Source organism: Leucopleurus acutus, assembly GCF_964270905.1.
Source record: "Leucopleurus acutus genome assembly, chromosome: 11".
Lineage (NCBI taxonomy): Eukaryota > Metazoa > Chordata > Mammalia > Artiodactyla > Delphinidae > Leucopleurus > Leucopleurus acutus.
In genome coordinates this window covers 79094564-79221746 of record NC_139152.1, presented here as the reverse complement: position 1 = coordinate 79221746, position 127183 = coordinate 79094564, and the positions used below count along the sequence as shown (strand labels likewise).

General features: G+C 45.2%; 1 protein-coding gene across 1 annotated transcript; it reads right to left on the bottom strand.

Moving 5' to 3' along the window:
- Positions 1 to 5771: 5771 nt before the first annotated feature.
- ELK3 (ETS transcription factor ELK3) lies at positions 5772 to 73267 on the bottom strand. Its single transcript, XM_082851021.1, has 5 exons — positions 72799 to 73267; positions 43118 to 43326; positions 22176 to 22958; positions 12413 to 12535; positions 5772 to 6705 (listed from the first exon to the last, which is right to left on the bottom strand). The coding sequence occupies exons 2-5, from the start codon at positions 43322 to 43324 to the stop codon at positions 6607 to 6609; spliced, it is 1212 nt and encodes a 403-aa protein (XP_082707147.1). The 5' UTR covers positions 43325 to 43326; positions 72799 to 73267; the 3' UTR covers positions 5772 to 6606.
- Between the last annotated feature and the right edge of the window lie 53916 nt (positions 73268 to 127183).

The window sequence follows — 127183 nt, the reverse complement described above, 5'->3', positions numbered from 1 at the left end:
TGAATGTTGGTGCATTTAATGTTGTCCCAGAGGTCTCTTAGGCTGTCTTCATTTCCTTTCATTCTTATTTCTGTAGTCTGTTGCATGGCAGTGAATTCCACCATTCTGTCTTCCAGGTCACTTATCCATTCTTCTGCCTTAGTTATTCTGCCATTGATTCCTTCTAGTGTATTTTTCATTTCAGCTATTGTGTTGTTCATCTCTGTTCTTTACTTCTTCTAGGTGTTTGTTCTTTAATTCTTCTAAGTCATTGTTAGATTTCTTGCATCTTCTTGATCTTTGCCTTCATTGTTTTCCCAAGGTCCTGGATCATCTTCACTATCATTATTCTGAATTCTTTTTCTGGAAGGCTGCCTATCTCCACTTCATTTAGTTGTTTTTCTGGGGTTTTATCTTGTTCCTTCATCTGGTACACAGCCCTCTGCCTTTTCATCTTGTCTTTCTGTGAATGTGGTTTTTGTTCCACAGGCTGCAGGATTGTAGTTCTTCTTGCTTCTGCTGTCTGCTCTCTGGTGGATGAGCTATCTAAGAGGCTTTTGCAAGCTTCCTGATGGGAGGGACTGATGGTGGGTAACTGGTGGTGGGTAGAGCTGGCTGTTGCTCTGGTGGGCAGAGCTCAGTAAAACTTTAATCCACTTGTTTGCTGATGGATGGGGATGAGTTCCCTCCCTGTTGGTTGTTTGGCCTGAGGTGACCCAGCACTGGAGCCTACTGGGCTCTTTGGTGGGCCTAATAGCGGACTCCAGTAGGATTTATGCCAAGCAGTACTTCCAGAACTTCTGCTGCCAGTGTCCTTGTCGCCACGGTGAGCCTCAGCCACCCCCCGCCTCTGCAGAAGACCCTCCAACAGTAGCAGGTAGGTCTGGTTCAGTCTCCTGTGGGGTCACTGCTCCTTCCCCTAGGTCCCAGTGCGCACACTACCTTGTGTGTGCCCTCCAAGAGTGGAGTCTCTGTTTCCCCTAGTCCTGTTGAAGTCCTGCAATCAAATTCTGCTAGCCTTCAAAGTCTGATTCTGTGGGAATTCCTCTTCCTGTTGCCAGACCCCCAGGTTGGGAAGCCTGACGTGGGGCTCAGAAACTTCACTCCAGTGGGTGGACTTCTGTGGTATAATTGTTCTCCAGTTTGTGAGTCACCCACCCAGCAGTTATGGGGCTTGATTTTATTGATTGCACCCCTCCTACCATCTCACTGCCGCTTCTCGTTTGTCTTTGGGTGTGGGGTATCTTTTTTGGTGAGTTCCAGTGTCTTCCTGTCGATGATTGTTCAGCAGTTAGTTGTGATTCTGGTGCTCTCACAAGAGGGAGTGAGCGCATGTCCTTCTACTCTGCCATCTTGAACCAATCTCTGGTATCATTTTCTCTTAATGGATCTCCTTAAGATGATGAAGTCTCACTGTGTCAATGGCAATTAATTTATAATTGTGCTGGCCATTCATTTAATAATCTTTACTGTAATTTTATAGGATAGCACTTTTAAGTATCATTGTCAGATTTTTCATTTCATTCATGATATATTTGTTGCAAATTTGACATAGTTATCCATTTGTTTGATTCTTGCATATAAAAGGTGAAGAACTGTATCCAGCAGTTACATAAAATTGTTCTTCCTAGGAAAAGCTGGGGATGTTTCTTCATTTTACTAAGAAATTTGATTTTTTTTGATACTTGAGCACCATTCAGATTCTGAAAACTTTGCAGTGAAGATAATTGAAACTCAGAAATATTGAACCTTGAACACGTGATTCATCTTAAACTGACAAGGTTCTTAAAGGTAAGAGAGGATGCCTTTTTGTTTTCCTTCCAAGTGATGTTGTTAACACACTGAATATGTTACTCTGTATATAGAAGTGGCTGCATTCTATTTGGTGCTTTATCAGCTTACATTTGAAAGAGTACTTGTTAACATGTTATAACGATCTTTTTGACCCAAGACAGTTCATGTGGTTGTTTTTTGTGTGTGTGTTTTTGTTTCTACTATTTTTTAAAATTGTGGTAAAATACATATAACATAAAAGTTGCCATTTTTATACTTCGTAAGTATACAGTTCAGTGGCATTAATTATTACGTTCACAGTGTTGTAAAGCATTTACCACAGTCGAGCTCCAAAGTTTTTCATTACTCCAAACAGAAACTTTGTACCCATTAAGATTTAACCCCCACCCTTCCACGTTTTCCCCTTTCCCCAGCTCTTGGGTAACCTCTCATACATCGTGGATTGGCCAAAAAGTTCAGTTGGGTTTTTCTGTAAGATGTTATACAGAAAAACCTGAACGAAGTTTTTGGCCAATCCAATACTTTTTGTCTTTGTGAATTTGCTTATTCTAGATATTTCATGTAAGTGGAATCATAGCACACTTGTTTTTTTGTGTCTGGCTTATTTCACCTGCATGATGTTTTCAAGGTTCATCCATGTTGTAGCATGTGTCAGAACTTCATTTGTTTTCATGCCTGAATAACGTTGTACGACTATACAACATTTGCTTATCCACTCATCTGTTGATAGACACTGTTTTTTTCCATTTTTGGCTGTTGTAAATAATGTCACTATGAACACTGGTATACAAGCATCTGTTTGAACCCTTGTTTTCAATTCTTTGGGTTTTATATACCTAGGAGTGGAATTGTTGGGTTAGTTAGTAATATTATGTTTAACTTTTTGAGGAACCGCCAAACTGTTTTCTACAGTGACCGTACCATTTTACATTCTCAGTAGTAATATATGAGGTCCAGTTTCTCCTCATCCTTGCTTTTTAAATTTTCTCCCATTATATTCATTCTAATAGCTGTGAAGTGGTGTCTCATTGTGGTTTTGATTTGCATTTTCCTAATGACTGGGTGTTAAGCAGCTTTTCATGTGTTTACTGGCCATTTGTGTATCTGCTTTAGAGAAATGTCTATTCAAGTCCTTTGCCCTTTTTAAAATTTGGTTGGATGTCTTTTTGTTGTTGAGTTGTAGGAGTTCTTTATATATTCTGGATTAGACCCTTATGAGGTATATGAGTTGTAATTATTTTCTCCTGTGGGTTGTGTTCACTTTCTTGATGATGTCCTATTGATATATACAGAAGTTTTTAATTTTAATGAAGTCCAGTTTATTTTTTCTTTTGTTGCCTCTGGTGTTGGTGGCATATTTAAGTTGGTATTGCCAAATCCAAGAACATGAATAGTTTCCCCCATTTTAAGAGTTTTATAGTTTTAGCGCTTACATTTAGGGCCTTGAATTAATTAATTAATTTTGAATTAATTTTTGTCTGTGGTGTAAAGTGAATGTGCAACCTTATTCTTTTGCATATGAGTATGTAGTTTTCCTAGCCCTACTTGTTGAAAGAACTGTCTTTTTCCCACTGGATGGTCTTGGCATCCATGTTGAAAATTAGTTGACCATAGGTATGAGGGTTTATTTCAGGGCTCTCAGTTCTGTTCTCTCAGTCTACATCTCTGTCCTTCTGCCAGTACCGCAGTGTTTTAATTAATTGTAGCTTTATAAGTTTTGGAATCAAGAAGTGTAAGTCCTCCACCTTTGTTTTCCTTTTTCAAGATTGTTTTGTATATTCAAGGTTCCTTGAAATTCCATGTAAATTTTAGGATGGGATTTTCTATTTCTGGGGAAAATAAGTTTCTTTGGGATTGTGATAGGAATTGCATTGAATTGGTAGATCACTCTTGGTAGTATTGTGATCTTAACAATATTAAGTGCTCTAATCCATGAACGTGGGATGGCTTTAATTTCCTGATATTATTTGTAGCTAAAAGAATAAATGGTAATTTCGTTTTTCCCATTCTCCTTACCTCCCTATCTCAGTACAGAATGACAGATAGAACTTCATATTTAAGAGATCACAGGACCACTTTTCAAATCCATTCCCTTCCACCCAACTCAACCTCAATAAGTATATTTGTTTCCTTAAATATCTGTGTTTAAATAAGATTTATATATACATAGTGTGTCTCGATGTGCAATATTTAGCTAGATAACAATTCATTTTCCAACTTACACCCTATAGAATGGTGGAATTTGGATCATCCCAAGTAAATGGAAGTAAACCAATCCACTTGCCTCTTCACACCTTTTATCACAAAGTATTTATTGAACAAAAATAACAGTAAAAATGATACATATATGAAAGTTGAATGAAGATTTGCAGTCATAGAAAAGATGTGTACAAAGAGACCAACGTTTAGGTTATAGATCTATAAAACTTTACCATACATAGCATTTTAACACTGATCAAGCAAACATATAAAAAGGGGGAAACAAAGTTATTTCTTACGTTTTTTGAAACCTATTTTCTGACTAAAATAATTGTTTAAAAAAACAAACAAACCAACCCAACACACAGAATGAGTCAGAGCTATAAGTGTTATACTTCAATACCTCCATTTCTCTATTTGTGTTATAGTGAGTTTTTTGATCCATCGAAAATTATTGTATTTTTCCATTTCTAATAAGTGGAGCTAGAGTGTATGTTAATAATCATAGTATTTGGAGGAAGGGAGTACAAGAATCAGATTTACATTCAACATTTACATTTAAAATAATATTTTTGGTTGAGGTTTTTGCACATTGACTTAGTTTCTCTGTGAGAATCTTGAATTTGAGGTGTGCTCTTATCTGACAAAACAGGGTTTTTTTTTTTTTTTAATGCTCTTTTTTTGTTTTTTTCTACCTAACATACAGCTTTGGACCAGTAGTTACCTATAGCTAGGCATGGGGAACTAGAACTGGACTGAGCACCAATCATTGTTCTACCTTTAATGAACTATGTAGCCTTAGGCAACTCCCACTTCTCCTGTGCAGTTGTCCTTACCTGGAAATGGTGGTTGGATGCATTCTCAAAGGCCTCTTCTAACATTTTATGTTTGGTGAATACCAGTCCCCTGGACCAGCTTTTATTTTAAATGTACAGAATTATCCTTAGCCTATAAGGGAGTGACAGTAGTGTCTATTTGGAGATTTTTGGAACCAGGCCCATTATTTTATATTCAAAGATGCATATTGGAGTGTTTGGATTTTTTTCCCCAGATAAGGGCATACATCCCCAAACACAGAGATGCTCAATTCCAATTGAAAATCTCACTTTGTAAGTGTCAAAACAAAATTTTAGATTTCCTGAAAATTCAAGAAATATTTGTTTTGGCAACCTTTATTTTTTACCCTTTCTCATAATCCCTGCCATTTAATGCCTCATTTGGATCAGTGAATTATTTAGCCACATTTCAAATTGGTTTCTGTTATAGTTAAGGATGATAATTTACTTAATCTTGAATTGGAAGCACTGGGCACTTTCCAGTTCTTTTATCTTACATTAGAACTTTACTACTTCATATACAGAGTGGCACTGTAGACTAGTGCCTGGTGATTTTCTGAAGGAACAGAAAATATGTTTCTATTATCATTGCTCTAAACTACACTGCACAGAAGAATTTACTGCTGAGTATTCCAAATTGTTACATAATCAGTTCAGTTCCACAATGATGAGGCTCCTGAAGAATTTTATATTTCTTTTATCAGTTTTCCTTCATTCTCACCATAAACAGTAATACATAAAGCAGTGTATCCTACACCTCTCAATTTCCACAAGCAAGGCTATACCTATACACATGAAGACACCTGGTGCTACAAAATTGTTTCTTTGTTATTTGTATTCATCACCAGTCTGTGAACCTCTTCCAAAGCATAGGATTTTTAAATGTTAATTATAGTTTCTGGGGTTTAGAGAAACCCTAACATAATGATACAGTAAATGCATCAGAGAGGTATGATTCCAGGTTAATTTTTTTAAACAAGAATGTACTAAACTTGGAAATATTCCAGGGGCATGTATAGAGTGAACATTATAGCTTTTCCATCTCAGATTTTTGTTTGGAAGGAGTCTAAAAGATTGTAAACAGGAAGCTAGCTTTTCAACGTTCATTTCTCAAAAAATGCACTTCAGAATATTTTCTTTTATGAAAGTTTATTGTCTAAATATGGCTTAGTTTTTTCTTATAAAAACATTACTTGGACATTATATTCACTGAATTTCAGTTCAAGAGGTTCTAAGGCAATTCTTATACAGTTGAAAGCAAAAAAGAATATGAATCTGCTTTCATATTGTCTACTTGTGAAAAATAATGAAATTCCACTAGAGAGCTGTTTGATACTAATTTTTGTCTTTCAAACAATTTCTCTTAATACTAAAAAATATATAAATCATTTACATTAAACTAAATGCAAAGGAAGGCACAGCTGGTTATAGTGGATATAAGCACAGTTCAGCATATGCAGAATTAAAGAGGAAAAAAGCTTCACATCCTTATTAGTTACATTGAAAACCATTAAGAAAAGTTCTTCACTGTCAACAGTGTTCAACACTTAAGAGCTAAGAAGATATAAAAAACAAAAACATTAAAATTCACTTAATGCAAAACAGATTTTCATATATACTTGAATATAAAAAAGTTTTTAAAATGGTAACATAAATCTAGACCATCCATGTTAATGAAAAGTGCAAACCAAATTAACAGACGGGTTTCACAACGTCCTTCTCACGACACAGGTAAACTAGCCCATGGGGACAAATTTGTTTCATCAGTTAATGAGTCTTTAATTGTGGCCAGATGTCATCAGGATTTCTGAGAGTTCGAAGAAAGCAGTACTGGAGAAGCAGCTCTGTCCAGACTGGGGATTGGCACTGGCATGTGGCCATTAAGCAGTGTAGGGAACTGTAGTGGACAAAAGATTTTTTAAAATAGTTATTGCAAATCCATCGGGAAGACCTGAGTTCTGTACATTCCTAGACAGACCACAGTGGATCAGTTCTCTCATCACCCCTGTGATTGATAGAGGTCAGTTGCCAGTTATTTTACAGAATGTGTGATTGGAAGATGACAATGAAATCAAGGTTACATACAGCAAACAGAGGCTAAGGCTTAGAAAATGTCCCTAATTATTTTATGTGCCTAGGCTACTAGAAAAAAATATGTACTTTATATGTTGCTAAAGTATGTTCTAATACTATTTCTAAAAGATTCCAATCTACTCAGAATGATAATTTGCTTTAAATATTAAGAAAAATTAATTTTGAAAACCAGGAAACTGACTCTTTGCATGTAAATCAGTAACTTCTCATACTGTATTTTGAAATTGGCTGTCAGTTTTCCAGAGTACTACAATGATGCTTCTCGGTAACTGTTAAAAATGAGGAAGGTTCTTATCTTTAAAGATATTATTTTCTAAATCTTTTAAGTATTCTTTCTAATTAAAATGATAAACAATATCAAACTGAGTGATCACCCATAAGTGCCAAAACTTAAGGACTAAAGTTAATTTGTCTTGTTGGTAACTAGGATGATAAATAGGACAAAGGTATATGATTTGATACCTTTCAGGTCTAAAATACAGCAGCTATACTCCCATTTAATTTTAACGAAATAATTAAAGACCTTTTAAAACTGTTGGAAACTAGGTTTTCATTGTCCAGGATGCTATGTGTCACAATGCTCCTCTCCTGGGCTGTCTTCTAGTTTAATTCCTATTTAGTCTAGATAAGCTAAATGTTAAACTTCACTTCATCAGTAAGTATCGAACTACAGAGCCAGGCATGTGTTAGAAGTACAGTATTTGTAGAACAAGTAAATATATTTTTGCAATTTTCAGACTATTTCAGTAATTGTTATGTGTCTAGTCCCTTACAGTTTATCAGTGGTTGTCATTTCATTTGATATCTAGAGCCTATAAAAGTTCGGTTATCCCCATTTTATGGACGAGAAAAACGGATTTCAGTTAAGTTCTGATTGGCTGAAGGTCATAGCTTAGAAGCAGTAAAGCCAAGTTTAAACTCTGACTGAAGGATACTGTGCTTTCTGTACCGAACTGCCCAACTTATTTTTGTCAGGGGTTGGGGGATGGTGCTCTTTAATTACTATTCCAGTTTCTTTAATGGTTATATGCAAGGTTTTTGTATCTTTTCTGACACTTGGAATTTTAATGTTACATAGAATTTTATCCATTTCAGCTGGGTTATCAAGTCTATTTGCATTTAGCTTATACTCTTTTTATTTAAGGCGTGCTCCTAACCACTATTCCCATTGATTAACAGTGAACATTGGAAGAGCAGATTTTGAATTTTCATTCTTTGAGTTTATTTACATCTTCTCTCAGTTTTTGTCCATCTTATTGGTATTTTCAAAAGAATCAGCTTTTGGTTTTGTTACTCATTTCTGTCCTGTGCTCTTTATTTCTATACACTCAGTTGTCATAGTTTCTTCTTGGTTAGCCTGGCTTTTCTGACATATTTCATAGTCCTCTTTATTGCCCCCCCCCCCAAAATCATCCACACACAGTCCCTTTTCTTAAATTACAGCATTCCCCAACTTTTGTCCTCAGCCTTCCTTTCTCGTATACTGGACTCAACAAACATTTCCTGATGTCAGTTAGATATCCCCACCAATGCCTCTTCCCCACTTACTCTTACGTCAAGAAGAGTGGTGGTAAGGAGCTCAACCCTAAACATGAATCAGGGCTCTGCCACTTATTAACCTGTGATCTTGGGTAAGTTGAGCAACATCTCTGGGCCTTAGTTATCTTTTCTTTTTCTCGTGAAATTGGTTACATTTTCAAATAGAACTACTGGGACTATTAAATAAAAAGCCATGAAAAAGTGTGCTTAGAACAATGTCTGGTATACAGCAGCCCTCAAAAAAATGGTAACTATTGTTATCAATAGCATTCCCAGTCTTCTGATCACTGAGTAATCGTTGCCTCTTCCTAATTTTCACTACCTACTTCTTACACTCATCTAAGTCATCCTCTCAATTTTACCTCTGGAATGTCTTCTAAATATACTACTGTTTTCAACTGTTCTTATCTAAAAGATGATTCTTCCCTCAGAATTTGGAATAGTATAAATTTCCTCATGTTTTCCTGCCCCTTACGCTTTCTCTTCTGTCCTTTCTCCACACTGTGATATCAGCGCTATCTTTCTAAAATAGAGACGTTATGCTATTTCCAGCTTAAAAAGCCTTCCATGGTTATCACTTAACAACTCCTTGGTATACTATTCAAATCCCACAGCTGCTTTTCCAACCAGTCTCCTATCACCCAGTTCCTTCCAGAACAGACTATGTACTTTCATATCCAAATGATACAGATCTATTCATTTAGAATATACTTTGCCAAAATCCTGTCCCTTCTTCCTAGCTCAGGTGACACGTCTGCCTTGGAGCTTCTGTCCAGTCCCCAGCTGGAAAGAGCTACTCCTATTGGGTTCCTGTAGCACTTTGTTTACACATCTATTATTCACATATTGTATATCCCCACAGTCCCTGCCTCAGAGCATTGCAAATATTTGCTGGGTTAGATTTGTTGAATTAAAAATTACAGAAAACATTCTCAATTGAAAATTACCTTGTTTCAAGATATAGCTGTACCGACTAGGTGTATTCCAAATCTGATCAAAATCTGTTTCAGAAGTGGAACAGACATCCTAAGACAAGCTTAAAATGCTAAACAGTCCAGTTGTAACCCATCTCTATTTTATAAATCAAGGTTGTATATTTAGATTTAGCACAATGTCTTTGGCATCTCTCTCTTCACTAAAACGTGTCTAGATTCCAAAGCATAGCTCTTCTAGAAAGGGTAATATATCTTCACTCTCCTTCCCTTAAAATTTTCAGTATCTGCTCTCAATTACTGTAGTAATATCAGGGGACCTTCTGTGCCAAAACCCCTCAGCTCTGTCAACTGTTACCCTAAGGATTCTGATCTTTTCTAATCATCATAGCAGGAAATCTGCCAGCATCATTTAAAACTTACTATAGGCCAAGTCTAATTTGTTTCCTCCTCTAACACATTCACATAGCATATGTGGTAGAGGCTTGCTGTTTTTAAAGAAACCTATTTTCATTAGTTTAAAAAGGGGCACTGTTGATAGTAATCTGAATTCTGAAACCCATCATTTGAAATGTCTAATTATTAAAAATCAAATTCTTCTTCTTCTTCTTACCATGTTGTTTACCATTTTCAAAACTGCTAATTTCAGCTTTCACCAGCTCAATGCTCTTATCATAGGAAGAGTAATAATACTTTAAAAGGTACAAAATTGTTTTTCCTTAGTCTCATGGATCCCAATCTCAAAAAGAGGGCCCAAGGCCATGCGACCTGTCAGCCATCCAAACCTGGTTGCACTTTCCTTTTCAGGAATTGTTTTGCATGGTTCCAGGAGAAGAGGACAGGTCCAGTTTGTGAAATCAGAATTCTGAGCAGGTAGCCTTTAAATGCAGCATTTCTTCTGCAGAATTCTAAATGTCAATTAGGAACCGCTGGTCCTCAGTGGTTCTCAAAGTGTGGTTCCTGGAGCAGCAGCATCACTAGGAACTTGAAAGAATGTTTTTATCAGGCCCCATCCTAGGCCTTCTGAATCAGAAATGGGGGGGTGGGGCTCAGCAAACTGCATTTTAACCCACCCTCCAGCTGATTCTGTTGCACGTTAACTTTGAGAACCACTGGTCTACAGTAGTGACTGAAGAGGAGGGATATGCCCATCTCTCAATTCCCAGAGCTCCTGATACCCTACTAATGTGTAGAATCACTATGGACACGAACCACTGTTCCTGTTGGGAATGACGGGCTGGAAAAGGTTTAGTGTCTAAGGCAAGAGATCTCAAAGAACTCCCAACCAGTAGTTCTCCATGGCTTCCTTCGGAGGTCACCAAGCCCTGCACCAGTCAGGTGGCAGAATTCCCAGTAAGGAGGGAAGTAAGAGTCTGTTCATTATTCACAAGTATCTAGGGAAGCCTAGAGAGGCCCTGTGTTAGGTTCTAGGATTAGAGTAGTATTACAGTCCCTACCGCCATGGAGCTGGCTGTCCATATGCACCATACAACTAACTCCTTTCTGCTCTACTCGGGAACTCTCTGCTGCTCCCATCTGGAGACTTCCAGGAAATAAGGTCTGTTAGTTCCCCCTCCAAAAGATTACTAATCTAAAACTTGCCTAATACTGCACTTGCTCACTGGTTTTTGCTCACTATTTCTAGTTTTTGTTTCCTTGCCTGAGTTAAAATGGCTAAGAATCACCACATTGGCTGTGCATGACCATATCCTCAATTTCTTGTGATGAGACGAAGGGCCAGGAAGAGAAACCTGATTACTCCAGGGATATAGTCACATCATGACACCCTACCTCAACCCTATTAGGAAACCAGAGAAGCAAGATAGTAATCAAAACCTCTTTAGCTCCACCTTTCTCCCAATGAGACCCTAAAGACCAGCATGTACAGCCCATGGCACAGAAGTAGATATTAAACTTGACAAGCAAAATGAACAACTCAGAAAAGCACTGGAGGCCTGATCTTTTTAACACTTAACTTTCTTAGACATCTCTTGATGAATTCTGAGGCATCCATTCCTTAGTCAGCCAGTGATACTTACTGTGTGCCAAGAAATGTGCTAGATGCCAGGCACACACCACAGCAAACAAGATGGCCTCTTGAGGGCCCACAGTTTAGTGGGGAGATTGCGAGATGAATACAAAGTGGCAAGCGCTAGATGCAACGAGAGCAAAAGAACCACAACTAACTTGGGGTAAGCCATGTTGGGGGGCGGGGGCAGACGTGGGATGCAGGGTGAATGAGAAAGACCAGGCTAGAATCAGGTCAAGAGGGGGTTTGTACTTTATCCAGTTTCGCTTCATCCTGTCCCTAGGATCCCTCCTATACTACATTCACATATTCAAACAGTGACATCTTGGTCACTGAGTAATCTTTGGGTCTCCAAGAGGAAATACTGATTTCCACACAATAGCAAGTGATGCTACTGCAGGATTCTAGTGTGGGAATGACTAATGAATGTGCTTACCTAGTACAGGGAGTTTTACAAGATAAAACAGCGGAGGCTTAATTCATTTTTAACCAAATGACCTGGAAGCTTTTTTTTTTTTTTTTTTTTTTGGAACAAGAACTTGATTCTGATTCATAGAATTATGCAGGTAACTTTTCTATTACAGTTTGGAGAAGCTGTTCACTATTTTTCAATTTATTTTGTGATGTCACTATGTTGACTAATAGATTAGTATTTATTTGTATATTTTTATTTGTATGTATTAGTATTAGTCTTTTATGAGATTTTATAAAATACAATTAAAAATTTTTTTTCCTTAATAAGTTTCCAGTTTTCATAGTCAGTGAAAATATCCAAAACACTTCAAGAACTAACTGTTCTATTTATGGGTATCTGACGTGAGAACTCCACCTCAGTGAAAATACGTGCCTCTGAAGACAGCCTTTTGCAGCCACGTGAACATGAATTCCTTTTGGAAACTTAAACAGTGAGCTCTGCCCTACATTTAGTGAAAATATTACCTTGCAGGATTTACTGGGGAAACACATCCCTTAGAAATTCCACATTTAAAAGTTCGTTTCCAAATGCTCACCTGGAACAGCGTGTTTGGCCCTTGCAGCCGGGCAGGACTCAGTGGAGCAACTGGACTAAGGCTGCTCCAGAAATGTATGCTGGACAGCAGTGGGCTCGGGGTCAGAAGCAATCCATTTGGTGTCTGGGAAAGAAGCACACACACAGTTTTTGATACAGGTACCACCTGACTCCAGCTGTGGTCAGTAGTGTGGCCAGGGGCATTAGCCACAAACCAAGAAACAAGCTTCACCATTTTAGGAAAATCTGACAACTTTGTTATTTCTGCAGGGCTGTGCAGCTTAATTTATTTCAATGCTAACTGTATGAGCAATTTTATAAAGGAAGAAAGTATGGAAACGTTACCTTCCTTAAGCATTCTAGTAGAAAACTCAAGTCCCTAGCAACTTTTGTCCAGGTGCTCTTCAATCTGCTCCTCCTCACGCATTAAACAAGATTTATGGTACAAGTAAATGGGATCCCATGAAAGGGCTTTATTTTTTCTTATCTATATTTTCTTATTTTTCTACAGTGGACATCCATTCCTTTGGCTACACACACACACACACACACACACACACACACACACACACACACACACACACACACACACACACACACACACACACACACACACACACACACACACACACACACACACACACACACACACACATTTTTTAAAGGGCCTCCCAAGCTTCACTTTCCCTATCAACAGCCCTTTAATACTTCAGGATCTGCTGCTAAAATACCCTGTAGCAGCTTCATCAAAAGCTCTGAACTGGGTTTTCCAGATTTCACTCCGGATACGGGGTTCATGAGAATTCATCTCCCTGGCAATGGTTTGGAGGGGGGAAAAAACAAATCCTTTCTTGTCAGATTGGGTATAAAGCCAGAACTCTGGGCTTCCTGGGAGAGTGCCAAGGATTGCATTTGCTTGCATACACGCAGCAGGAGTCCTGGCCTGCAAGCCAGCCAGAGTGCAGAAGAAACAACACTTACCGCCCCAGCTGGCAAGTCTGCATAGCTTTTATTCTCAGCGGAGCCAAGCGCCCTGGCCAGGGTGGTTTTGTACCTTTGCTGACTAGGAGGGGCCCCTCGGTGGTTCTGTGATGTGGGTAAGGTGCTCTGTGTAGGAAGAACGACAGCAAGGGCGCCAGCATTTCAGGTTGCATCATGCTAGATGCTGACGTGTTCTTTTTTCCTAGAAGTGGCCTTAGCAGCTTCGTTCATTATCCAGAACATTTAGCTTAAACCTAAGTTGAAAGGTCTGCTCTGTTCAGTGGAAAGGAGACAAACATCCAAAGGTTCTCAAACAAGCTGCTGAAAAGACTCAAATTATTTGAGTCTTTGGTTCTACAGCATTTCCTACATATTGAATGACCTATGAGGTTACTAGGATAAATACTTGTTTTGGATAAGTTTCCCATTTGTCCTAATTCAAGGCAATTTCACAAACCTGCCAGGCCATCCGGCCTAACGGTTCAGGCTTAGTGTCTCCGCATGGGCTCTGCCAGGGTTCCAATCTCAGAACCACTACTTACTAGCTAGGTAACCTTTCTATGCCTCAGTTTCCTAATCTGCAAGACAGGGAGAAAAATGCCTACTTTTTTGACATTACAGGATTGTTAGGAAGAATAAATGATCTATGTAAAGCTCTTAATATGTGCCTGGAGCAAATGCTCAGTAAGTGTTCAGGACTGTTATCATTAGTAATTAATTAAAAGTGTACCTGATGAACTGTATTTCACCTATTCATGGGAGAAATCCTCAATTGTATATGGAAAAGTACTTAATGTTCTGAAATAGACAAACCAACCTAGTCAGCTGGTGCTTTAAGGTTCCTCTCAGTCATGTTAGGGTCAAGTCCACAGCTCAGGTGATCTGAGAACTAGTACTTCCATGTTACTCTGAATCCAGGTCCCAACCACAGTATGCCACATTGACATTTACTAACCAATGTGTCCAGGGCCTCCTAGTTTACCTGCCAATGAAAGTCTCACAGCTCTAAAGAGACAGTGAATCTGCTAAACTACAATACATAGCTAGCTCCCTTTCTCTCATCCATGGCCGTAAATACATAGCCATTTCTTTGTAATCCTCTGAGCAACATACGAGGTGTAGAATATATTTTCATAGTCTAACATTCATACCCATGTCTGAATTTGAGATGTTTTGCATATTTGTTTCTAAGGGATACAGGATATACTCAGAATACAGTAGCCTTCTGTTTCTCATGTTAAATACATTCGAAATGTCTTCTATAATACATGCAAATAAATACTGTAAAACGACTTCATTCACTCCTCTCCCTCCCATCCCTGTTCTGCCTGAAGATCCTGTGGCCGTAGAGAAAAAAACTGGTTGGTTGCTCTTTTAGGGAAGATTCCTATAAAGCCTGGCCTGGGTTATCTCTGGTATCATGGGAGCTTTCACAGCCTCTCTCCACAAGCACCTTGAGTCATGGAGGGTAAGCTGAGCCCGAGGTAGAGGCTAAAGAAAGAAGCCACCAGCAAAACGCACGCTTCCTCTTCCTTCACTGAAGAATGTCTTAGCAAATGAGCACTTCTGAATGGCAGACAGGGACTTACTGATCCTGGCACCTGCCAGGGAAGGGGATGCCCTAGGGCCTAAAGGCAATGGGTTTTCATTTTCAAGGGGAAAGACCCTCCTCTCAGGACCTCGTTTCATCCTGCCCACTCAGTTCTTCTTACACTTAATACTGAGTCTTCTAGAAAGCCCTCATATTTGAGCTAAACCTGGTGAGCGAACATTGTCCAGACACACCCCTCCTGAGTGCCCTCCTCCTGGATCATGCCCTCTGACCATCAAAATGCCCCCCACCTCCTCAAAGGAGATTCCTGATTTCCCCTCAACCAGACGGCACAAACTCACCATCTTCTTTCCAAATCCAGTGTTTATGACACATCCATTTCTATCAACAGGAGCACCATTTACCCACTCAACAAACACTGACCGAGTACACAGTATGTATCAGGCGCCAGAGAAACAATGGTAAAACAAGACACCATCCCTGTACTCACAGCCCTGTCTACAACCCCGTGTCCAGTGTTTATGACACATCCATTTCTATCAACAGGAGCACCATTTATCTACCCACTCAACAAACACTGACCGAGTACATAGTATGTATCAGGCGCCAGAGAAACAATGGTAGAACAAGACACTATCCCTGTACTCACAGCCCTGTCTACGACCCCGCGTCCAGTCACTGAGGCGCAAAATGCCTTCCCCTCACCCCCTGCCACACCCTCTGGGCATGGCCTGTGGACACTTCCTGGAACTGACTCTCCTGTTTACCCCCTCATTTCCAGTCTTGCTGCATCCGAGCCCCTATCAACTTAGGTGGCAGCTGCCTCTGATCTCTCCCTTACAGTCTGTTCTGAGCACTGCCACCGAATCAGTCCCCTTAAGACACTGTGTTTAGTTTCAGGGAAAAAAAGAGTACAACCTCCCTGGCCACAATTCTAGGTTCCCCCATAGCCTAGTTTCATGTGAAAGCCCCCCCCCCCCCGCCCCCCGCGCATGCCCCCACCCCCAGCTGTGGTTGAAGTGTCCTGAGCACCACACAATTCCAACCTACTCGTTCTTCAGCACTCATTCCCGAACTGTCCTGACCACTCAGCCCATGGTCCCCTGGGCTAGAGCCGTTCCACAAGTGATCGCATCTGCTTCTGCAGTTAGTGACCATCCCTTGACCATCCCCAGACTCTCTCCTTAGCCCCAACTGCAGCTGGGTGTTTCCTCCTGAATGTCCTTCAGGCTCCTCAAACTCAACACAGCCCAAACCGGACCTGTAACCTTTCCCCATGAGCTTCTTTCCTTCCGTGAAACTCATACTCAACTTCTGGCTCTCCCCTAGCACCTCCACACCCATCACCAAGTCCTGTTGGTGGCAGTCCCTGTGTCCCCCAGAACCGTCGCTTTTCGCCTCATGCCACTGTCACAGCCTTAGGTCCTCATTGTCTTTCACCTGGAATTTTACAGTCATATCCTAACTGCTTCCAGCCTCTCCCCTCCCTAATCCACGTCATCAGGATGGTTTCTAAAACACAATTCTCAACTATGTCACTCAGGCTGCATCTTCCACCACTTCCTATACCTTTGGAATGTATCCTCCCCTCTTACTGAACTACTGTTCTGCCCTAATGCACAAGGCTGTTGCACATCTTTATGCTTTGGCTCAAGGTGTTCCTCTGCCTACAGTGCCCCGTTCACCCCATGTGCCAGATAAATTGCTGCTGATCCTTTAACCCCCTGCCCAAGTGTGATCACCCCTTCCACGAACACCTTTTCAACACCCTTCCCCATCCCCAAGAAGTTAATACCTTCTTCCTTAGTATTCCTTTTATACCTAAGAATTCCATCTGTACTGTGTCTGGGATACTATATTAACCAACTTAAGTTACGAGTTCCCTCCCAACTAATAGGGACTATCTAATTCACGTTTGCACCCCCGGCTCCAAGCAAAGCCTGTGACACATGATAGGTGCTCAGTCTGGGTTTGTTGAATTGAACTACATGTTCTTTCCCCCTTCTGTTCCTAAGGTACTTCTCTGCACTGTGTATCTGGCTCTTGCCGTGTGCCATCTTGTGCGTGTGTATGCCTTGTCATGGCTAGGTCCTAAGGTCATAAAAACAGGCACTTGTACTTTTGGTGTCCTTCCTGTGATTTGCAAATAATGCTAAATAATTACTTGTTGATAGATTCTAACAGGAATTTTTGTTTCCCTTGACTTACACTTTCAGCAGCTATTAATTTCCCATCAAAACAAGTCTAAATTCCTCAGTGAGTTCCCAGGGCCCTCTATAATTTCACACCACCCCACGTTATATATTGCCCTTATTCTTTACCTACTGGACAACAAGCTTGTAAGCTCATGAGAACAGGAACTGTGTCTGTCTTGCTCACCTCTGTATCTCCAGGTGCCTAGCCGATGGTTGGGCAGGTTGTAGCAACAAACATCTCTAATCTTAATCTCCCATGGATGCCAACAGAATCCATGACAGTGCCATTTTGTGGTTAAAAAAAATCCTCAAAAGGTGACAGTGAACCTCTGGAAACTCCTAGAGTTGTCTGAATTCAAATAAAAACATGGTTTTAAGAACTTCCAAAAAGAAGTAGAGTCACACACAAGTTTGTGTAGCACTGAATGTGCTGATCTGAAGGAAAAGAGGACAAAGAGGAGAATTCCCTATTGGTCCAGGGGAGCTACGGTAAGAGTTAGGGGGAAAAATAGAATAAGGGTAGAACTGGGGAGAAGTCGGCAGATCCACAAAGGATCTACAGAAAAGACGGGCCCCAGGGTGGAAAGAGGGAGGGCGACGATCACACTTTGTTCATCTTAGGCAATCCAGAGCTGGGAGAAGAACCTTCAGCTGGAGTGTCAAGTCACCCAAAAGTCTACCAATGACATCCTCCACTGAACAGAGCCCCTAAAAGGACATCCTTCTTCCGTAGGGCCAGTATGGAGAAAGCTGCAGGCTGAGCTAGGGCAGTGTTACGGAGTGGGATGAAGGGGAAAAAAAACAAACTTACTTCCTTTTGTGATCATGGCGAAAGAGACAATAAGATGCAAACCACTCCGGAGCTGAGCCAGGAGGCAGTCTACCCACACGCTCCTCACCACACGCATCCACTTTACTCCCAATTCCCACCTTATGATCTGGGCTCAAGGTTGTCACATCCATCAGTAAATGCAGGAAGGAGGTTTTAGCATTTCAGTCCTCAGCAAGCTGTCTCTACTCAGTTAGTGTTAACCCAAAGCCGCTACTAATAAAACAGCCGGGGCATGCATGCTCAGACTCTGATGTGAGTTCATGCCCTGGTGCCCGCACGTATCTGAGTTCAACATCTTAGACATCACGTGTGAGATGAACAGAGGCCTTGGCATAAATGGAGGGACGTGCAATGAGCCAACCTCCGATTCTGAACTAACTTTACACTGGTAAGACAGGAGGAGGGAGAGACCTAACAGAAGAGGCAAATGGAAGGAAGAGGGACAGGTGACACCCAGATGCAGAAGATACAGAGATCAGAAGTTCCAGCTGGCACCATCTGGGCTTCCATGGTGCCTGGCTGGAAACCAGAAGGGTTTCACATCCTGGCTCCTCCCCCCACCCCCATCTCAATTTCTGTAGCTCATGCCATCAGAGATAACATGCTTGTTTTTCTAGCAACAGCCCAATATGACCTCGGTGGCTGAGCTCCAGCTACCTCACTCCTCGGTGCCAGCTGGCTTTTGTATTCTCATTTGTTTCTCACAGTCCACGCTGGGGCTGCCTCGTGGTGATCATAGTGTCTGTCTACATTTGTCATCGTTTCTCAAAGACTCATGAGACTAATCTCAACTGCATTTTGTATGGGTGCCAGCAGATGTGCCACAAGTATTCTTGATGGGAGTGGCGGTTTTGATGTTGGGGGAGTGGCAGGATGCCGATGCTTTATCATGCCCGTCATGCTGTAGCTTGAAATTTCAAATCTGAATTTGGGCCTACATGAGGTATGTGGTTTAATGAGGTCCCTCCTTGGGGGGCACTGTAACCACAGGACCCTAAGCAGGCTGAGATGCTTAATCCTACCCTTCTTCCTGCCATGCTTCTAGCTGAAACTAACTGGGAATTATTCTTGGAATAAATGAATCAGTAAAATATAAATCATTCTTGGAATAAATACAAGTTCTTGGGAACTTCATTTTCAGGGTATCAAATTATTACAGCACGCTTTTATCTCTTTTAAAGCTAGCCACGAAGAAAGTTGATAGGCGGTCCCCACAGGTAACCAAATGTTTCTGCGTACACACTGCACACCCCACAGAAAGTGCAGTTTATCCGACAGAAAGTGCTAAGGGAGGAGAGAAGCCAGTGAGCCGCAGAGTGAGGCACCACTGCTGCCTGTGAGAGAAACGCCCCACGCTCCCTTGGGTAGAGGAACCCCCCCAGAGTTGACCTGGGGGCCAACAGGAGTCCTTCGCTCCCGTCCCTGGGGGCGATTTCAGGGAGATGGGCTCACCCCTCAGTTTGAGGCCCAGTGGACTTCAGGAGAACTGCTGAGGGAGCTGATGCTGTTTCTGACTGTGCACTGGAGGGAGAACCAGGGGCTGGTGGATTAGTTTCTGGGGCACCTGAAACAGCTCCTGTTCTCTGAGAATCCAAATCCTACACTGACTCGAGGCCTCCCCGAAATCCTAAAAGACTCAAGGCTTGTCAAGTCGAGATAAAACCACTTGACTCTCCTGTCTGCTCTCAGAGAACCCACCTGGGGGAACACCCCACCCCTGGGTCCTGCCCTTCCTCTGCTCTCTCTGGTTTCTCCCTCCTGGCCTCACCTCTCCCTCCCTGTCAGCCACAGGCGCTCCAGGTACAGAGCTGAGCCCACTAGAAGGTGAGGGGATCTCAAGTCCTGAGACTCCGCCATCTCCCAAGGGCAGCCGTTGACTCCTTTAGCTCTGAATGGCTTCAGACACTACCTAGCCCCCAACGCCACCCCCTCACACCTGATCCAAGGCCCAGGCTGCCACTTCCCCTCTCCTGTCCTAGTCCAGACCCTGCCCTGTGCCTCTCTCTCCCCTCAGGAAGTGCCCTCCCACATCTTGGACGTCATGGCGCTCGTTCACAGGTCGAGGCCCCGCCCTCACAGCGTGGGAGGACCAGCCAGTGCATCTCCCTAAGGCACAGGTCCTCTGTTAAACATCTGGCTTTCCCGTGCTTCCCCCTCCCTGCTGGCAGGCCATTCTAGTAGACGTCGTCTCCCAGTCCTGAGCTTTGCATCCATTCCTCCACATCCACCCTCTGTCCCTAACTCGTGTCACTGTCCCCCCTCCCCTCGGCCCAGCCACACATCCTCAGTCTCGCTGCCCGGAGCCTCCCTAAATTCACTACGTCCAGGCCCATAACCACAGGGCTAGCCCGAGCCGCTTTCCTCCCACGCCCAAGCCGCTTTCCTCCGACGCAACTACAGGACTGGCACGTGTTGAGAGATGGTGATACACAGAGAAAGCAGGGACCGAAATCAGAGTTGGCCTGGGCCTGGCTCTAGGCCTCTCTACACCTCACAGCTGGAAACACAGAGGAGGCCGGGGAGGAGATCCTCAGATTGCACCCCCTGGCCCGCTTCTCTAGTTACTTCTCTGAGCGACATCGGAAGCCGCTGCGCCTGAGCCATTTACTCAGCGGTCCTTAGTCACTGGACAGTTTTGCTTGGTCAGGAAATGCCCCACGTAAGAGCACACATGCGAGCCCTTAGCCCTCCCCTCCGTGGCAGCCTGCCGTCACCACCAGCTCACGAGCTGAGCCGACACGAAATCCCTGGGCCACAATCATCTGGGAGAAGCCATAGAGAGGAAAATGCCCAAGAGCTGCTTTCAGTTGTCTGCAGACTCCACAGACGTCTCATGATCAGGGACAAGTGGGCATTTTCCCAGTGCACATGCCGAGAGCATTTTACTTAAAAAGCATGGCTTCTGGAGCGGACTAACCGGGTTCAAGTTCACCTCTGTGGCCTATTAGCTGTGTGACCTCGGATGAGTTACTTTACCTCCGTGCCTCATTTACCTCTGTTGGGAAAATGGGACAATAATAGTATCTCCTTCACGGGCCTGTGATGAAAAATAACTGAGACGGTGCATGGACGGTGTTTAGAACAGTACCTGGTACACATGAGCAGCTCAATTATGCTGCCACTAATGATGGTGACAGCAAGGACACCTACAGCGACGGGGACAGAGGCAGGGGACAGAGAGCTCCTACCCACCTCAAGCATGACCCCACCCTGGTGCCACAAAGTCACATGATACTAAAACCTGCCGGTTGTAGCCAGCTCTCTTCCCACGGCCATTATCCCCTTTAATCCTCACAACAGTCCATTGCACAGATGTGGAAACTGGCTCAGAGAGCAAGTACCCGCAGTCACGTTTCCACCCAGCAGTGCAGCCAGGGACTGAATCCAGGTCTGTGACCCCAAAGCCAATGCACTTAACCTCTGCCACTGAAACGCATCCAGTTTTCCAGAGGAAGCAGAAGTAGGTTTACCAGTACCTGCTCTGCGTTTGCCCTGCAGCTGCCAGCTGGACAAGGGTGAGCATCTGAGTACCGTATTTAGAGGAAAAGGCCGCCTTCATGTTGGAGTTAGTAGCACCGAAGACTTTTCCTGTTCCACGAGTTTGCTTTCCTCTCCGCTATGCTGTGGACCTGGGCTTTCTCAGACTAGCACTGTTTTTTACTGAAGCTTCTCTTTCTCACCGTTTGCTGTGGCCCCTGCATTTCTTATTAGAGACTACAGGACAACCCAGCTCCCCACTGACGACTGCAATGGCCGTATTGGTTAGCATCTATTTTCTTATTAACAGAAAACAAATGGCTACTTATCAAGGGCCCCCCAGAGAGGATTCTCCCATAACATTTTCATAAAGCCCAGGCGCCTTCTGAAACGTCACCGGCCTGCTCAGCTTTCCCTAGGAAATCACTGTTTGGATCTGCTTTGACGGCCAGTGTGTGTATTCCATCTTACGATCGCTTTAGGCCCCTAAAAGCTAGAAACCAATCAAGCATCCCACTGTAGCCAATACCCTAAGCCTTTCCTCTTGTGTATGCTCCCACCTGGGCATGGAAAAGTAATTTCCCCGCACAGTGACATGGTGACTTTGCCACAGGGACCCTCGGATTACCCTTTGAGGGGCAGAAGGAAGTTGCTTCGGTTGCTCTTTCCTCCCTTCCGCTAAGCCCCTGAGTCTGGGGGCGGCCAGGATGACGGAGACGGCTCTTACCTGGGCGGTGAAGAAGGCTGGGGTGAGGGATCCCGAGGGAAGGGCCGGGCTGTTGAGGGCAATGGAGCCAATATCGGTGCCGGAGAGCACCAGCGGGGGCGCGGAGATTTCCAAGCCTTTGGGTTTTTTGGCCTTTGGGGGAAGAGATGGAGACCTGGTCTTGGAGCCCGATGACAGGTTCAAGGGCTCTAGGGAATCCGAGTCATGGCAGGCGGCCTCCAGGAAGAGGCTTCTGTGTTCGGAGGGGAGGGGTGAGTTCGGGGACAGGGACGGGGACCGAGAGGAGGAGGGTGAGGCAGACGAGATGCTGGCGGCGGCGTTTGGCAACATTAACGAGGAGATCTTGGCGGAGACGGACGAGGCCAGGAAGGCCTCCGACGTGGAGGGCAGGGACACCACGGGCCTGCTGATGTGCTTGTCGGTTTTGTTGGTCACAAACCTGATGACAGTCCTGACTTCTTCCACGGGAGGGCTGTCTTCCGGAGGCTCCTCCAGTTTCTCCGTCTTGATGGCCTTGAGGGACTCGGGTGGGTTCTGCAGGGAGTTGATGGTGAAGGACGAGTACAGGCCCGAGTGGATGTACTCGTTGCGGCTGGCGCTCTTGAGGGCGGACAGGCCGTGTCTGTGGGCCTCGCGGCTCTCGGGGGGCGCCTTGCACTCGCTGTCCTGCAGCAAAAGGCTCTCCCGGCTGATCTCCACCGCGTGAGGGTCCATTTTCAGTATCTCCGGGAAAGAGACGAATTTATACACAAACTTCTGCCCGATCACCTTCTTGATGATGTTCTGTGAACACAAAAGCAGACGTGGAAAAGATGAGTGCATCAGAGAAACTGGTAAGAGGCTCATTCTTGTGGGGGACCTTGCTGGCAGAAGCACTGAAACAGTCCTGAATGGCACATGTCAGCTAAGGCGTAACGGAAAGAGGACTAAAGCTGAGGGCAGAAGAATCTGATTTGCATTCCAGTTCTGCTAATTACAAATGGTGTGATCTTCGGCAAATGGGTGGTCATTTTTAGTTTCCTCATCTGTGAAGTGAGGATTATTATACCTAAGAACATAGTAACAGCTGCCAATTATTAAGCACTTACTCTGTCGCTGGTATTGTTTATGCATTAGCTCATATAATCTGTACAGCGATCCTAAAAGAAAGGGATGATTCAACTCCCATTTTAGACCTTAGGAAAATAAGCTTAGAGCGTTTAAATAACCCACAGAGCCACATGGTAGGTAAGTGGTAGAGGCAGCATTTCCTTTACCATAATATAGTATTGTCTTACCTACCTCTGGGACTTGTGAGAATTCAATGAAATAATAATGGGAAAGCATTCTGTAAGCTGGAAAGCATTATAGAAATGTAAGTTATTATCACCAAAACACCACAGTGTTTTCTTAAATCATGCAGCCATTTTTTTCCTTTTTAATTCTCTGCCAAGAAAGCCGCTGGAGGAAAAAACAAAGCGCCTACTTGGATGTTCACGACATTCATACAGTATTTCCAGTTGCTGGTATCTACTTCTGGCTCTTCAGTTTATGGCTCCCATCCTCAAACATTAGGATGTAAATGAAAACCAATACTCATTGCAAAAGTTTCCACCCCCCATTGGGAGAACGGACTTCATTTTAAAGGCTGTACTGTTCTTGAGATTTATTAAATCCGAACATTAGCAAAGTCTATCAAATGTTTGCCGGGCCCGAGGTACTCAAGGCAGACAAAGATGGTCTCCCTCAAGCACAAAGAGGTAGCGGCACCATCCTGTGGGAAGAGGACTTCCTTACAAACTGTTCCTCTTAAAACCTGGGTATGGGGGCTTCCCTGGTGGAGCAGTGGTTGAGAGTCCGCCTGCCGATGCAGGGGACACGGGTTCACGCCCTGGTCCGGGAAGATCCCACATGCCGCGGAGCGGCTGGGCCCGTGAGCCATGGCCGCTGAGCCTGCGTGTCCGGAGCCTGTGCTCCGCAACGGGAGAGGCCACAACAGTGGGAGGCCCGCGTACCGAAAAAAATAAAATAAAAACCTGGGTATGAATGAGGGTAAAAACAAAACAAAAAAAATCATTTGGGGGAGAAGAGCTTGAAAAGTAGCTGCTGTTGAGCATCTACTCTGTCCTGGGTGTTATGCACAAGTGATCCCATTTGATCTCACATGAACCCACTTGTAGGCTGGAAGGTATCATCCTTATGACGTAAGCTCAGAGATGGGAAGTGATGTGCCCAAGGGCCACAAGATCTACTAATTCTAAAGCCTAAGGTTTTTCCCATTTCCACACAAAGTTGGAGGGAGAGAATCAAAGAGCCCCCTTAGTAGAGACGACGTTTTAAAATTAGTTCATCTCAAATTTTTAAAAATTGAGATACAATTGACATATAACATTAGTTTCAGGTGTACAGCATAATGATTGACATTTGTGTATACTGCAAAATGACCACCACAGTAAGTCTGGTTCACATCCATCAACACACACACACACATTTTTTATTTCCCTTGTTATGAGAACTTTTAAGATCTACCCTCTTAGCAACTTTCAAATATATGAGAGGAAATTGAATTAAATTTTGATGTTCATCTTGTGATCATTTTGGTGTATAAATATATTATGCTTTTGCTTCCCCTCTTGTTACATTACAACCTCTGCTAACTTGCCTTTGTCCTCCTTAAATGCATCCTCAAATCCCAGAAGTGAATTTATCCAGCAGTCAGGAGGGATGGGCATAATTACCAAGCCACTGAGATTTTCAAGGAAGAATTCTTCAGGGCAGGCATCTAAGGGAGGGACACACAAGGTCCCCAGGCAGCACCAGAAAACCCAATAATGCAAATCCTGGCGAAACGTTGCTCGGTACCAGCACACAGGAGGTTCAAACCTGAGTACGTGAGATTCAAAGCTGAACAGTTCCAGTGCATGGCATCCTGGCCTGCAATTTAACCCACCAAATCCCATTTACTCCATCTGACCTCACTTTCACACTCGACACTAGCAAAACTGAAAACCACTTAGAGAAACTTCAGAGAGACCTAGTAAACTTAAGAGTTCCACCTGGGCCTAACTGGCATCATCTCTGCACACCAGGCCTGGGTAGACAACGCGCCTGGGAGAAATCAGCTCCCAAAAGGAAAGGGTTAAATAAGGGTGTTACTGGTGCCACCTGACCCATAAAAAGAAAGCATGCTTGCCTGGTGTGTTGCTCTGCTAAAATTCTAAGGTATTTTTGTTTCCCACTCATAATATTCTTCTCCCTGGAGGAAAACTTCATTTTATTCTCAGCCAGTTTGAACACTCATCTAAACTGAGTGAATCATTAAAGCCTAAATAATTACACAGAAGAAAAGAGAAACTGTATGGGCTGAATCCTTTCTTCTGCCAGGTCTCGGAAATTTTTTTTTTTTTTTAACAGAACCAACCTTTAATTTTATTATGGGTATTCAGGACATAATGTCCGAGCAGGGATTACATTCACAAGCAAACCAAGAAGTCATTTGGGGCTGTGATAAAAATGATAAAAGTGGTTGGAAATTGAAAGGCAATCTCAAATAGAGAGCTGGGCCTCCATGTGTTAAAAAGAACATAAGGAACAACCCTCACGACTATCAACAGAAATAAACAAAATAGGGGACAGTCATACGATAGAATGCCGTCCAGCCACAGAAGGGAATGAAGGCACTGGCACAGCTACAGCACGGACACACCTTGAATGTGTTCTGCTAAGGGAAAGGAACCAGACACAAAAGGCCACATATTGTATGATGGACTCTATTTATATATACAATATCCAGAAGAGACAAATCTATAGAGACAGAAAGTGGACGAGTCGTCTCCTAGGGGATGACTAGGTGGGATGGGGGAATTGAGGGGTGACAGCTGAAAGGTAAGACATTTGGGGGGGTGGTAGTGAAAATGCTCTAAAATTGATTGTGATGATGGATGTATAACGACACTCAAAGCACATTGACTTGTATGCCTTAAATGGGTGAATTAGCTGGTATGTGAGTTATACTTCAGTAAAGCTTTTATTTAGACAGAGAACGTGAGGAATCCTTTTTCTCGGCTTTACTGAGATATAACTGACATATAACATTGTGTAAGTTTGAGGTGTACAGTGTGATCTGATACAGACCACAAAATAATAGATAGATCTGTAACGTATAGATCACAAAATAATGTAGTTAACCACGATAAGGTTAGTTACCACATCCTTCACCCACGTAATTACTATTTTGTTGTTGTTGTGAGAAGATTTAAGGTCTACTCTCTCTGCAACTTTCATGTATATATTACAGTATTATTAACTCTAGCCACCACGCTGTACATTAGAGCCCCCAAATTTACTCACGTCACTGCTAGAAATTGGTACCCTATGACCAACATCTCCCTGGTTCCCCACCTCGGCCCCTGGTAACCATCAATCTACTCTGTGAGTTTCTGTGAGTTCAGCTTTTGTGGATTCCACATGAGTGAGATCATACAGTATTTGTCTTTCTCCGACTGACTTATTTCACTTAGCATAATGCCCTCAAGGTCCATCCAGAACATAAGGAATTTTAAGAATTTTGGCAGGCTTAAAGGGAAGATGGTGGGAACTTTTGATGGCTGGATGGCAACTACCATAACATGCTAACCCCCACTCTGAACAGAAAACAGAAGACACTGCACAGGGCCCTGAACTCCGCTGACGCAGTTAAGGGTCCTTCGGCAGCTGCTGCCTTCCTGAGGAGAGCTGCTTGGACACCAAGATAGTTTTTTTAGGGAAAGGCTACACGGTGACAGGGATGGAGACAACTGAAGGAGCTGACGACCGAAGGAGAAACAAACAGCTTTTGGAAAGAACCAGGGAGGGTCTTGCTTCTCTAGAAACCAACAGGAAAGATGGATTAGATGTGGCTACCTGGACAATTTGAAACCTCTGCAAAGATGGAAGGCTGGGAAGGGCTGGGAGGAGGGGGGAGGGTGGGGTGCAGGAAGGAGGTCAGAGTGTGCAGGCCAGCTGTTTGGGAGCCCAACTCCACACCGGGAATATCTGCTCACATGAGGGGAGCCAGTGAGGAAAGCCCCCCACCAGGATGCCCAAGGCCAGAGATCTAGGTGGGTGAGTGGACCCAGAGGAGGTGTGTACCTGGCAGCTGAACTGACAGCCCCTTCGTACCCGACTTCCAGGGCAGACCCCAGGAGTGTATTGGGGGCACGTGTGTTTGAAGATCTCTCTGTAGCCTCCAAAGGGAGGTTTCCCTGCAAGGGTTTGGCCTATGAGGGGCTTGCTGAGAAAACGCACAATACAGGGGAATAACATCAGGTAGTATTTGCGGACTATTATCTATCAGGCTGTGTACTAAGAACTTGACCACCTTCAAGTCATTTAATCCTCTGAAAGATTGGAGTTGTTATTATCCCCATTTTAGAGATGGGCAAACTGAGGCTCAGAGAGTATAGATCACCCCCAATCACGAGTGTGTACTTGGGCAGTCTGACTCCAGAGCACTTGGCCACAACGGAAGGTGACACAAGACTCGGGCTGACACAGCCCAGGACACGAGAGCACTTGGGGATGGGCTCTTATTATGAAAAGTGACAAGGATATTGAGAAGAAGCCTGGTTTTTCCACCCCTTCCTCCCAGACTCACACATATTTGTTGTTTACGGTTGCCTGGTAACCTGACAAACGCTGTCTGTGTCCAGTTGGGCCGAGTTGACTCTCAAGCACAGTTTCAGGGCAACAGTTGCACACATCTTCCCTCCACATGTGGAGGACCAGCCTCTGTTCGTAATTTCCCATCAAATGTGTATTCACAACCAGGGTGGACTTCTGACCCGGCATTCCGTGTGAGGTTATAGGCGGCAAGGACGGGACCAACTTCAGCGACGGGGGAAAGCAACATCCACCCAACGCACCCCAAGCGGCAGTTCCAGCAGAAGTGGAAGCTCGGGTCCCCAAACCACTCCCTCCATTACCACTGCCCAGTGGGCGTTTTAAGACTGCTGGAGCCTACAGGGCAAGCAGTCCATCTGGGGCAGGACTGTGGCCGCCTTGTGCAAAGGAACCCTTCCTGACGCTCCAGCTGCCTCTGGTCCCATGAGAGTCTCTCTAGGTTATTTCACCCTAACAAAACAGACAGTGCTGAGAGAGTGGGTCCTGTTTCCACTTCCCTCAGTGTCGCCTGCTGCCCTGACGGGTTCCAGGCTTACACATAGGTGTGTCCATGGGTGTGTTTAAATATGTATACATTACACCTAACTCTGCCTTCTCCTGCCAAGGAAGAAGATGGAGCTTGTGTAAATAATCCCATACAGTGGAGAACTCAGACATATGTCTATTAAGTATTATGGTTTAAAAAAAATTACAGTGCAGGGTAATGAAGAGATGCTTGTGGAATTGAATTTACCGTCTTAATTTTGATGTTATGAAGGATACCATTAAGTTCGCTCCATGTTTATTGAATGAATGACTCTCATTGTGGAGAGAACTGACTGAGGCAGGAAGCCAGAGGCTTCACCCCATGACAGACAATTTTCCACGGCTAATTCCCAGGCTGGTTAAAGCTCCACGGGCTGCATCCCATACGTACACTTTCGCATCTGCTTTCTTGCTGGCATTTTGAAGTGGAAAACTCCCAGACAGACGCTGGGGGCTAATGCAAACCTCCACAGCCTCACACCTTCTGTGAGAGCTTAATAAACTGTAATTCCACGTATCCCGGCAAATATCTGTTGCCTCTGTCGGCTCTGGCCTGGCACCCCAATTTTTTTTTTTTTTTTGCGGTACGCGGGCCTCTCACTGTCACGGCCTCTCCCATTGCGGAGCACAGGCTCCGGACGCGCAGGCTCAGCGGCCATGGCTCACGGGCCCAGCCGCTCCGCGGCGTGTGGGATCTCCCCAGACCGGGGCACGAACCCGCGTCCCCTGCACTGGCAGGCGGACTCCCAACCGCTGCGCCACCAGGGAAGCCCCACCCCGATTCTGATGTAAGGTCATGCTTGGGGCTTTCCTGTGCTCGGACCTCTTTCCCCAGCTCTCATTCCTTCCCGGTGCTGCCCTTCCCTCGGGGGTTGTTCCTGACCCCAGGAGGAGCCGGACCAGCTGTGGGTTACCCATCAGTAGGGCTGCGGCTCCCTTCATCCTCCACCATTTCAGGGCTCCCAGAAACTGCAGGACCCCTGCCCCCACCACCCCCGATTTCACAACTTTCCTATCGTGTTCTCGAAACTGAGAGATGTCTGCGGCTCACGACAGACAGCCCATCCTTTTCTGAACCCAACACTGGCAGCAGGGCTGGGTACAGAGGACAGAGTGGTGGATCTTTGCATAAATTCCCGCTTGACCTGGCCACCAGGGCTGCCACTGGGATGACAAGGAGCGGTTCCAGAGTCACGGCCTGAGGTCAAAGGCCACCCCTGTCTCTTATCAGTCGTCTCCTCATCTATAAAATGAGGGGACCGACCTCCCATCCACCTTGCGGGACTGACTGTGTAATCCACGTAACGCTTAGCAGAATGCCTGCGACAGCCACACGTGATAGGCCCACAGTATATATCAGCTCTTAGCATTATTATTTTTACACTCCCATGGAAGCAAAACCGAAACAAAATGTAAAAACCACCCTCTATCAGCTGTAAGGACAACTGAAGAGTCCAAATTAAGCCTCTTAGAAGGCTGTACTTATTCCCACGGGTCTGGGTGACCAGTTGGGTCGTCCGGCAGACAGAAACACACCTGGTTTACACATCTCGACCAAGGAGGGGAAACATGATGTTCTATTTAGTTGGGTTAAGACAAGAAGTAGACGCGAGGCTTCAGTCCGTCATGCCTCGTGTGGCCAGCACTTGACATCCACTGTGAAGAAAACCTCACACACGCCAATTGATTCAGGACTGGGGGGAAGAGAGGCCCTCCCGCAGAGAGCAGCAGACGCGAGCAACTGGGGAGTCCAAGCGTCCTGCTCAGAAGGCCCCAGCAGCTTCAGCCGAGATGCCGCACGTCCAGCCTGACAACTGGTGCAAACACTAACCAGACACCCCAGCCAATCTCGTTGTTCTCTGATGCCTCTCAGAACAGGAAATGCACTGCCCAGGCTGGAGGGAGCAGCCCAGATCCATGGCGTCTGCTGTGGCTGCGGCCCTCGGGGAGGGTGATGCAGGCAGCTGGCCCTGGGCGCCTGTCACCGAGATCCTGGGGCGGGGAAGTGGGAAGGATTTACTTGGGGGACTTTCGTCTGGCTGGGGTAGATAGCCTACCTGAAAGGAACCCGTGGCCAGAAAGGGCAAGAGAAAGAAGCAGGCATTTGCGAGGGTCTGTCACGTGGTGTACGTGCACTGCCTGGCAAGATGGGCACTGTGATCCCTTTTTTTTTTTAAATTTAATTTTATTTTTTGGCTGCATTGGGTCTTTGTTGCTGTGTACGGGCGGGGGCTACTCTTTGTTGCAGTGTGTGGGCTTCTCATTGTGGTGGCTTCTCTTTGTTGCAGAGCACAGGCTCTAGGCACACGGGCTGCAGTAGTTGTGGCACGCGGGCTCTAGAGCACAGGCTCAGTAGTCATGGCACACGGGCTTAGCTGCTCTGCGGCATGTGGGATCTTCCTGGACCAGGGCTCGAACCCATGTCCCCTGCATTGGCAGGCGGATTCTCAACCACTGCGCCACCAGGGAAGTCCCTGTGATCCCATTTTTAAGATGAAAAAGTCGAGGCTCTTGGTTGGAAGTGAGGTTATACCCAATTTCCCAGCCCACAGGGGTGGGTTCAATATTGGGTGAGCCTTACGACAGAATTCCACAGAGGTCTTTTAGAGGACAATACATCATTAACATTTCCCCATGTCTTTAAATTAAAATTAGGGGGAAAAGCAGCATGCCTGGGAGGCTTCCATTATTTTAGTGAAATCATTTTACATGTATCAAATAAAAGGAGAAAAATTAACTTTGAAAGGTGTATAATAAAATTTGACAGAGGTAGGATTACCACTGATTTGCAAATTTGTTTTTGCTTATCTGCATTTTTCACATTAAAAAAATTATGTTTCATATGTTCTGCTTGTCAAATTAAGAGAAGGAAAGCAGGCTCTGAAAAGCTTAGGCACCCAAGATCACGTAGCTTGTCGCTGGAGGAGCTGAAGTTGGAACCCAATTCTACCCAGAGCCAAGACCAAAGCCTTCTGTGTTCCACCACCACACCCTCTCCCAGAAAGCAGCTGAGCTGGCTGAGAGGCTGCTGCTTAAGCCAGGCTGCCAGGACCACGGGCTCTGCATTCCAGAGGAATCTCGGGGTAACTGCGGCGAGCCTGGGAAAACCAGCTCCATGCTCAGGAAGCTAGGGCACTTCTAGCTCCTCCTGAGGAAGGCCGGCCTTCCTCAGCTGTTCTTTAACCCCACTAGAGCTGCCTCTGCCCACCTGCAGGGCAGAGGAGGTGCCTGCTTTGATGGGACACCCTACTTGAGGCACCGGGGACCCAACGGTCCCACCACAGCAGGATGGACATCAGAAGCCCACCTCTAAGTGGGTGACACCCAAGGGTGACAGGAAAATAACGGGAAGCTGATGTCCACATACAGGGCCTGGTTACGGCCCCCGCCGAGCAGCGGAAGGGCTTGGAGGGAGCATGGAGGGTGATGGGCAACCCCTCCCAGTATCCACAGGCCTGAGCAGAGCTGCTCACACTAAGAGACAGGCCCAGGGCCTTGACGGGCCAGAGGTGAAGTGCGACCAGCACTGGGATGAACGGACGCGGGTTTGAATCCCAGCTTCATTACTTCCTATGACCTTGAAAAGGTATTGAACTTCTCCATGCTTCGGTGTGCTCACCTCAATTCAATGAGTTGGAAACACATTTAATATGAAATGTTGATATTCTCAAAGCAACATTTTTACATGAATTTAGGAAAATGAATTTTAAACAATCTTCAAAACACGATAAAGGATGGTGGTGTCTTTGAAAAACATACAAACGAAGTTAAGAAGGGACAGGAGATGTATTAGTTGCTTTCCCCAAATTAGATATTTAGTTTATTCCTAAAAGGGAAATCAAAATATCTCCTAGGGCAGTTTTTTCTAAAAGGCCAGTGTATGTCAGTGCCTCACTCAGAGAAGTCCTCAAAACACGAGCTCTCACCCAGTGGAATTTCACCTACAAGCAATGATCTAATTGAATAGCATCCTCATTATATCACACTGTCTTCTCGTTTTATTCTGCCTTCAAGGAATCAAAATTCCTTATATGGGCACTTTGGTTTACAGTTACAGAAGGCTTATGCAGCATCTCATGTAAGCCTCACAACACTCTGAAACCCATTTCACAGATAAGGGAGCCGGGGCTCCAAGCTGGGTTCACAACCTAGTAAGTAGCAAAGCTGAGGCTCCAGGCCCCCGGCTTCGCAGCCAACACCCTGTGTTCAGCTCCTTGTTTTGGGTTCCCGTCCAGACCATGATCTGACTCATTCTTTCCCGACACAGAACCTAACTGTCCTCTCTCCAAAGTCAGAACAAGGACTCACTGTAGGAGTCATGCTCCGAGTTCCTCCTCCATAACACGCAAACATTCTTTCAACAAACACTGAAGATGCGTTTGTGTGGAAAGCTCCTTGCTGGGCTCTGAGGAACAGCAAGGGAAGGGAATCTGGCCTCTGGCCTCATCCTCTAAGTGTCTGATGGCTGCTTGCATGGCAGTGGCAGGCCCTGCCTCTTCTCGTCCCTGCCACCTGAACCCGAGGGGACGCAGAGGTTGGCTGGCTGTACTGGGCTCTGCTAGGAATCTGCTGTGGGCAGGCTCGCCTCCCAACGGCGGCCGTAGAGCAGCTATGAAAGGGCTCCTGCGACCCACCCATAAGTCTGAGCTCCCTCCCCCGGGGCAGTCCTTCTCCTTGGTCCTGAGTTGAATGGCACTCCCTCCACCCAAAAGCCACACCCACCCTCAAATGAGACCTTATCTGGAAATAGGGTCTTTGCACATGTAATCAGCTAAGGATGTCAGGATGGAATCACCCTGGAGTTGGGGTGGGCACTAAATTAAATGACTGATGTCCCTACAAGAAAAGGAAAAATCCAGAGAGACACACGGGACGAAGGCCATGGGAAGACTGGGGCAGAGATTGGCAGGTGCAGCTATAGGTCAAGGAACCAGGGATTTCCGGGAGCCACCAGAAGATGGAAAAGGCAACGAAGGATGTTCCCCTGCAGCCTTCAGAGGGAGCACGGCCCTGCTGAAACCTCGATTTCAGACTTCTGGCCTTCAGATCTTTTAGAGAATGAATGTCTGTTGTTTTGAGCCACCAACGTGCGTGCTAATTTGTTACGGCAGCCCTAGGAAACTCCTTCCCCTTTCTCAACGTCTCTGTCCATCGGGGCAGGGAGGCCTGGCCTCTCCTTTCCAGAGCTTGGCCTGCCTTCACGCCGTCACATTGCTGAGGGCACTGGGTCCAGCGCAGCCTGGGCCGTCCTGGGTCTAGAGCTGAAGTTTGGAGTGCGCACATTCGCACACACGCGCGATCACACCCAGCCCCACTTCCAACTTCTAAGAATAACGTGCTGCCAATAAAGGGCTCCAACTCTGTCTTGGAATTGGCCGACTCCCGGGGGAGGTTTCCTTGTGGTTTGGGTTGAGATCTCTATTCTCTGGCACTGTAAAGCTGCAGGGCCAACCGTCCTTCCAAATTCTCTCCTGGCCTGGAGCGAAGGGCTCCTCTCCCTGCTGCCCGGGGGCGCCCACCCCACCCGAGAGGCCCAGACTGCATGATGTTAAGGGCATTTTCCCACCCGCTCTGGGCCCGCGGCTGCTTCTCACTGGATGGGGAGTCTTGTCTCCCCCTGGCTCCCTTTCAACACTCAAGGGTATTTTTATTAAAGGCCTCTGGAATGTTAATAAAATGTAAAACTGCTCCCCTACTTCCCCTGCGGGTGGGGCAGTTGCAGGGGGAGCAGTCGGGACGGGGCCAGATGGTGAAGGGACTTTGGAGCCTTTCCTGGAGGCTGCAGGGAGCCGGGCAGGTGCACAGGCGGAGGGGTGCCGTGCTCCAATCCGGCTCTCTTTAGGAAGTGTCGTCTGGATGCAAAGGAAGGGCAGGGTGTTCTGGGGCCTCCAGAACTACCACCTCACGTTTTCAGTACTTTTTCCCATTATCATCTCCAACAACAAGCACTGGAAGCTGGACCCCTCTGCCTGCCTGCCCTGGGGCAGTAATCCGCAATATGAGGAATGTGGGATTCAAGCCTGAGTTCCTGGCTCTGCAGCTGTGTGACCCTCCAGCTTCGCAGCCCTGAGCGTGGGCCTTGGGGTCAAGACTCCGAGGCAGAAAGCTCTGCTGCTCACCGGCTGCTTCATCTTGAACCTGTGAGTTAACCTCTCTGAGACTCAGTATCCCCACCTCTAAAATGGGCCCACTGCCAACAGAGACGACAGGCAGTTCACGTGTTAGGGAACGAGTCTCTAAATGTAAAAATATCTGCCACAGGGCCTGGCTCAAGACAGATGCTCCGTACATGTGAGCTTCCCCTCCTTCTGTCACAGATTTGGGGTAGGAACTGAGATAAACTGTTGCTGGAGCCCAGGCAGGAGATGGAGAGGAGGCCACTCAGAGGAGCAGCTGGGCCTGGTGGGTGGATGGTGGGTGGCGGGCAGTATGCTGCGAACGTCAGGGATTTTGTCAGTTTGTCTACACAGCCACTAAATTTTCCTGCAGCTAGAAGCCCAGAAGCGGGAAGGTTCATGCTGGCAAACTGGTGTGGGCTTGGGTAACGGCCTGACGTAGGGGATTCAGCCGGGCTGCCAAGCACAGCAGCCTCATCAACACGGCGCTGAAGTTATTCCCAAGACTCTGGGTGTTTCTTAGCAACGGCCCTATTTGGGGGAACACTGAGTGCCACAAGGAAGCTGGCTTGGAAGCTTGTGCAAGACAGGCGACACCCCCAATCAACACGCAGGGTCCCCCCTGCAGCCTGGCTGCCTCATGCCAGCTGCTCTCTCCCGGGGCAATGTGGCCGGGCTGGAATCCCTCCACGAGGCCAGCAGCTACCCCACAGGTCTCCAGGCTGCATCCAGGACCAAAAGCTTGCAGAGAGGCCCTGATTAACCCCTCGGCCCCGAGGCAAAGCCCAGTTGCCATCTGTTGTACTCCAAACCATCCAAGCAGCTGACGGGACGCAAAAGAAAAAAAGACACCCAACAAAACACGCCGGGCCCTCGACACTCAGACCCGGGGCTGAGCACAGAGGGCGCCTTTGAGATACAAAAGACCCCCGAATGGAGTCCAGGATAGACGGGTCTCCTGTGGCATTCTGCAGCCAACCAAGGTGTTCTAGAAAGTTCCAGGATATAAATGCTCGCTGGACTTTTGTTCTTTCCCCACTCTGACAGACGATACATCATATTATCTTCACAAAATTTATTTGGGGGAATTAAAGAGTTCTGCCAGGGCCAGTTGAGCTCAGACATGTACCATTAACACGAACATTTTCCTGTCGTGATTGCACACCCAATTTAAAATGGATTATCCAATTAAGTTAAGAAGGTGATGCGTTCCGCTTCCAGGAGTATGTTGCCAATGACTCTGTCTTGCCTGTTCTCCCCTAAAACCCTTCCAATTAAGTAAAGACCGCTCGGCACATCGTGAGGATAAGTCGGGAGGTTGCTGTGGTGACAGGAGGATTTTTCATCCTATCACCATTTCAATCTCCCGATGAGAAGGGAGCTGGCAAAGCTTTCAGCCTCCCCCCTGGGATGAATGTTCACCGCCAACAACAACAAGGACAAAAGCTCTGTTGGACAGAAAAGGATGAAGGATTGTGTAAGCTTCCAGGTCTCCTTCGGCAGCAACACAGAGAGTCATGGCTTGGGCTCCCCTGAGCAGAAGTCAGTTGGCCGGTGTTCGCAAGAGGCAGACGCCACCATTTCCCTTCTCTCCCCCTCCCCCTCGGGCAGTTCTAGAGCGGGGCGTGCAGGCCCGATGCTGAAGGTGTGACAGCACCCACTCAGCCCGCAGAGAGCAATCGATCTGTGCTAACCAGACAAAAAGATCAGGGCTGTGGGGTCGGACTGTGGCACCATCAATGTCACGAAGAGTAAGAGGAGACAGAGATCTGTATTTCTAAAATGCAAACCTGACCACGGCACTCTCTCGCCACCTGTAGCGGCTTCTCCATTGCCCTTGACATCAGGTTCCAACTCTTTAGCACGATACTCTCCACCCTCATCCCCCGCTCACTCTTCCAACCTCGTCCCTCCCTCATTCCCTAAATAAACACTCAAACTCTTTCACACCTCCTGGCCTTTGCACATGCTGTTCCCTTTCTCAGTAAATCCGTTCCCAACTTTTGGCAGCCTGGTAAATGCATTCTTATTCCTCAAGACCCGGGTCAGATGTCTTGACCTCTGGTAACTTTGTCTCTGCCTTTACTTCTCTCCGCATCTCTCCTGGAAGATAGATGCTGGAATCATGGCCAAGCCAGCGCTTTACAAGATGTCGCTATTATAATTGGTTTGCACGTTTGTCTCCCCAGCCAGCTGCTAAGCCACTCACGGGGAGGTGGTATGTTTTCAAAGGAATGACTGAACCACAGAAGAATAGGCAGAGGTGAGAGAAAGGGGCCATGTCACCTGGAGACGGATGTACAGGAGTATCTCAGAGATACTGCAGGCTCGGTTCCAGATCACTGCAACAAAGCGACTATCCAATAAAGCAACTACTGCAGTAAAGTGAGACACAAAGTTTTTGGTTCCACAGTACATATAAACGTTATGTTTACACTGTACTGTAGTCTATTAAGTGTGCAAGAGCATTAGATCTAAAAAAAGAGTACATACGTTAATTAAAAAATACTTTATTGATAAAAAAATGCTAACCACCATGTGAGCCTTCAGCAAGTCAACCTTTTTGAAATAGTAACATCGAAGATCACTGATCACAGATCACAGTAACAAACAAAATACTAATGAAAAACTTTGAAATCCTGTGAGAATTACAACTTGCTCCACACACAGTTGCCACAAAGTTTCAATTTGTAAAAAATGCAGTATCTGCAAAGCGCAATAAAACAAGGTATGCCTGCATAATTAAAAACCACCCAGAAGCTGTTCAAGAAGAGAATAAGTGCTGTGAATCCCAGCCGTCCCCCATGCTCGTCACACTTGGGCCAATGGGTGTGGGCAGGCGGCAGGGCCAGTGATGGCTGTGCGCTGGGTACAGAGCCCTTTCTTCCCCACCCCAGGACAAGAGATTTAAAACCCAAGTCTGCTTGAGGTTATTAAGAGTTGTTAAGGTTTTTAATAAATAAAATCTCTGCAAGAGATCCTTATTATTACATCAGGCTGTAAAAGTACCTTCTGGAAGACTCAGTCTAAAACTAAGAAGAGAAGAAAGCTCTACCCCACGGGAGCCGCCAGAACTACCGTGAACCAGCGCATCTCTGAAGGCTTACAGCAAGACTGAGGGAAACAAGCTGGCAGAAGGTGACGGTGAAATACCCAGGCACGAACTAAATGTTCCCTTTAGGTCTCTGTCAGCTCTGGTTTCTGCCCTTCATGGGCTCAGACACAGGTGTCCTCCCATTACCTGCATGTCTCCAAGCTGAACAGGGGCCTCCAGTCCATGTCTGAAGAATAAAATATGCTGCGTCCTGGTCTGGGCATCACTCCTTTCTTGGAGTTCAAGTTGGTTCTGCCCAGTCGCCTCTTCAAAGCTCTGAGAGGGGCAGCAGGTCGTTGGCAGTGCCTGGCTGCAAAACCCGACCTCCCCAGCCTTCCCTCACTCATGGGAAATTGGCAATCCACAGAAACGCAGGTGGGGTAAGGAGCCTCAGGGACCACCACCAGACCTTAGCCATTGCTAATCCAGGGTTGGAGCCATCGGGGTCGGTCGGCTTTTCTCCCGGTCTATGTCATGTATTTAAATTAATTTGCTGAGCAGGGAACCGCTGAATTGCTAGACTCTGAAACCCTCTAAGGCAAGACTCATCTGCTTGACTTTTGCTTCCACCCCAGGGGACCCAGCACAGCGCCTGTGGCCCACAGTGGGTACACTGTGACGTGCCTGTCATAGAGTCTCATTTCACACCTGCGGTTGACTCTAGCTGCTGTCCATGTCACGGGGAGCAGTGTTCCTTTAGGATTCGTTGAATCCAAAGCTCTCCCTTGGTGTGTAATTTTGAAAATCTAAATGTAAGTCCAGGAGTGTCAGAAATATATATACATTTTTATGGGTTGAAGTGTGTTCCCCCAAAAAGGTAGGGTGAAACCCTAGTCCCAGTACCTGTGAATGTGACCTCGCAGATGTGAGTTAAGATGAGGTCATGAGCGTGAACTGCAATTCAATAGACCTAGCGTCCTTTTAAGAGGGAAATTTGGACACAAAGACACACAGGGACCACCATGGGATGGCAGAGGCAGAGATCGGAGCTACAAGCCAACGAACACCAAAGGATTGACGACGACCACCAAAGCTGGGAAGAGGCAAGGAAGGATTCTACCCAGAGTCTCAGAAGGAATGTGGCCCTGCGGACACCTTGATTTCAACTTCTAGCCTCCAGAACTGTGAGAGAATAAACTTCTGTTGTTTTAAGCCTCCCACTTTGTGGTAATGTTCCAGCAGCCCTAGATAATTAATACAGTACAATAACCCAGAGGCAGTAAGTTTTTGTTGTTTAACACCTATTTAGCGTCGGCTTTCATGACAGAAGTGATTTGAATTTGGGTGGCGGCCACTTCATTATGTTATCCGTTTGCTCATTCATTTGCTTCCAGTATTTACTGAGCACCTAATACGTGCCAGACCCTGTGCACAGTACCAGAGTGACGAAAGTGGCTAAGCCAGGAGCCCACGGTGAAGACGGCTTTGTAAGGATGACGGCCATAGACACGACGGTACCGCCAGGCAGTTAGGTCTTGCAAACGCGGATATCAGAATTGACGGGCATTTGCTACGTGTCCTTACCAGGTGCTGAGCGCCTCACGCACATGGTCACACGTACTCCTCACACAATCCCACGGAGGAAGGTGCTATTTGGTGCCCACTCCCCCATCGGGGATCTGAGACTCAGGGAAGGAGGCACAGCAGGACTTTACCCTGGACAGCACTGACCGCAAAGGGAGGTGTTTGATTCAGAGGGGGCAGGAAGTGTCATTTAAACATGAAAGCAACTTTGAAAGTTGAATTTTCAAAAGAGCCAAAATAGATATCATTAAAAAGCACCACAAAGCACTCCTGAGTGCCCACAAGTGAGAAGAGCCATAACATCCGGGATCTGACGCCCCTCCCTGTGTGTAGGATGCTGGCACAAAGGTCCTAACTTTCTTCTTGGTACCTGCCTGAATTTTTCAAATTAGCGATAAGGAAACTATCCTCTGTTATTACTCTGGCTAACACGTGCAGCACTTAACGTGTTTGGGCACTGTTCTCAGCCCTGACCACGTGTTAACTCAGCTAATCCGCACCGTAACCCTCTGACTAGACTCTACTCTTATACCCGTTTTATAGAAAAGGAAGCTGAGACCAGGAGAGATGAGGCAAAGCACTCACAGTCATGGAGCTGGATTCAAATCCCGACTATGCAGCCCAGAGTTCCTGCTATTATCATAGTTATCACTGTGATAACCTGCCCCTCGGAGGAGAGGGAGGGATGTTTTAAGGAACAATGATTAAAGCACCTCAGCCCCAACCTGATACCATTAGCCCACACATTGTTCTCTGACGCCTTCTGCAAAGTTTTGCACACATTTTCCACTTTTTTTTTTCTCTGCCCATTTCTAAATATTCTGGAATGAGCTAAAAATATGACATATAACATACAAAAATAATGATATCCTCATGCCTACCTACTCTGGCAGGAAATGTCCCTATTAGGACAGACCAAGGGATGTGCAATTTCAGCCAACAGTGAAGAGATGATAGCAAGCCGAAAAGAGGAAACACAACAGGGACAAAGACGCAGCTGTCAAGGTAGGGAGTCGCTGAATTTATGCCACGCACGCGCAGAGCACTCTGGCTAAGTGTCAAAGGGAGGGGGAGGGGCGGAAGGGGGAAAGAGGGGTGGGGGACGGGAGAGAAGGGGACTGAAGATGACACCGAAAGGCAGACAGGGTCACAGGAGGGCTGGGTGACCGCGAGAAGCACGTGCAGTGCAGGATGGGGCACAGCAAGGGGTGCCCATGTGGCCAGGGGCTCCACAATCACAAAGACCTTCCTCGAATCTGTCTCTCCAGTGAGAGACCAAACCATTTAAGACTGGCGTTTTTGTGAGTCAAAAACGATCAGATAGGGCTTCCCTGGTGGCGCAGCGGTTGAGAGTCCGCCTGCCAATGCAGGGGACACAGGCTCGAGCCCTGGTCTGGGAAGATCCCACATGCCGCGGAGCAACTAGGCCCGTGAGCCACAACTGCTGAGCCTGCGCGTCCGGAGCCTGTGCTCCGCAGCAAGAGAGGCCGCGACAGTGAGAGGCCCGCGCACCGCGATGAAGAGTGGCCCCCGCTCGCCGCAACTGGAGAAAGCCCTCGCACAGAAACGAAGAGCCGACACAGCCACAAATAAATAAATAAATAAATTTAAAGCAAACAAACAAACACGATCAGATATTGGCAATTTCACACTATTCAACTTACACACACAGTCCCTGAGCAATGCTGGCAAAACTGAGAACAGTAAGTGCCCGCCACAGAGTGCGGCGCGACGTTTAGCCTTCCGCCACCATTCCTCCTCCTCCCTTTCTCCCCGCTTCTGTCCGTCCTCTCCCCTCGCTCTCGCCCGACTCCTCTCTTCTCCTTCATCCTCCTTCCCCCTCTTCTTTTCACGTACAACTACATTCGGCGTGTAATGACCACTCCTACTCATCACTTGGCAAGGTTTCATGAGAAAGATTCAAACGGCCGCGTGTACGTGCATGCGTACAGTGTACACGTTTCCAAGGAAGGACGAAGGGTGTCTTCTCCTGGTGGCCAAGCCTGCACGACACCCTGGACAAGAGCCACTCCTGCCCTGTCAGGGCCAGCTGGCTGCACGAAGGTCACGTGGCCGGACCTTAGCTCAGCCCCAGCAGAAGAGGAAAGGGACACCTGGGGTGAGCAGGCCATACTGGCCACTTGGACCTGGGGCTTCACAGTAAATACAAGTCTCTAAGGTTGCGATACTCTTTGTGCTGCCTGACTGCCTACCTGGAACTCAGGTATTCAGAGGCAAAGGAAATGAACAGCACAGAAGGCAGTGCGCAGGCCTCTGGCCAGGAATGTGGGCATCCTGGCTCTACCACTTCCTGGCTGCAGGAGCTTGGGCAAGGTTTCCATCAAACGCCCCTACGTTCTTATCTGTAAAAGGAGGAGATGCCAGCAGGACTGTCTCAGGGGGCTGTGATAGTTTAAAGGAGACCAGGGGTAGGGAGTGCTCGGCACACAGTCCCTTAGACACAGAAAGTACCAAAACATGGGGGGTGATCGAAGGCTCTGAAACTGCTTTCCCTCGAGATTTTCAACACCTGCCCAAGGGAGATCAGATGTAGTCTGAACAGCACAGCTTTGCCTGTCTTTTGGGGAGTCATCTTCAGCCCATGATCCCTCTTTGTGCTGAAGATACACAATCCTCAGCCCCCAATGCCTGGGCCACGTGAAAAGGTGAAACCGAGTCACAGACACCAAATTCCTTTTCTGTGACACCCTGATTGAAAACAATAAAATTCCTTTTTTTTTTTTTTTTTTTCGGTCAGTCTCAAAGCCATGCTCTTAGGCACCTTGCCAGCCAGCAAGATGACTGTTTTCCTTCAGAGGGCCCCAATTCCCATTGTGTAAACTTAGAACCTGGGGGAAAAAAGTGCAAAGCAATAAACCATCTGCGAGGCTTTCAGACAGTACAATTTGTGAGAAGTGCTTTCACATCTTGGTAAGACGCTGCATTAAGCCAGCATTAATTAATCGCTACATTAAAGAGAAGCACCTTTAACATTTCAATGACAATCGCGCGCAGTTACGATCGACAAAGGAGCACTTTATAATTAATGATGCTCCCACTTCCTGCAATGTGCAATCCTCTGTCTTGAATTCCGAAGAGGTTGGCAGGAGGGAGGCACCAAACATAGATCAGGAGCTAATATTTAAATCCTTTTTTAATTCACCTTGCAACAAGAAGAGTAAAACCAGAACAAATGCTTATACTTATCAGGACTCCAAATCTTTATGTCTATGAGGCTAAACATTCAGCAACAACAGATCAACACAGAAATGGTCAACAGTGACAGGCCTGAAATGATTATCCCTAAAGAGCAATAATGTTGCCCTCCCAGGCACATCAACTGCTTTTCCAGAAATGTACTACTACTCACCCCAACAGTCCTGGCTTTGGAAACTATGCTGTGTTATCATTAACAAAGCACTCTGACTTATCTCTGTGACTTAAAAATGAGAATGGTTTTTCTTTTAATTAGGGAAGTTTCCCACGAAGTCGCGATCCCCAGGTACCAGGCATTGTTCTAAGTGCTTAACGTGTGTTGGCTTGTTTAGTTCTTCTCGGCAATCCTGAACCCACGCTGTCACGAGCCCCATTTTATACGTGAGGATAGCGGGTGCCCAAATGTTCAATAAACTGTCCCAGGTGCCATCCCCCCGACTCCTGCAAAGCCTGTTTGAGTGAATCACAAACCGGACAGACTTTCTAGATTGTCACATACATTCTGTCACTCAAGCAACTACCCACGAGGGAGGCCCCAGAACCTTCCCGCATCTAATTTCTGTTGTTATTAGCAAAATCCTGCAGCAACACTGAAGAAGGTGCAGAGGGAACAAAATTTGACCCACGATAACACCTTAAGGGCTTCCAGGAAAAAGAAAAAAAAAATCCCTATGGTATAGTTCTTCTTATAAAACAACAGCAACAAAACCCACATAAATTGCCTCTATTTGCCAATAGCGTTGCGGTACCCTACTTTCCACTTCCATGGATGGATCGTGAAGGTGGCTCCCGCCCCGTGACAGCCTCCCGTAAGGGCAAGGGCTTACCTTGTCATAATAGTATCGCAGGGCTCTGCTCAGCTTGTCGTAGTTCATGTTTGTTTTGTTTTTCCGGAGTCCCCACAGCTTGGCCACTTCTTCTGCTTTGAGGAGCTTGAATTCACCATCGTTGGAGGTCCAGCAGATCAGGTGCTCATGTTTCTGGTCCAGCAGCAACTGCAACAGGAACTGCCACAGCGTGATTGCACTCTCCATACCTGAGGAGGGAGGGGCCGTGTCAGTGCAGGTGCCAGGTCTGGGGGGATCGGGGGCTCAGGGCGGGCACCTCAGCACCTCCCCCTGCCCCCAGTGAACCTAATCGAAAGTTGCTTTCATTTCCATCCCAACAGGCCACTCTGAATCAGGTGCCTTCTGGCTGCATTTCTGTAAAGAGCCACAATTCAGAAACACAGGGAAGCCCTGTGACCTTCGTATGCGCCACACACATCCCGGCAGGTAACGGGGTTGCGTTGAGAATAATGTGAAAAAATGATTAATGAACTGCCCATTCCTAGAATCAGTCCTCACACAAACTATCCCCCACGTTAATCGTTGTTAATGCCCGCGATGATTAACATGTTCCCGCCCATCCTATCAACTCCTTTGCTGCTCAGCCTCTAGGCCATTATTTGTGCGAAACACTGGACCCCGTGATAAGTGCATTTACGTGGGGCCTGGGGTACTTCCATCAGTGTGACCGCACGGGGAGCTTCGTGAGGAAGGGACTTTGTTGGATTGCTCTTTGTATTCCCAGCACTCTGATAACCCAGCCCAATGCCCGAGTGCAGCGTGCGCCTGACTGATACATGTTTACAGACCTGAGGAATGGGTCACTGCCACTTGAAGAGTCGTTCTCTTTCCCAGGCACTTGTCATGTGGCAGATAAAAGCCCCATCTGTCACAAGCACAGACATGGGAAAAGCATTTTTTTCTCCACTGTGAGAGGAAAGCCTATAAAACCTTATCTTTTTCCCTTGACTCTGGTGTGGACTTTGTAGGTGCCGTTCCTTCTGCCTAAAATGCTGTTCCCTAGCTTTGGAGCCTGGTGAACTCCTACTCATCCATCATGACCCAGTTTATACGGGACCTTCTTGAGGAAATTTTTCCCCACTCTCCCAGGCAGTTACCAACTTCAGACATCTGAGGACTTTCATGGCAATGGGTACCGATTCTAAAAATAACAACAACAACAACAGTAATAGCAACCGTTTGTCTTATCAACATTCGTACATAAGGAAAGAAGAGGCAGTTGGGCTGGCCTCAAGAGCTTCACCGCAGATCGACTGTCATGACTGGACATGTGAAGTGCCCTGGGTTTTGATCTGGGAAAAATGGGGGTAAGATCCTAGTGCTGGGCTGAGGGAGCCAGGGATGACCAGAGGGTGGAAAATTGCCTTCTGGCACAGATGGAAGCTTCAAAGGCCAGTTGTGAGGTGGGGACAAAGCCAGAGAGAACTTGGATCATCCCCTATTACTGCAAGGAGGAAACTCTGAAGCCCCACGAGGTAGCCAGGGGGACGGGAACAAGGGAGCAGTGAGAAAGATGCACGCCTCTGGGAGACCCGGAAGCCAGGACAACAGCCTTAGGGAATCTTATTTGTACCAATATTTTTGTCAACTCCACACCTCTCCTGCATTTCTCTTAGAGGGGCAGCTTACAGACTGACAAATCATTTTTCTTCCTTTCCACATGGGGATGGATGTGAAAATACCTAGCCCTCCAATAAGTCTTCATTTCCTTATTTCCTTTCACATGTTTCGCCAAAAGAATACATTTTATTGTTTCCCTGAGCCATGTGGGTTTCTCAGTTAAAGGGAAGCAGATTAGGAATGTTCTTCAAACACCCACAGGGTACTTTATTTATGGCTCTTTAAAGGAGATATTCTCTACAGAAATCAATCTTCACCACAATGGCCACTCAGTCTGTAAGACAGTAAGTCATTTCATTGTTAGATCAAAACCGCCTTTGCATCTCACGAGTCTCGTAAGCACAACGGCGGTGGCGCTGCATCCGCAGCAGCCTGCCAGCTCCAGCTCCTCATATGAGCTTCCTATTATTTGAGGACAAGCCACAACTTTCTTCTCATATTGGCACTAAGAATTGTTAACAGTTGTCTCAAACTCTTCGGCGTGTTCTCGGCTAAACACTTCAGACAGTAAGCTTTCAAAGATCTTTAAAATGTTAAAGGGCAGAAGGCTGCCAGTGGGTTTAGAGGTCTGGACAGAAAGGATTTCTGGGTCTGTGGCTCAGATGCCAGGTAGGATAGTGGTCGGCCACCTGCACCTCCCCCACCTGTAATTGACGCGAGCCATCCTGTTCCAGATGGGACAGGAGGACAACGTAAACACCTGCATCTGTGTTACACTTAGTGCTTCTACCAACCAGGACTCGTCAGAGCTTCTTGTGCTTCCTGGAATCCCTTTCCTTGGCGTTCCAAGCCCGTGTATCAGAGCCATGTGCCTTGGGCATAAATGATGAGGACCTGTATGGCAGACTGAATAAATGTTCTCCATTCTTCACCCCTTCTCCCTTTCAAGTGACCATGAAGCAGTGCCCCAGAGCGGGTGGAGTACTTTCTTCCCATCCCACTGAAATTTGGGCTTGGCCACGTGATTTGATTTAGCCAATAGAATGATGAGTAGAAATGACAATGTGCCAATTCTCAGCTGAGGTCTAAGAGGCTTCCCATGTTTGCACTTTTCCTCTTGTGCTCCTGTTACTGCTGTGAAGTAGCTGCCCAAAAATGAAAGGCGCGCAGAGCCAACCTGAGCTCAACCCAAAGCCTGGAGCCAAGTCCCACAACACACAGTCTGAAGCAGCATCCCTGAGGTTAACCAATGAGGAAAACAAATACTGCTGTTTGCCAGGGACTCCCGGGGCTGTTTGTTACGCGGCACCATTGTAGCAAGAGTTGACAATTACAGTGCCCGACATCTTGGTCTAAAATAATCCTCTCTTTGCTGGAGTGCAATATCTTTACACTGTAAACTTACATTCACAATCATGAGGTGTGTCTAGACACGAGAAAGCATGCTATGCAGGGGGATTGCCCGATCACATCTTTACTCAGAGGGTTATGAGTGGGCCACAAAAATGACCACGGGTGCTGTGGCCACAGCCTACGGCAAAGGCAGAGGGAGGAAAGAGGGAAAGAAAAGGGAGACATAAAAGAGTAGAAAGTGAAAAGGCAGAGGAGCAAATGGCGGGGATGTGGACCCCCTCATTAGGGCCCTCCCAGATGTCTGGAATAAATGAACTGGGCTGAGGGGAGGCACGAGCTGAGAACTAGCAGTCACAGAGCTGCCCCAACAAACTCAGAGCTTTGGTGAGGCTGGGTGGGCTGAGGAACAACCCCTCTGCCCCCTTACTCTCCCACACCAAGGTGTCAGAGCCAGGCTACGGCTGCGGACGGGAGGATCCGTCAGAGGGTGGATGTGAGTAACAGGGCTGACTGAGGCATCAAGCCACCTCTGCCTAAAGCACGTCAAGCCCGGTGCTGAGGGCCTCGTTCTCCTTTTCCAGCTCTTCGGCCACTCCTCCACCCTGGTGGGTCCACCAGTTTCAATGGGTGTGCAGTCACACCAATCTTTACTGTTAGAAATCCAGCCACACATTACTCAGAGACGAGTCTCAAAAATATTTCCCTGTGAGCGTACTGCATCTACAAACATCTGTCACCCCCTTCTACACTCGGCAGAAGTCATTCTGGGAGACAGGGGGCCCCCAGGGTGGCTCTGGATGCCCCCATCCTCTCTGTGATGGAAACGGGCAAGTGTACGTGGGGGAGTGGGGACACGGGGAGGGAGGGAAACAGGAGGGCGGAGGGGGGATGGGTCACCAGCTGACGTCACCGCTGTGGTTCCTGCCATCACTGTTTCTTTGATTTTAGTTCCCACCTTAACTTATTTTAACTATGATTAAGTTTCATCATTTACACAGTTGTCTTCACATACAATCACGCTTCACGTTCTGTGACACATCTCTGCCAGCTACAAACTTTGCCCCCTCCCGGACGTTGGCAAAGGAAAAGAGTCTAACATCGTGACTGGGGAATACAGTCTCCCCCGTAACCACCAACACATATTAGCAAATTCATCCAAATGAAGATTTCTCTCACCAGAAAGAAAAATTAAGTGTTTTTTTTAAAATAATTAAGTCCTCGATGCTTAGAATCCTTAATAAAGTCCTATATCTTAACATGTGGGTACAATCAAGTCCAAGTTATCTGGCTGCCATCATAAGGAATGTGTGTAATTCAGACAACATCCTGTGGCTCTTATTAAATAAAAAGTTCAAGAAAGTGTTGATACTTGAGATTTATGTTTGATATGTTATTATACAAACCGGGGTCTGCTTTAAGTTAAAATATTTCATCAGCCTAGCCTCACTGAGCCGATTTCCCACAAATCTCCACTTAAAATACATAGAATATATAAAAGAAATGCTATTCATCAAAAAAATTTTCCCAAATCAAATTTTTGGCTACCTAGAAAATGCTGCTTTTTTTTCCCCAGACCTTACTTTGAATGGATGAAATTTTATCAGGTATTGTAATGCCATTCTTTTTTTTTTTTTTTTTTTAGAGTTGATAAAATTTAATTTTCAATATGAACACATGATCCTTTGAAATCTTAAAATCTCATGAAATGATACGATAGCTGCAAAACCATCAACTGATGATTTTTAAATTATTTTTCATTTCATAGAAAGCACATGATTCTATTTTTTTTCATTTTTTTGATTGACTGATTCTTTAAATTCTATAGTGCTTGTAATGCCATTCTTAATGCAAAATCAAACTCTGCACGTTTACATTGAGGAGGATCCACTTCTAAAGCATCACTGCTCTCACAGGAAGAGGTGTCCTTCCGCATTAGACACTTTCTGCGCCCCGCTGACGGCACCCTCAATCCCGCGGCCTGCTGTGGATGGTCTCTCTCTCACCACTTCTGTTGGAACTAACCCAAGACCGCAGTCACAGCAGCGGGCAACACCTCATCCAGGCCTCTCCAGAGAACAGAGCTACCTGCTATTTGCCCCAACTGTTCCTTTTCTTTTGTAATTTATAGCCTAGATCTTGCCGCTGTGGAGCACAGTTAGATCATTTTAAACAGTTTGTCAAATCTGAATAATACACACACCTCTTTTTTTTTTTTTTTTGCGGTACGCGGGCCTCTCACTGTTGTGGCCTCTCCCGTTGCGGAGCACAGGCTCCGGACGCGCAGGCTCAGCGGACATGGCTCACGGGCCCAGCCGCTCCGCGGCATGTGGGATCCTCCCGGACCGGGGCACGAACCCGTGTCCCCTGCATCGGCAGGCGGACTCTCAACCACTGAGCCACCAGGGAAGCCACACACACCTCCTTTTAAAGGAGCAAGAGGTATGCGTATTATGTTCCCATGTTGACAAATCATTTTCACTAATTTTTTTTATTATAGTCTCCCTTCAATATAAAGAAGAAAAATGGATATAAACACCTCAAGGTTTATAGTTCCTATACAGCCAGATAAAATTCACAAATAAAATAAGACTGCTCCCACCCTATTCGAATTAACAATCAATTTTGTATATGACACACGATGTTTTGTTGAAAGGCGACCAACAGAAAGGTTATGGCAATGTAAGTTATTTTGAGTAAGATGTGTTTATATGATTATACCCTACAAAGAGGAGAGAGACCCAATTCTCTCTTCACTTTTTTCAATTTTTTTTTGAGTGTCCATTTCATGCCAAGACACCCTCTGGGTGTTTGGGACACATCAGAGAACAAAGGAGATGAAGACCTCTGTCCTCATGGAGCTTACATTCCAAAGGGAGAAGACAGGCCATAAACAACAAACATATGACTATTAAAATACATAGTATGTTGGAAGAATAGTGTTATGGGGAAATGCAACCAGAGCAGGATAAGGGGGTGGGGAGCCTGGGGTGTATGAGCAGAAGGTCATGAAAGGCCTCACTGAGAAACTAAGAGTTGAGAAATAACTGTTAAAAAATAATTTTCAAAATGGGTGAAATCATGGCTCTCCTACAGATATAAAATGAAGACATGTTAAAGATTTTATTTCACTCATTAGTCAAGCAGGAACTTGGCAGATGTGCTAACGAGTTCAAAAAAGAATCTGAATAATAAAGGCATTTATAAATTAGGAATATTGAAATGAATGCACAAATAGGGGTGAGAGAGGAATCAACTGAACACTATAAGATAGAACAGAATTTGCATATCTATAGACAATAATTATTTTGCTATCAGTTATCTATAATTAACAGGATTATAAAACAGCTTCCATAAAACCAGAATCACATCATCCAAAGGGGTTTTTCTCTAGAGACTAGATAATGCAGTTTTTCATGGAAGCACAATTATTTTCTACAGCTTGCAGCAGGCGAGAGGGTGAACCACTTCTGTCTACTTGGAAGGTTACATAATGGGTAAAGCAGATTCAGAGCCAGACTCTCTGGGTTCAAATGCAAGTACCAGTACTGTCTGCCTGTGGGACTTTGGGTAAGTTACTTAACCCTTCTGTGCCTCAATAACCCCATAAGGAAAATGGGGATGATGATAATAAAAGTATCTCCTTTACAGGGTGGTTACAAGGATTACATGAGTTACTAAGAATGCACTTGAACTACACCTGGTACATAATAAGTGTTATTCAAATATTTACTATTATTTTTTAAGCAACAGGGAAACCTCTGCATAGAACACGTTGTGAGGACACGTGGCCTTCACCTAGCTCAAAGGCATCATCTAGCTACTGTATCCACCTTGGTTCCTTGTTCATTAGGCAGCGACTCCAATACAGGCACTGAAATCCAAGGGAGAATGTTCAGCTATTTGGTGACTATTCTTTATAAGGTGACCTGGAATACATTTATGTGAGGTTTTTTTTTAAAGACTATCATCAAAAAATGAAAGAATATTACCAGATATACACTACTATATATAAAATAAATAACAAAGACCTACTGTATAACACAGGGAACTATATTCAATATCTTGTAATATGTAAATTGATGCAGCCACTATGGAGAACAGTATGGAGGTTCCTTAAAAAACTACAAATAGAACTACCATATGACCCAGCAATCCCACTACTGGGCATATACCCAGAGAAAACCATAATTCAAAAAGAGTCATGTACCACAATGTTCACTGCAGCTCTATTTACAATAGCCGGGAAATGGAAGCAACCTAAGTGGCCATCGACAGATGAATGGATAAAGAAGATGTGGCACATATATACAATGGAATATTCCTCAGCCATAAAAAGAAATGAAACTGAGTTATTTGTAGTGAGGTGGATGGACCTAGAGTCTGTCATACAGAGTGAAGTAAGTCAGAAAGAGAAAAACAAATACCGTATGCTAACACATATGTATGGAATCTAAAAAAAAGGTTCTGAAGAACCTAGGGGCAGGACAGGAATAAAGACGCAGACGTAGAGAATGGACTTGAGGACACGGGGAGGGGTAAGGGTAAGCTGGGATGAAGTGAGAGGGTGGCATGGACATATATACACTACCAAATGGAAAATAGCTAGTGGGAAGCAGCCACATAGCACAGGGAGATCAGCTCGGTGCTTTGTGACCACCTAGAGGGGTGGGATAGGGAGGGTGGGAGGGAGACGCAAGAGGGAGGAGATATGGGGACAAATGTATATGTATAGCTGATTCACTTTGTTGTACAGCAGAAACACACCACTGTAAAGCAATTATACTCCAATAAAGATGTTAAAAAATATATCTTGTAATAACCTACAATGGGAAAGAATCTGAAAAAGAATAAATATATATATATAACTGAATCACTTTGCTGTACACCTGAAACTAACACAACATTGTTAATCAACTATACTTCAATTTTTTAAAAAATGAAAGAACAGATTTTTAAAAAAATTCTGGCAGAAAACTCAGATCCCTGATTACATATTTGCTGCCTTCAGCTTAAGAAACACTGGTTTAAAATACTTAGCCCGAGGCCTCCAAGCTGTTGTGGCTCCAGCAAAGATGGCCCTCGAGTGCTCACACTTCCCTTGGAGCTAGTTCTGTCCCCATCTATCTTGTGCCCCTGGAGCGGGGAAGGGAGTCAAGTAGATGAGAACTGTTGGGTCAGAAAGAAGAAAGAGAAGTGTTCTAAAATGACAACCCAAGGGATAGCCATGACAACATTGCTTATGAAGATGGAGCCCACCTGGGTCCATTCCCTGGGCTGGTCATGGTGGAGGTGGTCCAAGTGTAGAGCTTGTCCACTGGCACAGAGCTCGAGGGACACTTAGGCAGACTCCGAGCGGTTACTTTCCACCCTCGTTCTGTGTTTTCAACTCCTTGTTTTTAAAGAATGCAAATAGTATCATTGATTCATCCTTTAATTTATGGATGGAGGTTCAAAGAAAAGGATGCTATAGACTGTATATACTGATTACTCTCATCATCGCTGGTGCACCTCTTGGCCCATATGAGAGCCGTCAGGCCACGTGGCCCTATCACAGCCTTGGCATCTCCCTCGGGTCAAGGGTACCAGCCACCAATGCTCTGGGCACGCTAACTAGCTAAAGCCAGGCAGACTTCCACTGAGGGTGGTGGTGGGGAGCTGAACACCCTCCACTCCTCAGGAGCAGAAACAGGGCCAACGCTCGTGAAACAGGGTGGGAACAGTGAAATGCAGTCACCATCCTCGTGCTAAGTCAGGTGCCTCAAACAATAAGTACAAAGTGCAGGACAGACAAGATCAAAAGGTCCTCCCAAATGGACATAATTTACACTCACACATTCATGTGAACACACTCATCTCAGGGGTCCTTACAGCACTTTATCATAGTCTGTCCTCCAGTGTTATCATTCATTCATTAATCTGTCTGTTCCGATTATAAGAGCCTTCTCTTGGTTTTCTCTGTACATGTTGGGTATTATCTATTAAGCCTTTACCATATACCAAGCACTTTGCATTATCTCACTGAATTCCCACAACAGCCCTCTGAGTTAAATAAAATTACTGTTTCCTCCTTGCAGATGAGGAAATTGAGGCCCAACTGTGGACGAGCACAGTCTACTCTCTGTGTGGCCAACATCAGTGCAAACTGTTGGTCACCAGTCCATGATAAGTTAAGTATAGGAATTGAGAGTAAATATTTAGAGACTTCACTGCCATTTGTCATTGTCACCACATCCAAGTATGTGATCAGTAGGCTTGTCTGGTCAGCACAAACTATGGAATAGTCAGAAACATGAAGAAGGACAATGCTAAAATGTGTGATGTTCAAGGTTAGTTTTTCAACTGTAACCCCAAAGTGTATACAAATCTAGAATTCATGGGTTTCATTAAAAGATGATTTAACTGTATTACGTTACAGGATAAACTGTTGGAACTGGCAACTAATGAAGGAATGAAGATGGAGTTTAAAATTCAGCAAACTTGCTGCATTTTAGATGAAAGTTAAAAAACGAATATCCTGAGTTTGCCGAAATGGGTTTAAAAATCTCTTCTTTCTGTCTGGTCAACATACCTCTGTGAGACGGGCTTCTCTCAAGTGTAATTAAAACAAAACACAGAAACAGTTTCTATACCTCGTCTCCTGAAAGTAGCACTGTTTATCCAACCTAGATTAATTAGTCAACCTAAACACTTTCCTACATGAAAAGCGAAGTATTCATAAATATGGTGTTTGCTTAAAGTGTGCTTATAGGCATTTAATACAGGGACTCTCTATTTCACTTATGACTTTTTCCTTTGGCTAAAATTACAGAACGACAAAAGTTATCAGTATGAATAGTGATCTTCTATATAACTGCCTTTATATGCATTTTCATTGAATATGTAGCTTTTATTTATTTATTTATTTTTGCGGTATGCGGGCCTCACTGTTGTGGCCTCTCCCATTGCGGAGCACAGGCTCCAGACGCGCAGGCTCAGCGGCTATGGCTCACGGGCCCAGCCGCTCCGTGGCATGTGGGATCCTCCCGGACCGGGGCACGAACCCGTGTCTCCCCAGTCGTCAGGCTGCGCCACCAGGGAAGCCCCGAATATGTAGCTTTTTGTAATTATTTCCCCAATTATGTTTATTCTTATTTATTGAAATATAATCTTACGTCTGCCTGATCTATAATAAAAACTGGGGGCTTGTATTTTGGTATCTTTGTTTTTAATTTTATTTTCCTAGCAATTTATTTTTATGGTATCCAAAATTATCAGTCCACAATGTACTGGAAATTTAAAACACTGATCCTTCTCCACAGATGGTTCGAAAAGCACTGCTCTTGAATGTTGACTCCGTGAGTCCCAAACTTTGTTTTGCTTGCTGATGCAGCCCTAACTCTTAGATCACTGCCGGGTCATAGTAGGTGCTCAAGAAACATCTGTCGAATAAATGAATGAATAAAACTGAGGTTAGTATAGGCCACAGCCCATGCCCTTAGCCACTCTGTTATACCGCCTCCTACCAAGGGTATAGAGGTCACATCAGGATCAGGATTAGGGTCAGACTAGCTAGAGAAGGCTTTCTAGAAGAGTCAGCTTGAGCACAGCCTTAAACAAAAGGTGAGGAAAATTTGAAAAGGGTGAGAGGATTTGATCAAACCCTCTCCTTCAAAAGCTGAAAGCTAGAGTTACGGAACTGCTGCTGTCCAGAGAGCAGGCCCAGAATTTCTCCCCTTTCCTTGCTAACATTTAGCTTCTGTTGGGTCCTAAAAACCAGGTTCTGGTACAGATTTACAATTCACTGAGTTGTGTCCTCAGGAGTGAGTCTTGGGTAGGAGAGCATTTGAGGTTCTGCAGGCCAGAAGGCAAGAGAAGAATATTCTCCCACCTTAAAAAAGAAAAGGGTGAGAGGACAGAGGCAGATGTTCCCCGCAGTGGGCAGGGCAGGGGTGGGGGGCAGCAATGGCAAAGGCGAAAGCAAGGCTCAGTGTAGGGGCCTGGATGAAACGGCTCTGCGATCTACCCAGAGACAACCTCCAGCTTGTGCCTGAAAAACAAAGGCCACCCTAGACGCACAGAGAACAAACTAGTAGCTACCAGGAGGGAGGGGGAAGCGGGGAAGGACAAGATACGGGTACAAACTACTGTGCATAAAATAAATAAGCGTGGGGCAGAGACAAGATGGCAAAGTAGAAGGACGTGAGCACACCCCCCTCACGAAAACACCAAAATCACAACTAACTGCTGAACAACCATCGACAGAATAAATAAGCTACAAGGAACAGCACAGGGAATATAGCCAATGTTTTATAATAACTATAAATGGAGTTTATAATATAATAGCCAATGTTTTATAATAACTATAAATGGGGTTTAATCTATAAAATTTGGAATCACTCTGTTGTACACTGGAAACTAATATTGTAAATCAACTCTACCTCAATTAAAACAACAACGACGACTAAGTCCAGAGGTTATTGTGCTGCTTCAAAATCCACCAAGCCTCCAGCAGCGGCCAGGCTGCCAGGAGAGTTAGCCCTGCCCCATGACCGCCAGCATCACCACCTTGTCACCCTGCAGCCAGGAGGGCTCCCAGTGAAGCTGATGGTAGATCCTAATGCCCCAGGGACCACCACCTTGCACAAGTCTAGGGGCCCCAGGGATTTTGTATTTATAGCTTGGTGGGGGCCTGTACAAAGAGGATTTCCCCAAATTGTTTAAGCTTCAGCCCCACCCCCCGACACCTAGTCCTGCCCCGGCCCCTTCTCGGGCCGCCTCCTCCCTCATAGAAGTTGCTTTCCTCTCCTTGGAGGCAGGCATTCTATCTGCCACAAGGTGGCGCCAGACATCATAACGTGAGACGGGACTGCACAGAGCATGTACGCAAAGCGTGAGGTTTTTGCTTCCATTCTTAGAAGTGAAAAGCCCACTTATTTGCTCTTCTTTATATCCGTGGCAACCTAACACTTCTCTTTGCATGTTTCTGGTTTCATTTTTTAAGTTACACTGAGGTGGGGCCTGAGGGGGGTCAGATTATCTCTATAAATCCTACATATTGTGGGAACTAGAGAAACTAGCCAACTTAAAAACACCAATTAGTCAGAAACGAGAGAGCCCAAGGAAAGGAGAAAAACTCCTGTGTAAGAAATAAACAAAGTAGGTGCTCCAAGTTCATGTCTTTTTACTTGTTAAAAACTGCACGGTTACAGAAGTGAATATGGATTTGAACACTTAGTACTGAAAATTCTCTGAAGTCCAATTCCTCTGTCCAGAGCAACATCTATTGAGAGTTTCTGTATTGTTATGTTATCAGCGTCCAAGAGAAACGTCAGGAACCATCGCACTCCCGATGCAGGGGGCCCAGGTTCGATCCCTGGTCAGGGAACTAGATGCCCCATGCCTCAGCGAAGATGCCGCGTGCCGCAACTAAGACCTGAAGCAGCCAAATAAATAAATAAAGATTTTTTAAAAACAAACAAAAACAAACACCTGTACTTAAGGCAAGGAATTGAAAAACAACAATTTGTACTATTTGTGGTCTGCGATAACTCAGCACAGAATAATTTTAGGGCACCAAGTCAATAAGGATTAATATTTGGTAACTAAGCAGCACAAACTGAAGTCTTTTTTGTTATTTTTGAGAAGGTGAAACTAAGATTATTAACATTTTCAGAAGACATCTTAATTACTGTCAAACACTGCATGTAAAAAAAATGCTAATCGGTGAGGCCAAGTTCATGTCCCTCAAAGCTCTCTTATCTATTAAAAAATGTTTATATTCTCATTCATTCTGTGAATATCCACAGATTGTCCATGCTTTGAAGAGCAGAGTGAACAGGAAAAGAGGGAAAGCAGCCATCGCTCAGCCTACTTTTTTACCCTTTAGAGTTCACAATGTTTTTCAAATCCGGTTTTTCAAATAACTCCTCTATCTGAGGACAGAGAAAGACTTTTCCGGGGAAATCACTGATAGCCACTGTAATAACAACATCTGCCCTTTACTGTGTGATCCACCCCTCCTTCCTTCTGAAACTCTGTTGTCTGTGGGTAAATGAGAAGCAGTTCAACTGGTTTGTTGGAGACTTTTACATGGGTGAATTTCCTTTGGAAAAGTAACTGGATGGCTACATTAACGCCAGCTGGGAAAGTGCATTCCAGCCATTCTACTTCCTCCCACATCTGTATATGCAGGCCATTCCCCCCCACCCCATGATTGCACATCCAGCCCTACCTTATCCCACATTTTCAGGCTAGGCCCACATGCAGATGGGAAAGGGCCTCTTCCCACTCTAGGCTGCCTCACAGGGATACCCCTTGGGTCCCTAATTTGGCAATATCCCAAAACTTCCTAATGTTCCTGGTACTGAGTTTGCTCTTCCTGGGCCAGAAGAAGAGGTGGTGATCGGTCCACGGGGTTAAAAAATAAATAAATAAATGGTTGTCCCAGAAGCACCCACCTATTTCTCTGCACCTGAAAGAAACAAGTCGATTTGAAAGACATAGTGTATGGGAGCAGCTGGGCACAGTGCCCTGTACATTGTGAGCCTTCAACAAGGCTTAGATGCTGCCTGCATCTGTGCCTTCTATGAAGCTTTCAACAAGGCTCCCACAGATGGAGCTATTTCTTGTTAGCCATCATTCCATCAGCGTCACCCAGCAATTCCAACACAGCACCTGGCAAACCACAGGCATTCAATAAAAAAGTGTGCCGTTAATCTCAAGTTCTTGGGATCTCGATTTCTTGTAACATCTGACTTCAGAGACTTCTATCACATGCTAAAGAGCCCAGACACAGTAGAATTTTATTCTTCTCTTTTTTTCTTTGGGAGAAAGATGGACTTGTCCACTTCTCCATCATCTCTCCACATGGCTCACAATCAGGTAGCCACACAAATAGTGTACGATCTGTAGTCCTCCACATATGTACACATCTCCATTTAATCTCTTCCTTGAAAGCATCAGACATAATTTTATTAAGCAGTTAAAGGAACACAAGCCTGCTAGATCAAAGCGGCCAACTGGTCACCCAGCTTTCCCAAAGTGGGGCTGTAGTTCATTACAGCCAGTCAGTTACTCGCATCCACCTCCCCTGTATGTCAACATGCCCGGGAAACAGACTCAGAAGCCCTGGGCACTGCAGGGAAAATCTTTCTAGGTAACCAATGGTATTAAAAAAGCAGACGTCTTGAAAGATGATTAGGACTGGAAAAAATCAGAGGTTCCTACAACCTGAGACAGACCCCAGGTGCCCCCATGGAGTCTCACAGAGAAGTACAAGCTCTGCTGACAATGCCTTTTCTTTAAACAGATGGGCTGCTCCTTCCCAGACATTTTTGGACTAAACCCGAACCTTCACTTTCTTTGCAATTGTTTTTGTTGTCTGTGTTGTTTGTGAGGATCTTAATTCTGGCTTGAAGCACGTCCCCTTTCAGCTCTCATACTTGGTAACATTTGGCTTCCTCTTCTGCAGGTTGTAGGCAGGAAACTGGAAAATGGGCCACAGGAAACCTGGCCTCCTACATCTGTCCCACTTTGTAATTGCAGCTCTGGTTTCATTTTGCCTTGTGTGTCAGCTCCGTTTTAACCCTCAACACGACGGCCAAACTCTGCTTTCTGTAAGAACACTGCTACTCTTATTGCCCAAGGAAACTCACTGAGACTTTTTTTTCTTCCCCAGAGTAATTAACCATATGAATTCAACGTGGAAAAAAATACTGAACGAATTCTTCTAACAGTAGTCATTTGGATCAAAAGAGTATGGAGGGCTTCCCTGGTGGCGCAGTGCTTGAGAGTCCGCCTGCCGATGCAGGGGACACGGGTTCATGCCCCGGTCTGGGAAGATCCCACATGCCGCGGAGCGGCTGCGCCCGTGAGCCATGGCCGCTGAGCCTGCGCGTCCGGAGCCTGTGCTCCGCAACGGGAGAGGCCACAGCAGTGAGAGGCCCGTGTACCTCAAAAAAAAAAAAAAAAAAAAAGAGTATGGAGCTAGAAAACTGATACATTCAATGAGATAAAACTACTAATAAGTCCCCAGTGAAAATTCAAGACTACTTCATAATACTGCACACAGAAGTTATATCAGTATGATTATTAGTGGTCCAAGGCTGCCTGACAAATTTTGACTTTTGAGGCTTTGATAAATAACATATGAAAATAAAATATAATCATTCTTCATTATAATCTCTCTCATTATGATGCTATTTCAAATTATGTTTCTTAACCATATCACCAACTATTAGGTTCAACCATATGAAATTTTTTTTATGGGTCAAAAATAGTCAAATACCAGCAGTCTCGTACGGTCAACCTAAAGCATATAATTACACCCAGAGAACACACACACACACACACACACACACACACACACACACACACACACACACACACACACTCATCCCCAGGGCAGTATCTTCTTCCTGTGTTTGGTCCATGGACCCTTTCTGAGACTCTAACATTCTCTAGTAGAGGAAAAAAGATATATTTAAATCCTAAAGGTAATTTATAAATCTCAAAGAGTCCCATTCTACAGGAAATGTTAGCTATATCGTCCCCCACCAGTCAACACTGAGTGTCCATGGAATTCTCAAGAATAGGGCTCCTACCAAAAAAAATCCATTACTTACTTAAATAGGAGCTTTTCTTTTTTAACGTTAACATTTGATGAGCATTTACTATGTACCAGGCATTGTGTTGAGCACTTGATACACGTTATCTGAATTTGATACTGCATGACTTAACAAGGTAGAATAAGACGCTCTGGCCACGGGAGTATTTTGGGAAAACAGAGACTTGTACACAGGGCACGTGGCTCCAAAGTCCAGCTTCTTAATCACCACACGTAGTTTCCCCAGCAGAGGCTTCATTTCTTATATGCACATCTCACTGCTACTAAGAGAAAAGTCCCATTTTAACACAGAGGGCGATACAACATTCCTATGAGAAATCAAATCAGGACGTTTTCTTGTTCATCTCTGGCTTGCCTCATCTGTGACTCCAGTTGTTCCAACTGGTTCTGTTTTTAAGAAAATTTGAACCCATCCCACCTTTACTTTTTTAAAAAACCCGGTTCCCCTTTAAAAAGATCTGCTATTGGTTTAAATACATAGCTGTGTCATCCAATGCTAAATAATCGAGGTTGCCTCTTGATGAAGACAGGAGGTGAGAAGCTGTGCCTTCTGTAACCTAGCTCCTTCTCAACAGGAAAGACTCATCCTCTTGTTCGGTGTGTGCACACTGTATGGTGGAACAAGAGGAAGAAAGTGGAAAATGAAAGGTAGGTGATGTTGCCGGCCCCGGAGTGGGGCCCCAAACCTGCGTGCATTTCACGTAACAATGACACGTACCATGAGAAACACTGCACTGTGAACGGGGACAGGATGGGGATCCCACTGAAACGACAAGACTGATGGGACTTGGTAAGCACCCAGCAGGGGCTAAAAATTTTTCCTTTAAAAACAAACACCTCTGGGGAAGCCCTCTTTCAGGTTCTAAGAAAGCCATATTTGGGATTTCATGGCATGAAATTTTATGTCCATGACACGCACATAAAATTTAAAAAGGTGTTTTGCATTCAGTAAAACTTACTTAAGATCTTGCTAACTGTTCTTGAATTTGAGCTTCAATTTAATGAGCTCCCTAATTTCCAGCGGGTATTTCCCCCCACACACTAACCTCTGATTCTTATATTTCATAGGCCTTTGAATGGAGAATTTTTTACCTAAATTTTTGTACTGTTAATGTTAATAAAATTCGATCCTGTGTGCAAGGGGAAACATTGGAAGTCAGAACATATAAATTCTCATCGTAGCCATGACCTTAAAGAGTTGCATGGGGCTTCCCTGGTGGCGCAGTGGTTGAGAGTCCGCCTGCCGATGCAGGGGACACGGGTTCGTGACCCGGTCGGGGAAGATCCCACATGCAGCGGAGCGGCTGGGCCCGTGAGCCATGGCCGCTGAGCCTGCGCATCCGCATCCGGAGCCCGCAACGGGAGAGGCCACAACAGTGAGAGGCCCACGTACCGCGGCAGGGGGGGGCGGGGGGGGGGGGAAGAGTTGCATGACCTCAGGCAGGGATGTTAACTTCTGTTTCAACTTCTTAAGAAAGGCCAACCCTATCCCCCCTCCATACATGAAGGTCAGCAAACTAAAAGACTTTTTACAATTAAGAGTATTTCAAAAGTAAAAATCTAAGATATCCTTTTGATCAATACATCGTGTAAGGGATCTTCAAAATAAAAATGGAATAATGCCTCCAGCTTCATATAAAGCCTTCACAGAGAGATTTTTTAAATCTGTGGTTTTGCCTTCACATCAGAAAATGTTTATTTGCTCACTTTGTTTAGTTTTACAAAAATCGAAAAGAAAGGAAATCTTCCATGCCACTTCTACTAGAATGAAACCATAACCTTTCAGATAAACTTGAAACCTTTTCTGTGCTAAATAATAAGCTGGAGAAGGCCACAAGTATATACCCAGTGCGGTAAGAACACGTCTGCATGACACAAAATGATGGTAGTTTTTCCACATCCAGAAACTGAAGCATTTCCTGCCAGAGCATCCTCCAAGCTCTTCTATTGTGTGGAAACTGTAAAATCTTTCTAAATCAGGACTTCCTCCTATTATGCTTTGGAGGCGTCTTTCTGGGAAGGGTAGATCCAAGGCAAAAGGTAGGAATTCCTGCAGCACCACCCAGTGGAAACATTAGGGAAAAAAAAGCAAGATAAAACACGTTTAATAAAAGAAAATTCATGTCCTAAGCTCTGCTAATTAAAAATCTGGACAGTGCGCTTTTTCCTTCAATGGCAACCAGCAATAGGTTTTGCTTCACAATAGTGCCCTTTTTCCTCGGTGCCGTTCCTTAAACGCCAACCACACAAATGATCGTCAACATCACATCTGCCTTGTCTCGCTCACATGTGTGCACACACACTGGGCCAGGGAGGAAGGAGTTCCGGGTGGGGTCAGGTGTGGCCCGAGACACCATCCCTTCCTCTCAGAAGGATGCCCCAGGGACCGTGGGGACCGGGAAATCTGCACAGCTGTGCTCAGCGTCCCAGTCCAGCTGCAGCGTCGGTCATTTCCTGGCAGAAAGGTAAGATCTGCGCATCTTTCCCTTTCCCTGGTCTGAATACACCTGGTCTGAGCCACCTCCAACACCTGCAGGCACTTCTACCTACCTCCCTCAGTCCCCCCAGAGGGAAAGGCTCAGAGCCTTTCCTCCCCCTGTGGCCCTTATCTCTGGTCCCCCCGCAGCTCTCTCCATGGTGACCATCGCTTCTGCTCCCCTGTCCGACCAAAGCCTCCCCCAGGTCGTTTCAGTCTCTGTCTACTTCACTTATGCCCTCATCAGAACACGACTCTTCACCAGCGGCTGCGTCTCACACACGCATGACACATCAGGCTACTGATCTTGGGAACGGGATCGGAGCAACAGGAAACCCCGACCATCTCCCTCCAGCTTTCCTTCCCAGAGAGCCCTGGCAGCAGCCAGGAGAGGGAGAGAGCTGTCGTCGTCTTCCCGGAGAAACTGACAACTCTCTCGTCTTCTCTACAGAATTTAAAATAATAAAGTATCATTTCTTCAATCACGTCTGGATGCTTAAGTCACTAAAGAAAATGGTCCCTAACGTCAGCACTCCTGGGAAAGTTATCTTTCCCTCTTCCTGGAATAAGTCCACCGAAACCATTTTACATGTCTTTTAAAAATAGAAAATGATACTAGTTAGTGGATCTTGATATTGTTTAGAAATATATGACCTGTGTTAAAACGTTACAATATAGCATATTTGAACTGGTAGTTTGCAAATGGCTAATAGTATTATAAACCCCTTTTTCCCCCTTTTCTGAAGTGTAACCGTTCACAAAATGTGCTGGTTTCTGGAAATGTCAAGATTTGGAAAATACTGACATTAGCTAGTCTTCGGGCCCCACTATATATAGTACTGTTGCAAAAATGTTACGAGTTACTGGTATTTGTGTGACACCTTCTTTAGGGATTTTGGAGAAGCACTAAGGCTGCCTTCCAGGGGTGGTTACCTAAGCAAAGAACTGCACTCTTCCAGATCCTGTGGTCACTTTAGCATCACCGCTTTTCTTCAGCGCTCTTCTCGGCAAAACTCTTGCATGGTTTACAAAATGCAAATGCTAGGCCTCCACATTTATACATAAATCTGGTATGATAATATATTCACGTTGGAAGGGATCTATAAAAAACAGTGACTCTGCAGCCTTCAAAATATCATCACCTGCTCATGTGGTGGACATCTGTGGGGGATTTTAGCTGCATCTAAAGTCATGAAGGTAGACTCTCCCTTTTGTAGCTTTACTGTCTCCATATACATATCTCTCTCCCACATTTTTGTACAGGCATCAAGTTTAGCTACATATAACAAGTACGGTGCCAAAATGCAGTTTCTTCTAAATTTAAATAACTGCTAATAAAGTTCTTTTTAACGTGAAGCAAAACTACAGTGGGGTTAAGTTAAAACAGCAAGCAAGAGGCATCTTGTTTTTCACAGAATGTCCATTTAAAATCTAGCCTGACTTGTAGACAGACTACAGTAAGTGGAACACATTTAAAATATCTTGCTGTTTCTGTTGAGCACAATTGTTTGTAAAAAAAAAAAAAAAAACTGTTGCAAAAATAGACAGCGAGTGATTTCAAAACTAAACAATCTCCTCCAATACATTACACTTAAAACTTGTTGATTAACCCCCAGACTGCAATGAATACGTGAACAAAATAACATTGAAACTGTCATCAAGTGGAAGACCGAGAGTTCATCCTTTCATGTCAGGTTGATGTTGTGCACACACATTTCCTTCAAGAAGTCAACAAAAGCATCCCACAGAGAAGAATGGCTGTTGGTGGCATCAGCATCCAGCATCAGATATGTACCTAAAGCCCCCTCCCAGCCCTTAATTCCCATTCGGGAATCTGCCCTCCACTAAGTTGGCTTCAGCCCTTTTTTTAAATGTCACATACAACTTGTTCCTCTGCTTACTCTTCCAGTAATTGTTCCACGTGAAAATATTAACTGTACAAAACAAATGCCAGCTTCCGCTTTAGATGATCTTTCCCCTTTGCTCAAGAAAATCACCCTTTCTGTATTTTAATCATCCGGTACATGCACGATCTTCTACATCAAGGTCTCAAAGTTTCTACTTTCCTAAAGACAAATTGGTAGGTCTTAATATTTAGGTTCAAAAAAACAAAACAAAAACAAAGGATGTGGCAAAGCCTAGAGGAAGATGCCGTTCTTGTGGTTCAGCTCTGATTTAAATCAAAGCAGGGCAATGCTCTTGAGAGTGAGACACGGAGCTTTTGAGAGCCCAAGTACTCTTGGGTCATTTTGTTTGATTCAAGACATCTTTTAACATCATATACTTTGGTGATCAAAGTAATTCACTTTAAGAAGTTGTTGGGGACTTCCCTGGTGGTCCAGTGGTTAAGACTCCACGCTCCCAGTGTAGCGGGGCACGGGTTCAATCCCTGGTCGGGGAACTAAGATCCCACATGCTGCACGGTGTGGTCAAAAAATAAATAAATAAAATAAACAGTAAAACAGGAGAAGAGATCATTTTTTTAAAAAGTACATTGACAAACTCTTAACTCTCTTCAGAAGTACTCAATGTCATAAACGCAGAATTGAGAATTAGGGCTAAAGAGCCTAAAGAAGTGAACGAAGCAAAGTTAGGAATGCTGAGCGGCTGGCTGAGCGATGCTTCTGGTCTTGCTTCGACTATCAGAGGTGAAGTGGGCCCATCAGCAGGCATTCCTCCGTCCTCTGTAGGCTCAGCACGGATGTGACAGCATCTCTCTCTCTGCCTGGGGTTTAATCAGTTCCAACCCTGTCTCAGAATGTCACTTGGAGAATGTGGAGATGTTTGTTCTAAAATGTTTTTAAAAAGAAAAACACAAAACAAAACAAAAAACCCAGCCATGCTCTACTACCCAACACCCTCTGGTCTAAATGGTCAGTAACTGGAGCTTGAAAAGCAGGCAGGAACATTAGCGAAAATAACTTCCCCACAACACTCATGAATTCTAGATTCCAGAGGATTTCAAAACGCAAGACCATACAAGAAGATGAAGGAGCCGCCTCCACGTACAGTCTTCAAATACTACTAAACAGTTTGGTCCCTTCCTATATGTTCTGTATGGGGTTTGCTGAAATGATGAGGCATCTGAGCTTTCTCCTCTCCTGAAAACTGTAACAAAAATCCAAGCTCTGTCTTGAGTTCTCTCAATGAAATAATGATTCTTTGGGATGGAGAGCTTTAGCAAACATTCCTTTATGCTCTAATCCTCTGTACAGAAGTGGGGCTTGAATCCTACATGAGACGGCTGACTCTACAGAGAAGCAACAAAAACTGAGATCACATACTGTCCCATTCTCTCAGACTCATGCATTCCTCTTGTAGCTACATGTGTGGAGGCACACCCAAATACACAGACACACACACTCCTCGTCTGCCAATGCTTATCTCCAACAACCAATGGCTTATATTTTAGCCTCTAAATGCAAACCTTCCAAACTCCAGTAAGGGGATAGGGGGGAAGTTACATTTCCAGTTCACTGAGTATTAACCAGAGATGTATTCTTCCTAACTACTAGTGCTAGGAAGTTGTTCTCACATCTACAGCCCTTCCCCTTGCCTAATAGAGCTAACAGAGCATCCTGATCATTCTGGGCCCCAGGATCACCATTCTGAAAATGATGAGAACTTACAGGTGGAGACAACGCAGGAATCCCTGCAGTTAATTCCTACGGACAGACCCTACAGTTACCCAGGAGCACATCCTGGAATAAATTCTAGGGCTTATTCTGTTGTGGTGGTGGTGGTTGTCTTAATCTCTCTTCTGACAATTAAGTGCAGGGAGAAAAAAAATCTGCTTAATTACACATTATGGTTAATCAAGGTTTGACTATCAACAAACCACTCCTTGGCAAAACCCAGGTGAAATTAACAGCAGATCTAGCCCTCGACCAAAAACAATTTAGGTATTTAATCATTCATCCTTTCATCATCACACAGGCAGTGTCATTATTTTAAAACTCGATCAGAAATGTCATTTATTAATTATAAAAGGTTATGGACAAAAGCTACACACACAGGTTTTAGTATAAGTGAGGAAGCAGTTTTAACAGTGAATATTATTATGGAACTCAGTCCAAGGGATCTGTGAGAATGTGGTCAACTGAAGTCTTGATAAAGGACTATGATCCTTGCTGTAGAACGATTAATTTTAACATGGAAAGAACTGTACATTGAGGTTCTTTCAGGCTGTACTATCCTATAAATTACCCAACTGCTAACCAACCATTCTGAGTATAACACTGATATCAACAATAGGGCTAAAGTTTGTCCTCTCAGATGTTAACACACCTGATCTCTGTACATTCACTTTTCCTACAAATCTGGACAAAAATTCTGGAAAATTATATATCCTCTATACAGGATCTTCTTGGCTGTCTCTTTGGTTTAACCAAGAAATATGCTTCTTATTAATTCAAATAATTGACTGTCTAGGAAAGAGTTGGATTTAGGCATAGCAATAAAGTGCTTTATCAATTCCACTGGCAAAATGCAAGGAGAGGAGCTATGGTGACAAAGTCTTCCCCCTTCAGACTGCTTTTAACTCAACGAATGCCAGGTATTGTACAAAGGGCTGGGATAAACACAAGGATGAGAATAGCAGATGAAGCCCAGAGGGAGCTTACAGACTGATGGGCAAGACAGATGGGAAACACATCTTGATACATACACGCACAGATATCCCTCAGTTTCCGAATCTAATGAATTCCAGGGTTTGGACAGTGACTCCAGATAGCAAAGGGTAGCCTGCTATCAAATCTACTTGGTTCCTGAGTTCTGGATAAGAAATATTAATGAATAATGAGAAACACCAGCCCTATCTCCAGATATATATATCTGAAACTGGTACCTGTGCTTGGATAGTAAGAATCTGCAGAGGGAGAATTCAGGTAACATGGAAACCTGTAAATAAAGCCTGTGGCAAGGACTCCGAAGACCAGGGATGGATGACTGGGGAGATCTAACCTGGAGGACCAGCAAAGGCTTCCCCAGGGAAGAGATGGTTGAGCTGAGACCTGACAGATGACTACACACTGGCTTGAAAGTGGAGTGAGAGAAATCGATGGGAGTGGAGGACCTGGAGGGAATTCCCAGAAGAGAGAACAGCACTTAGAAGGGCCCAGTGGCCAGGGGGCACATTACACATTTGAGGAATTGAGGAAAGGCCAGTGTAGTTGGCCTAAATCACAGCATGCTGCTTACATTAAGATTTTTGGTCTCTATCCCAGCTGAAGCCACTGGGAGATTGTAAGCAGAGGAGTGAAAAGGTCGGATCTGTGTTGGAAGGACTGCTCTAGCTTGTGGGTGGAGAAGGGACCAGAGGGAGGGGGTGAGGGGAAATGTGGACCCCTCAGATCCAGCGTTGGAAGATGGACAGCATTTTCAAAGACTATCAGGAGGAAAGAGTAGGGACCTGACCTGGTGATCAAAATCCTGGGGCCTGCTCAGCACCCAGCCTGGAGACAGTCGCTGTCTCTGCCCAGTCACTGCCCTAGAACGAGGCAGTCGTCTTTAGAAATGAGTGGTGCCTGTCACAAACCTCAAAAAGAGGAGGAAAGGAAGCACTGCAGCTAATGCTGACCTTCCCTCAGGTGTTCCTTATTCAATAAGGGGCCGACATGGGATTGAAGGGGAAACTTAAGGGGAATCCCTTTTTCTACCCCAAAACAGTTTTTAAAAATTGCTGTATATGTCTCAAAGTCAGCTTTTGGGGGATGACAGCAGACATTCACTCTACACTTTCACAACTCCTAGAAGAATCCAAGTTCTTTATTCTAAAACAGAGCACAGACGAATAGGACTTGGGGATGCAAGGGATCGTCCCCACCTCTCTACTCCAGCCACTTTGCCCTCCAGCCAGGGAAACTGAGGTCCAGGGACATTAAGTGATATCTTCTAAACACAATTGGTTTTAAGGGAATCTACGTTTTCCCCGCAGCATACATATTACTTTTGGTTAGTGTAAGTGATATTAAATAGTGTAGAAAGGGTTTTTCCTCTTATTGGATGATGAGGAAATCCACACTTTCTGATGATTTATTTTTAACCAAGTAGATTAAATAAAAATACTGCAGTATCTTATCCAGGTGCTCTGGGGTATAATAACATGGTAGAGTCATGGAATTGCCATAATACAATTAAAAATAGCCAGGGAATGTTTTGGGGTGATGGAAGTATTCTCTACTTAGAGGTAGGGGGTGGGGATTACATAGGGGTATACAATAACATTTAAGATCTGGGCAGTTTCATGTACATAAGTTATACAACAGTGAAAGAAAGTAAAAGACATCAAGAGTCTCAGATTCATTCTATTGTTTGGAGTAAATGACCCCTAACCTCACCAAACAGTGTAAGAGAAGGTATCAGATACATGTGTTTTATACCTACTCCATCACTCCCATATTTATACCTGGAACATTAGGAATTGTTCTTAGATATGGTAGCTTTAAAAAGACTTAGGATACTGTGTGCTTGAAAACTTCTTTTTAAAGCATGTATGTGAGTAAATTCATTTTAGTCCAAATTCAGATCAGAATATATTAGTATAACCATCATCTTAATTTCTCTAAAAATATGCAAATAACTCTCACAGCCAATTATAAAATAACCCCATTTAATTCCTAATTTAATAATTACTTTCCAGCAACTGTAAATTAAAACACATAAAGTGGTCAATGAGTAATTCCTAGTGGCAAATCAACCAAGTTACAACTTACTGAAATGATCAATTCAAAGTTTATTTTTAAACTGCTGACATATATGTAAGTTTCCAGTAATGGATGAAAGGCCATTTTCATTTCAGTTGTGGGTAGGGATAATGGGGAGTCAAGTTTCTGCTTAAAAGACTGAAGGCCCTTAGGATTTGTTAACAGTGCACCCCAGACATAGAAAACAAACTTATGGTTACCAAAGGGGAAAGGGGGGTGGGAAGGGCTAAAGTAGAAGGTTGGGATTAACATATTACATGCTACTATATATAAATAGATAACCAGCAAGGACCTACTGTATAGCACAGGGAACTATACTCAACATTTTGTAATAACCTATAAGGGAAAAGAATCTGAAAAAGAATTTATATAGGTATATATACGTGTAACTGAATCACTGAGCTGTATACCTAAAATTAGCATGATACTGTAAATCAACTATACCTTAATAAAAAATAAAACAAAAACAGTGTGTGCGCACGCACACGCACACTCTGATAATTCAATTTACTGGGGCTGTACTATAAGTGGCAAAACTGGAGTTTTCATGTTCTCACTGCCACGGTTTCAACCAAAAAGCTACATGATCTCAGTCCAAACTGGCCATGGGCAATAGTACTCTTGAATTGAAAATCTACTTAAAATACCAATTTCAAAGTTTGGAAACTTTACTGATATAAAGTGAAACAGTAATAAGTAAGAGTCACCAAGTGTGCAAGAGGCACCTTCCTCCCTCCTTTATAGTTAGAGAAGTTCAAGGTGTATTTTTGGTCTAACCTAGTTTCTCTGTTTTCATCACTGAACATTCTACTTTGATGTGTCGCACCCTGGACTTCCTTTTACTACATCTTGATATTCTACTGCAAATCATGACTCATCCTTAAATCATAGAGAAACTCATCAAAATCCCAAACTGCACAGCACATATGAATTCAGTCTTTCAAGAGGGCAGCATTCTTACAACATTACTTGGAGCCACAGAGACAAAAACACTGAACAAGTTCATGTAGAAATTATGTCAATCCACTGTTGAGTCAACACATTTATTAGATCAATAAATACGAGCTCTATGTGTGGTAATTTTGGTCTTAGTACCAGTTATTAAACTGTGTTACATGATACGTTAACTGAAAATAAGCTACAAAACAGAAAGTATAGTGTGACTCCAATTAAAAATTTTATGTGTGCATGTGCAGCTGTGTGTATATGTATTTTAAAAGACCAGAAAAATATACACCAAAATGTTAACAGAGGGATTATGGGAGATGTTTTTTTTTTCTTTGTGGTTTTCTGCATCTTCCTAAGATAATTCATATTAATATTTTTTATAACAGAAAAAAACAACTAACCTTTAGAAAATATTGCTATATTAATGTAATCTCAAATATGTCATCAATCTACAAAGGCAAAGGGGAATTACGGATAAATAATAAAACATAAAATACTCTTGCCTTAAACATACAGAAAAATTTGCCATGAGTGGAGTCCTTCATATAAGTGACCAGGACCACTCATCTATATGTGCAGGCACTGGCCCTTAGGGGCAGAAGCCAGCTGCCTACAGCCAGGTCACAGCCAGAATAGAAGAAATGGGTTCTCTGTCCAAAGTTTAATGAGGAACCCCAGGGTCTAGAAAACATGAAAATGGCTGAATCATTCCCTGGGACTGGAAGGGAGTAAAGCCGTTAATTAGTAAGCAGTAATTCACCATCAGCGAAAAAAGACTTTACTCCAGGAAGTCACATCCTTAGATAATATTTTTAAAGTGTTTTGGGTTTGTTTTGTCTTAGGTAATGTTTTGCAACCATATTGGTTTTTTGAATCCTATAGATACATAATTGGGTAGCACAGGGCGCACAAAATCCGATACGTGACAGCTAAGTAAGGAATATTTTAATTTATATGCACTGCCTGGAAGCCCTTTAAAACCGATTTCAGGAAAAGTTCTAAAAAGTTATTACAAATATAAATTTCAATATATGATCTCAGGGTTATTGTACATTACCAGGTTTGAATTAGTAAATTTTTTTTAAATAAGAAAAAGAGGAAGGCTTTAATAAATGTTTAGCAAACTTCAAAATTCAAATGGGGCTGCTCTCCCCCACGTGGGCTATTGCCATTCTGGTCTAAAAAGCATTAGTACCAAGTGAGTGAGGTTCAGAGATGGTCTCATTCAGCTCACAAAGGTACACCATCACACTGTCATTATTTACATGTCATTCCACACATATTACTGACCGAAAAGAGAGAAAATTCATGCACACTGTGTTATTCACATGGCAGAAAAGTGCCAGTGATGACTTTTAAATGTTCTAGTCCTTGAATGAATGCATATCAAAGTTGTCATCACCATTAATGTAAACAAGAGTTTCTCAATCTGGGTACTCCTGACATTTTGGGCTAGAAAGTTCTTTGTGGGCATTGCTGGATGTTTAGCAGTATCCCTGACCTCTACTCACTAGATGCCAGTAGAACCCCCTCTGATTATAACAACCAAAATGTCCCCAGATACTGCCAAAAGTCCTTTGGGGAGCAGAATTACTCCCAGTTGAGAACTATTGCTATAAATGAACATTATTCATTCCAAATAATAACTTACTGGAATGAAGAACTCTAATTATCCCCTTTTTATTTTGAAGGAAATGTAGTCTTGAAAGGGGAATACTTAACAACCTTCATCCTTAAGGAATAGTCATGCAAAGTGATGTTGGCTTTGGAAAGCTTTTTTCCTTATCTATTTAATGTAAGTTCTGTTATCCTACTCACAGCTTTCAATGCAACAATTTATTGAGCATCTACTCTGCACCAGATGCGGTGTTAGGCACATCCTGTACTCACGTCCACTGACTCACACCCTGCTCGGGCTGTTTGGGTTGTTTTTAGGACATGCTTTGCCACCAGAAAAGAAACACGGACACCTTAAAAAACCCTCAAGAGAGCAGAGTGTCCTTGTCAATAAAGGAGCCCCACAGTTCCAATCAGGTTCCTTAAAATTCTTTACCCTTTTTAGTCATTCTACACATTTCCAACATTTAAAGGTTTTTTAAAAAAAAAAAAGGCCACAAGGCCTTTGCTATATTTGGCATAGAATGACCATCAGGGGTCTTTGCAGGCAGGATCATTACTGGAAACTCCAAAAACAATTAGGGACAGTCTTCTTAACTGTCTGACCCACGTGCCCTCCTAACACAATTTGTAATTTTATAATCCCCATAAATTGAAACTCATAACTGACCTTTCCCAAATAAGTGTGTGTCACAGAGAGACAGAAGAAAAGGGAGAGAGATCGGAGGGTATTTTGTTTGGCAGGAGGGCTCAGAAATCAATTTGAGCTCATTAATAGATGCCCGGAACATGCTTGGTTTCTCGTCACCTCCGCCCTCCCCCGCCAGGAGTGAAGCACAGACGTGAGAGGAGAGAAAAACCTGTAAGTTCGAAATCCAAAATGGCCAAAATGACTTCAAAGTTTTCAAGATGCTGCCCTGAAAAGGTTCGTTGGGCGGCTGCCCCTCTAAGTAAATAAAGCCGTAACTTGTCTCCCTTTCCAGCGCAGGGCTCCCCCGGCTGACAGTGGCTGCACAAAACCCCTCCTGTGCCGAGCAGCGGAAACTCCTAATGAGATTAGTTGGTGTGTGTGCAGACATTACTTAGCAATGACTACAGGGGCTCTCTCTTCCTGCAGCAGCCAGTGGAAAATTCAGGGAACTTTTTCCCCCGCAGCAGCAGAATCCCTTTAACCCTCTTCCCCAGCCAACTCCAAAAACAACTCAGCCTCCCCCAGCGTCCCCCCTCCTGGCCGGGGTGCTGGGGGGAGTTAAAGACCCGCCAGGGACTTCCAAAAGCGGGAGGGTGGGAGGGGGCCGGCGGGGAAGGGGCGGGTGACCCCTCGAACACTACAAAGGAAACTGTAAAAGGCACAAATACATAAACCTGAGAAGGAGCAAACCACAGTTTCTTTGTGAGCTCCTCTAGTGAGTCATTTTCAAGATGCTGTCTGCTGCCAGTTTCAAAGCGGAAGCGCATGGCAATTAGTCTTGCCGTTTCCAGACAAGCCAGAAACTCTCCCGACACTCGTTTCTTTTTTTTTTTTTTTTCCTTCTAAAAAGCCCCTTTTGCAGTTTCTGAAATAACATTTCTTTCTCCCACCTCCATCCGCCGCCTAACTGCAGCTTGTCCTCAGGACGATTCGGTTCAGAAAACGTAACAAAACCGAGACCTCTAATTTTTTTTTTTTTTTTTTTTAGCCCTCCAAAATTGTAATTCCTCCCCCCAAAAGTTACGGAAGCATTACAGGCCAACATTCAGATGCAAGCTGAAGAGCCCCATCCCAAAGTGCTGGGGGCTCCAAGACCACCTCCTGCCCGGTCCTCCTCCAAAACCGTGTCCAGTAATGACTCCACCGGCTTTTAAAGGTCCGGCTGGGCGTGCGGCTGGGGCGGGGACCCGGGCGGGGGTCACCTGCCGAGCGAGAGGGGACGCGGCCCCCAGCCCCGCGGCTCGGCCCCCCACGCCCTCCGCTTCCCTCTCCACCCCTGTCCTCTCCCTGAATTCGACCGTCGGTGCCCACTGCCACCCCGAGGAGAGCCACAGCCCCGGCTAGGTCAGCGGTGGTCCAGCCTCCAGGCACGCAGCCCGCTCCAGTCACCGTTCCTCCCAGAGGGACCCCAAGTCTCACCGCCGCCCGCTCCCCCGCGCGCCCCCTCCTCCCGGCTCACAGCGCAGCCCAGGGCGGGGTGTGCCATCGCCGGGTGGCCGCAGCCCCCGGGCCGGCGCGCGGACCCGGCGCAGGAGCATCCCAGCTGCGCCCACTCCCCGCGGCCGCCCCCAGCCCCGGGCCTGCAGCCTCCGACGCGGTGCCCACCCGCCCCACCCCCACCAAGCCAGAGAGAAGAAAGAAAGAAAAAACCAAGCCCCACGAAACTTTGCAACTGTCCGAGCAACAGGCACGGACCCTACTACATACCCAGATGCGGGGGAGTTTTCAAGATCCTTCTTCGGGGGAATTTCTAGGAGGAACCGGGCGAAAGTCCCCGACTTTCCATGCTGACAGGCGTCTGCAGACGGTCTGTTGCTCTTGTAATGAGATCCTGATTTTTTCCCCCTTTTTTTTTTCTTTCTCTCGCTCCTCTTTTTTTTTTTTTTTTTTTTTTTTCCTCTGGTGTGTGTGAGAGCAGGAAGTTGGAGCAGTCAGGCCGAGCCGGCTCACTTCCTTTACTACATTATTCCCCAGGCGGTGTGCAGTCTGTGTAAACAGGCTTTTCCGCCCCGCGCCGCGCGCCCCGGCCGCGGCTGTGCGCCGGGGCTGGCCGCCGAGGCCCGCGCATACTCCGCCGCCTGGGGCCCCGCACCGTGCCCCCGCCCGCCGCGCTCCACGCTTCCTGCTCGGCCACCCCCGGGGAGGAGCCTCCGGACCCCGGGCGACTCCGCGTGGCCGCAGCCCCTCCCCACGGGGGGGGGGGCGGGCAGCTCGGCCAGAAGCGCAGAGAAGCCGCCACCGGCGCGCCGAGGGGCTGAGCTTGGGTTGTGGCGAGACGGGGGATCCCTCTTCTTCCCCTGGGGGTCCCTGTGCTGGGGACCGCCCTGGGCCCAGCCGTAGGGTCTTGCCCTGCTCGGTCGGTCGGTCTGGGCGGGGAGGCCCGAAGTGGGGAGGCCGCTGGACTCGCTGTTTTCTGTCAGCTGGGATGGAAGAGTTGTAGGGCCAGGGGGCATCGGGAGTGGGGCCCGGGTGCTCTGGGCCAAGGGCTGCTTTGCTTGTGGGTGGGGGTGTGATTGCTTAGGATGAGAAGATGTTGCATGTGCAGAAAAGGAGGCACGGGTTTTGTCAGGGGATGGACACAGTTCCTGTCTGGGATTTAAAAAAAAAAAAAAAAAAAAGCCAGCGCTCAGAGTAGGGGGCCCACTTTGGGGAAAAGGATGAGAAGCCGTAAACTGGAAGCCAGGATTCTCCAGGAAGAGCCCTTTCTGGCCGTTCGCTATGGCCCCGCCACAGGCCCAACCTTTCCTGCCTGCTAAGGGACTCCGGAGCGAAATGAGCAGCGGCCACAGAGCCGAGTGACTGAGGCTTCCGAGGGAGGCTCCGTGGTCTCAAAACTGGACTCCACAACACACTATCCCTCAAGGACCGCCCACCCCGAAGGGCTCAGGCCAGGCTCTGACGGGAGAGCTTGTCCACTGCCCTGAGGCTTAGAGGAGGGAGGAGGGTGCCGGTGGAAGAGTCCCTCATCCCAGCCCTGTGCGCCAGCCCCAACTGCTCCCCTTTTGGACCCCTCCATTCCCATACCTCCGCCCCTTAGCAGCGCAGACCAGCGGCTCCCAAACTTGAGCGTGCACCAGCATCACGTGGGGGGCTTGTTAAAACACAGGTTTTAACCTCACCGCCAGCGTTCCTAATTCAATACGTCGGGGGTGGTTCTTAGCCCTGGCTAAAGTTAGAATCACCTGGGGAGTGTTTTGAAAACTATTGATCTCTATACACAACCCAAACCAATTAAGTCAGCTTCCCTGGGAGCCGGGGGCATGAGTGCTTTCCAAAGGATGGCATTCTAAGAGCTCCTCCACTTCTATTTGTTTCTTATTTCTGCAACCTTTCTGATTATTTGTTTACGAATCTCTCACTAATTACTGACTGTGGGCCTCTAAGGGCAGGGTTGTATTTTACTCTAGTTAGTACCAGGTCAGGGCACCTGACTCATAGGACATTCCAGTTGGCAGCATTTGCTTTGGGGCTGGCATGGATAGTTCAGTGAGAAGTGGGACAAGGCCCACCAGACCTCTGAGAAGGGTGGGAAAACATGAGGTGTGGGGGGCTGGGGGAAAGGTAGGGGAGTAGAGAAGAAGGAGAAGATATGGGGGAGAGGGCTGTTTATCAACCCCTGATTTTCCACAGCTAATTTCACACTTCAGGGATTATTGTTTTAATCCCTAGTGGGCTTCTCCTGTCACTCAGCAGAGCTCACTCTGTGTCCCTGTATGATCCAGCTGTGGACTGGGAGAATGTAAACTTATTTTCCTTCTCAGGGAGAAAATATCTCACACATACAACTCAGAACACTGTGTTGCTTTATCTAAAAAGTGTATACCAAAGCCAAGCATATCTTAAACCAGTGACTTTCATGATTTTTATTGTACATCTTCACAACAAATCTTTGTTGAATCCTAATATGTGAGAGAAAAGGTGTACATGTTTTCATCAGGCTTTAATTGTTCTGAAGAAATGCCTTTGTCTAAGGCACCCCTGAAACACTCATGGGCAGCCTTGGCGTTTCCCAGACCAAATGAAGACCTCCTTAAGTTTTCCTGGTGTTTTAGGTTGTCCATACCACTATGCCAAGCTCTTTGTTAGAATGAATAACTCAGAGCTGACACTGCTCTTCCCCAAGGCACGGGGAACAAATTTTACTTGTAGGTGTCTGCAGCTTCTGTACCTTGCATAAGACAGCTTCTGCTGTCTTTGCTCAGGCTGCTATAATAAATGCCTTAGACTGGGTGGCTTAAACAACAGACATTTATTTCTCACAGTTCTGGAGGCTGGGAAGTCTAAGATAAAGGTGCCAGCAGATTTGGTTCTTGGTGAGGGCCCTCTTCCTGGCTTGTAAAGGGCCACCTCTTGCTGTGTCCCCACATGGTCTTTCCTCCATACACACATGTGGAAGGAGAAAGAGAGAGGAAGCAAACTTTTTGGTGTCTCCTTCCATAAAGGGCATTAATCCCATCATGGGAGCTCCACCCTCAGGACCTCAACTAAACCTAATTATCTCCCAAAGGCCCAGCTTCTTAATACCATCACATTGGGGGTTAGGGTTTTAACATGAATTTAGTGGAGACATTAACATTCAGTTCATAATGTCTGCTATTTGTTTTTTGTGCTTTCCTTCTATCAAAAAGTAGCCAAGAGATGTGGCATTTAGTTTTGTGTGATCCACACTATTTTTATGCTTCTGTTATAAAACAGATAGGTTAGGATTATATGGGTTATGAGTAAAATTTCTTCAGGAATCCTTTATAGCAGGTGACAGGATCATTCATTTCTGCTAGCCAAGAGAGAATGAGGCTCTCTCAGCTTTGATAAGAACAGCAGACATCTTACCAGAGATTGGAGTTAGTCAGTGTGATGTGTTGGAGGGTGCTTGGGGCAGGATGGAGGAGGATCAGCTCAAATAAACCCTACAGATGAAGAGTGGAGGTGGGGGCTGAGTCTCCTGAAGAAAATCAAAACCCTGGTTCCAAAAGAAGGGGTGTATTGGTCAGGTTTTGCTAGTATAATACTGTGTAACAAACAACCCCAACACTCACTGGCTTGCTTAAACAACAAATGGGTCTTGGTTGGCTGGGTTCATGTTTGCTTCACATGTTTTTCTCATTCTGGGACCCAAGCTGAAGGAACGGGCTCAATATGGGACACGTGGATTTCTGGAAGGGCAGGAGCTCCAGAGAAGTGAGTGGAGACACATGGAGCCTCTCAAAACCTCTGCTTAGGACTAGCACACCCTCCTGTCAACTCACAACCCAGTGGGGAAAGCAAGTCATATGGCCAAGACTAAAGTCAATGGGACAGGGAGAAGGAAAAGGAGGGGAAAAGGGAGAATTCTGAACAAATAATATAATCTACCACAAGAGAAAATGGATGTTGTGTATACAAAAACAACAAATCTCTTTGTTCCCTCATAATTTAACATTCCATAATGTATAACAGAATGGGATGCTGTGGATGGTTTAAAAAAATACAGATGGATGAGGAAGTATAATTAGATAGGACAGGAAAAAAATGAGTTTTAGAATATATCAAACTAAAATATTTTAGAACACAGCAGAACAAATAATATATGAAACGTATGAATTGATGGTATTAAACTTATGAATTGATGAATTTTGGTAGAAACTCAAAAGCGGTTTGCCTCAGTACTTTGGAGACTGCCTCAATATTGAGGGGGATGCGGGTAGGAGTTGGGAATAGACAGCCAAAGCCTGATGGGAAGGCAGCCCACTCAGGTGGCAAGTATACATTTGGAATCAGGAATTTTGGGATCCAGTCCCATACTGACTTCTTCTAGCTCTGTGACCTTGACTAAGTCACTCACCCTCTCTGAGCCTGCATGAACATCAGTTTTTACTGATTTTTACAGTGAATGCCAATTTTACCTTAAAACAACATGTGTTATGGACTAGGATTCAAAAAATTTCATGAACCTCATTTGAAAGAGTATTTAAAATAATTTTATAGACTTGCAGGAAGACCCCACTGGGAGTCTGCATTCTCCCTTTTGCATTGTTAGAGAACTTTCAGTGGGGACATTTGAGAAGCATTGATTTGGACCATCTTTTTCGCCCTCAGACTGGTCATCGATAGGCCAGAGGTTGGCAAACTGCAGGCCCACCGCCCGTTTCTATGACTTTCAAGGTAAGAATTAACTATTTTCTTTTTAAAAAAATGTTTGTGGTAAAAATCATAACATAAAATTTACCGTCTTAATTGTTTTTAAGTGTTCAGTACAGTAGGGTGTTAAGTATATTCACATTGTGGTGCTACTGATCTGTAGAATCTTTTCAAAAGTTTCAAAACTGAAACTCTCCACCCATTAAACAATGCTCCCTTCTCTCTTACCCCAGCCCCTGGCAACCACCATTCTACTTTGTGTTTCTATGAATTTGACTACTTTAGGTACCTCATATAAGTGGGATTATATACAGTATTTATCTTTTTTGTGACTGGTTTATTTCACTTAGCATAATGTCAAAAGTTCATCCATGGTGCATCATGTGACAGGAGTTCCTTCCTTTTCAAGGCTGAATAATATTCCATTGTGTTTATACACAACTTTTTTTTTTTAACCATTCATCGGTTGATGGACATTTGGGTTGTTTCTACCTCCTGGCTCTAGTGAACAATAAGAATTTACATGTTTAAGCAGTTGAAAACAAATCAAAGGAAGAATAATATTTCGTAATATGTAAAAATTATATGAAATTCAAATTTCAGTGTCCATAAATAAAGTTTTGCTGGAACAGAGCCACGCTCACTCACTTACGCATTACCCAACATTGCTTTTGCGCTACAGTGGCAGAGCTGAATAGTTGTGACAAAGACTGTTATGGTCTATAAAGCTGAAAATATTTACTTTCTGATTCTTTACAGAAAAAGTTTGTCATCCCCTGGCATAGGCCATTTGAGACAAATGAGATTCTGCCCCGTTTTTTGGTTTGGTTTTAACTGCATTTTCTTTCCGATTCTGAAGAAGGCCTTTCCTTGCCGTATGGGGTAAAAATCTTAGTGTCTTTAACAAACTTCACATCCAGGAACTTCATCTTCAGAGGAAACCAAGTTGTTGTGCTTCATTTAATTCCTCTTATTCGATCTTCTTCTGAGGTGGAGAATAGCTGGCTTGGACTCTCCTAGCCCCGGAGACAGCCTTTCAGACTTTTCTCTGGTCTCTGAGTAAACCTGAGTTCCCAGCCCTGGTTACACGTCAGAACCATACGTACCAGGGCCTCACCCCTGAGATTCTGAGGTTGGGTCCGAGAATCTCTGTATCTCCAATGCTCCACCCAGATGACCGCTCTCCTTATGAAACCCTTGTAAATGTCTTACTCACCCTTTAGACTAAGCTCAAACCCCACCTCATCCAAGAAGTCTTCCAAGATCCACCAGATGAAGTCCATGGCCCATTTCTCCTGCATCCCCACCACACAGGGTTTGAACTTTACCACTTAGCATTATCCCACATGCCTGCAAAAAAAGTGCTAATTTTTTTTAATCAATCAATTCATCAGTAATATTGGGTTGGCCAAAAAGTTCGTTTGGTTTTTTCTGTAAGACAGCTCTAGTAGCACTTAGTTGCCTTTAACTTAATTGGAAAAATTTTATTAGATTGTATTGTGACAGCTGTCATATCAGTGTGCATTTTTTAAAAAAACTTATCAAAATTGGTGAATTTTTGTGTAGCCGTTTTAAGATGGAAGAAAATAAAGCAACATTTTTGGCATATTATGCTTTATTATTTCAAGAAAGGTAAAAACGCAACTGAAACGCAAAGAAAGATACATGCAGTGTATGGAGAAGGTGTTATGACTGATCGAACGCGTCAAAAGTGGTCTGTGAAGTTTCGTGCTGGAGATTTCTCACTGGACGATGCTCCACAGTCGAGTAGACCAGTTGAAGTTGATAGCGATTAAATCAAGACATTAACTGAGAACAGTCAACGTTATACCACGCAGGAGATAGCCAACATACTCAAAATATTCAAATCAAGCGCTGAGAATCATTTGCACCAGCTTGGTTACATGAATCGCTTTGATGTTTGGGTTCCACATAAGTTAAGCAAAAAAAAACTTCTTGAACATATTTCCCCATGCAATTCTCTGCTTAAAAGTAAAGAAAACGTTCCGTTTTTAAAACAAATTGTGACAGGCAATGAAAAGTGGATACGGTACAGTAATGTGGAATGGAAGAGATCACGGGGCAAGCGAAATGAACCGCCAACAACCACACCAAACGCCGGTCTTCATCCAAAGAAGGTGATGTTGTGTATATGGTGGGATTGGAAGGGAATCCTCTATTATGAGCTCCTTCCGGAAAACCAAACGATTAATTCCAACAAGTACTGCTCCTGATTAGGCCAACTGAAAGAAGCACTCGACGAAAAGCATCCAGAATTAGTCAACAGAAAACGCATAATCTTCCATCAGGGTAACGCAAGACCGCATGTTTCTTTGATGACCAGGCAAAAACTGTTACAGCTTGTCTGGGAAGTTCTGATTCATCAGCCATATTCACTAGACATTGCACCTTCGGATTTCCATTTATTTTGGTCTTTACAAAATTCTCTTAATGGAAAAAAATTTCAATTCCCTGGAAGACTATAAAAGGCACCTGGAACATTTCTGTGCTCAAAAAGATCAAAAGTTTTGGGAAGATGGAATTATGAAGTTCCTGACAAATGGCAGAAGGTAGTGGGACAAAAGGGTGACTACGTTGTTTAATAAAGTTCTTGGTGAAAATGAAAAATGTGTCTTTTATTTTTACTTAAAAACCGAAGGAACTTTTTGGCCAACCGAAAAGGAGCGATAACGCCATGAAGTTCTGTAAATGATATTGTATGGTACTGAGGCACGTGAACAATCACTAGGAGGGAGAATAACTGATGACGTTTGGAAGGAATTAACACCGATTCCAAGCTTTAGATTTTTTAAATTCCCAATTGATTGAAATTTATTAATACTTTGTATTCTCACACTTTGTATCCCCAAATCCACATTGTAGAATTACAAAGGAAAGGAGATTAAAACACAGTGATAAGGTGTCACAACTCAGGAAACTGTGAGTCACTGCCGTCATTTCCAGGATGCACACAACTGAGAAACTGTCCTGACCAGCTACTGGTCAAAATCATTTCCTACATAATAGAAATCTGACTTGTCCAGAAAGGTACAAATGGTCTTGGGCCTTTTTTCTTTCAGTGATGCCCAGAGTGCCTGTGTCAACAGCTGCTTTGGATTTTAAATGTGTAGATCAAGAAACAGGGCACTTTATCTCTTGTTTTGATCCTAGAAGGTGTTGGGCAAGACTTTGAAGGAAACTGCAGTCTTTCTTTTCCCACAGCATCACAGTCACAGAAACCCAGGCAATGCCCCATGGGCAGGAGGTCGTGCTGTGCTTTAATGGCAAAGATGGGCAAGGGGTGGTTTGGGGAGTTTCAAGACCAACTCCTTGATGGTGGGAAAATCTAATGAATTGGAGGCTGATTATCACCTTTGAAAAATCCTGAAACTCAAATGAGAATAGTGCTTTGAGAGCAGCAAAGGAAGGCCTGGGGCCATGACCAGGCTTGCCAGAGATGATGGTAGCACAGGGGTCTTCAGAGGGAGTAGAAGCTCCCAGGCACAAGCATAATAATTTAATTCCTTCCCAAGGGTCTATTTGCATGGGGGGACAGGCCTTGTTTGGGGAGGCTGGAGCCAAGGGGGGATTTCGATGCAAAATCAAAACAGATGAAGTTGTTTCCCGCGAAATTTAGGGGTATTCTGAACCCAGGCACTCCTTCTGCCTGGGGTCCAGCACCAAGATGAGAGGGCATGCAACCTGACATTCCTTGTCGCCATGAGGAAGCCCCTGAACAAGGAAGCCAGAGAACAAAGAACAGGAGGGAATAAGCCTTCATGTTTCTGTCTGGAAGGATCTCCAGTAGGAAAGGGAGAGGGAAGTTCTCTGACTGGCAAGTTTAGGAATAGAAACTGCAACACTTGGCTCAGCTCCCACCTGCCCTCTCTTTTGGAACCCGCTTGTCCCAAGAACACACGGTCTCTGTTCTCCGTGCTGCGGGTGCCTGCAGTTTTCCAGCTCGGCCCAGGTAGGTAAGTTTAATCCGGGGCCGAAATGCCAGCCAGCCCACTGTGCCTGTAGATGGGAGGATCATCCTCCAATCTAGCTGTTATCAGTAGTAAGACGATTATTTTCATCTCCACCAGCCTGGCACCTGCTTTCTCTCTCAGCTGTTTCTGAAATTGGACAGGAAAGAGAGGAGTAATTTGGTGGGCTGGGGGTTTACCTAGCTAGCTCGTGTAAGACACCGCAATTGGAATTCTGAGAAATAACCAGATAAGACTGGGTTCAGGGGCAGTGGAGGTGCAGTACTGAGTACCCCCATGAGCATGTAGAGGTTCAACAATGTCATTAGTGGGGTGTCCATGGTCATAGGGCCTCACGGGTACCCACAGGCTGATGAGACTACAGATGTAACCCAGGATGGAGGAGAAGAGAAACGCCATCTACAGGCTGCTGTCAGGAACCAGGCACCGTGGTTTGGAGGTCAAGGAAGCTGGGGCAATGGCGTGTTATTGAACTAGCTTTAAGTTAACTAGGATTTCTGTAGACTCCTGTGAGGGCTCTGAGGACAGAAGCAGATGCTGGGGTGAAACGGATGGGAGAAGCGTCTTCTCCCCAGAAAGTATCAGTGGATACTCTTAAGAGGGGGTGAGACTTGGTAATATTACAGTCATTCCCCCCTTCATCTCCACAGCAATACACATTTCTTGAATAAATATCATAGATACTCAAGGAGAAAAAATAATTATTAGAAAATATGTATAATGCCTCACAGTGTAAAAAGTGTCATTAAATAGATGAATTCAATTTGTCTCTAGTAGTATGAATCCTGTTTTACATTTGATACTACTGAGGAGTAGGAATGTCAATTTGTGTGTTCAAGATCACACAGTAAATGATGGGGTTGGGACTAAAGCCCAGGTTTTCTGACCAAAACCCAAATCCTTTCTGGTATTCTTTGCTGAGTTATAATAGAGGACCACACAAAGTAAAGAGAAGAAACCCAGGATGGAGAGGCAGGGAAACTGCTGGGAGTGCAAGTGCTACCACTGATTTGTCCTATGGCTTTTCTTAGACTCAGCGTCTTCCCTCGTCAAACTGTACACTGAGGGCGTTGGACCAGAGCATGTCTGAGACCCTGACATGCTATGAAGGTCCTGGCTGGTTCTCAGCATTAACTCACCTTCCACGGTACTTATTCACAGCAGTTCTGCCTAAGAAGCCCCCGGTCACAGAATCTGCTCAGCGGAAGGCTGGGGTGCTTTAATCTGCCCCCTAGAGCAGTGGGTTGAAAACTTTAACTCCTACCCACAGGAGGAAATGCAGTTTACATCTAAGCCCTATACACACATGTAAAGAATTGAAACAGCCTTCACAAAACAATAGTTGTTTTTAAATGTTTACTATGTGTGATGTATTTTGATATTTTCTATCCTGTTTTATTTGCTTAGAAAATGTCGGCTGCAGCCCACCAATCTGACTTCATGATCCATGAATGGTTTGAGAGGCACAGATTGCTGAAAACTGATGGGTAGTGGTGGGGCAGACCATAGGACAGCGGGATCGCAGCAGCCAGATGAGGTCGAGTAGGAGAAGCGGCTTCATATAAAAGGGAGAGCATTTGTCTGTGTATGTGTGAGTCAGCGCCCTTCTGAACATCCCCCTACACTTTCGCATTGTCTGTCATCCCACCAAGCACATTCCCACCTCTGTCACGAAGCTATCTTCCCCAAATGCAATATTTAAAAGATACTTCTGAATGTCTTAGCTTTGTTTATCACTGTCTTGATTTATCAGCCCACCAGCCAACGTATTTCTTGAGGAACCTGCACTGTGTCTGTAGCCAGCTGCTGTACAGTTGGCCCTCAGTGTCTGTGGGTTCTGCATCTGCAGATTCAACCAAACACAGATTGAAAATATTTGGGGGAAAAAATTCCAGAAAGTTCAAAAAAGCAAAACTTGAATTTGCTGTGCACCCAGCAACTATTTACATAGTATTTACAACTACTTACATAGCATTTACATTGTAGTAGTATTATAAGTAATCTAGAGATGATTTAAAATATATGGGAGATACAATGGAATATCATCCGTCAGCCATAAAAAAGAATGAAATAATGCCATTTGCAGTGACATGGATGGATCTAGAGATTATCATACTAAGTGAAGTAAGTCAGACAGAAAAGACAAATATCATATGATCTCACTTATATGTGGAATCTAAAAAATGATACAAATGAACTTACAAAACAGAAACAGACTCACAGACATAGAAAACAAACTTATGGTTACCAAAGGGGAAAGGGAGTGAGGGATAAATTAGGAGTTTAGGATTAATAGATAGACACTACTATATATAAAACAGAAAAACAACGAGGCCCTACTGTATAGCACAGGGAACTATATTCAATATCTGGTAATAATCTATAATGGAAAAGAATCTGTAAAAGAATATATATATATATATATATATATATATATATATCTGAATCATTTTACTGTACACCTGAAACTAATACCACATTGTAAATCAACTATACTTCAATTAATAAATAAGTAAATCAATCAATCGATCAATAAGTAAATTTCAGAAACTGATTTAAAAAAACATATGGGAGGATGTGCATAGGTTATATGTAAGTACTACACAAATACCAATGGACAACTGTACTTACCATGGTGGGACGTGTGATATGTTAAGGGGGTGGGGGCACAGGACAAGACCCAGATGTCACCACGGGAAGGCTGGTTTGGCTGGTTGTCCATGGATAGCATCACCTTGGTGATGGTCTTAGCCTGAGCTGACAGGTTCAGAAAGTGGACCTACACCTCTGAGCACGGCCTCGCCACACAAGGCCTCATATTTAGCTCTGACATTGTCGCCAAATGATCTTATTCTTACAGGTACAGAGACAGCCTGATAAAGTTGAAAGTAGAAGGTGTCCATCACATATCCTTAACCGTACATCCCATCCTCCAACCACTGCTTAAAGTGCACTAAGAATTAATATTTTTGTAGGTCCTTAATTATATTGTCACTAGCACAATAATATTGCATTGTTTTGTATGTTAACAATCAAAATGTAAAATGTTACAATATACCACAAGTTTTATACCCTTCTTTTAGCATTTGTTCAGTTTTTAATATACCCAGAACCTCAACAGACAGCAGTGGTCTATGCCTTTCCCAACTCTGAGAGGCCCCACCCCCAGGGAAGACCAGATTCTTGGTAACACAGCTTTCCTGAAACATCTACAAGTGAATTTGCTTATAATGGAGAACATTCCTTTCTCAAAGTGACTGAAATGCTTGCCTCTGCTGCCCAGAGGACCCCTGTACGTAACCAGGAAGCCAAATCAACATTTGAGAATTTGTTGCTCGGTGGTCAACAATGAAAGCACATGAGGTGAATTTCTTATCATGGAGGGTCATCTCCGGAAATAACAAAGCGTCCACTCCTCCCATACATTTCCCCACGCTACATTCTGCTGGACAGGCAAGCCAAAGGTGGCCTTTCTCCTTGTGCTCCGTTCCCATTTACACCCTATTCTGTCCACACATCCTTTCTTTGGACATTGAAGTCCAGCAAAGTAACTGCTCCAGGGGACCTGAAGACATCTGGTCTTTTTCCCATCACATGTGGATTTAACCTTTTTGGTTTAATTTTCTGAGAGAAAACTCACTTCCAAGCCCCGGAGTGAACCTCTCTGCAGGCTCCACACACTCCCAATGTGCATGGTACAAAGTAGACACTGTGCCTGACCTTGAGGATTTACCAAACTAAAATGGCAGATAAAGCCAAGAAACCTGTCCTAAACAGATAAATTGGAAGCAGCATGGTTTGGTGGAGAGAACCATGATTTAACAGCATAGACTCTCATTCCAACCCTGTCGTGTGATTTTGGGAAAGACACTTACATTCCTGTATTGAAAATGGTAGGCCTGAGTTGGGAGGTGGTTCAGAAAACCTCTCATGACTGAAACCCACTCATTCATTGATTCGTTCATTCATTCATCATATAGGAATTAGCACCTCCTGTGTATCAGAGAATGCGTCACAACCAAATGGCAAGATAAGTAACACATGATTCCTGCCTTCAAGGAACTTTCAATCTATAACTTACAGCTCTAAAATCTCGCTCTTCAAAATACAATGATAATCAGAAAACTTATTAGCACAGGGTGGTCAACCATCTTAATAAGGCCACATGCTACATGGGAAGGTCTCCCACAGTGCAGTCAGATGGTCCTAGGTTCAAGTTCAATTCCATGACCTTAGGCAAGTTCCCTTGTCCCTTCCAGTCTCCATTTCCTTGTCCCTAGAATGGGCGTAATAAGATCTGCTTTGAAGTGTTGGGAGGATTAGAGATAAAATATACAAAGTATTCCACACATAGTTAGCATTTAATAAGCCACCCTCCCACTTCCACTCTTAACCCTCAACATCCATTCTCCAAGAAGCTAGATTGTTCTCTTAAAAATGTAAATCACGTCATATCATTTAGTATCCTTCCATGTGCCCCCTCAAATTAATAGATTCCTGACTCTGTATTGTGGCCTACGGGCCATGATCTGGCCTCTGCCTTCTCCCTGCTCTGTCTTCTTCCTATCCCCTCACTGCTCCCTCCAAGAGACCACATACCTCCTCTCTGTTTTCTCAAATAAGATAAGTTTGTCCCCACCTCGGGGCCTTTGCTCTCTGCATTTTCTGAAGCGTTATTAGTTTCTCACCAATCAGGTATCAGCTCAAATGCCACATTGTCAAAGAGGCGCTTCCTGGCCATACATCTCCCAGTTCAGTCCCTCTGTCGCATTTTCTAGTTTACTTTTATACCACCAGCCTCTAATTTTCTTGTTTATTTCCTTGTGTATTGTCTGCCCTACCTCCCTCAAGAATGTAAATTCCCCAGAGGTAGTAGATTCCTTGTGTCTCTTATTCACTATATCCCCAAAACTGAGGCAGTGCCTGGCATATAACAGGTGCTTGAAAAACATGCTTTGAATTTATGTTGTAAAAATTACCATTACCATCTCATGGTTGGAATTTATCTTCCACAGATAATGTCTGAATCTTGAGCCAAAAGAGGGAACTAGCTTCATGTCTGAAACACAAAGCTGAGAAGAACGTGTGGAAATCAGGAATCAGGAATCAGGAATCAGGAGGAAGGAGGGTATGAGCTCTGAGAGGCCTTTCAATGCAATATATATAAAGAGTTCTGGATTTGGAGTAAGAAGTCTGAATTCTAGGCCTAATCTTACCAGGAGCTACCTCTATTCCTTAACTTCTCAGGCCTTCATTTCTTCATATGTGTAAGAAAGAAAAGGTTGAACTAACTAGGCCCTTCCATGCCTTTAGAACAGGGCCACTTTGGGAAGCCCAGAAGCACACGCATGAGATGCTAAAGGAAAGCAGCTGAGAAGGGAGTGATGCGTGAGCCCCTCTCCGTGCAGAACCACTCAGATCCTGTGACTGATCCGCTCCATGGCCAGACTGGCCCTCACCACACTGCTTCCCAGGCAGGGCCTGGTGGACGGCTGCTGCTCACAAGGTATTGGCTGAATGAAGGAATGTCCTCTGGAACCACAGGGAGGAGGAAGTGACAACTCAGTGACTCAGAAGAAAGGACCACTGAGTCACCAAGCCACTTCCTGTCTTGCTCAGTGTCCTTCCATGGTGGGAAGGTGGCAAAGAGCTTAAGCTCTAGTGGGCCCAGATGCAAGGACATTGCAAAGCGAAGGCCTTCAGGGTCAGGGGTTGGGGGAGGAGGGGAGGAAATGAAACAGTCACTTAACCTTTGAGTTCTCTGCAGCCAACCCTAACATACAACTAAATGATCACACAGCCGATTCCTGATACAGGGGCTGGTCATACAGCTGACACAGGGGCTGTATCAGCTATCTGGTCCTGTGTAACATACCACCACTTGGTTGGTTAAAGCAACAACCATTATATTTGCTCACGGCTCTGTTGGTCGGCAGTTTTGGCTGGGCTCGGTGCAGTGGTCCCTCTGCTGGTCTTGTCTGGGGTGGGTCATGTGACTGTTCCTCTGGCAGCTCAGCTGGGGTTGGATGGTCCAAGATGGCCTCTTTTACATTGTCTGCTGGTTGGTGCTGGCTGCTGGCTGATCCTCTCTGTTCACGTGAGCTTTCCTCCTCAAAGAGGCTGGCCTAGGCTTGCTCACATGGCCACAGCATCATTCCAAGAGAGTGACAGTGGAAGCTGCAAGACCTCTTAATGCTTAGACTCAAACAGAATGTCACTTGTACTGCTTTCTATTAATGCAAGTCAAAGGGCTAGCCCACTTTCAAGGGGAGAGGAAATAGATTCTACCTCTTTTTTTTAAAATAAATTTATTTATTTTATTTTTTTGTCTGTGTTGGGTCTTCGTTGCTGTGCGTGGGCTTTCTCTAGTTGCGGCGAGCGGACGCTACTCTTGGTCGCGGTGCGCAGGCTTCTCACTGCGGTGGCCTCTCTTGTTGCGGAGCACGGGCTCCAGGCACGTGGGCTTCAGCAGATGTGGCGCGCGGGCTTCAGCGGTTGTGGCGTGCGGGCTTCAGTGGTTGTGGCGCACGGGCTTAGTTACTCCGCGGCATGTGGGATCTTCCCGGACCAGGGCTCGAACCCATGTCCCCTGCATTGGCAGGCGGGTTCTTAACCACTGCGCCACCAGGGAAGCCCTAGATTCTACCTCTTGATAGGAGGAAAAGCAAAGTCATGTTGTGAAGGACGTGAACAGGCAGGGATGGGAGAACTTGTGGCCATCCTTGAAAACAATCTACTGCAAAGACCCAGGGGCTCATATAGGCCTCTCATTACACAAATGAGAAGACTCCAACACACACAGGCTAAGTGACTTGGTCAAGTTCAGAGAGTCAGTGGCACATCCAGAATGGGAACCCAGGTCTCCTGCGACTCAGTTCAATGTTTTCATACTTCAAAGACCTCTTCCACCTAAAGTGTCTATCTTCTTTATCCAAACCTAGTGACAGAGCCAGTCTTTGGAGCTACCCCACTTCTCAGGCCTCCTCCTCTGGATTAGCTGACCGGTACAATCACAGATTTAGGAACAGAGCACCCAAGCCTGGCTGCAGCTGCCTTTGTTCTGTGAGTCTCCTTAATAGGAAAGGAGACTCCACTCCATCTTCTGGCCTCTTGAGAGCTTGCCAGGCTCCCAGGCCATATAGCTAGATTTGACAGCAAAATCTCACATCACTGGGTTCTGTTACAGCCATTTAATAAGACAGTGCTTTGTAGCTGTGGTAGTTTTTAAAGCAATATGTCTCTAGTATGTCTTGCAAGGGTAGTAAACCAATCTGTTAGACACAATACAATTATCAAGAATTAGTTTATCAGAATAGCTTCTGAAAGTGAAGACTAGAGGGAATAACAATAATCATCTAATATTTATTGAGCTCTAACTACATCCAGGCACTGGGCTCAGCATCTGCACGTACTAGCTCATTTAATTCTCATAACTACCACGTGACATAGGTCTTATTGCTATCCCCATTCCTAAAACTGGTCTCTCAAATGTCACCTTAGTGTCCAATTGCCAAATCCAAGGTCTTATTTGCGACCTTTAACCTTTGCAACTCTGCATAATTTGAAAATACTCATTTATTCATTCAGCCCTACATTCATTCTATTAGGTGATAAGACCTGGCCCAGGTGTGGGCGATAGAGCAATAAACAAGTCAGAAACATTTCTTGCCCCGACAGACCTTCCTGTATGGTGGGATGGACAGGCATTGAGTAAGCAGCAGCCCGCAGGACGGGTGCTGTGAAGAGAGATCTGGGGAAGGATTCTGAAAGGTGAGTCTCTCCCCCCTTGGTTTCTGGGAGTTGCATCTCTCCAGATTCTAGTTCCTATTCCTCTGACCACCCCTTTGCTGATTCCCAGGGTTTGGAGCTTGTCTCCTCTCCTTCTGGCTTCCTATGCTTTCCCTGGGAGCTCTCCTAAAAGCTCGTGGCTTCAACAGCTGCTGAGGATTCCCAGACTAGCTCTCCAGTCACATCAGCATTCCAGCTCCCTATGGATGTCGTAATTGACATGACCAGAATCGTGCCTCGGCCATTCATAGCCCCTTGCTGTTATTTTTAGTTATGCCTTCACCCACCCCAGCCTTTTCAGCCAGCTATAATCCCATTCACCTTCAGGGCACAGCTCACAGTCATTCTCCAGACAGTCTACCCCACCCTCTCCAGGTGGAGCCAGTCACTTTTTTCTCTGAACTCCCGTATTTCCCCCGGCTACTCCCATACTTATCCCTTTCTAGAATAATTAGCTTTGTCTGTGCCTGTCTCCTCTACTAGACTGTGTGTTCCCTGAAGGCAGGGTCCAGGACTCGTTCATCTACATGCCCCTATGTTTTGCAGAGCAGTAAAAGCCCAAACACTTTATTGAACTGTTGAACTCAATTTGGATCTAGGAAACTCTTCCAATTTCCCAGTCGAAGGCAGCGCTTTTTAATGTGACCACAACACTTCTGTTAGCGATTCTGTTAGGGTTAGCTGAGTGTGCCTGGCTCAACCACGAGATCGCTGGCAATCTCTTTGCACATTTTCTTTGTCTTTTGTCCACCAACAGCCTCCAGTACCAGTCATATAATGAAAATGTTTGTGGTCCAGAATCATTCCACTGCCTTGGTCCATCCTTGGTCAAAGTTCATTCATTAATTCACCCATGTGTTTATGTACTTATTTAACAAGCACTAACTGAGGGCCTTATCTGAGCCAGGCATTACTCAAGGCAAACCCTGCCCTCAATAAATTTAAATTTTAGTGGAGGACATGGACAATAAACAAGCAAATACACAAGTAAACAAGGAAATATCAGATTGATAAGTGCTAGGAAAGGAATAAACAGGGAGATAAGATAGCAGAAGGGGTGGCATTTTGGGTAGAAGGCACAAAGAAGTCCAGAAGAGACTTGAGGAGGGGAACAGGGAGGACAACAGTCCTGACACAGGCAGAAAAAAAGGGGCATATTGAGAAGTTGAAAGGAGCACAGGTGCCTTGGGTGGAATGCACACACGGGGCATGATACAGGTAAGCAGGGGCCAGGGCACCAGGAGTCCTGCAGGCACGGAAGGACTTTTGATTTTATTAAAAGCAAAATGGGGAACCATTAAGGGATTTTATGCAGAGGAGAGACACAATATGATTTATTTTGTAAAAACAGTTCTCTAAAAAAATGCAGGCAGGGGCTTCCCTGGTGGCACAGTGGTTGCGAGTCCGCCTGCCGATGCAGGGGACACGGGTTCGTGCCCCGGTCCGGGAAGATCCCACATGCCGGGAGCGGCTGGGCCCGTGAGCCATGGCCGCTGAGCCTGCGCGTCCGGAGCCTGTGCTCCGCAACGGGAGGGGGCGCAGCAGTGAGAGGCCCGCGTACCGCAAAAAAAAAAAAAAAAAAAAAAAAATGTAGGCAGGACAGAGTGAGAGCAGAAAGACCAGTTACAAGATTGTTACAAGGGTGCAGATTAAGTTTACTGCTGGTTGGAGCAGACGCTGGCCTCACAGAGGGAGAGAAGATGACTCCTATAGACACCAGGCTTCAGTCTGTTTGCTCTTGCTACTTTTGGGAACCATCTACCCAGCCAGGAGAGCTCTTAGCGATGCCACTGCGTGCCGAGGGCCCAGGAAAAATCCACATGGGGTGGGCGAGAGGTACCCAGAGCTGGCCGGGAGCCCACGTCCTCTGGTCTCTGTCTCCTTGGCCCCGTTTTTTTCTGGCTCAGCCCCATAAGAAGGAGAGCCCTGCTTCTGTGCCAGCCCTTCAGAGGTCTGGAGAGATTGGAAGGGCACAGGAATGCCTGAAAGCCGACACTGCTGCGGGATTTGGCAGGTGTGGGCAGCAGTGGTGGTCGTCTGGGCGCCTACCAGCCGCCTTAGCTGTAGATCCCTACTCCATTTTCCTAGGCTGCTGTCCTATCTTGACTTACTCTCAGACTCTCTCTAAGTGCTTCACTGTTGCCCTGACTGCTAAAACACAGTTCGTTAATGTTGTTTTTTCCCAGAACCAAACACAAAACCAAACACAAAACCAAGGAGTGTTTTTAAATCAATTAAACAGAGTTGAAGTGCACCTGCCAACTGTTAAGAGCTGCTAAAAGGTGCCCAGTGCCACTGGCCTCACCTCTTCACCTACTCCCACTCGCCTCACCCTCCCTGCTCCTCCAGGGACCAGCCTCCTTCCTCCTGGGGACCTGGTGCTCTCCCCTGCTTACCTAACTCCTCCTTTAAATCTCAGCTGTTATATCACTTCCTTCTCAAGCCCTCCCTGAGGGCTGCCTGCCAGTCTCTGTGCCCTGATTAAATGCACTCTAAGCACTAGGGACTTTTCATAGGACTCATGGTTATTATAATTACACACTTACCCAGCAGGGTGGAAATATACACACTACAGTTCAGGTTTTCTTTTCCTTCTTTTTTTTTCTTAAAGGTCGCTTAAATTTTTAATTTTTATAACTAGTCTCCCATTCCTGCTGATGGTGGGGAGGAAAAAACCCTTCAACTTGCCAATAGAAGGTAATAGCCTCTTCTAGTTTAAAACCAGCTGTTTCCCTCCAATAATCAGTTACTTCAAGGTTGACGCTATCAGGGATTCTCCCTTCCCTCCCACATGCTTTGCCCGCTGGTCCTGCTTCCCACGATGGGGCCTGGCTGCAGGGAGGGGTGGGTCAGGGGGCCTCAGGATGCTGGGCAGGGCCCAGGTGGGCTGCCCTAGACTGAGGAGGGTCCCTCCCCACCTGGCTGTCAGCCCCCCAACAGCCACACCCCAGGACACACCCAGCCTTGCACACACCCAGCTCCGGGAGACCCCAGGGATCCCCTCCTGCCCACCACACACCCGGCTCAGCTCTTGTTGGCCCCCGGTCCCCCCAGGACACCTTAGACACCATGTACACCCCCAGTGCCTCCACGCCTGTGATTTGGGGGGTCAGCTCCACCCTCCAGCCCTCGACTGCCAGGCCACGTCTTAGTTTGCTTGAGAGCTCACATTCTTGGCCCCCTCTTGGGGAACTTCTATTTCCCCTGCATGCCACACACAGGCCAAGAGGAAGTGGGGGGCAATCTAGGGTCCCTTGCCGCAGAAACCCCACCACCACCATTTTGACTCTGCTGTGATGAGGAACCTGGAGAGGGCTTCCTCTAAGTTCCGAGCAGAAAGCAGAGCCCAGTCTCCTGATCTGACTCCCTCTCTGTGCCACCTGGACTTTTCTCATCCCTGCCCGGATGTTTGTTCAGGATGAAGGGACCCAGGTCTTTTTCTCCCTACCTCCTCCTCCTCCAGCTGGAATAGAGCTTTTCCCTGCTCTTCCAGTCTTGCTGGATCCTGCGACCCCGTGATATGGTCTCCGTAGACTCAGTGTGAGTCCCTGAAGCCCATGATCCAGGTTTGCCTCTCCACATGTAAAGGCAAGCTTTGGAAATTAACCTGCACCTTCTACCCCCTCACATACACACACCTGCCCCCCAACTTACACTTTTTCTTTCTCCCACAAAGCCTGCCTTTTAGGATTATTGTCTTGTGGATCTAAAACTCGAGCATGACCCTCAAGGCTGGGCAGTGATTTCTTTCTCCTAGCTGGCATCCACCCTCTCTGAATTCATCCATTCATGGACAGGGGCTACATAGTTTTCAGGAAACAAAAAGCACCTCAGCTTCATGTTTTGAAAAATAACTTCCTATTATAATAGTTTGTGTGATTCTTTGCTGCAGGTCTATCTCTACATCTCTTTGCTCAGCCCCGTTTTCTTTGTGACTCATGCATGTCCATGTGACTAACATATTTTGTCACGTGGTTTAAGTGAATGGTTTAACTTTATAATAATCATAAAATGTCAAAATTGCCAGGTACCATACAGATCATTTAGTCCAATGCCTTTATTTTAGGAGAAGGAACTTAAGGCCAGGGTGATTCAATTTATTGTTCAAAGTCACACGAATAATGCCAGGTGTGGACCTGGAATCTCTAATTCTTCTATCCTCAATTTATTCCTTCTCCAATTCGCCCAAGTGTCTTTGCATCATATTTCACTTGCCTCTGTCTCCTAAGCCAAAGTTATATAATTTCATAGAGAACTAGTTGTCTCAATCGGCTAGTTTATGGAGATAAACCCTCTTCCCCCTTCTCGTTTTCTTCATCGGGCAGATAGATACATAGATATGTCATTTTCAGAATGGAAATAGTTTAAAGTGTCATGATTACAAAAATCAAACATTCTTATTATAATACAAAACTGTAAGGAAATCTTTACACTGTGTTCCTAGCATTTAACGTAGTGCCAGTAAACACTGAATTCTTGTTGAATGAATATTAATGGAGAAAATAAAAACCACGTGTAATTGTGCTACCCAGAAATAATGATTTATTCAGTGTATATGCCTCAGTGCACATGCTTTCTATTTGCACACATATACACATCATAAAAAATAGAATTAGATATTTATTTTTCTCTTATCAGATTCTTTAAACACACCAAAACATATTTTAAAAAGTAATGGCCCATTCAAGGAGGTCACCTTGGGAGACTATGCTCTTATTTTAAAGATGTTATTGTTGCTAATACGCTTATGGAATTGCCTTCCAAGATTGTTGCTAATTATTTTATTCCCAGTATGAACAAATATTCATCCTTTAATGGATTTTACTTTGGAACAGAGATATTATTTGAATAACAGAGAAAAAAGTGGGTGTTACTGTTTTGGGTCAAAAACAAAATGTGAATATAAAATAATGAGATTGACTTTTACTGTGTGACTCATAAATTGCTTTGAAGATTAGCCCCCATAGGGAATCCCAAAATATTTCTAGCAGGGGCATCATGGGAAAAGGGGCCTATCTTCCAAGGGGATCACTCAGCAGGTTTGCACCTGAATGTAAAAATTCCAGTAGATGAGTTTTAAAAGACAACCATATTGGTTTAGAGTAGTATTTTGTATAATATTGGGCTTTTATAGAAAATTATTTGTAGTTGCAGGGAATTTAGCTTAATAATCGGGTTGTTTTGTTTTTAAGTAGAAATTTGAGGTCTTATATGATTTGGACTTGAGGGGATCAAGGATTTTCTTCCCAATTGTTAAAAGCTTTCTCCAGTAGTTGCTTTAAATTTGCCCATGATTGTTTCATTTCTCTCTTCACTGTTATCTTTTAATTTTTTGGTACTTAGTAACAATTCGCAAGAGACGTAAGCTCCGCACATATATCTGCATCCTAATATATGTGTTATCAGAGCAAAAGTACATCCTATTTTTAGGAAGAGTCTAGTTGACGGGCCAGGCAGGTCACGTAAATGAGTGAAAAGGGCTGAAGAGGGCTGTCTGTAAGAAAACAACAGTGTCAGCCTGATGACAAATGGCAAACGAGGGTCAGCCTCAGTGTTGGAAGGCAATAGGGAGTGGTGGGGACTGGGGAAAGTCAAAGAACACATCCCCATGGAAAGGGGGCTGATTTTTGCCATGGGGGAATATAAGCTCAGGGTTATTAGAACTTCTGATTTTTCATTCTGACAAGCTGGGAATCTGGGTTTTTATCTTATCTCTCATGATTTTTAAATGTCAGCAAATAATTCAAGCATACCAGAGAGGCCGCGAGGAGCATACCGGTCAAGAACTCTTACTCTGGAGCCAGACAGCTTGGGTTCAAATTCCGCCTCTGCCATTTATTAATTAACTGTGCCACTTTAGGCAAGTTACTCCACCTCTCTGTGCCTTGGTTTTCTCATCTGTAAAATGGGGCTGGTCATAATAGTTTTGATGTGACGATTGAGTTAGTACATGTAAATTGTATACTTGCCTGGTGTGTAGTTAGCGCTACAGAAATGTTAGCTTTTGCTATTTAAAATGAGAAATCACTGTATGGGCTTAATAAAACACATCTGCAGGCACCCATAGACTTCCAGTTTGGGTGCTCAGGTCTAGAATCAGGAAAGAAAGCTTCTGTAACCAGTTTGCATAAAATTATACTCACCATCTCAGCATACTCCAAAGCACACTAAGTCTTGGAAATAGACTGTGAAGGTCAATTGACCCTTAGTAACTCTCCAATTTGCTGGTGAACACAGCTGTCCCAGTAGTCACTCAGCTGACCCACAGGAGTGGGAGACCTTTCCATTTTACCTGGGCAGGCTCTATAGGTACGGCTGTTTAAGTTGTTAACATATTAAAACACTTTCATACTGGTCCATAAATGCTGTCCTAGCCAACTGCATCTATGACTTGGCTACCCTGGTGACCTCAGCCTCTCCCCCAGTGGCCCCTGTCCCTCAGACCCTGCTTCCGCTCCATGGACTGGCATCTGTTCTGATTGGTTAGTGTCCACACCATACCACTTGTGAAATATTTTGTTTACCACCGCTGTGCTTAGGTGCAGCAAAGCCAAATAAGTTGCAGATTCAACTTTCATTCATTCAATTTTCATTTAATGAAAAGTTTTGTTCTGCTAAAACTTGTTATTTAACCTCTCTGAGCCTTAGTTTCCTTGTCTGTAAAATGGGGATAATATTAGTAACTACTTCTTGAGTTGTGATAAATGAGAGAATCCGTGTGAAATGCTTAGCACGGGGCCTGAAACGTGGCAACCCACCCACACCATAAATGCTACTAGGCTATTAATTTAGGTACTCTAACAGAAGGCCATGCCTTGAATCCCTTTTACCTTTGGGAAGACTTCATCTGGCTTACTATTCAAGGCCTATGGATTTATAACTCTATATGTTAAATCACTAACCATTAGAGAAATGCAAATCAAAACTACAGTGAGGTATCACCTCACACTGGTCAGAATGGCCATCATCAAAAAGTCTAAAAACAAAAAATGCTGGAGAGAGTGTGGAGAAAAGGGAACCCTCTTGCACTGTTGGTGGGAATGTAAATTGATACAGCCACTATGGAGAACAGTAAGGAGGTTCCTTAAAAAACTACAAATAGAACTACCATATGATCCAGCACTCCCACTACTGGGCATATACCCTGAGAAAACCATAATTCAAAAAGAGTCATGTACCAAAATGTTCATTGCAGCTCTATTTACAATAGCCAGGACATGGAAGCAACCTAAGTGTCCATTGACAGATGAATGGATAAAGAAGATGTGGCATATATATACAATGGAATACTACTCAGCCATAAAAAGAAACGAAACTGAGTTATTTGTAGTGAGGTGGATGGACGTAGAGTCTGTCATACAGAGTGAAGTAAGTCAGAAAGAGAAAAACAAATACTGTATGCTAACACATATATATGGAATCTAAAAAAAAAAAAAAAATTCTGAAGAACCTAGGGGAAGGACAGGAATAAAGACGCAGACGTAGAGAATGGACTTGAGGACACGGGGAGGGGGAAGGGTGAGCTGAGACGAAGTGAGAGAGTGGCATGGACACATATACACTACCAAATGTAAAATAGATAGCTAGTGGGAAGCAGCCACATAGCACAGGGAGCTCAGCTCTGTGCTTTGTGACCACTTAACGGGGTGGGATAGGGAGGGTAGGATAGGGAGGGTGGAGGGAGACACAAGAGGGAGGTGATATGGGGATATATGTATACGTAAAGCTGATTCACTTTGTTGTACAGCAGAAACTAACACAACATTGTAAAGCAATTATACTCCAATAAAGATGTTAAAAAAATAAAAACTCTGTATGTTAAAAAAATCTTAACACAATTAAATAATATTAGTAAAATTCTATTTTATTTATTATCATAGATTACAGAAGCATATAAACACCTTATAATTCATTTGGCCAATAAAGAGGATGGGAAAAAATCTAATATCTCACCAATCTAGAATATCAGCTTCTAAACAGCATATTTAAACATGATTAAGAAGAACTTTTCAAGTGATTCAAGTACAATTTCACACCTTTCTGACATTTGGCCAGACTGTCAGCCCCCTGAAGGCAGGGTCATGTCCATCTTGGCCACTGCTGTGTCCTCAGCACCTGTAGAGTGCCTGGCCATGATCAGCACTCAATAAATATTTATCGAATGATGCTTGAACGCTGAGTGAATGAATGAATGAAGACTGGGGAAAAAGCAGAACAAGAGAGCCCAGGGGAGACCCTGGCTGGGCACCTGCTCGTCTTGGAGTACGGTAGACCTGAGTCCACAGGTAGCTGCGCCCCTGCTGGGCCAGGTGGGGAACAGAGCACGGGGCTGTCTCTCTCCTGGCTCATTGTCCTTAACATAACCTTGCTGCTTCCAGCCCCATTTCACATCCTGTCTCTGATTAGAAGGGCCCTTCCTCCCTCCCACTGCTTCCCTTCAGTGGGAATTAATACCCTCCTGGGACCTATGTGGGACTGTAGGCTCAGGTCAGTTGAGACTCAAAGACCCTTACACCATGTCTCTCTCTGAGTAGCTGCTAATTTAGAGCAGCAGGCCCTAGACTGTTGGTTTCTAGAGATGGGAGACTGTGCTTCGTACATCATCACATTCAGGGCTGTTATCTGGCTTTCATGCAACGGCACAGCTGTAGTGGTTACTGAAATATAGAAATGCACTACAAAGCAACTAAAGGGTTAACACTTGGCCCAGGGGTGGGGGACCTCCAGCAGAATGTTCAGCAAGGTCTCCAAGAGCCAATGTCTTGCTGTGAAATGTACTGAAAACCACCCCTGATTGTCCTTAAAATGTAACCCAGTGCCTGGCACCTTATTCTATAAATGAACAAATACATGAATGAATGAGTGAATGAATGCATGGAGGGATGCAGATAACGGCTGTCCCAGAAATTTGTGCTGCATGAAGGAGTTCTCCATCAACTGTTTTCTGAAAATGCAGGTACTCCTTCCACGCCGCAGAGGATTCTGAGCACATCTTAACCAGCATTTTAAACTGCTTTCAGAAGTCAAGGTCACCCTCATACTTGTACCTGGGCTTTTACATAACACACGTCAATCACATGTCTGAGGCAACTGTAAGAAAAGCTTTCTGTTGTAACACATCCCGAGCGCAAGCCATATTTTGCTTTACATACTTAAGTGAAGAATTGGCCCCTGGCTGAACGTAATGGGAATCATTTGTTCTGGAAAAAGCAATTCAGAAAAAGATATCACCTAAAAAGCTAGAGCAACCCACTCAGAACTCTATCCTCTGATGGGCTGTGAAAGATACTTGTGCTTAAGAGCTGTTGGGGGGTGGGGGAGATCAGGGGTGCTTCAATTTCCCATAATGGCATCTTCTAGGAAGTCTGTCTCTTCACTGTAACCATTTGCTTCTGCAATGTGTGATTGGCCCCATCTGAGAAGCAACAAATGTTCCTTTTAGCGTCTGGCAGCCCCCATTAGAGACAGTTTGTAAGTGGCTTCTACAATTCCTAGCCAAGTTGAAGACATTTCAATCAGTGGGAAAAGTAGAGAGAAACTCCTTACACATCAGACGTTGCCCTTGAGAACACCCTTTCCCTCAAGCCCCCAAGCAGGGAAGGGGTAACAGTTTTCCATCATTCTTCGCCACCCATCTCTGTAGCTTGAGGCGAAGGGGAGTCATTTTGGTTTCACACACAGGTACTAGGAATAGGGGGAGTGGACCCCCCCAAAGCTGCTCTCTCTTTTTATCTTGGCCCTTTTCTTTCACACTTAACCGTGGTATCACTGCTCCCTGTTTGAGCTGCGCTTTTCATAACTCAAGCCTAAAGCCAGGAGCCATGTGGCCTCAGGATGGGTTCAGAGATTCTTGTGGTAGCTTCCTCTGAGCCCTGGTAGGTTGAAGACAGCAGGGGGGTGGGGAGGGAAAATTCCAGCCCTTACTACCATGGCGATAGAGCTCTTCTCACATCAGTCAGGAGTGTGTTTCTTGTGGCACGTCTCTGGCCAAAACTGGGGACGCAAACCTAAGCCCTTGCCTTGTTGTGGGAAGCAGCGATTTGGTCACTTTCAACTTTCGTTCAAAGCTTCCTAAAAGGGAGCCACCCTATCCCACACGGGACTTCAGGGAAGCTATGCCCTCCCCAGAAATGACAAATGGAAAAGACAGAACAGACTCCAGCCAGGCCGGGATACAGTCTCTGGAAAGAGGTTGTTTTTGTCTCCAGCGCCACAGAAAACACATCCTCTTAACTTATTAAGTAGGGAAACAGCACAATCACACACGCTGGAGGTTACCAAGGTGAACAGAATCCGAGATTAAAATCTGCCAGCCCAGTGGCGCGTGGAAGCATGGAAGGCCCAGAGAGGAAATCTAGCTCACGATTGGTAAATTTTTTTGGATGCTGTTTATGTTTGAATTTTTCTCTGTTTTCCTGTAGAAACTTCCGTACCCTCTTCCTGTGTCCCTGCAAAAGGCCTGGACAATGCAGTCCCAGCACTGCTGTAGGACATGGGCAGGGTCCCACCTTCCTCCTTCCTGCAGGGATATCCTTTCCTATAGAAGAGGTAAGAATGTAAGGTTCATGTGAAAATGTGATTATATTCCTTATCTCAGTCATTTCGTGATTTGCTGTTTGGTGACAATAAGTCAGCCTGGCCACGTTCACAATAGAAGTGGCCCCAGTTCCTAGTTTTGGCTCCCGCTGTTTTCTCAGCTGAAGAGGGCAAACGGCTGTTAAAAACGCAGCTTGTTTTCCAGGATCTTATCAAGAGTTCATGTCTAAGGCCAGAAAGAGAAGGGAGGGCTCCATTTTTTTTTTTCCCTCTCCTCATTGTTTCCAACTGAATTGGCAGGAAATGGGAGTCCTCTACCTGTCCCTCTTGGGAGCAAAACTGATTCGATTCCATTTTTCAGATGTATCCGCTACCACCAGAAGCTGGGGACATTTCCGCTTACCCCCAAACGAATGTGTCCTGCATTTACACAAATGACATCTTTCAAAATTGGAAATGAATCAAACCTCAATGGAGAGCTTTGGCCTTGGTGATTGCCATAAATTGCCTCCCAACATCTCAGATTTGTTTGATTTTCTCATTTACCCCTTGATAAAGTGCCTTTTGGGGCTGTAGACCTTGACTGACTCTAACAAGTGTGCAAGCGTGTGTGTGTGTGTGTGTGTGTGTGTGTGTGTATGTGTGTGTGTGTGTGCATGTGTACCGTTGATGGCATAGACACTCAGAGAATTGAAATCCTTCATACCGGGTTTTGCATCGGTTAAAATGGTTCACGTTAATAGCTGCCTGAGAGCGTACATGACAGACGGGGCAACGTAGAATCCAGACAGAAGAGAAGTCAGTTTCTCAAGAATCATGGTGTGTTTGTAATTGACCCAGTATTTTCCATTTAACCCAGTTCAGCCAATTCAGTCAATTTGGATAAGATTCAAGGTTCATCTAGATGCTTCATTTCATATAAAATCAACCTCAGATGATTATATTTTAAGGGAATTGGTTGTTTTACTGCCTATAGACAAACTTTAAACATAGGAATTATATAAAGCACAGTATTCCATAAACAGAAGAATCTTTCAATGTCAACCTTTCACCTTGGAGCGTAGACACAGAACCTGGACAGTTCCTAGATGGAATCATGAAACGATCCATTTTTAACTACCCTCAAGAGCATAAGAACCAGAAAAAGCAATTTGAACCCACTCTAGTGGGGTCTTGGTTTTCCCAGGCCTCATCTTCCTCAGTCCAGGGCCCTGCTTCTGATCAAAGAGACTCTGCCCCCACCCAGTCTTGTTCTGGAACTTCCAGCTCCTTCTGCTATGTGAGGATATTTGCAGGTAGGGAGAAACTTTCCTGGCTCTCTTCCTGTGGGTCCCAGGTGGCCCATAGGGCAGTGCTCATCCCGGGGTACCCAACTGATGTTTCAGATACAGAAGTCCAATTGATCTGCCAAGAGCTACCCCAGAGAGTTTTTCCATCCAAGTGAGGCAAGCAACTTTAGACCAGCCTCCAAGGGATTAGATTTGTGGGAGAAAAATACTTAACATCCTTGTATTGTACTAACTGATGCTTCCCCCCAATTCCCACATTTCCTTTCTCTCCTTGGTGCTTCCCTCATGTCCCTGCTCCCTTTGAAGCAGTCGGGCTCTTCTGTGCTGACCGCCTCAGAGAAAGGATGTTACAGTGGAAAACAGAGCCGGGAAAAGATTCTTCCTGACTTTTGGAATTTCAAAAGCTTAGGTAGGCCATTAGGGAAATGAAAAAGACCCACAGAGAGGACAAAACATTTGGCAGAGATATCATGAGTGAGAACAAAATTCCTCACCGGCCCTACAAAATGAGCTCCAAGAATTGGGGAGAACCAGAGGGGAGAGAAAAACTGCTGGGGTCTGGAAAAAAGAGTGCCCGATCTGAAGGGACTCCAGAGGCATGAGCAGAAACAGCCTCCACAGACCACCCATTATCCACTCACACGACCCTGTGCATCACCCAGGCCCAGGCGCTACACTAGTTACTTTGTCCTTGGGCGTTCAGTGAAGGCTTCTCGCTGACTCTTTAGCAGGAATAATAACTGACTGTGTCCCCGAGCTTGGCTGTATTGTTGTAGTTGGACTTAGGCCATGTGATCAACCCAACATACAATATCTCAGGGCACTTTTAAGCCCCCAAGGAGGAGGGGGTCCTGGGGCACCTGGCAAGGTAGTGCTATGGAAGGAAAAGTTCCTTGTGTCTACAATTGGAGGCTGAATGAAACCAGCTCAAGATTTTCCCTGAACAAAAATGGTGGTTAAGCTCCCCGGGTCCTCTCGGTTATATGACATTCTAGTTCTTTGAAAGGGAACCACACTGCTCTTCTATGCTGAGGAACTTTGGACTGATTCCCACAGAGCTGGTCCAGTGATCTATTCGGGTGATTCTACCCTGTCTCGCATTCCAAGTCTCTGAGCTAACCTTGAACTTGATCTTGATCTTGGATAACTGTCTGGTTCTCATGCCCCTCACCCTAGAACCCTGCCCTCCCCAGTTCCCAGGCCAGGGTTTGCGCAGCTTTCATCTCTTCCACTTCCTGGGGTATCAGTCCCAATGCCCCAGCCACCCTCCTTCTCATGGGCACGTCAATCGCACACCTAGAGGTTCCCTAACTTCTGTGACCCTCAGCTCCACCACACCTCATCTTCCCTAAGATGGAGTGAGTTACAGACAAAACGGAGTCCTCGGGGCCACACCATAAGTACCAGAAAGTGGAGGTTGCACCTGGAATGAGTCAAGGTATTATACTAACAGAACCAGGTTGGGCCAGTGGCGGGCCTGGATCCCTTCTTATCAACATGGAGTTCCTCTCATGTGACTGGTGTGGTCAGACCATCCTAAGACCAAGCATACTCTCCTCTTCACTAGTGGGGAGGGTAGTAGGGTGGCTTCAGACCCTAAGGAAAGGCTTCTCCTGTAATCTAGAGGTACGTTCCAGAGGGCCACAGGATGGGCCTGCGGGAAAGTGTCAATAGCTGAGGTTTTAAACTAGAGAAGAAAGGGTGCAGCCAAACCAGAAAATGCTTCAATGTGAAAGTTCTCTGATCACGTCTACACTAAGAAGATGAACATGGAACACATAAAGTAGAAGGAACACTTCCGGCTTATGTCACACACTTAGCACATTGTTCATCGCTGCACGTTCCCCTGCACATCCCTGCTTCATAGAGACGAAGGCTTAATCAATGTTGATAAAGTGTTCTACAGGTCTCAGACGAACATTCTTATAAAACTGCAAGAATGAGCACCACTACTGACCCCAATTAGCCTGAAGTCAAGTGAGTATTAACTAGTTTTAAAGATATAGGAATGCTGGTGCGTGTTTCAAAGGCTACCACTACCTGAGGGGAAGACATTAACCATGAAAGGAGATTTTTCATGGTGAAATTATAAAAGTATTCGGAGTAAAAAAAAAAAAAAAAAAAAGGAAGCAAACATCAAGGGATTATGAGCGACCGTGAAAGCAGACGAGTTAGCAAAAACAAAGCAGGTCCTCCGCCAAGGTGACAGTATGACTGATTTTTATGTAAGATTTTTCAGATCAAGTCTATTAAAAGATCTGTCGGCTCTGTGAACTTTCACTGCGGTGCCCTTTCTCTGCATTGACTGCTGGTTGAAATTAATGGGGGTGTGGGCTGTGGGTGAAAAGCTTTTATTAAAATGCAGAAATTTTTGTGGTAAATTATGGTAGCTAGGAGTTTGTGGTTGGGGGAGGGGAATGTTCTAGAACATTTCTTCTAGCAACTGCCCTAGCAATCATATCCACCTTTGGAGGCTCACCACTTGTCTTCTCATCTTTAGTGACCTGGGGGCAAGTTATTTAACCTTTTTGTGCCTCAGTTTCCTCATCTGTAGGAAGGGAATAGTGAAAATGCCTACCTTATAAGGTTGGTATGAGGAAAAATGAGTTAATACATGGAAAGCACTGGTACATGGAAAATAGTACTAAATGGTTTACTATCATTATTATGATTAACCTTGTTATAATTGTACTCTGCCCTTGGACAGGGAATCTTTTGGAGACTGAATAGGCTCTAAATAGGGCCCAAAGAAGGTCTAGGACTCAGGGAAGAACAACAGAGAAGGAAAGATGCCAGGTGGAAGGAGAGTGGATCTGCTGTGAAGATGTTCTTGGACAGGTTTTCACCTGTTCCAAAAGATTTTTCATGCTATTCCACCTCATTTGAAGCCATTATCAAAATAGTATTTGGCCTATAGAACCAAACTGTTTGCAACCATATTCAAGCCCTGTTTGTAGCCCAATATTTTGAAGCAACGTGGGACACAACAGCATTATTTGGCCCTTCTCTCTTGGTTGTCACGGGATTTTCTGAAAAGGGTATTTTAGATAATGGAAAGGAGATGGATAGTAATAACATTTGTCAATTATTTCTAGCCCTCCTCCTGCTGGGCACATGATGGGATTATACTTCTGGTTCCCTTTGGGGCACTGGACGGGGTCAAGTGGCTAGTTCTGGCCCACGAGTCGTGAAAAGCAGTGCGGTGTGTCTCTTCCAGGTTGAAGCATTCAATAGCCAATGCAAGACCTACCAATCCTCTCCTTCCCTCTTGCTTGGAAGCCAGCAGCTTTGGGAGATGCTGACTGTTCATCAGCCTGCATTCCTCAGTGACCGGTCATGATGAGCAGAACCACCTCATGCCCACCCCCTTCCAACCGATCCCCAATGAACATGAGAGAGAAATAGACTGTTATTGTTTAAAGCAGCTATTTAGGGGAGTATTTGTTATTGCAGCATAACCCCATCTGCCGTGACTGATACAGATGTCTTTAGTGTAAAAAGCTACTTGTACACTGAAACAGTGAATTACAATAGTGAAAAGCCATCCCGACTACTGCCCCCAGGTAAATCTTTGTGAAACACGTCTTGTGTTATGAGATTCATCTTACAGCCTGGTATGAGATTCCAGCTCCTTGGCTTTGCCCCTCAGTCTCAAATTTGACTTTCTGTCTCACAACTTCAGTAAAGAAACATTCTCAGTTTAGACTGCACTCTTTTTTTTTTTTTTTTTTTTTTGCGGTACGCGGGCCTGTCACTGTTGTGGCCTCTCCCGTTGCAGAGCACAGGCTCCGGACGCTCAGGCTCAGTGGCCATGGCTCACGGGCCCAGCCGCTCCGCGGCATGTGGGATCCTCCCGGACCGGGGCACGAACCCGTGTCTCCTGCATTGGCAGGCAGACGCTCAACCACTGCGCCACCAAGGAAGCCCGTGCACTCATTTATTTTTTAAATTAATTAATTCATTCTTGGCTGTGTTGGGTCTTCGTTTCTGTGCGAGGGCTTTCTCTAGTTGTGGCAAGCGGGGGCCACTCTTCATCGCGGTGCGCGGGCATCTCACTATCGCGGCCTCTCTTGTTGTGGAGCACAGGCTCCAGATGTGCAGGCTCAGTAGTTGTGGCTCACGGGCCCAGTTGCTCGGCGGCACGTGGGATCTTCCCAGACCAGGGCTCGAACCCGTGTCCCCTGCATTGGCAGGCAGATTCTCAACTACTGTGCCACCAGGGAAGCCCCGAAGAAAGTATTTTGATTCTCCTTATTCAATGGATGAGAAAACTGAAGGACAGAGAAGTGAAGCAATTCACCCAGAGTTAGTAAATGTCAGAGTCAGGATTTGAACCCAGGTAGTTTAGCTCCATGTTGTGTGCTCTTAATCACTGAACTACAATACAAACAAATAATTTTAAAAAGCCTGTTCTCCCTTCAAGACACAGTTCAACTCTCACTTCAGTGATGCAACCTCTGACCACATCAGGCCATTCATTCATTCAACAAACATTTACTAAATACTTATTATGGTCAAAGGGTCTGTTTGGAATATTGAAAAGTATATAAGTCAAATAAACCACAATTCCTGCTGTTTAAGAGCAGGGGAAGATAAAGTGACCTCAGAAACTAGAACAGGAAATGCTAAGAGACAGAGACAAGATTCTGTAAGAGCTCAGACAAAAAGAGAAGACACTTCCAACTCTGGAAGCAGAGGCAAGCCTTGAAGGCAAGAAGGACATCAAGAAAAGCAAATCAGGGCTTCCCTGGTGGCGCAGTGGTTGAGAGTCCGCCTGCCGATGCAGGGGACACGGGTTCATGCCCCGGTCCGGGAGGATCCCATGTGCCGTGGAGCGGCTGGGCCCGTGAGCCATGGCCGCTGAGCCTGCGCGTCCAGAGCCTGTGCTCCGCAATGGGAGAGGCCACAACAGTGAGAGGCCCAAAAAAAGAAAAGCAAATCATTCTCTTTGGAGTGAAGGGGAGGGGAAGGACTCGACAGCCTGCTAAGGGTCATGGCCTTGGTTTGGGAGGAAATAAGACCCCATGAGAAAATTTGGAATAGTGCAGTGATAGAATCAGAACAACTGAATGATAATAGCAAATATTTAAAAAGTGTCAGACAGGATGTTAAATACTTTCACAGAGAGTAACTCATTAAATCCTCAGAACAACCCTAAGAGGAAATTACTAATACTTTCCAATTTTTACAGGGAGGGAGCTGAAATGACTGGCTAGTTGGGTAGCACAGCTGGGATTTGAACCCAAGGAGTCCGGGTCCAATGTTTGCACCTTTAACCACTTTATTTTACTACCTTTTGCTGGAGAAATCTCTCTGGTACCACTACTTGGGGTAGCATGGGGGAGGAGAGAGCCTTAAGGCACAGGAAAGCTGGTTAGGAGGCTATTACATGCCTCCAGGCCACCACCTCAAACTCGCATAACATTTTGTCCAAAGTATTTATTTAGTCCTTTATTCTATTGTCAGCTTTTCTTATGTGTATTAGTGTTCTCAAGTGGATAAGAAACAATCCATTGCAGCACTATTTACAATAGCCAGGACGTGGAAGCAACCTACAGATGAATGGGTAAAGAAGATGTGGTACATATATACAATGGAATATTACTCAGCCATAAAAAGGAACGAAAATGGGTCATTTGTAGAGAAGTGGATGAACCTAGAGAGTGTCATACAGAGTGAAGTAAGTCATAAAGAGAAAAACAAATATCATATATTAACACATATATGTGGAATCTAGAAAAATGGTGCAGATGAACCTATTTGAAGGGCAGGAATAGAGACACAGATGTAGGGAATGGATGTGTGGACATGGGGGTGGGAAGGGGGGTGGAATGAATTTGGAGGTTAGGATTGACATATATACACTACCACGTATAAAACAGATAGCTAGTGGGAACCTGCTGTAGAGTGCAGGGAGTTCAGCTCAGTGCTCTGAGGTGACCTAGATGGGTGGGATCGGGGTGGGGGGGGTGGGAGGGAGGTCCAAGAGGGAGGGGATACATGTATACGTAAAGCTGATTCACTTCGTTGTACAGCAGAAACTAACACAACATTGTAAAGCAATTATACCCCAATTTTAAAAAAAAAGGAACGATCAAAAGCATATTGTTTCTATAACCCCTGAAACATTTAAACATACATGCACACATATGTCGCGTAAAAGGGCTTGAATTTATAATTTCTAATATTCTGTCATTCTCTGATTCCATAGGGAGTAGATCTTGATAACAGTTAGAGTAGCGAACTCCAGTGCATGGCACCTTGCAGTTTTACACCTTCCTCCAGAGCACCATTCTAATTCTGATCTTTAGAATGAACTTCTGAGGCGGAAGAGCAAGCATTTCTTTTTACAGAAGAGAAAATCGATGAGGTGAGGTTAAGTGAACTACCCAAAGTTGCAGAGCTTCCAAGCAATAGAATCTGGACTCAAACCCAGGTATTTGATTCCAAGTCCAGTGCTCTTTTGAAAGCTGAAGAAAAGACCATGATTCCCTATGACAGAGCTCTCCTAAAAACACAACCTAATCTTCATATTAAAGCTTGCTTCTGAGAAACCCAGTGTTTCAGAAATTGCATTCATCTTTTCAGCATCTAAAGGGGTGGGCAGGTAGAACGAAACCTGCTTTTAAAGTGGACAAACCTCAGCACAACTTATGGGCGCATCAGAGCTCGAGTGACCAGGAGCTGGACTGTAGACCCCAGTGGGCTGCTGTCACCACCCACCACATTACTTAGATTGTAGCTTCCCACACATTCAATTTTAAGGTCACATTAATTTTGCTGCCCTGGCATTCATCCATATACACTTTGATGTGGATAGACTTGGATATGAAGTCACCCTCTTTGACTCACTTCTACTTCAAAGAAACGAATTATAAATGAACCCACCCCAGGTATGTCAAAACACTGGAAATCATGGGCCATTCCCTGCTAATTTTTGCAAGACACCCTCCTGGACATGATTACATGAAATACGGTTTGTGGAAGTGTCTAGCACAGCGCCAGGCATGTACTAGTCTTTGGATAGCCAATCATTTCTGAGCACCGCTTGGGCCAGGCTCTGTTCTAGGCGCTGGGAATAGAGGAGCAAACAAAACAGGTGAGGCTCCTGTCCTCAAGGAGCCCAGCTGGGGAAGACAGAGAATGAATGAGGAGATAAACAAGAAGGTGTATCAGGTTCCAGAAAGAGCTATGAAGAAAATGAAACAGGTGACATGGTGGAAAGTGACTGTGAAATGACTTTAGATATAGTAGCCAGGGGAGATCTTGTGACAAGAAGTCTTTCCTTTAAGGGCCAGTCGTCCAAATGGCTGCAGGTATGTCATGGGCTCAGCCTGTGAGGGATGAAAGAAGGTGACGTGGCTGGAACGCAAACAAGGGAAAGAGGTTAAGACAGCATTCTAGAAAGGAGGTGGCGGCCAGATCATGGAGGTCTTCGTAGGCTGGAGAGAGGCGTGTGAGTTTGGAAGTGAATGGGGAGGCTAAGTCAAAACGGCTTGACCTGACCTACGTTGGGAAAAGCTGACTCTAGCTGTTGGGTGGAGAGTAGAGTGCAGGGAAACATGTCTTAGAAAACCTAGGCTGCTACAACAAAATGCCATAGATTGGGTGGCTTAAACAACAGATATTTGTTTCCCAGAGTTCCGGGAAGTCCAAGATCAAGGAGGAAGCAGATTCGGTCCTTTGTCAGGACCGACTTCCTGGCTTAGAGATGGCCATCTTATTGCTGTGTCCTCGCATGACAAAGAAAATAAGCTCTGGTCTCTCTTCCTCTTCTTCTAAGGGCATTAGTCCCATCATGGAGAGTCCACTCTCATGACCTCACCTAAATCTAATTACCTCCCCAAGGCCCCACCTAATACTATCACATTGGGGGTTAGAGCTTCAACATGTGGCTTTTGGGGAGACACAAACATTCAGTTCATAACAGGGCAGGTGGAAACAGTGAGAAGAGGCAGCTGCAGAGGTCCAGGTGAGAGATGGTGAGGCCTGGACCAGGGTGGATGTAACTGGATGGAGAGATGCAGACAGATTCCGGTTGTCCTTTGGCATTGAAGCCCACAGGACAGACCCTGAATGCATGTTTCCACATGTGTTTACCTTTCTTCCTTTCCTCCCTTGCTATCTCCTTCATTTCATTTGTTGAGCTTTGGCAAAGGGTATTTCCACAGTAATTTACATCTTTTTCTTTAAATGCACAGATGATAATTACATCCAAAGCCAACTCAAATAGATTCAACAAAACTTTGCTGAGAAGAGAATATGTAGTGTGGGAAGCACACAACCTTCTCACATCAGATGCTCTTTCTACTCATTTCAGTTCATTTCAGCAATGGGTTGTGATTGGCGGTTATGAGCCAGGCACTAGGATTGGTCCTGGCAGTTCAGATGAAAAAGACACAGACCTAGCCTTCAACGATCTCACAGCCCAAGAATGGAGATAGATGGGCAAGGAAACAAGGTACTATATAGGGAGACAAGCGAAACACAGATATATGTAAGATACAGGACAGAAACAATGCAGGGGGAGAAAGGAACACTCAGAGAGAGAGGAAGAGGAGAAAGCTTCCCAGAGGAGGTGCCTGCTGGCCCAAGTGTCAGGGAAGGACAGTTTCCTGGTAGACAAGGAGTGGGTGCAGGGCAGGGGGAACAGTACAGGCAAATACACAGAGGAACAAAACAGCAGGGTTTACGTGAAGAAGCCTAGGCTGCTCGGAATTGGTAGAGCCAGTATAACAACAGAGGGAGACGAGGCTATGAACGTAAGCAGGACCCGGATCATACAGGGCCGCATTTACTATAATTAACGAGCTGGTACTCTATTCTGTAAGTGACGGGGAGTCAGAGGAGTGTTTCACACGGGATGACACCTTCAGATTTCATTCAATTCTACGCATTCGCCAAGTGCATACCTTTAAAATGCACACAGACTCATGCACATTATTTGAGAATATTTGCAAAGCTGTGTGAATGAGAGACTTTAAAAACATGTGGCTCCAGGGAAAGTATATCATTTGGAAAGGGCAGGGAAGGAAGAGAGGCAAAACTACAGCAGCTCAAGGAGAGATTCTCGGCCCCGTTCCAGCCCCCAGGAAAGGTCCGACGCAGGAAAAGCAGCCCGTCTGTTTTGTCTGCAAGCGTCTGAGGCGAGCCCAGCTCCTCCACAGAACAGAGCGATTCATGCAGAATGTCGAGACGAGAGGTGCCCATTTTCCAGGGGCTGCACTGCCAACTCCAGTTGCAGTAAGAAGGTGACAGGAGCCTGGAGGCCCGGCTGTGTCAAGGTACACATTTCCAGTGGGCACACCATTAAGGCCATTGAGTAAAAACTCCTAATTGTGCTCAGAGGATTTTCACAGAGCTTGGCATCTTGGACCAGCTGTGGAATGTGCAGCTCCCAGGCCTGGCCGAGTGGAGCTTCCTAGCATCTTGGAGGGTCTCGAGAGGTGGCGTGAAAGTCGGCCCCGATGCATGAAAACGAAATTCATTTGAATTCCACTTGGATTTTATTTTTTCAGATGCCACATAAAACTTGGGAAAGGGGATGTCGTAAACCAGAGTCACAAGAGGATGGCATCACTCTGTGATGTTCCTGCTGTGAAGAGTGAACGGGGAAGGTCAAGGTTTCAACATGGAAACATCCCCCCGAGGCCTCCAAATGTTGTTGTTGGCATTCTGGGTTGCTTGTAGAAACTGTAGGGGGGCAGCCCTCATCTTTGTAGTGGGCAGAGAGGCAAAACCGGGCTCAGGGCATGGCCAGGAAAGGAAATGGAAATTGTTCTATTATTTGGACTGAAAATGCTCAAACATTCTCTATTGTCAGCTGCTACAAAAATCTTATAAATCTGCAATGTCCAGCAGGGTAGCAGCCAGCTGCACTGTTAATTGAACTTAAACTTGCATTAGCCACATTTCAAGTGCTCCGTAGCCACAGTGGCCAATGGCTACTCCATCGGACAGTGCAGATGGAGACCATTTCCATCGTGGCAGAAAGTTCTACTGGACAGTGCTGGTTTAGACACTGGCTTCTCGGTGCTTTTTCCTCAGATCGTAGACTCTGAGTGCTACTTCATATAATGTTGTGATAAGAGTAATAATTACATTAATAATAATGATGATGATGGGCGGGCTCTGCCAGGCACTGTGCTTAAGTCTCTCTGTATCTGGCAGGTTAATTCATTGAGAAGTTAATTCTTTTCATCATTGCCTTTTCCCTCTCCCCACCCCAAAATCCAAGAGAGAAGGGACCATCGGCTCCTGTGTAAGGAGAGGTTGGTGCTGCAGAGCCAAAAGTCAAAGTCAGCTGCACATAATATTCTCCTTCTCTTTGGCCAAAAAGCTAAGCTCGTGGAGGAGATTGTGCTGCATCTCGTGGACGGGGAGAGGAATGAGGGGAGAAACAAGCAGGAGAGAAGGAGGATGGAGCAAGTCACCTAGACTGAAAAGACGGCAAAGGTCAGAAAGTCCTTTTGGCAGTGGAAACAAAACCCCACTCCCTGGAGAGGAATGGCTGCTGGTAAGACTCCCAGAGAGGAATAACTGTCTGTCCCTGGGAAGGCTGCACTCAGGCTCTTGGCTCCCAGCCCTTGCAAAAGCTTCTACACCCCAAGCATGACACAGAAGTCCTGGAATTACTGAGCTTTAAGGGATCACGAGCTGGGCCACCACTACTCCATGTGGTGCCTTTGTGCTAATTAGAAAAAGGCAAACTTCTTCTGCATATAAAATATTTAAAGTCAGTGTTTTACTGATATGGGCTGAATTGTGACACCCCCATTCATATGTTGAAGCCGTAACCCCCAGTACCTCAGAATGTGACTGTATTTGGAGACAGAGTCTTTAAAGAGGTGATTAAATTAAAATGAGGCCATAGGGTGGGACCTAATCCAATCTGACTGATGTCCTTATAGGAAGAGGAAATTTGGACACACAGAGAGACCACAGGAGCCCACATGCACAGAAAGACCATGGGAAGAAGCAGCAAGCCAAAGAGAGAGACCACAGAGGAAACCAGCCCTGCCAGCACTTTGATCTTGGACTTCCAGCCTCCAGAACTGTGAGAAAATAAATTCCTGTTGTTTAAGCCACCCAGCCCGGGATACTTTGTTATGGCCCCAGGAGACTAATACAATTATTGTGCAGTCTGACCAGCTCTCCCTGCTTAGTCTCTGCAGAGCCTGTCCTGACTGCGTGCTCACTCCTGTTCACATACACGCTGTACACCTGGACAGGTGCTGAGGTGAAGAGAGCCTGTCAGGTTTAGAGGGAGGGACACATAGGAATGGGGCCTCTGAGGGCTGTGGACGGGAAGAAGGAGCAACTGCTGGAAAGAGGTGTAGCACGGCACGGCCCCATGTGCCAGTGAGTGTGTGCGTCTGGGGTCTACTGAACACGTGCAGAGCTGAGCGGACTTTGCTGCTCCAGGACGCGGCAGCCAGAGGCCTGGGCTCCCCGTGCCCACTCTCACAGTCCCACAAACCTTAGCACAGGTCTCTGCTGTGAAGGGCACCCCTTTAGAGGAGACGCTGGCCAGCAGATGGGCTTGGACGATGAGGCAATCAGCAGCAGTGAGATGCTGGAGGCCAAAGAGCACAGTTCTTACTCTAGCGAGACCCTGGAGAAGTGAACTGCCACCGTGTTTCCTGCCAACCCAGTGGAATGGGAGATTGGAGGCAAATTTAATTTTATTCAATGAAAATAGATTAGGTGACCCTTCTTGCACTATAAGTTTGTGAAATAAGATTCATGCTTTATGTATGATTCAGAAGCAGGAGCTGTGGCCATTGTCTACCAGAAGCCCAGCAGGCAAGGAGCCTGGGGAATAAGTACCCCAACGCAACTTTTCCACCCTCTGACCTCTGCTGTGAGAATCCTTAGAGTCAAGCCCAACCAGAAGTGCAGAGCAGGGTGAGAAGGATAAAGAGTGACACTAGGCCAAACAGGGAAATCCAGCACACCTTTTAAACATGGATCAATTTATCTAGATCTCCAGAGATTCTCCAGTTAGGCCCAATTATTATCCCCATTTTATAAATACAGAATCTTAGGCTTGGGGAGGAGTTTAAATGATTTGTCTCATTAGATTCTAGAATGTACGCTCCATAAAGGCAGTGAAGTTGTTTGTCTTGTATCCTGTTATATCCCCAGGGCCTAAAACTATGCCTGGAGTACAGTAGGTGCTCATTATGTGTTTGTTGAATGACTAAAAGAGTAAACTCCTCCAAGATTCCACAAGTACCATGTGGTAGTGCAGGATCTGAACCCAGACTGTCTGATGGCAAAGCTCACACGTCTAGGGATCACATCAGGGACTTCCCTGGTGGTGGCACAGTGGTTAAGAATCCGCCTGCCGATGCAGGGGACACAGGTTCGAGCCCTGGTCCGGAAAGATCCCACATGCTGCAGAGCAACTAAGCCCATGCGTCACAACTACTGAGCCTGCGCTCTAGAGCCCGCGAGCCACCACTACTCAGCCCATGTACTGCAACTACTGAAGCCCTTGCGCCTAGAGCCTGTGCTCCACAAAAAGAGAAGCCTCTGCAATGAGAAGCTCGCGCACCACAACGAAGAGTAGCCCCCGCTCTCCGTAACTAGAGAAAGCCCGTGCGCGGCAATGAAGACCCAACGCACCAAAAAAAAAAAAAAAAAAAAGGATCACATCAATGTTCCTAAACCAAGGTCTGTAGATCCCGTACGTCTAAGAGTTTGCCATGATAATTGAAAACGCCTGTGATTTTGTGTATTCATTTCAAACATAGTCTTAAAGCACTAATATTAGCATATCCTGGATCACCTATCCCATAAACAGGGACAGTTTTCCCAAGTCTGTGTCTGCGTTCACTGTCATATTGGCACAAAGCAGTAGCACTGTAATCGTCTTGGGCTAATGAGAAAGGAACGTGGATAGACCTAATTCCTAAGTGATACCTATGAACACCAAGCGACATCATGGAACACTGTACAAACAAGAAAAGCTGGGGGACGGGCTGGGAGGTGGCACGTGCAAAAGAACTGGCACCAGGAGGTCAGAGCCATAGTCTCCTCATGGTCAGTAATTTACATTACTGCAAACACCATCTTTCATGCTAATGTTGTTATTCTGAATTATACTGATTGTGTAACGGTTTGGGCTTTTTAAATTCACTTTGATTTTATAGTTGCATAGGAGTTTAAGCATAATTTTACGCTTACATAGTTTGGGACAAAATACAATTTAAGTCAACCTTTAAAGGTTTCTTCCTTTAAAAGATGCCTGGGTATTAGTCAAGTATAGGAAATGCTTGTGCTATATGCTATAAACTGTGGTATGAACTGCTTGCAGTAGGAACCCAACGGAAGCAGGCCAGACCTAACTAGAGATGTCTGGGAAAAAAGAAAAATCTTGATTTTCCCTTCCCAAAGATGGAAATAGTTATTATTTATTGAGCACCTATTAGTCCCTGCACTGAGTTCTTTACATGTGCTATGGACTGAATTGTGTCCCTCCAAAAATCCTGTGTCAAACCCCTAACCCACAATTCGATGGTATTTGGAGATGGGGCCTTTGGGAGGTAATTAGGTTTAGGTGAGATCATGAGGGTGGGGCCCTTATGATGGGATTAGTAACCTTATAAGAAGAGACACCACAGAACTTGCTCCCACTCTTTCTCTCTTAGTCATGTGAGGACACAGCAAGAAGGTGGCTATCCACAAGCCAGGAAGAAGAACCTGATCAAGAATTGAATCTGCCAGTACCTTGATCTTGGACTTTCCAGCCTCCAGAACTGTGAGAAAAAGATGTCTGTTGTTTAAGCCACTCAGTCTACGGTATTTTGTTATAGCAGCCAGAACTGACTAATACAACATGTGTCATCTCAAACCCTCCTAACAACTTTGCAATGTAATTATTATTTCCCCATTTCACAGACAAGGAAGCTGAGGGTCAGGGAGGGTGTAATTTGTCCAAGCACACACTAGAAAAAGGAAAATAAGGATTAATTTATAAAAGTTTGTGAATAAAGATTTATAGATTTTAAAAAGATTCTCTACCTTCTAAGTCTCGATTAATAGGTGACAAGGATTATTCCTACCATTTATGGTGAATATCATGCTGTTAATACTGATAGAAACACTTCCTAGTCCCACATGATACTTTCTAAAATTTTTTTCAACTTTATACAGATCTGTGGACCATTTATTACTAACATGGATGCTAACTAGGGTAAAACTGACTGTTTAGCTCTAATTACTTTAAACTATGAGCATCTTTGAACCTAACTTCTCTTCCCACTGAAAGCATTCCTATGTGAGCAAGAAACTATATCTGCTATATGTCTTCTATACTCACATGGCTAAAGCTCAGCTTGGCACTGCATAAAGCTGGGGCTGTTCTCGCTACTCTAACCCCTTGTAATGAGTCTCCAAATCACCAGCAACACCCAAGCTGATAGACAGCACTACGGGCCAACCTCAAAGACAGAAGCAATTAATGATACCATCCCTTGTAGCTGTATAGTGCTTCAGAGTCCACAAGGAAAATATGTCAGAAAATATGTCACATAACTTCAAATCAGGGGTATTAGTCTCAACTTAAAGGTGAGAAAATTGAGTCTCAAAAAGGTTAAATGATGTGTTGAGGTGTTGAACCCGGATTTTTGGACTGACTCTAAATCTAGTGCTCATTTACTACTCTATTGGTTTCCCTAGTCTGAGGAGCATGGACCTCTCAGAGGCCATTGCATGCTTGTAAAAGAATCTAATACCAGCACATGTTCAAATTACTAGGAATGTAAACTCCAGGATGGCAGGGGTTCTCAAAGCAGTTAAGAGCTGGGGATCTGGGCCTGGACTGCCGGATTCAAATCCCAGCTCCTCCATTAGCTAGCTGTGTGACTTGGGGCAAGTACCTTAACCTCTCTGTGCCTTCATCTTAAAATTTTTATATTAACATATAGTAATTTATAGTAACATTAATAGCATCTACATTATTGTGTTTTAGGAATAAATTAACGAATACACATAACACCTTTAACGTAATGCTTAATACAATGAGTACATAGAAAGTACTCAGTATATACAAACTAATTATTGTTTACCACTGAATTATTCAGCATCTAGATTAATGCCTGACACCTAGTGCATCCATCAATTACTTGTTGGATGAATTAAGTAAATAAGTATTTTAACAGAGGATTCCAAAGATAATATCGTGAAGAGGGAACCCTTAAAACATTTTTACTTTAAAAAGTAAAAACAAAATATCTCCCTGTGACAGTGACATCTAACCTTGAATTTACAACGTTTCTAGATGATTTCAAATACCCAGAAAAAAATCAATTTCGAATCACTTTGGCTTTTAAAAATAATTTCACATCAGCGGCTAGCACAATTGGATGGCATACAATAGGCAGTCACTACATATTTGTTTTTGACGAGAAATACATTATTTTGTATCTGTTTGGGGCAGGAACAAAGGAGAGGACAGGATCACAGTTTCTGGAAAATAATTTCTGCAGAAACTTGGCAACAAGAACTCAGACGGCTGGTCTCGACATGACTGATACTGTTTGAATGTTTCTTGTTGAGCGTCAGTCCTTGTATTAGTAGAGGTAAACTCTATCCTGAGAATGGAAATTCAAGAGACTTTTTTTTCCCTCCTTTCCTAGAGGCAGGACTTCTGCTTTTCTGCAGTAATTTGAAAATCAGGAGAGGGAAAGTCGAGGTGGGTTCCACCCAGGCGAGAGGTACAAGGCTGGGCACGCAGGATGTCTGCAAAGCACTGCATGTCGATTAACCCAAAAAGCTCTTAAGCTGCAGCTTTCGTGATTCAGAAGGCACGATAACTTGGGGCAGCCAGCGATCACGGGTGTAAACTGCCCACCAGCAGGCTGAGAAAATGCGAGCAACTTTTCTAATATCAAGACTTATTGCTGCTCAGGGAGTTTTTGTTCTGTGGAATGCTATTTCTCTCTTTGCACTCGACCCCACGTCTCTTTTCTTATTAGACAGTTTTGACTTTTATGAATTTACTTAGAAAATTACGTTCTCAGAGTAATCGGGAGTTCCTCTTTCTAGGATGGATTTGACCCTCCTGCCCTCCCCCACTGGGAATTTTCCCTGAGACAGGTTTGCAAAAAAGCACCCGGAATCTTTTCAACACACCATGACTGTTCACAAGGCACAATTGTTTGTCTTCAACTTGGAATTCATCTCCATTGAGCCAGGAACAAAATAAGGCGACAGAGGTTTTAAAATTCAGACAGGAAGTTCTGCCCTTTTGACCTGGGAAACCAAGAGGAAGGTGAGGAGGAAGACGATAAAGAAAAATACCGGCGGGGCGGGCGGGGGGGGTGGGGGGGTGGGAGGGAGTCCTGGTATCTGTGCCTCTTATATACCTTCCGTGTTTTGCCAACAAAAATTTTTAAGGTAGAAGTGGTCTTTTTAAAAGCTACTGATGAACACCAAGTGAGTCAGAAGACACCCCCAGCCCTGACCCAGGCAAGCTCCTCGTCATAAAATCCTTTTTTGCACAGATACAACAAAGGCAAGTAGCTGGAAGAGAGAGGTGGGCGAAGCAACTTTGAAAAGAGTTGTGTCCTGAACCCTTCCAACAGAGATGTTCTTTCCACACTCACGTCCTCCGTTTCCCACCTTTTTGCTCCCCACCAGCCGTATGTTCACATCTTTCCCCTTCCTTCCTGTGTGGTCACTCCTGCCCCTTGTCTATTTCTGGCTCACTTCAACCCGCTCCCTCCTGCAATTCTTGCTGCTTCCTTCCTCCTCCCTCTTCCTCTGCTCTACCCTGGCCATCCCTCCCAAATCAATTTCTCTCTGTTTAAACCACATTTGTCCCACTTCTTTCATTTCTACCATTTGTTCTCAGTAGGATTTTCTAAAAAAAAAAGCGCCTCTTCCCTGTGGGTAGTATCAGAGGCTGCTTTACAAACTGTGGTTTAGCTGGCGCGGGGGTTACACTTCTAGGTAAATGTTCCACTGACATCTGAGACTGAAGTAGGCTAAAACTAAATTCATCACCTCCACCCCCAATTCCTCTCACTCCCACTATGACTTCTCTGGTCCTTCTTATTCTCATCTGCCTGGATCTCCTCAAACTAGATCCCTCCCTCTCCTGCTTCCCCCAAGGCCTGTTGATACCTCTGCAAGGTCTTTTAAATGTTTTTCTTCCCCTCTGTTCCCATTGCCCTAGTTCAAGACTTCATCATCTCTCACCTGAACTGTTTTCATCCCTCCTAATCCTGCACCGGTACCTTCGTTCCATTTCCCATCAGACTGGACTCTCTAAAACCCAGACCTGATTGCATCACTTCCCTGACTTAAAATTTTTCAGTGGCTCCCTGTACCTAAGGGCTAATCCACATCCTACAGCAAGGCACCAAGGCTCTTCACCATCTGGCTCCGACTTATTTTTCCAGCCCCGTCTCCCACCAACCACATGCGGGGTCCTACGTCACCAGGCATTGAATAAAAAAAGCTTTGTCTTAGGATGTTTTCTTCCATGATTATAGCAGCTGTGGTTCATACTCAGGGCTCCAAGCTGAAAATATACTGTCTCCTGACCCAGGGAAATGCTGAGGCATGGCTGCCCTGAGGGGTCCATCTGGGTCCTAGCCAGGACCCTGAAACTAACTAGCTGTGTGACGTCTGACCGGCCCTGGCTTCTTCAGGCCTAGGTATCCTCATTAACACCACAAGGCCAAGATGACTTCAAAACTACCCTCAGTGTTAAAGATGATGGATAAGATGTGCAGACTCTCCAAGCCAGACTTCATGGGCTGTGGTACTTTGCTGAGTTATCCAGGTACTAACTCTGACCTCTCAGTGCTGCCCATTTGAAGCCACCATCTCATTCAGGGATGAGATCAGATCCTGAGAGAACTGACTCCTACTGCCCAGACTCAGACAAGTTGGATTTGTCCCAGAAAGCTCCTTTACGAATATGCAGTAGCAAGAAGACTCCCATCTGCTACCCAGAACACCTTTTCCCTACCTGAATTGTGTATGTGTATTAATAAACGATCTAGATTTTTTTCTTACTAAGTTAAATTAGTTATCAAAGATTATTTGGGCTTATGGATTCAGAGCAAAAAGGGCTCATGATCCAGAGGCTAGTGTTTCCTGGCTGTAATAGGGTCTGATGAATTCCCTTTGTTTCATGTGTCTGTCAGAAGTGTTTGATCGCAAGCAGTAGAAACTGACCCTGGGTGCACACAGCGAGAAAGGAGGATTCTTGGGAGGATCGTGGGTAGCTCACAGAGGCTTTCCCTGACCATCCTGTCTGAAGTGGCCTATCCAGCAGGTCTCCAACACACCACTCCACCTCTCTCTTTCACGGGACTTTCCTAGTGTGCAGTGATCTTCTTTACTTGTTTGTCATCAGTCTTCCTTATTAGACTGCTCACTCCATGAAGGCAGGGATGTTGTCATCCTTGTTTGTACTCCAGAACCTAGGACAGTGCCCAGCATACACAGTTTGCTCACCAATATCTGTGGGATGAATCAATGAGTAGAAAGGAGAAGATGAAAAAGTAAGCCCTGGGAATGACAGGAAACAGGGATATCCAGTAGCAGGAACTTCTGAACCTTCTTTGTAGGCATTACCATGGGATGACTCAACTCCAGCTGTATTTGTCCCTCTGTGTTTCTGCTCCAGGTTCACATGCCTAGAATGGAGAATTCAATCAGCTCAAATGAGAATCACATGCCCACTGTAGAGTTTTGGGGTTGGTTGCAGAGCCTCAAGTGGAAGGTAGGAGGGCAGATCCTCAAAGAAATGGCTACCAGGCAGACGTCCACTGCTTAGTGATTACTTTTCTTAGAGACTTGTCAATTGGATATAGCAATTCTGCTCCCTAGAGATATCTTTAGAAAAGCTTGTTTGCCTACTGTCACTTTTCTTGTCTCCATGGGTTCCACCTAAATCGGTCTCATCCACTCAAAATTCTCACCTGCTCAAAAGAGGCAGATATACTCACTCTGCAGACAAGATCTATTTACTCTCTGCCTGGCATATCCCAGTACATCTTTTTGTACATTTGTTTCTTATTTTCTAGCTCATGAATAAAACATACAGCTACTTTACATTTGAAAAATGTGTGTGCTTTTGCTTAACTCAAATTCCTTATTTTCTGTAAACCCACATTTGGATTACTTTGTTGTGCTAATACTGTTGTTTACCCAACAGCCACTTGGGGCTGAAATTCACTCAATCCCAGGGATGACTCACAATGGAAGCCTCTCACTTCTTTGCCTGTGATTGGACTAAAGATGACATATAACCCAAATCTGGGATATGAAAAATAATGCAAAGTCTGCTGGGAATTTCTGGAAAGATTTTCCTCCCTGAGGAGTCACATGAAGAGAAGGGTTTTCTGTACTTTTTCTTCCTTCTTCTTTCCTTCTTGGTGGGAATGCTGTCATATAGGGATATGATACTTGGAGCAATGGCAGCCATCTTGCAAATATGAGGTGATAAATGTAAGGGCATCATGCAGAAGATGGTTGGGTAGGAGAATGTATAGGCCTGGTTCCTTGATTGATTTCACTCTTGAAACACAGAAGCCAACTCTGGATTTCTTAAGTAAATAATAGGTATCCATATGGCTTAAACTATTCTTTGTTGGGCTTTTCTGTAAATTGCAGTCAAAAGCATTCCTACCTGATAGATCTGTGACAAACAACTCCTTCTTGATCTTAACTCTTACTCCTTGGATTTGCCACGTTAGAGATGCTTGTATTTCCTAGTAATAGGGGTTCTACTGAGCATTAATGAGAGAGTACATCTGAGGAAAAGCCTAAAAATTCACTGTGTTCTGTTATAAACACTCTTCACTATTTATATCTACTTCTTATAAAATGAGCATTGTGAATATTTGCTTAAACAAATACTGTGGCTATTCATACAGATATCTCACACATAAATGTGTATATATATATACATATATAATCTATTTTTGGTTCAATTTCACATTACAAATTAATAGTCTCCAATCTGGTATGATTTTAGAATTTCTATACAGAAGGGCCTTAAAACTGACAATTAGGGGCTTCCCTGGTGGTGCAGTGGTTGAGAGTCCGCCTGCCCATGCAAGGGACGCGGGTTCGTGCCCCGGTCCGGGAGGATCCCACATGCCGCGGAGCGGCTGGGCCCGTGAGCCATGGCCGCTGGGCCTGCGCGTCCAGAGCCTGTGCTCCACAATGGGAGAGGTCACAACAGTGAGAGGCCAACTGCCTAAGGATTCCAACTTTCCTCCTGGAAGTCAAGGTATAGGTTTTGATGGTTTTACAGCATGGGCCTCCAAGATAGAAAACTTGATGGAATAACACGACTTTCCATCTGCATTGTCATGGAAGCTGTCTTAATCACTTTACCTTGCAACGCTGGGTGGATGGTCACTAGCATCTCACATGAGAAGAGATTCAGCCTCAGAGAGCTTAAGTGGCGGCTCAAAACACACAGTTAACCAGCAGAACCACTTCTACGACCTTGATCTTCTGATGATTACTCTTCCCACTGCACCTAGTTGTTCTCATGTTAGTGAAGGGGTCTCTAGGTTCTAGAATAGTGTGGCTAAAAAGGAATGCTCCTGTCCATTAAGAGGAGCCTTTTGAAGAGCGTACCTTTTACTACCAGAGAAGAGAAACAGAGAACAAGAGGGTCTGGGGAAAGAAATGGGTCATCCAACCACTCAATGGATCTGGAAGGTGGTTGCCCACTAAACACCCGGCTGCACACTGTCGCCATGTATTTCTCCAGAGTATTAACTGCCTTCTGTCCCATATTTGCCGAAATGATACTGTCGGGTCTCAACTAGGACAAGCACACCAGGAGGGACTTCAGATCTATGAAGCAGAAAAGAGGACTGGGCATGCCCTACACCACTCCCTGTATAAGTGGTTTGGAGGAGCGTTTCCAATTCCTCTATAGGAATGTGATCTGAGAGCAGGGGTCTGTGTCCTTAAGAAAGGAAGAGGGTCTTCAGGAGCAGGCTGGTGGACCCAGGGAGCAGAGGGCTTAAGTCAAAGACAGCCTAGGTTTTCCAAGCCCAAAGGGCAATCGAGCTCCTGTAGAGACACGGAAAGTTAGAACAGAGCCAGAATGGAGCAAAGGGAAAAGAAAGCAAAAGGAAAACTCATGTTGACAGACGGACTGACTGAAAAGGGTCATACATAAACGTGAAGAGAAGGAGCTTCTGACTTCTCAGCTCAGGACCAGGGTAATGATGTAATCAGCATAAGTGAGACACAGTGGCCTGGCAAATGTGCCAAGAATGTGGGCTGAAGGGGCCTGGGTTATTCCAGGTTGCCATGAGTTTTAGCCAAAAGTAATAGAGCTAGGCAGGGAAAGCAGGAGGCCTTGTGCCTCAAGGATGTCCGTGCATACTCTGAGGTCCAGGACAAAGGAGTCTTGTTCATTTCCTTACTATATTGGCCAGTGAGTAGAGTTAGCAGTAGAGTGTAGCCCTTAAAGGTATAAAATATGGAATCAGACAGACTGGAGTTCAAATCCTGACTCCACCATTCACTTGCTGTGTGGCTTTGGCAAAGTGACTTAACCTCTCTGTGCCTCACAGTCTTCATCTGCGGGCTAATCAGAGCACCTTATTGATAAGGTGGTGTGAGAATTAAATACAACATGTTCTAAAAAGGTGCTTAGTCTAGTGGCTGATATGTAGTAAGAACTCAATCTTAACCTATTCTTTTTTATAATAAAGTATGTATTGAGGTAAACAGTGAAGGGATAAAAGTAGGAGAGTGATAAACACAGATTCTACACACATAATAAAAATGCACAGGATGAACGAAGGGGAAAGAAGTGAAGACTAAGATTAGGGTCTAGACCATCAGTAACTGAGAAGAAAGCAGCTGGAGACGTCTCGGATAGGAACTCTTGGTTTGTATTAGGTTAGGATCAGGTGAGAAATTTTGAACCCCCCAAATTATCACCTGGAAAAAAAATACTGTGTGACACAGATTTTCAAATAAGTGCTCACATGGGGAGATAATTTCTTTCTTTATAAAAACAACAGTTGGGCTTCCCCGGTTGTGCAGTGGTTGAGAGTCCGCCTGCTGATGCAGGGGACACGGGTTTGTGCTCTGGTCTAGGAAGATCCCACATGCTGCGGAGCGGCTGGGCCCATGAGCCATGGCCACTGGGCCTGCGCGTCCGGAGCCTGTGCTCCGCAACGGGAGAGGCCACAACAGCGAAAGGCCCGCGTACCGTCAAAAAAAAAAAAACAAAAACAGTTGTAACATTTTTTTTTTTACATCTTTATTGGAGTATAACTGCTTTACAATGGTGTGAGTTGTAACATTTTTAATACCACTTCCTAACTGTATGACCAAAGGCAAGTTATTAAATTTCCTCACACCTTCTTTTCCTCCTCAATAATAAAATGGGAGATAATAATAGTACTGACTTCAGAAAGCGGTAGTGAGAATCAAATCCATTAATACGTGTAAAGCTTCTAAAAAGCGGTGGTAGACCCATTTATACTATACCACAAAAGCAATCCCTGTGGATTATGCAAACATTACCACCCACCTACCACCCTACTATCTAATAGCCACGTTTAATATTTTGTATATATTCTTCCAACCTTTCCTCATGCACATAGTCATCTAAATATGCATTTGTTTCTCGCAAAAGGGATCATTCTGTAATGTTCTCTTAGGCTCTGCTTTTCCACTTAGCCACATATGGCGAAGATCTTTTCACTTGTCAGCCGCCACCCACCTTAGGGCTCACTGTCATCCTCTTTGGCAATTCACCCTGGGTCTCAGCAGGGTCAGTCCCGGTTTCAGCTGTTTCTTCTCATTTCCTGCTTCTTCTCACTCTCCCAGCTGCGCCTGGTACCTCTACCCGCTCACCTGCTGCCTTCCTGGTTCTCCAGGCCCACTGCCCCCCCTCCACAATGGAATGTGGCTAAGCTACCCTAAAGGAGGGCAGGGAAGTTTTACTTCTTTTTATTGCTTACCTCTCAATTTTCCAAAACAGCACCAATCAAGGTTGTGTGTATTTAATCGAATTTTCCAAAGGATTAAAAGTAAGAAATAAAATGTCGAGAGAAAAACACTTAAAATTTAGTGTCAACGCTGTTTCTTGAGTCTTAGCGGGGGGAAAAAATTATACCCTTCCTAGGAAATCCCTTCACTGGCACACCCCAGCCCCACTCCTGGCCCCCAACTTCCAGGCTGGGAAACAAGCTTTCTCCTGGCTCCTCTCTGCTGTGGCCACACTGTTACCAAGGCAAACTGGCAATCCTCGGGTGATATTCAATCACCAGAGATGGTCTGGCCAACGAGTTGCTTAAAATTTTCTTTCGAATGAGTTGTCATCATTTGAAAACCAGGAGATGTTATGTACAAACCTACATTCCTGGTTTCTCTTGAATGATGAAAAGCTTTGGCAACGTGGAGCCCGCATTCCTGCATGGCAACAATTTGGGAGCTGAGTGCTCTTCCTCCAAATAGATAGAACATGTGTCCGCCAGGTGACCGTGGGTCCCACCGGTTCCTATCATTAGACACTGGGGCGCATCACTTCTTTATTTACCTGCCTGGCTCCTCTAGGAATTTGATCGAAGTGGAGAAAAACTATTGTATGCTATCAGCTCCCCGCATCCACTGAGAACCTGCCTTAGAATCTTCCCCTCCACCCAGAGGGTAGCTGTCATCTGGGTGAGTTCAGTGTCTAAAAGTCCTGTCCACACCCCGCCTGAGGCCAAGGCCAGCTGGGTGAAAGCCATCTGCTCTGGGGTGGCGTCTAAGAAGGAGGGTCCCTGGGGAGAGGGTACACTGAGGGGCTCTGAACACCAGGAGGGAAAGGTGGGGTCATTGTTGGACCAGTCAGAGCCATTACTTAAAAGTGGCGTGAAAAGCATGCACGGGATCTGAGGAGAGAGGCAAAGGCAATGGCGAAGCTGGTGAAGCTGATGGCAGAGAGGGTTAGTGCAGACAGGACGGGACAAGGCATGGCTCGGGGCGGTCAGGACTTAATCCTGGGAAAGGGCTCGTGAGGTTTTCCCCATTTTATGGGACGCCGGCAAGGTCATGGGAGCAGAAGGTCCACGCAGTTGTGTGGGGTGACCTCACCTCTACTGTCCTTGGGCAGCTGCTTATCCTGGGCCTTGTCATCACCCAGGGGTGTTCTCTGCCAGAAATCTTAAACTCTAATCTCGAGGCTTCAGACCTGCGACATCTCACCTTTCAGCTCTCTTGCTGAGGACTCCATCCAAGACTACTAACCCTCTTTGCTTCCCTTCCTCCTGCCAGGCCTGGATTCCACCGGTTATCAGTTTGAACGTGTGTGCTCTGTTCCTTCACAACTTTCTCTTCCAGCGCCTGCCCTGCAAACCACCAACCTTCACTCAACCAATAACCCGCTCTCCATCCTACGCTGGGTCACTGGGTGCTGCTGAGCCGACCAATGCCTCACCCCACACCCAACTCCATGAAGCCTCTACCGCGCTAAGTCTAGGACCTGAAAAGCTCCCTCTAGCCCACCTCCAACTTGTCCACATCTGCACCCATCTGATTTCTGTCCCTCCTACCTCAGAGTCCTTGCTCCTATCCTTGGGACCCATCTTCTCTTATCTCCTCTAGGACTCTGTGCCTTCAATAATCCTTTCTGTCCTCTGTCTTTAACTTCTCCCTCCCTCCGGAGTCCTGCTCAGCCCCATCTTTTTTTTTTTGCGGTACGCGGGCCCCTCACTGCTGTGGCCTCTCCCGTTGCGGAGCACAGGCTCCGGACGCGCAGGCTCAGCGGCCATGGCTCACGGGCCCAGCCGCTCCACGGCATGTGGGATCTTCCCGGACCGGGGCACGAACCCGTGTCCCCTCCATCGGTAGGCGGACTCTCAACCACTGCGCCCTCAGGGAAGCCCCCAGCCCCATCTTTGAAGAAAAGTGCCCGGGAACTTCGGTGGAAATGACTACAGAATGATAACATTCAGGGTTCTAAGGAAGGAAGGAGAGAAATCAGCAAGATAAAGAAAACAGGCTGCAGGAAGGTGCATTTCTTCAAGCTCAGGGTTTTGGCAAGAAAAGCTAATGGGAACGAAATCTGAGGGACAAAGGGTTTGAGGGAACAGGATGCCCTTTTCACATCATATACTAAATTCGTCATAATGCCCTTCTTGTGTATATTATGTAGCTCACATGCAGCGTTTCATCCAATTTTCACTTCAGTCCAGTGCGATAGGCGTGGGTGAGACCAAGTGGGTGAGGAATGGCTTTGGGCGTCCAGAAGGTACTGGCACTGAGCTGGGGTGAGACCAGATAAGAAGGAGAAGGAAATCCCTAGTGGCTCAAGAAAGAAGGAGAAGGAAATCCCTAGTGGCTGCAGCAAACAGGGTAAAGCAGGGAAGTGCTGGTGCTCCTGGCAGGAGAGATCATTCGCATGGAAAGGATGCAGCTGAAACAGATTTCTTAGACCTGGGAGTGCCTGCATGAAGAAAGAAATTCATCTTTAAGGTAGACTTCGGGGGGGACAATTGAAGGTGGAAAATGATGCCATTGTTAAAGGTTGATGTGATCACTAAGTTAAAAACCAGTGCTTCGGTCTATCAGATAAAAAGAGAGGACCCAGGGAACGAGCCCTCTCAGAGAAACATTGAAACAAAAGGCAGCGTGAACAACTACCAAAGCACAGCCTTTGCAAAAAGAGCTCCACCGCCATCTAACCAAACAGATGTCCCCTCGAATGTGCTCTGGAGGTGAAAGCCAGGAGGCTTAACCCTCCTTACAGGACTTCCCCAGCCATCTAGAGCCTCCCTGCACCTCCGTTTTCTTCATCTTGATAATCCCACCACCCGGGCTCCCTCACAGATGTAGCGGGAATCAAATGTGACAGCACATGGGAAAGTGCTTTGGGAATTACAAAGTCTTAAGCAAATGTAACCCAACCCCACTGACAGTGGAGAAAGCTGGTAAAGGAGACTAAAACAGCCACTGCACAGTTGAAGGGGGCCAAACAGGTCTGGATGTGAGGATGGTGTGAGCAGAGACAACAGCAAGGGGAAGTGAAACTCTGAAGACTGGGGGCAGGGGGATGGGGGGGTGGCGTGGCAGTGGGGAAGGAACAGCTTTTTAAAGACACACAAGGAAACTGCCGTCTCAACTAATGAAGTAAACCCAGATCCTTCAAGGTCGACGTCGGAGGGGATTCTCCACTGGGCTTTCCTTCTCAGCCACCTCAGTGGAACAGTGGGTTTTATTTAAAGAAGACTGCAGAGTTCTTACAAGATGAAATCTGCACCTCATACAAAGGGAAAGCATGACCCCAGAAATTACAAATCGTCCACCATGTAAAGAAGAGGCTTATCAGATGATGGATGATGGAAGGAGCAGAGGCTTTGGATCCTGGCTGATCTGGGT

Coding starts and splice junctions, on each gene's coding strand:
- ELK3 (XM_082851021.1), bottom strand. CDS start 43,324: ATGGAGAGTGCAATCACGCTGTGGCAGTTCCTGTTGCAGTTGCTGCTG. Junction 22,959..43,117: donor TGCGATACTATTATGACAAG/GTAAGCCCTTGC, acceptor TTGTGTTCACAG/AACATCATCAAGAAGGTGAT. Junction 12,536..22,175: donor CAGCCTTCTTCACCGCCCAG/GTAAGAGCCGTC, acceptor CTTCTTTCCCAG/ACACCAAATGGATTGCTTCT.